A 144,179-nucleotide genomic window follows, 5' to 3' on the forward strand; every position below is an offset into this window, starting at 1 on the left:
TCATGCCAAAAAAAATTATCCCAAATTTTGTTGCTTTTTCTTCTGCGGGGAATGTTGTTAAAGGAATTTCGTTTTCTCACTAAGATCTGTGGATTTATTATTTTATTTCATGCTGACATTCCCTACGGGTTTATAAAACGATTTATTTTCTTGCAGTTATCACCATGTTCTCTCCAAAGTACCTGTGCGCGCTCCCACTCCAAACAAGGCTGTTATCTGGCAATAGCAGCTTTTACTGTTTGTGCTGAGATAGGCGGACAAACTGTAAACACAAACTTCCAACTGAGTTTGTTTATATAATGTGTACCATTTGCAGTCATCTAAGATCAAAATAAACCTATGGTTTTCAAAGTGCAACCAGATAGCATCTGTGTGTTCATTGGATTAGAAATATCCTCTCTCAACTGGTGAAAGGTGCAGTTCCACATACTCAGTCAGTTGAATTTCTTAGGGGCCCCTGAACAAGGAAGTGTTTGTCCATCGAGTTTTTCTTTACCATAATCCCACCCTGTCCTTATCAGAGAACCAATAAAGATTACGGGGTGGGGAGAAGGGGCTCGAGTTGTACAAGTATTTGTTGAACACACTGTGACATCCCACAAAAGGGAGCAGCCAGAGGAAATAAAACCCCTCCTAAGTCTGACTTTAAAAAAAACAAATACATTAAAAACCCTTACTGTGTCAGATCTAAAAACACGTATAAACCACCCAAACGAAACCCCTTAAACATGTCACTGGAATCCTAATCTTTTATGTGTAATCTTGCTTCTTTATCCTTTAGTACTCTTCTCCCTGCGCCCCCTGCCTGCTCTGCCCCCCTGCTCGCTCCCCCCTCCCTGCTCGGCTCCAGCGTCAAATGACGCCGCGGGGTAATTTGACGTCACGTTGCCATGCGATGTCACTTGACCCGCTGCGTCACTGGATGCCGGGTTAACATGGCAACGTGATGCCTGAATTAAGGTAAGGGAGTTTTACAGAAGCCTTGCGTGGTGCTCCGGCATTTAATTTTAATGCCTTCGGGGAAGCGCGGGGCCTCTATAACCGCCGCGCCCCCCTCGAAAATCTCTCGCCCCCCACATTGCGCACACCTGCTGTAGTATATAACTGGATATAATGATTTTTAGAGAAATATATTCTCACGTGGAATTACATCCCTCTGCATTTGTATCTTTTGGCGTATAGCTGGATATAATCACAGAAGGATTATTATTATTATTATAAGAATTATTATTTTATAAGATTTTATTCTCGAACAGACTCACATCCCTTTGCCTTTGTTCAGTCAGCGTGGCTGCATCTGCTCAATCTGCTCAGTTCCTCTGATCGCTCTCTGTATTTTGCTTATACCAAAAGGACTAGAGACTAGAAACTAATGTAAGAATCAGAAAACCTAAATGTGACTTTATAATGGGAACCCTCCCTGCCCATCTCCCAGCGAGTTTACATCAGTATCGGCGTTGTGATGCTCAGGATCCATAACCTGATTCAGGGTGCAGGATTAGTAAACAATGATTGGTGGCAGGAACTTTATTCAGTAAAACGCTTTATGGTTTATTATCTTGCCGACACGGTCTCACATTTAATATACATAAGGCATCTGGTATTTTCAATTGAGGTGCTGATGGTTTATATCTACTAGGTAACCTATAAGTTCCTTCACTCTTCAGTGCTGATAGAGATAAATATCCACGGGCCCCTGATGGGCCTACTAATACTTCCTCTGTGATCAGCCTCCTCATTTTCAAGCGGTCTTCCCCTACGTGTCCTTCTGGCTGAGAGACAGCGACAGACCCTCCGTTTGGGGCTGGTCCATCTATGCCTAAGGCTGCGGCTGATGGACTCCCCTCTGGGCACAGTCCCCCCATGGCTGATGGAGTCCCCTCTGTACATCTTGGGAGTAATATCAGACCATACTGGTGGGACTCTAGATAAACAGGGTACTTTCCCTAACTGAAAACAATAAAGGGGATTGGGAACCTATCCTATACATAGGGCTTACATAACTATTCACATGGAGATCCCTCTTTTTCAATCCCCCCCTGAGATCTGTCTTCCAGAAGTTCCCCCTTCTATTTATAGCCTAGCATGATGTCACTGTCTCCAGGCAGAAGTGTGTGGGGCTTAACTTCTGCTTAATCACCCCAGTGCCATTTGATAAGGAAGTGGCGTTACTCTGTGTGAGCCACAGTGTGAGTAACTCCTAAAGGTTCAAGTAATCCAAAGGGGGATTACACACTCCCCTAACGAAAATAGTTGTTGTCCCCAGCATCTTGTAACCATATCATGGATACACTTGAATATAGCATGATATACTGTATATATCCCCGTACATAATACATCGTGACAGGATCATGCATTTTTTTCCCAATGTACACACTGATAGTAACAATACTGTGAACATCATGGCACAGGGTTCAGTACATAACACTTGCACAGACTTGTTGGTAACTCTTAGTACATATACCATATTATATGGTGCTATACGTACACCATATACAAACTGGGCATATGGCAGATATCTTACTGTTTAGAACACACATGTTCTTACTTATAGCTTCTCATATGTCTAACATGGCAGCGTACACTTATGCACACTTCTCACAGCGCAATGTGCCAGTCAGACACATGTCTCTTGTGTCGACCACTCATAAAACATCGATTATGTGACCCTCTATGGCAGATTACTCACATTCATCTGTACTACCCATAGGCATTTTATTAAGCATACAGCAATCATTATGAGTAGAGCTAAGGTATCTTGCTGTCTGGCAACTCTGGCTTTACCATATCATAGCACAAACTCTATATAATTTACAGTATTAATAATCCTGTTAAATGCATAGAATGTGGCATGATTATATTTATAAAACATACAGGACACCTGCAAGCTCATATTGAACCCCCAAAATAACCACAACATATATATAAGCATATAGGTGTCAAATAGAAGTGCTACTGAGCATGGCGATATATATTTAAAACCAGAAACAGAACATGAAACACAGACAGAGCTCAGTGCACATCCAGTGAAACCTATACACGGTACAGTGCCTAAATATATATGTATAGATATCTATTAAATAAAATGGTCTTTTAGTTTAACATTTTGACCAAAGTGTTGTAAGCCACTGAGCCACTACACGGCAGACCACATCTCAAGGGTCCCTAACACTAATATAAATTCTTAATAACCTGTACATTACCAGGAAGAATGATTTATAATAAATCTGTCCAAATCAGGTCTGAGCTCCCAGCAGTGCCTCCAAATGTAGCGCACTTTCCCCCACCCCCTGGGAGATGTGTGGCTATGGTATATATGTGGTGCTATACCTGTGGCGTACAGGAGATCTGCGTCTCCATTACTGGGAACCTGGGGTATACCTGAGTGATCGTTCGGTAGCGCCTCCACCTGTAATGGGATTCTACTGTGCGGAATGACCCCGTTACAGGACAATAAAGAATGCACATGTTTAAGGCTTAACAGTTTACTATACACAGCATAAACAATACTGCTAATTATATACACCCTCACAGACCTAAAAAGGCTGTAACCCCTCACCGTGCCTCCCCAATACCGTGTCCATACCCTGGTGGGGTTTGCCTGAATATGCTGAGGTGCTCTAGGCACCGGACCGTCCCAGTGTCCTCCAAGAGCCAACCCACCCAAATGTGTGAGACAGCACTGCCCCACTAAAGTGTTGAGTTGGTGCACTAATGAGTTGGGTACCTGCCGGGTGTGTCCACACCCGGGCACGCAGATGAAGATGGGATCCATGGATCTGAAGTAGCGAACCGCAAAGCCTCCACCTCTACGTTGGGTGGTGTCCTGCCTGGATGGTGTCACCATGAAGAGTGTCCTTTGCTGGGGTGGTGATCTGGTCCCAGACCACTGGATGCCAGGATGCAGCGTGTCCTGGCTGTCTCCCTCACTATTATGCTACAGGGGCAGTGTCCCTATCTATGGGCCTGTTCCTGCAGCAATCACAAGCTGAGGCGAGTCGGGGCCTAGCTGGGGCCTAATAGGGGGTATCTGGCTTAGTGTAGGTGCCACAGACACCTACACGCATGACCTACCCTTTCCTTGTCCCAGCTCCGACTGCTGTGGCTTTCCTAGCGGGCCAAATGTATCTATCTCCTTGCAGGAGATTCTGTGCGCCCTATTGGCTGCTGTGGGCCATGTGTTGCAGCAGCCCCTGAGGCTGCTCAGAATTGTAGTCCCTGCGGAGACCTTAGCTATTGGCCGCCGCTCACGCTTCACTGCGCATGCGCAATACTTCTAATGGCCGGCTGGTGCTCTGTTGTGCATGCGCGAGCTTCCCTAACATGGCGACGCCCTGTACTGTGCTCACCACGGGTCTCTGGCAATGCGCTTGCCTCCCTATCAACCACCCTTCACCCGCAACTATCCCCGCAGCAACCGGAGGGTAAACATGGAGGAACCGCGGGACCAGAGGGGACCTGGTTACACTAGTTTTTCAGTATTTGCATTATTTTGATATTTGAAGTATTCCTTTCGCATTTGGCAGCGACTATCATAACATCTGTGCAGTGATGTTACTAGCTATCCGCTAACGTTTCACGGATGCCATATGTGTTATTATATTACTTCTGTAGCAATTGGTAGTGGCTTTTATACTATCCCTGTGCAGTTATACCTGCGGTTGTGCCGGTACGTCCTACGTGTGGTTGTTAATGCAGCGTAACAGTGACGTAACCAGCTACCGATCACTGCTATACAGGTTAGCCTCCACTGGCAATATTCATTGTGATTTTCAAGTGACAGTCTTGGACTTTCTCGGGATTTTCTGGACTCTCATAGTACTTCCACATATAATCGGAGCTCACAGAGGAAGGTCCCATATATACCTTCTGGGATAGGAAGCTGCTTCATAATAGTACCCTGAACATCAGATCCAGCAGCTGACGACGCTGTCCCCCCCTGCGGTAGACCCTTACCAACTATGGTAACACCATGCTGATGGTTGCTTGATATGCTTTAAAGAACTTTTGTACATGCGATACTTACCTTTTGATACCACCACCAATATAATTTTTATATACTCCACCATGAGTTGTCCGCTTGTTCCTCTTTCAGGATGGTGCCTCCTTCCTCTGTAGATCTTGTGCTCCGGAACTCGCCCTTGTGGGTGACTATAAGTCTGAAGGGGAAACCTCATTTACAGTATAAGCTCCCAGATTGTCAACTTGCTCGGGTATACCCCTAATACGTATTGTTCCTTCTAGGGAGCCTATTCACTAAACATCAATAAGTGCATAAATACTGGTTAAGTGACCTTTTAAAGCGATATTGCATGTGTTGCTATTCATAAAGCTTCGATAGCATGGCAATATTGCACTAAACTGCTTCTAAACGAGCTATAACACACTCTGGCTATAACAAGTAGTGCGGCAACAGAAAAAATGCTCAAACTCGCATTTTGACAGACAGTTTCATTACCTTAACGGCTAACCACTAAGGCAATGAAAGGGTTATATAGCAGACACTGCTTTGTTGTTGGTAGAGGGGGTGGGTGAAGACTGTAGTTGTCCCAAGGTGGGTGTTTAAGTCTGCCGGGAGGGTTGCAGTAGGAGTTAACCCCTTGATTATCATAGCAGTTACAACTCCCCCCCCACCCCACCCACCCAACACACACAGTTTAATGGGCATAATTCCTATTATCCAGATATGGATAATAGCGCATTTGCCCATTACAAATAAAACATTACCCAGCCAGCATAAAGTAAATAAAAGCTGTACTTACCCCTGTCAGGATGAAGGCCATCCTCATCTTCCTCCGCATCCTCCACGTCCTCCGTGGGCAGCAACATTAAAATAAAAAATAACTACTGGCCACTAACCCCTTAATTACCTTAGTGGTTACTAATGGCTATGGTAATTAAGGAATGAATCCCCCTCCACCGCTACCCACCCAGGAGGCCTAGCCACCATCCCCAGGGCAACTACCCCCACCCCTTGCCCCCTCTACCCTTTGATTGGGACTGTGGTAAACCATTGCCACAATGAGAATAAATGGGCAACATAAAAAAAAAGAAACACAAAATAAAACACATGACATTTAAATAAAAACAAGCATTGGACAATAAACCAATTGATTGTGACTGTGGTAAACCATGCTCACAATATGGGCATGGATTGCCACAATGACAATGAATGGGCAAGCTAAAAAAAACAAGCACCAAATACAATACATTACATTTAAATAAAAATAAACATTTGCCAAAAAATGCATTGCTTGTCACTGTGCTTATCTATACCCTAAAAAGGGGCATAGATAAACACATTGGCAGTCAATCGGCAACCTAAAAAAATACAATTAATAAAAGACAGTCAATGTGTTACTTACCTTTGCCGTTATTCACCCTCGTGATCCTACGGTGGCATCAAGTCTTGACCCACGACGCAATGCTCCTCATCACTATGATGCGCAGAAGTCCATGATCCTCTGTTGATTGAAGAGATGTCTCCGGTGAGTTCTTCAGTTCGTTCTTTTCTTCTATTCTTTGTAATCCTAATAAACACAATCCTAGGAAGCTCTAAGCCCAGAACCCACACATCATATATATTTGTGTCAAAAGGAGTGATACTGAGCGTGACCAAAATGTATACAACAAAAGACAAAAATACCCAATGCTACATCCAATGTGACAAAATACATGCAGTAGTTAAATACTTCAATGTTAGTATTCTTATGAGGAAAGGTCATTTAGTAAACCCTTTGGCCAAAGCGTTATAAGCCTGCAGTCACTTCACGGTATGACCAGTATATGCAGGTCCTAACACAACCTGTGAAAATTCTGATTTACCTCTGCAGTGGAGGGAGAATGGCCTCAGTTGACCTGTCCTGCACAGGGACATGGAAAAACCTCCTGCTTAAAAAGGTTTTAAGCTCCTTATCTAGTACGCCTGGCACACGGTATTTACACCCCACAGGTGAAGACAAGTGGAGAGTTTCCTTATCCTACATTGGACTACATTCAACGGAGGTCTATCTTTATGTGAGTAAAATCTTTATTCTATTATGATGAACTTGTCTGATTGCCACATCATGACTATGAGGTAATATTTGCGCAGGGATCTACATCGTTTCTGCACACTCTATATAGAGTTAAAACCTTGTTAAGCGCTATCCTCTATATACTCACGAGGAGTTTTCTGTCATATGGACACTTGTTTAAGGGTGTAAATCATTAACCCATATTGTTATTGTAAAAAAAATGAACTACAAGCAACTCATTTCTTTCAATTGTGTTTCCCATACATCCAACATAGAGCCCCAGTTCTCCCTATCATAGGGAAACTCTCTTTTTATTTAAAAAGGGGGAGGGGTGAGCTTCCTTCTTTCCTTCTTTCTTCTATTCTTTGTAAAAGAAAGGGTCTCGGAAATATTGCTTTGATGGCTTCTTGGGATCAAATAAGACAGGACAGGCCTTATATAAGGCCTGTGATGTCACATTTGACTGTCGAATGGTACTCCCCCAAGAGCAATTGAGTAGTAGGGTTGTTCTATTTGAATAGAGGGTGTGGGTGAAGGGGGTAGTTGGCCCAGGGTGTGTGGTTAGGCCTACTGAGTGGGTAGTGGAAAGGGTTAACCCCTTCATTACAATATCGGTTACCACCACTATGGTAATGAAGGGGTTAACTCCTCCCACAACCTTCCTGGTAGGCCTAACCACCCTTCCTGGGCCAACTACTCTCTTTACCCACCCCCTCTACCCCCAATACCCCAGTATCCCCGTCATGTTTAAATTCTCCCGTGTCACGTGACCGGGACATTTAAATTTACAGGAGATACTGGCACCCCATACTGGGGCCTGTAACTCGGGAAGCAGCGGGTCCCCGAGGCTGAAATGAATGTGGTTCAGCTCAGGAGACCCCCTGCTTCAATAGTGTGTTATTAAAATTAACATTAAAATTGTTCGATTGCCTGTAAGTGCTGTGAAGGGAGAGGCAGCCTTTCTCTTTGCAGCTCTCCCTGTGCAGCTCTCTCTGTGCAGCTCTTACAGACTGTTGGAGCGACATGTCGCTCATCAAGCAAATACAAAGTGGTGTGGTTTGGCATTTTTTTACTGCACAATAAAATACTTGAGATTTTTCTTAGTGAATACCATTTTCACACAACTTTCCTATAGTGTGGTAAGAATATGCAAACCCTCTCAGTAATGCACTCTACTTATCGAAGTTTAGTGAATAGGCCCTGTGATGTCTCCGTCACAGCGTAGGATCTTATATCCCAGATTTAAGGCAGGAAACTTATTATTTCTCTTTATGGGGTTTATTAACAAGTACACATAATACACTAACAGGCCCAATGTCCCTTTAAATCAAAACAAAATCATAAAATAAACGCCTACTCCTCTTAGGAGACTAACTACACATTCAGCTTCAACCATTACTACCTGGATGGACAGCTAAGCTCGTTACCACCCCAAGCAGGTACAATTATAGCTGAACATAGGCATACAAGGGTTTGGTGCAGTCATCCCTGCTTCAGCGCGGTCTCGTGTCCTTCCTTCCTAGGGGAGATTAGCCCCATGAAAGCTCAGAGAATCTCTCCTCTGTATGTCCAATGTTAAGGACAGGACATCCCCGCTTCAGCAAGGTCTCACGTCCTTCCTTCTTCCTGGGATTAACAACCCAGGCAGTCTCAGCAGGTTCCGCAACCACTGTCCAGCAGGTCTAGGGACTGTGCCAGCTTTCCCTGCTGGGGAGAACTCCTCTCTGTCCCCCCTCTCTGGGAACAGCAGTATCTCACTGTGTCTTGTCACTTCCTGACTTTTAAAACTCCCTGAGCAATCAGGAGTTCAGCCTGCTCTATTAGCCAGCAGCTGCTTCTGGCTTCTCTAGGGAGATTAACTCTCAGTGCATTGGAAAGTCCCATAGCTGCCCTATTCCAGCACCTAGAGGACAGTGATGGTATCACAACCCCTAGATCTGTTATCAATATCTTCTTCTCTTGCAGTTCATCTATTGACTTCCTGGTTTCTTTACGTTCTTGCTGTACAGCACCCTGATTTCCTCTGACCTGAATATGATCTCTCAGGGAGAGGCGTCACCTCAGGGTCTTCTCCATGGGGGCCGTCACCATTTTCCTGCGTTTCAGCAGCTGCTTCCCTCCTCTCGAAGAATTCAGAGGCTTCAGGGATTGTCTCTACTTTTTCTGGCTTTTGGAGCCATCTGTGCAGTCCTATGTTCCGATGGGTAGATCTTTTTTTGCCCCTTCTATTTTGTGATGCTAGGTTGCTTTTTTAAATAATTATTTCCATGGCATGAGCGGAACAGAGCTAATCAGCATCCTCCTTAATTCACTCTGGGCATGAGCCCCCGAGATGTCAGATTTTCTACGAGATCAAAATACTGCAAAACACAAAATAAAGTTGATTTGTTATAGTGCTAAAATTCTGAGCTGCGCTGATTTATCTCGTTTTTGAACTGTCAACGTATTCTGGCTGCAGGAAAGATATATATTTTTTCTTTAAATAACCAGGGGAGGCACATGAGAGTTACAGGAGGGGACACAACAGAGGAGCGAATATGGGGGGGGGGGGGGCCCACAGGGAGAATAATTGGGGGGGGGAGCACAAGGGAAAATCACAATGGGGTGTAGGGGGGTGCCACCACAGTTGGGAATCAAGGGGGGCACAGCGGTAGTCACAGGGGGGAGGGTATATGGGAGTATGGGGGCACACAGTAGTCACAAGGAGTACAGGGGACAATCGGGGTAACAGGAGGAGGTATAGTGGAGAATAACAAGGTGACATAGGTGATAATCACAGGAGAGCTATAGGGGAGTATCAGTGGGGTATAGTGGAGTATCAGGGGGGCACAGAGAGATTCATTGAGGGCACAGGGGAGAGAGCACAGAGGGAAATCACAGGGGACTGACAGAGTTACATAGAGGGTGTCCTGAGCCATCCGCGGGTTCTGAGTCAAACAGTGGTGGGGGGTTCTGAGCTGGCAGGGGCGTCAGTGAGCTGGCAAGGGGTGGGAGTCCTGAGCCAGGAGGACAGGGGAATCCTGGCAGGGGGACTGGTGAGCCGGACAGGGGTCTCTGTGATGAGATCTGTCTGAAAAGGAATAGTGCGCAGTCAACATGCAGCAGTACAGCACCACAGATCACACAGATGCATGTCACAGTCACAGGCCCTGCATGCAGCTCTCCACAAAGAGGCTGAACCGGCGAATTATGAGCAATTTGGGTAGTTTTCTTAGAATGCTTTGTCACTGTGCACAGCAGAATTGTACTAACCTATGATCATCCTAGGGCTACTTTTCATGGTACTTGAAACCGTGTCAGCATTTTCATTTTCAGAGGAGAGGCTGCTTTAATGTCTCAAATTGAGTTTAAAACTGGATTCACATGGGTTGCATTACTCCTAGACTTTCTTTACAAAATGCCATCCGGATTATTTAGAAGCACTGAGAAATGTTGGGAGGCCGCCTCTGCTGATAACCACATTATGTTTGATTGTCTAATAGAAAGATGTGTGTTTGGCTGGGCTTGTGGTTGGCAATGCTACGTTAATACACATATTAGGCAGATTAACCAGAACTAACTGGAGAGGTGAAGTCTTAAGAAGGGATTTGTGTTTTCTCATCCAGTAATCTTCCTTCAAGATAAAAAGGCAATAGTTATATGTACGAAATAAATATGATGAACTGTTTCTGGTTGTGTGTAAATATTCTCTCTCTGCACAAATAGTGCACCAATGCAGATTCCCTGTTTTATTTTGACTTTACTTTCCTTAAAATTGTATTTGTATTTTTTTTTCTTCCTAGTGTGTTGTAAGTAGAGCTGTGCGGAACAAATATTCCACCTGTGGAATTATAGTGACATGCGGAATTAAGCTTTTGCAGAAAGAGGGAATCCATTTAGTTGGCTTTCACTGAAATGGAAGCTTTTTAGTATATTATGCAGAATTTTTCTAAAAATGCTGATTAAAAATCAGAAGCATCATAATAATATTAAAAGCATAACTGAGGGAGGCGTGCACGACAAGGAGGTGAATGGCAGCTTAGAGTGTGAGCTCCATCCCCTCCGGCGTTTCAAATCGATCTAACTCCAGCAAAAACACAGCATCTGCATAATCCAGTATCTGCAGAACGTGTCTAAATATACAGACATGGCATCAACTAAGACTTTAAGAAAAAAAACACAGCCGGTGTCTACTTATTTTAAGAGCAAAGAGGCTGCCAGGGCTGACATACCTGAGTCTCCAGTGCAGACAGCTTCAGCAGACCCAGAATTGGACCCCTCACCTGAGGAACCAGACGATATGGATATAATGAGACGTAAAGACATGAAGGAGTTTTGCAGCAATATGCAACAATTCTTTAAGTCTGAGCTTTGGGCACTTCGGAAGGATATGGACGCAATAGGGGAGCGTACGGCCGCTTTGGAACTCAGGGCAGATGAGACAGCTACATCCACAGCACAAACACAGACTCAAATATCTGCCTTAAATGCACAGGTCACTTCCTTAGAGGATAAAATTGAGGACGCAGAGAACCGCGACCGGCGCTGTAACATACGGCTGAGAGGGGTCCCAGAAGCTATAACTGACCCAGAGGAATTCACCTCGAGGTGGCTGGAGCATATATTCCCAGACATGGCTGCCAGAGACCTGGTTCTGGACAGATGCCACCGGGCGCTGAGGGGAAGACCTCAGCAAGGAGACCCCCCGAGGGATGTGGTAATTAGATTCCACTGTTACCGCACCAAAGAAGAAACATGCCGGATAGCAAGGGAACTGAAGGTAGTGGAGTTTCAGAAAATAAAATTCCAAGTGTATCAGGATCTGTCACCTGCTACGCTAGCAAAAAGGAGAGCAATGGCCCCAGTTACCAGAACGCTAAGAGATCAAGAGATTAGATATCGCTGGCATAACTGAGGGATTTTTCATGAGCTAAGGAAAGCGATCTGCACCACAGGACAACATGACAAACTGTGGATATTTAGCAGAATAAAAAAAATCATTCATTCAAAAGCACTGGATAATCATGGACACATGACACAAAGCTTGGCCCCCTGCAGACGCACTTACTAGTATTCCCTCCTACTGTCTCTGTACGTTCTCCCTACCTACCAATTAGATTGTAAGCTCCTCGGAGCAGGGACTCCTTCCTTAATGTTACTTTTACAGTATGTCTGAAGCACTTATTCCCATGATCTGTTATTTATATTTGTTATTTATATGACATGTATTACTACTGTGAAGCGCTATGTACATTTTATGGCGCTATACAAATAAAGACATACATACATACATACATACATTCAAAATAAGTGTTTTACCCAATTTTAATTTTATTCCATCTGTGGTAAGCTCATGAAATGTTTGTAAATCAGTACTGTTGACCTGAGGAAGAGAGAACTCTTGAAACTTGTCTTATAGTATCTATTGTTAGTCCAAATAAAAAAAGGTATCACCTAATACTGAAGTACTCATTTGCGCTGCACTATTTTGTTCCACACATGTAAACATTTGCAAAAGGCATAAGAGAAACCAAATTCAATGACGATTTAACATTCCACGGAAAATCCGCCGCCTGAAGCAGAGCCGGTTCAGCTCCGCTCTAACCGTAAGTGATTGCACTAGGTTGATGCATGTACATTGAATATCAACTAAATAAATTCACTGCATCTGGTGTTTACAAAAGTGCATTAAAGAAATTGCTTTTTACTGACAAATTTGAATATCAAATGTAGTACCCAACAGCCTACTAAATGGGTATAATGTAATGTAACCAATGCTATGACTAGCTGACTATAGTGACTTTTGACACAACCTGTGGGGGTTTTCTGATAAGAGTAGTACCTTACGATGCATAGTTTTCTAGTCTACATACATTGTATATGTCAAGGCCTATAAGAATATGTCTGGATATATTACAGTATGTACCTTTGGTATTAATTATTGTATTATAAAATGTTAACTCTTCTAAATGTGACCATCTGTATTGTCTCTAATGGGTTAACCATGTTACGGTTCAGCCTTTCCCTTCCCTGTATTTAGCTTGTTGCATCTGTAAAGCAGGGAGTGAGAAGGGCTGGTCTAAAGTAATAGATCCAGGGAGAAGATCCAGGGAAGCGACCAGTAAAAGTGGTGCCACTAAATTGCAATCTAAGGCAAGTAGCTAGAGGACTAGCTAGGCAGCAGGGGGAGAAGTAAAAATGAGCAATGGTATTGCAAGGGCATCCGTACCAGTAGCAAATCAGGCAAAAATGGAAAAAGTCCCAAGGCCAATATAAAAAGGCTTTAATAGTGCAAATATTTAACAGCAAGGTCCATATTTACTCTCCTACGCGTTTCACACCACAGGGGCGCTTTGTCAAGGATTAGGGAGTGTGGACTGAACAGACAATTTATAAGGTAAAAAACGCCAGATTGCAAGTGTCCGCAATTAAAAACAAGTAAATGCAATGCAACCAATCATAGTCCTGTGGGTGTATCCCCATTGGACATAACCTGAAACTGTGTGGAAAAATCAAACAGGAATAACTCTGAGGCACCAAACACAGTTTTGGAATCGCTTTATTTCATATTGCAGAATGTGAGTGTACCATTTATAGGACTATCTCAAGTTACAATACCCCCTTTATACTGTATATACCATCTGCACTATTTGTGTTTTTTATGTTTATTACATTGCATGTTTGGTGAAAATCTGCGCTCCCCAAACTCCAGTACCATGTACTACACCTGACCGTCCTCAAAAGGGTTTTGAAGCTGCATTTCTTTTACTGTTTATATCTTTTTCACTGAGCACTTTGATTGCACAAAAGCACTTTATATATATTTTTCTCTATTCCACATAAAGTGCACCATGTTCACTTTCTTTTTGATATACAATAGAGGGGAGACTGGTCATGGAAGTAAGAGGTTATGTTTCCTTGCCTCTGAGTCCCCCTCCCTCTGCTAGGCTATACTTTGCATCATATCTCTCTCACATATGGCATCATAACACAGATAAGACTCTGTGTAAACACCACCCCAGAGAGCAAGACAGCAGCACATTCATCACAGCAGGGGGAGGAGGGAGCAGGACTCAAGGAGACCTTTTAAGATCAGAGGCCCTCAATAGATTCCCTGATGAAGCCAACATGGTTGGCAAAATGCGTAGGACGGATTGACGAAAAAAAGAGGTCTGACCAGAGAGTGATCCAAGTTTTTCTCTGAAAAACTGAGTGTGCATGTGCATGTCACACGGCGGAGTGCCAGGAGACTGAGAGATCAGGAATGCTGCTTGTAGGAAGCGCCGACCGGGATTGAGAAGAAGTCAAGTCTGCAGCTCAAACAAGTCAAGATACCTGCTCTGTATCACCCGAGGGGAGTGCTGGGACCCTTGATTCTAGTGATTGTACCATACCTTAAAGCTGCAGTTCAGGCAATATCCTGCATGTGTGGTTTTTTAATAAATCAGTTCTGTAGTAAGAAAAAATACTTTTAGCATTTTCTGTTTTTAAAAAAACAAATTTGAAAGACCAATTTTCTTGTATTGTATTTTAACAGCCATTTGCTAAGGCACTGCCCCTTCATGGCCTGTCACAAGCCCTGGCACACCCCTTTGTCAGCCCTGCCCTCCCTCTAGCACATGTCAGTGCAGGAGTGCTCATGAATATTCATGAGCTTCCACTGACAGACAAGCAGATTATAAACAAATCCCAGCTTTTAATATGTCACCAAATTTCGCCTATCAATACATGGAGAACGAATTGACCTGAAGCTGTACAGTTCTTTAGGTAATTAGAGATTGCCCACATGAAACTATTGAAGTAAAAAAATAAATAAAAAAAAGACTGAACTGCAGCTTTAAAGAACTTAAAATTTGTGAGTGAAACCATTTGTATGCTTTCAATGTATTTAATTTTTGAAGCGTATCCCTGTAGGTGATGCATGCAGAGGGGAAACAGGAGCCCGTTTTGGAGAAAATAAATGTAGGCTTTTATTTCGCCAAAATGACATAAACAAAAACATAGTCTTTTCCTCAGCCCAGATGCAGCAATAACAGGCCAGTAACATTTCAGCTACCCAACGTATTGGAGTCCATATAGGCCTGCACACCCTGGTATACCTACGAGGCAAAGACACCCATGTGTGGTCTGTAGTCAGACCAGAGAGAGACCAAGACTACAGGAAGATACAGAAGTAGAAAAATTGGGAGGAGCGCACGAACCAAATGGAGCAGACCCAGAGTCAAAATATATAAAAGGGTACTTTAATGTGTCATGAGACCCATCCAACGCGTTTCGAACATCGCAGCATTCTTTATCAAGGATAAAATACAATGTGACACCACCCAATAAATACCCTCTTACCCGCAGCCAATTCGCGCCAAAACGACAACGTGATGACGTCATGACACAATGCGCAATGACTTGCGCATGCGCAGAATGCCACCGCGCGGTCTAAGGGCGGAAGTGTGAATGCAGGAAAGGAGAGAAGCTAAAACAAGAGACAGAGTAGAGTAGAGACAGTTATGTCAGGGAGGCTTTACGCCAACTTGATGATGGCTTGTCCTACTCTGTGCTATCCGCAGATCCCATACCGCGCTTTTTGGAAGCCCTTGTTGAACTGGTAGATTCAGGTGTCATTATGGAAGTTCTCTCCAGTGATGAGGTTCAGTATATTATTCCATCACACCCCTTTGTTCCTATCCTATAGGAAGGGAGCGCATCACTTTGTGATCCGTGCAGAGAATTAATCATCCCTGAACTGCTGGTTTGTTATGACGCTGCGACAGAGTAAGAAATCTCTTGGTGACGCACCAGTGAAGGGTCACGTGGTGCGGAAGGAGACTGCGGTTACTGTCGAGGCATTGGGGAGCAGCGGACGCGCTGTGGCAACAGGCGAAGTATCCTTACAGAGGAGGGACGCTGTGCACCAGAAGCACAACTTGCCAAACCACTGCCCATTTTAATTGGATGTTTGTGAGTGAAAATCTATTGTTTGTCTTATATTTGAGTAAAAAACTTTATTGCACCAGGAGGTGTACGCTTTCTCTTCTTCTCTTTTATCTTAGTTTCCTCCTGGAGTGCTGGGTTGGCATCCTCAATCAAGAGAGCAGCACCCTTTGGATTTACTGGACTGAACTTTGTCTGCTATACTGTAAGGTTTATCCTAAATTAATGACCAATTGGTCATTCAGTGGGTACATAATTATTCATTGTATTGTGTAGTTTGAGAGTCTGTAGCTGAGACTCTTTAATATATGCCTTAATATGTATTTATTTCTTATCAGGATTATAGTGGAGGATACAGTCACCACGAGGGCTTTCTTTGTTGTGGGTGTGTTCTGTACTCCTGCTGTGTGTTTTCCCCTCTATTTTGAGCCTAGGAGGTAAATTGCACCTATTTGTATATTAATAATAATTGTTCACATTGGATTTGAGTAGAATCAGCTTACACGTTTTGTGATATGGTGAACTACAGTAAGATCATCCAAGTGTAAGCTTACCTACAGGATTTGAATCTTTCACCGTTCCTTTGAGAACAGATTAGCATCTCATTAAGTTAGCAAATTTAAATGTGTTGTATGCCAAACAGGACAACCACAGATTTTGTTTATGATTATAATGCAACAGGAACAAGGATACCTGTCATCAATCTCCCATCATATATTATAAGGGCTATAGCAAAGTTACCACAGCAACATATGAAGTTTGAATATACCTTATAGGTGTGGTGTCTCTCAGTGTTTAATTCTCTAATAGTAAGCTAAAGTAAGTTGTGGTCCAGTCTGGGCAACCACTAGTTGAGTGAGAACTTGCTATTAGGAGGCTTGGCTCTGTTAGAATCTGATGGTGTTGGAGTAATCTAGCCGTGCGCTATAGCTCAGTACTAATCAGCATTTTACTGTGTCAGTTTAATCATGCTGGATGACATCCGTAATGATACTTTTTACCTATCTGGCATGCTACATTGTAAGGGCAGTGACAGACTAGCACGTCAGTCTCTAATAAGTTAAACACACTTTAGAGAAGTGGAATGAATTAATCACACGGATTGGTTGAATACTAAACTCTCTCCAGCTGATTTCGCTGCTAACCCAGAAGTAATTACGCCAAGATTATATATCTAGTATCAACTGACAATCGGCACAAATTCTGTCAGAAATAAGGGTTCTATTTATAATAGACATGAGAAGAACTACAATGAGGAGTGCTTCACTTTAAGTACATTATTAAGTAACATTATTATAGTTCAATCATTGAACAATTTACCAAGCAGGCATCTACTGCACCCCTAAAGCCCCTCTACAATCCCTGACTGATATCACCCAATTTCTTGGCTCCATTTCCTCTCTGAATGAGAAGAGTGAGCTGCTAGTTCTTGGGGATTTCTACTTCAATTGGCTTGACACTAAAAACCACAAAATCCACACACAAATTAAATCACTTAACCTATCGCAACTCATTTCCCAACCCACACGGATAAACCTGAAATCGCACAACCATTCCTTGCTAGACTGGATTCTCTCCTCAAACCCAGCAGAATCCAATCCTCTGGCATCCTTCCTGACATTTTCAGTGACCATGCAATAGTGTACTGTGTAAGGAAAATTAAACCGCCCCAATCAAGCCCTAAAGTTCTCCTCACTAGAACATTTAAAAACTTTAACCCACAACAGTTTCTGGATGACCTTACCAACTGCCCATGGCACAGAATCGATTTAATTCCCGACCCTGATTCTGCACTCGACTATTTCCAATCCGAGTTCTTAAAACTCTGTGATACCCATGCTCCACTACGCAAAATAAGGGTACGGGGGGCCCACCTTCCATGGGTTACACCTGACCTTATAGCACTCTACCAGTTCAGGGATACCTTGTGGAAAAGCTACAAAGTAGATGGCACTACCAAGGATCTCAATCACTACAGATGCATGTGGAACATGTGCACAAGGCAAACAAGGCATGCAAAAGCACAATATTACTCTGACAATCTCCACCAAAATACAACAAACCCAGCTAACTTCTGGAAGGTTATCAACAATATATTCCAGCCTCCTAACCATCAACAACCAAGTAATATCACTAAGGGGGATATTACTCTGACAAACCCCACTGACATTGCAAATGCATTCAATGATTACTTTGTGGGGTGTGCCACTAACTTATTAGCAAAACACAGCCCAAACCACAAACCTGAATCTCATCCTGGGAGTACCCCTATTGTCCCACCCCCTCCCTACACTGCCCACAATTTTCAATTTGGCCTAGTATCTGAAGAGGAGATTATACAAGCGCTCCTCAAACTAAAACTAAGCAGCCAATGTGGACCTGACTTACTACAATCTAGGTTCCTACGACTTGGTGCCCCAGCCATTGCCAAACCAATTGCGTCCATAGTCAACTCTATCCTGTCTGCAGGCCATATCCCTAAGACATGGAAAACTGCCAGAGTTGTCCCAATCTTCAAAAGTGGGGACAAAAACACTGTCTCAAACTACAGGCCAATCTCACTTCTCCCAATTCTATCCAAAGTCATGGAAAAATGTGTCCACTCCCAATTAAGCGATTTCTATACCAAGACAAATTTCCCTAGCCAATTCCAATCTGGGTTTCGTCCCAAACACTCCACCGTAACTACCCTGCTAAAAGTTTGCAATGAAATCCAGTGTGGAATGGAACGGGGACAACTCACTGGTGCAGTATTCCTAGATTTTGCAAAGGCTTTTGACACAGTTGATCATGCTATCCTGCTTAACAAACTCCAGAGCTCTGGAATAGGGAAGCATGCTTTAAACTGGTTTCAGTCCTACCTATCAGAAAGATCCCAACATGTGTCCATCTCAGGCTCTAACTCCAACCCCCTGGATATCACCTGTGGTGTCCCGCAAGGCTCTGTTCTGGGGCCCCTACTCTTCTCAGTGTTCATTAATGATCTTCCCACAGCTTGTAAGGAAGCCTCAATACACATGTATGCAGACGACACAATCCTATATGCACACAGCCATAGCCTCTCTGACCTTCAACACATACTTCAGTCTGACTTTTTGAGACTCGTAAACTGGATTTCCCAAAACAAACTGTTTTTAAACACTGACAAGGCTGTAACAATGGTGTTTGGGACCAAGACTAAATTTTTAAAGCTTCCAGTGACTGAGCTCCTGATTAGAACCAACGCTAACACCACCCTAACCCCTGTCACTAGTTTTAAATACCTGGGCTTATGGTTTGACTCCCACTTAACATTCGGGATGCACATTGATACCCTGACAACCAAGACCTATGCCAAACTAGGGTTACTTTACAGGAACAAATCCTCCCTAAGTCTCCTGGTCAGATAGCATATCGCACAGCAGATGCTAATGCCAATTATTGACTATGGAGACATAGTATATGGCTCAGCACCTCAAACCCACCTTGGCAAACTTGACACCCTCTACAATTCAATTTGTCGTTTTGTTCTCCAATGCAACTACAACACACATCACTGCGAAATGCTCAAAGAACTAGATTGGTCATCACTAGAGTCTAGGCGCAAAGTTTACTTTTCCTGTCTTACCTTTAAATTCTTTATGGGCAAGCTACCCATCTATCTGAACAAGCTCCTCACCCCTACCACATGTAGCACCTATCACCTGAGATCAGACTCCAAAAGACTGTTCATGGTCCCAAAGCTCAACAAAGTATCCGGCTGTTCTTCCTCCTCTTACCGTGCACCCCAAAACTGGAACAACCTACCAGAGACTCTCACATCCACCACCAGTTTAAGTTCTTTCAAATCTAAGGCTGTCTCACACTTTAATCTGGTCTGTAACTGTTTCATACGCCCATAATATATATTTTCTTTAACTGTGCACGCAATGTCTTGTATATAATGTATACCCTGTTCATTTATGTAACTGTATTTGTAACCATGTATTATTTGTCTTAACTCTGTGCCCAGGACATACTTGAAAACGAGAGGTAACTCTCAATGTATTACTTCCTGGTAAAATATTTTATAAATAAATAATATCCGTTCTGCATCTACACTGTGAATCCTGTGCTGCAGTGATACAAACACAACATTCTGCGGCTGAGGATTAATTATCCTTATGTTCTTTGCTTTATACAGTACTAACAGAAGAACTGTAATACCACAGCCCATCTATGGGTTACTACTAAATAACATCACTGTGGTGAACTACAGTAAGATCATAACGTGTTAGCTTACCTACAGGAGTTGAATCTTTCACCGTTCCTTTGAGAACAGATTAGCATCTCATTAAATTAGCTAAATTTAAATGTGTTGTATGCCAAACAGGACAACCACAGATTTTGTTTATGATTATAACGTAACAGGAACAAGGATACTTGTCATCATTCTCCCATCATATATTATAAGGGCTATAACAAAATTATCACAGCAATTTACGAAGTTTGAATATACCTTATAGGTGTCGGAAGAAATTATCATACCACTTTTCCATTAGGGAGGTATAGGTTTTCTATCAACTACATGTAAACCCAGCATTGTAGTATTACATACACAATACTTGGCATTTGAATATTAACAATTAATATTTATTAATTTATTAATCAATTAATATAAGGATTGCAATATTAAATTTCACCGTTGGGAGATTATTTAACCCCTTTGTGGTGAACAATAGTGTGACCACACACCTTTTAGCCCACCTAAAGGACTAGAATTGTTAACCCCTTCACCAAGCAGAGAATTTATTCACTGTGCACACCAGCGCTAGTATTAGGTTTTAAACGCTTTTTTGTGTTTCTATGCCAATAAAATTTATTTATTTTTTCAATTAGTAGAGGAGCGTGTATCGACAGGGATCCTTTCTCTTTTGTGGTGTGCATGTATACCTTTCCCTGATAGCACCCCTCTAGAAAGTTAATACAAGGCTGAGCAGGGACCCCCTCTCTGTTATGTACATGTTCTAGTTCTTACCAGTTCTAGGCCTGAACCTGACTCCTCTGTGCAGGGTGTGTACAGGTCTTCAAGGAGTACAATTGGAGGGAATCATGACAATCTGCTAGGGGTCAAGGTCTATGTATGAGGTGTATAGTATCAGTCATGGTGCTACCTATATGCTTCTCTCTATATACTCTTAGTTTTCCATATATTATAACTCTGTTAAGTGGGTTGCTACAGTATTTTTGATTTCAACATTTAAAAAAAATTCTCTGTGTATCCATCTGGTCTGGGGGCGTTATAATTTTTCAGTGCTTTAATTATCCCCAATATCTCCTCAAAAGAGATTATTTAAATTTACTCATCTGCTCTTGATTAACTTGAGGGTCCTCAATTCTTTCCCAGAACAGATTTTCCTGATTCACATCTGCTTTTTTGATGACTTTTTAATTCATTAATTTATTTATAAAATGTTTTACCAGGCAGTAATACATTGTATTCTGAGACCAGAGTCACTTGTGGTATGAATAGCCCAGATAGCTTCAACTCATTCCTGTTACAAGCACAACAAGTTATTTGTCTTTTCTTACTTTATTGAGGAAAGCGTAGATACACAAAGGGACTTGTGGAAGATGGTGTTGTGAGAGAATGTCTCTATGGTGAATGTGCTTGATAGTAGGGAAAGGTGAAAAGGATGAGGCCTTGCCAGTAGAGAGTTAACAGAAACGTACTCACTCAGCCAATGTTGGAAGTAAAAGGAAGTGTGAGGGAGTCTGGGTAACAGGAATAGTCTGGGGACAGATTATCTGTCAGCAAGGCAGAGGGGAGGGCAGACTAGCCCATTCTGAGAGAAATCTCAGAGGTTGCTGTAGCAACTCACTGGCTACCTGCTCACAGGCAGAAAGGGCAACATATTGATACATCACACAGGCAGTACAGTACAGTAGCAATAACTATAACAGAGAATACACATGCTAACTACAGCTTACCATGTATGCATATATATGTTTGTACCGCACCATCCATATACAGTGCATAGCGCTTCCCAGCAGTAATACACGTGACATAATAATATAACACATAATGAGAATAAGTGCTATAGACATCGAAGTAACGTTAGAAAAAGAAGTCTTTGCCCCAAAGAGCTTACAATCGAAGCTGTAAGTACAGAGAATTTTCAGACAGTAAGAGTTTACAATGGAAACACACAGACACACACAAAAAATGCTGCCCAAAATGTGACCCTTCTCTTGGGCAACATTTTTGGCACAAGCTGACTGCATTTGTTTTCTGTCTTTCCTTACGTTTTAATGATTAATATTAAAAAAGTGAGGGATATTGTATTAGCAGGGGAGGACTGAATCTTGTCATTCCAGGTCTGGCCACTAGGCGGCAGGCCATCATTCAGAAAGAATATGAGAAGGTGACAGAAGATAAGACAAGCTAGGGTCACCGTATTTAAGTATTTACAATACAGGACGCTGAAATACAGTATGAAAGTGTGACATCATAATGAATGATGAATGATTTGCGAATGCTTCTAGCTGAATGGTATTTTTCACTTGACCGCTATTTTCTTCGGTTTTTATCATCTCTGCTCTTGGCTGGGCTGGGAATGACACGCACTAAACTAACTAATAGCGGTGGGAGGAAAAGGAACGCCTATAGGGGACGGTGGCCTGGTATTATGAGATGACATTGGAGAAGCCGTCAGGACCCGGTGTTTTAGATAATTTGGAGGACTTCACAGCGGATATCAATTCTTCTTTAGTGATCTTAGTATTAAGGAAGGAATTTTCCTCCTCTGTCAGTGTGGGGAGTTCACAGTCGTCAAAGTATTTTGAGATTACCTCAGGTCTTGGCCCATCTGAGGCACCCCCCTGGGTCTTTAAATTATAGAGTTTTGTGTAAAATTTGGTAAATTCGTCCGTTATTTTTTTCTCGTTGTACATCCCCTCACCAGACCCATTTTTAATCGACGTTATCTGGGACCTTTTTCGTAGGCCTCTTAATTTGGTGGCCAGGAGTCTATCGGCCTTATTACCCTTATCGTAGTACCTCTGGTTGGTCCATTTAAGGGCTTTTTCCACATTTTCAAATTGGATATGTTTTAGCTAATTTCTAGTGGTGGTCAGTACCTTGTAGAGTTTTTTTGATGGATTAGTTTTATGTTGTTGTTCTAAGCTAGTTATTTTCTCCGTCAGGTCTTTTATTGTTTTTGCCTTAATTTTCTTCTTATGGGAGGCAGTTGAGATAAAATTACCTCTAATTGCCGCTTTATGGGCTTCCCATAGGGTAGCGGGCGATGCAACTGACCCACAATTGTCAAGGAAGTACTCCTTTAGGGCTTTTTTAATCTTTTTCTCCACCTCAGGAGAGGGGGGGGAGACCGGGGGAGGGGGAGACAAGGAAACAAGGGGAGGGGGGGAGAAGAGACAAAGGGGGGGGGGGACAAGGGGAGGGGACAAGGGGAGGGAGGGGGGAAACATGGGGGGGGACAAGGGGAGGGGGGAACAAGGGGGGGGACTTATTTGTCCTTTATTCCTTCTTTGACATATACCATTGGCACCAAGGGGGGGGGGGGGAATCTAATAGCCTTATTTACTTTATTTATCATTTTCTTTGAGCCTGAACCCAATTGGCGAGGGGGGAACTCCCCGACCTTATTCACTCTTATACTGGGGGCTCATCCGGCTACCAGGTATATAAACACTGAACTTTTAAACCGGGGAAACTTTTCTCACATTGGGTTTGGAACTTAACAGGAATATGAGCGAAGCAATATAATACAATGGGGGAAGAGGGGGGGGGACTCACAGCCTTCTCTAATACTTCGGGGGTGAGCACCCGATTGAGTCAGGGGGGGGATGGCAAAATATCAATACTGTACTATCGCTTTAATTCAAGTCCACATTGAACATTCAGACTTAGCTTCCGGAACTGGGGGCGGTCGACTCATTGCCGGAGCAGGGGCCGCTGGTGAAGGAGGTTGCAGCCGCCGTCGCTCCGAGCCTCCCATGCAGGTCCTCCTCCCCCCGCGGGTCTCGGGGGGGGGAAGTCCGACCCAAAAGCAGGAACCAAAGCAGGAACCAAAGCGCGGCCATAAATCAGGGAACTCCCCCCCCCTCCCACCCGACGAGCGGGAAACACGAAAAAAGACTGGAACAGCTGATGAATCCTCTCCACGTTCATCCGTGGACCACTGCGTGAGGGAGCTTCTCGTCTCGCCGGGGTGCAGGCAGGTAAGGTGTTCGGGAGCCAGCACATGTAGAGAGGGACCGCCGTTGAGGTGATCTTCTCGGGTTTTGGTCAGCAGCGTACTTGATCGGGTCCTGGCTGGGCGGGTATGTTGTTATCTCTCCTTCGTCTGGTGAAGCGCCGCAATCCTTACAGAGGCTCGGGCAGGGGCACCTCTTCCTTCCTCCGCCTCAGAGTTCGGCGGGTCTCCTTGCCATGGGAGCGGGAGGGTCACAATGGAATCATATCCCCCGGATGGCGAATTGTAAGGAACTTTCCTCCCCTGTTTGTTATCAGCCTGACGGGGAAGCCCCATCTGTACTTCACCCCGTTGTCATGGAGGAGTGTGGTCAAGGGTTTTAGCTCCCGGCGGCGATTCATAGTCTGTTTCGATAGGTCGTTAAACATCATCAGCGTCTCATTTTGGAAGACAAGGGAGTCTCTTCCACAGCAGGCAGCAATAATTTGCTCTTTTGCTGAGTAACTGTGCATCCGCACTATAATGTCCCTTCTTCACCTTGGGTCATCCGACTTTGGCCCTAGAGCGCGGTGGGCTCTGTCTATCTCCAGGTCTTTTTCCTCCATGGTCCCACATATCATTGTGAATAGCTCCAGGAGGTAAGGTCTGATCTGCTCGGGTAAGATCGTTTCTGGGACATTCCTGACGCGCAAATTTTGCCGTCTGTCCCTATTCTCCTGCTCTTCCTGAGCCTCCCTGAGGCATAAGATTTCCTCTCCCAGGCGGGCTATTTCGTCCTCCGCCTCTGTTTGCCCTTTCAGGGAGTCGTTCAGCTTTTCTTCCACTTCTGTTGTTCTGTTCGTGAGGGTCGTGATTTCTTGCTTAAAATCATTTACTGCCGCTTTCAGTTCCGCCTGGAGGGATGTCTGCAGCTTTGTGTACATGGAGGCAAAGAGTTCCTCCATATATGATCTTGTCAGGGGCTCCTCTGCCTCCTGGATTCCACTGGCTTGCCCGCCTCCGCTCGGTATTACTGTGGGGCCTCGTGGCATGCCGCCATCTTGGATTCCACTGCCTTCCACCGCTCTCTTCTGGGGCGGCGAAAAGTACTTGGAAACTACCGGGTTCGGCTGCTTTTTTAATTTATTGGACATGGCTGTACCTTTGTTTTGCCGGGGGAGCCAAAAAAAGTGGGGAAATTATTGATGGAGAGCGCTAATTATTTATTAATTGCGTGCGGGTCTGCAGAGCTCTGTTCCTACTCGACCATCCCTGGTGACGTCACCGGAAGCCCCCACACCTGTTTCTTTTTAACGAATCAGGCTACGTGTCCCCCTCCTTATGACCAACTGATCACAAAATGTTGTCATCTTAGTTTTCTCCTAATAAAATGACTACAAGCACATGTCTTACCAGTGAACTACTTGTGAAAGGAGATGGGAGTCAAACATGCACGAGCTTGGTGTCTGTCTAGTTATTTTATTAAATTTTTCTGGTAAACCGAAAGCAGCTCAGATGACCGTGTTACCAGTGAGGGGTATATAACAGATCCCGTCACACCCCACTATCAGAATGTGTTGCTGTACAAAGTTGTAATGGTCATATTGCTCTTGGAGAAATATATATTCTTTGTAGTTTGTGATACTTTTTAATGGATCAACAACATACAACAACATACAGGAATTCCCCCTAGAAATCTCACTGATATTTTATTCTTCTGCAATAATTGATGGTGCCAAAATAACTATATATTTACTCTTACCAATGTTCTCATGCACACTAATTTTGTAGTGTTGCTTTCAATAACCTGCAGAGACATGGTCTTGAAACTTCAATCTAATGCACAAGACCTTTCTTCCATCTCTGGATGTTTTCTCAAACCTTAGGTTTGGCTGTGTTCGTGCGTCATTGTCTTGGGTGGAAGTGGGCAAGGCCAACTCATTCTAATTATACCCTCTTTCTTCACACACCGTAAATGGTCTTTCATCGTTTTCAGGCAAACCTGCTATCCAGTGTCTTTTTATGTTTAGTAACAAAATTAATAATAAATAGTAAAAACTTGGAACGTCATCTCTGACCGACGGGCTACAGGGCCAGCAATTTTCTTTCCCTTGTACTTCTCTGCTGCATGTCTTGTTCTGGAAACATCAACTCAATGAGCAGCAATGTCCAAGAGGCCAAAACAGAATTTTAGGACTAATTAGCAAAGGCTTTGAAACTATAACAGAAAGTACAATAATGCTATTGTACTATAAACCCATGATTCATCCACATGTTGAATATTATGTCTCATTCCTGTTACCCCGACTCAGAAATTACTTAATGAGTTTGGAGCAGGTCATGAGATGGGAAACAAGGAAGATTAAAGCAGCAATCAATTACTTATTTTCTTAACTGTATTTCATCCAGGGGTCTCCCGGAACTATATAGACAGACTCCTGCTCCTCGCAACATCTAATTGCAGTGAAATAACGGGAGTGTTTTTTTTTTACCCCTTCCAGACAAGAATTCTTGTCTTGGAGAGTCTTATTGTCGCCAGGGTCAGCCTCACTCCAGCCGATAGGAAGCCACGATGTAATTGGATTTTCAAAAACGTATATGTTTTGAGTTGGTCTGCAGCTGGGGAGTTCAGCTAGAAACTAGCAAATGACAGACAAAATAAATACACCGTGCAGATTGCTGCTTTAAAAGGTAATGATTTTTATTCACGCTGGAGGAAAGGCAGCCTGAAGAAAGATGTTGCATGGGGGATATGACACTGGTACATAATATCATGATGGGCATAGAGAAAGTTAGCAGGTTAAAGACTAGTTCGCAGAACACGAGGACAATGAGCCATCTACTGAAATTATCAGGTATTGTATGGAAAGATAAATAATATGAAACATTTTTTTTTACTCAATGTATATTCAACCTGTGGTACTTAATACCACTGGAAATGCGAGTAACTTTATATCCAGTGTGTTTGATAGAGGATTTGACACATTAATCTTTTACAAGTCTATAAGTATTAGCAACATGGACAAAAGCGAGTGACAAAATACTTGGCCTGATGGCATATTTAGTGTGGCCTCATATGAGCTGATTTTAAGTTCTTATATTTTCCTTTCTTGTTAGTTTTTTAAATATTTCTGTAGCCCCCTTTTCCTATGCCTAAGGGAACTATGTGGGTAACTACATGTGCTGCTGCACCGGTCTGCTCACAGGAGACCTAAGTCTCTGCCTCTAGGAGCCTGGGGTGAGCTCTTTCTCCTTGCAGTGCAGCGCTTCCACCTACGAGGGATCCCAGCGTTGGCGGGATAACCCCTCACAGGAACCAATACACAGTAAATAATAATACACCACGCAATGTATAGAACTAAGGTTTATTGTATACACATACATACATACAATAACGGCAATAACTGTACCCACAGTGTACATCCAATGACCCAACACGTGGTGGTTCCCCCAAAGTACTGAGGGTGCTGTGGCACCAGTACCCCTGGTGTCCTGTCCCAGCAATTCCCACCCAAGTGTGAGGTAGCTCTACCCCCTGTGGATATAGGTGCATGTTGGGTACCTGCCTAAGTACTCCAGTACCCAGGTGCTGCTTGGTGTAGTGAGTTGGAGCAGGTCCCTTGGAGCGGGTCCCATGCAGCGGGGCCTCCAACACAAATCCCCTCTCTCCTAAGGGGTCCAGATTCGCCTTGCTGTGTGAGCTCCAGCCAGAGTGTCTAACCAAATGTCTATGGAGCCTGTAACCTGGTCCCAGGCCGCAGGGCAACGCGTGACCATCCAGTCAACATGTACTGGTAAGGGGAAGAGTCCCTATCTGGTTCCTTCCTACAATACTACTTTGCTAGGGTCTCAGGGCCTGTCTGGGGCCTAGGGGCAGAGTTCTGGCCTAGTCCATGGGCTACTGACACCCTGGACGCATCCGTCCGCTCTCTCGCTCCTGGAAGACTGACTCGCGGGCTTTCCGCGCACATAGGATATCCTGTTCCTCCTCTCTTCAGAGCCCTATTGGCTGGGATAGCCCCATGGGATTTTGGGACATGTAGCCCCGCGGCTGCATATGCAGAGCTATCCTAAGAAGGCCGCCGCCTTCTGCACTGCGCATGCGCGCCTCGCCGCGCATGCGTGACTCGCTAAATTTATGCTCCCACCTCCCGATCATGCAGAGCTCCAGGGAACCACTGAACAGCTCCCCCACACCGGAGACAGGGTAGGGGGACTCGGCTACATTTGTTATATTTTTTAAAATGTTATCCTTATGCTACTTTTGTTACGCTATGTGTGAATGGTTTGCAAAGTATGCTTATGTAACAGGGTATGTCCAGCTGTACCTGTTTCTCCCCACATAGTGTATCTTCTATGTAAGTCCTGCTAAGATCCAGGCATTAGCAGGTTAATCTGTGGGCCCTTGACCCCCCCTTTCTGCTTCCCCAGAAAGTGAAGGAAGGTAGGTGGTGTCTCATGGCCTGTGTACAGCCCCTGGTGGGTACAGTCCATGAGCCCGCCCCTTCCAGAAGTTTCTAGGGAGATTAGCCTAAAGTTAGGGGCAGTCTTCCTCTCCACCTTGGAGAGAGAGGATGTAGAGAGACTTCCCCTCAGCCTTGAGAGGGTGAGGTTGTGTCACCCCCTGCTCCTCCTGGAGTGAGGAGGGTGAGTATGTCTCTCTCTGATCCCTGGCTTGGATGAAGGAGGGTGAGGTGATGGTGGGAGCTGTGAGTCTTCCCCATGGCGGGGTAAGCTTGCTCACTTGGGCTGGCTAGCCTAAGACCATCTGGAGCAGAGCAGTGGAGAGAGAAAGCACCGTCTAGAAGTCCTAGGACGTGTGGAGAAGACTATGCTGCTAAACATGCTGTATGATGCCATGAATAAAGACCCTGTAAAGATACCTCTGCCTAAGGTGTCAGTTCCTGGGCTGGAGGGAGGTATGTGTGTAGTGATGGGGGCTGACGCCTACACTTCGTGGGATCCATCACTGCTAGAGGCGCTGACACCATTTTGAAGAACCCAGAGTCCTGTGCGAGCCAGTCCTGTCATGCCTCATAACATCAAGCAGACCACTCAGACCACCTGCGAACCAACGGTAGAGCACCACAACAGCGAGGTAATGCGCCCACTTCCACACACTGGTCCCTAAGTGAGGTGGAGGGGTGCGGGGGGGGGGGGGGGAACACGTGTTACACTTACATAGCGAAATTTGCTATTTTTATCCATTTATTGCCCTGTCTGTTTATTCTGTCTCTGCATGATCTGCCCTAGGCTGCGCTTATACTGCAGGCGACAGTGCCGCGATGTCGCGGCAAATCAAATGCATTGACGCCATTGCTTGCGCTTATAGTAGGCGTGACGCGACAGATTGGTCGCAATCGCTGGATGTCATCTCTATTTGATTTTCCAGCAACGTCGCCTGAGCGTCGCGTTGCCGTCGCCGGCACTATAAGCGTAGCCTTAGATGGCTATCTTACTTTTTTTTTACATCTGTGTTAATTCATGGATTCTTTGTAAATCATAATTGCCGACTAGAGGAAGAGAGAACTCTCGAAAGCTTGTCTTATATCTATTGTTAGTCCAAATAAAAAAAAGTATTACCAAATGTGAAGTAATCATTTATTCTGCACTATCGCAACTGGACTAACATAGCTATTTCAACTTCATTCATATACTGTATGGAGAAGAAAAAAAGAACTCCCCACAATGAATCATATGATCAATGTGCAGGTCACAAAGGTGATGTGATCGCTTTATTAAATACATTTATTTAAAAAAATTGTGAAATGTTACTATTTTGCGAAATGTTAAAAACTGTGAATTGTGCACCTTTTTTATTTAAAAAAATGAAACAGGAGAAATGTAGCAAAATTGCACAAAAATCTGCAAAATGAACAAAAAAAAAAATGATCAGACTAAAATCGAAGATCTTTTACCTTCACATCGTCTTATTATATATCTGTCCTTGGAATGTAGAGTGTTTGAAACTTGGGAAATTGATGCAACAAATTTTTTTAAAAAAAAGCTGCATAGTAAGTGAAACTTCTTTGACTTTTGTCACAGAAATTGTATTTGTATTGGTGATGTTTTAATTAAAAATCAAAATACAATTTCATTGACAAAACGCAAATAAATTTGACTTAGAACATGCGTACACATCCATTGTATTTGCACTAAGCGTGAATTCCTCGTGTGTGTGTGTGTGACTGTGTGACTGTGCGTGTGACTGTGCGTGTTACTGTGTGACTGCGTGTGACTGTGCGCGTGACAGTGCACGGTGCGCGTGACAGTGCGTGTGCGCGCGACTGACTGTGTGCGCGACTGACTGTGTGCGCGACTGACTGTGTGCGCGACTGACTGTGTGCACGTGCGTGTGACTGTGTGCGCGTGCGTGTGACTGTGTGCGCGTGCGTGTGACTGTGTGCGTGTGACTGTGTGTGTGCGTGTGAGTGTGAGTGTGTGTGTGTGCGTGTGACTGTGTGTGTGTGCGTGTGACTGTGCGTGTGTGCGTGACCATGTGCGTGTGTGCGTGACCATGTGCGTGCGTGTGTGTGACCGTGTGCGTGCGTGTGACCGTGTGACGTATGCGCAGCCCCCCTGCACCTCACACATCCCCCTAACCTATTCACCCCCAATACAGCTCCATGATTCCCACCCCAATACCCCCTGCCCTCCCCCTAATGATACACCCGAATAACCCCTGTCCCCCACCCCAAATGATATAGCCACACCAATACCCCCTGCCCTCCCCCTAATGATACACCCCATCTCCCCAGTCTAGGCACGCACTCACCGGGCAGCAGGAAGAGGCTGCTCCGGACCCTTCCCTCCCGCACCGGGCTCCGTGTCACCCCCTCCCACATGAAGCTCCTCTCCTAGGCGGCCGTGACCAGCAGGCGGCCAGACGGCTAGTCTGCACATCCCTCCGGAGCAGCCTCCTGAAGGGAGTCCACGGCTGCAGGGACCACAGGAGCCCCTCGGGCTCTACCCCACAGAAGCTGCCGCCCTGCAGGGACGGGGAGAGGCTCAGCTCCAGCTCCCCGCCCCGGTACCGGCCCAGGGAGGTGAAGGTCTACTCGCCCTCACCAGTCACCTCCTGCCCGGAGCTCAGGCCTGAGACTGACCCGCAGCGGCTCATCCCACAGGCAGCGGCCAGGGGAGGCCTGCAGGGACACAGGCATGCACTGGGAGGAGAGGAGAGGCCGCAGGAGATCAGGGCCTGGAGCAGTGTGGGCTGCAGTGTCCCTATGAGAGCCGTGGCGTCTTGAGTGTCGCCATGACTACCGTGCTGGGGCGTGTGGGGGGAACGGCGCCGCTGGCAGCCGCATGCGTCTTTCCCCAGCGTCCCCATGACTACTGCGCATGCGCGGCCTGGCAGCGGACGTGTTGGGGGAACGGAGCCGCTGCCAGCCGCAGTCGCCATTAGTTGTGCGCATGCGCGCCATTGCAGCGGACGTATGGCGGCCGTTAGGAGCAGCGGCCGGCGGCGGCGGCAGTGCCACATGTCAGCGGCTGTGTGGGGGGTGCGGTGGCCATTAGGAGCGGCGCCGGCGGCTATCGCCGCCGCCGCCGCCGCATCTGATTTGTGGAGCGGGTGTGATGTCAGTGTTGGGGTCGGGCTGAGCCAGAACACAGCCCGGCCTCAACTGCCAGCACTGACGTCACATCCGTTTCATTTCTGTCTCCACATTCCATTTTTGCCCCATCACGAATGAGGTGCCACTAAGGAAGTTTCACTTCAAAAAGCAAAATAAAAGTTTTTTTTTTAAATTACAGTCAATCTTTTACTTAGAAATTATGAACATATTCTGATTTCCTGTTCATGTATAATGAGGGTGCATGATAAGCGCGTATACCCATGGCTGGTCCAGCTATCTTTCTGCCCCTCCTGTCATGTAAGTCCCAGTAGCTACAGGCAGTGACAGGCTATCCTGTGGGGTTTACCCCCCCCCCCCTCACGCCACCTCCCTGAGTGGCAGGAGAGGTGGTGACATTGGTGTGAGCTGCCTTCCCCCAAGGATGAGAGAGCAAGATCTATGCATGGCACAAGGCCTCGAACATTAACTGCTGACCAGCAGCATCCAGGGATCTGAGACCCGACTCTGCTATCTGCGACGCGGTTTACCATTTGCAGTGGTTGCTACAAATAAAGACCTCATTTATATACCCCTGGCTGAGTTGCGAACTATTAGCCAGAGGTATTGGAGAGAAAGAACTGTCATGGTTGGGACTGCCTGCAGCCTTGCTGTAGCCTGCCTTGCCTGGAGGCGCTGCATCACCATGGAAAGAACATAAGGATCACCGTAAGCCTGTCCTGGTCCGGGGAGAGGCACTTTCGGTGCAACTGGCCTGGGCCTGCCTGAGACTCTCACGAGCTTGGCCCTTACAGATGATGTCACGAAGATGGCCGCCATCTCGGATGCGCAATCTCCATTGCTACCCACTGGAACAAGTGCCGGAAGATGCAAACCCAGTGGAACCCCTGCTCCACTGCAGACCCCAACCCGGGGAAAGAGTCATCGTGGATCGTTTAACCAGATTCATCTACCATCCCCTAGAGGTCGTGACCAATCTAAAGGTACTTCCCCTAGACTGGTCATGGACACTACTAGGCCCAACTCACCTGCCCCAGTTGTCCCTGCCCCGTCACCAGTACTGTTACCAGCCTCTGCACCTATCCCAACACCATCCGCTGGGAGTAAGGAGAAGGCCAGTCCTGTGCGATACAGACGGGATCTTCCTGGGCTAATACCCTTGGCTCCTAACCCCAGTATCTCTGCCCCATAAGCTGCTACATTTGTGCTTACCAAGTTTCCATGCGATAAATTGTATCTGGTATGTCCATGGACTTGAGGGGCTGGGACTTTGATGGGAAGGATTGGTGGTCATCTGATTCTGAAGGTGAAATACCTTATTCTAGCCGCATTCCTGTGAATAAGTCTCCCAGGTTGTTTAAGTAATTTAGGAACTCATTCCTGTCCCAGAGATCTGCTACATCTGGTGTGTCCTCCCAGATGGACACAAGGTCCAGTAAACCACATGAGTCCAGGAACCACTTAATTTGTGGGACCCAATGTTCAAGGGTTATGCCCCTCGTCTAAATAGAACAAGACTGCTACTAGTAAATGGTTCTATTGTGGATCACTTGTTGGCGGAAGTTCGCCCCTCCATATCCTACCAGGAGTTTGAGCTCTGTGAACCTCAGTTCTGGGTATTACCTGGTCAGAGACAAGGTCATAAAATTCAAAGGTTAAGTAGAGCTGACCGAGCTATTTTCCATAGGTACAACCAATCTCACGGATACACCTTTCCGTATGTACCTGAACCCATTATGGACGAGATAGATCAACACCGTCACGAGTGGTTGAGGTTAGCAGTCATAGAGAATCTTAATCTGAATCTAAGTGAGGACAGATTTATTAAGGATGACAGGGTTCGTTCTGTAATGGAGGAATGGCTTGCGAGCACATGTACAGTATTTACAAAGCCAGAGCAGAGGTTAGACAGTGCCCTGGTCCTCCTAAGGTGTATTATATCTGGACCAATTTGTTCGATGGGACGGTGGTCAAAAAGCCCGACCCTAAACACTATAAGTGAGGGTTCCCTGTTTCTTCCCGTTGGAAGAATAGTTATGTAATTATCATCTCTGTAACTCAGTGGGTGATGTGGGAAATGGTCTGTATAACTGTGTAATGTTTATGTTATTCATCTGCAGTAACCTGCTATGCTTTGCAGGCTTCAGGTTCCTGGATGGTGCCCAAATTGGATCCCAGTGAGGACGTGGGATATTTCACCTAAAGGGAGAGTATAGCCAAAGCTGATACAGCTATCTTTCTGCCCCTCCTGTCACATACGTCCCAGTAGCTACATGCAGTGAAAGGCTATTCTGTGGGGTTTACCCCCCTCACGCCGCCTCCCTGAGTGGCAGGAGAGGTGGTGACATTGGGTCTATGTCGCAGCCAATCCCGGCGTAGGCTCAGTGCCGTCCCCTTTTGCAGCAGGGGATGGAGGCTTTCCAAAGTGTAATGTGAGTCAGTCCTTCACCACCCCTCCTAGGGAGAGGAGGTGTGAGTTCTCCTCCACCCTTCCTGGGGAGAGGAGTGAGCTGCCTTCCCCCAAGGAAGAGAGAGCAAGATCTGTGCATGACACAAGGCCTCAAACATGATCTGCTGGCCAGCACCACCCAGAGATCTGAAACCCCTACTCTACTATCTGCGACGCTGTTTACCATCTGCAGTGGTTGCTACAAATAAAGACCTCATTTATATACCCCTGGCTGAGTTGCGGTCTATTAGCCAGAGGTACACTGGCGACACACTTTATCGCAGTGCGGCCAGATCCGCAAGCCGGGAGATTTCCCGGCTTGCTAGTGGCCGCCCCTCGGCGTGCCGCGCGTCATAGACGCGCGGTCACGCGTCATCGGGAGCCTGCGCCCCCTGCACGCGTGTCCAAGGGCTCCCCGAGGGAGCCCTGGTGTCCCGCGATCGCGGGACAGCGGCAGGGGGTTCCGGGGGACCCGGCGGACCCGGCAGCGGTAGGGAGAGCGCCCCGATCGGAGGGCGCTCTTCCGCTGCTTCGGCGCGCGCCCGTCACACTCGGGCGCGCGCCAGGCTACTGCTGCGGCACAGAACGGGCAAATGCTCGAATAAACTGTGCCGCAGCAGTATTGCAGAGAAAGAACTGTCGTGGTAGGGATTGCCTGCAGCCTTGCTGTAGCCTGCCGTGTCTGGAGGCGCTGTATTACCATGGAAATAACATAAGGATCACCGTAAGCCTGTTCTGGTCCTCACCTATCGCGGACTCACAGCTCTCCTGGACCCTCACAGGTATGCACACACCAAGACATCAGTAGTAACAGCAACATGTTTCCAGAGAGGGGAGGAAACAGGGCTACATGCGTATCACTGATTGAGGGTGAACAAACCTCATTTTCATTCTGTATTGACAGTTTTTTTTATTGGAAAAGCGATATTGTGGTCCTAAGGGTGAAAAATCATGTGTTTGAGGGTTCGGATTCCCATTGTGCTTGTGTATGTGTAATATAAGGGGGTGCAGAGGATTGTAGATCAGAAACATCATAGTAATGTCCTCTTTGTCTTTTTGATTTTTCTATGAGTGAGGCAAATGATCACATTGTATCTACAAATTAGCTACAATGAACTCACCATATCAGTTTAGTCATTGTGCATGTTCTACAAGTGTAGCAGGTCTTTGCGTCCAAACACCATGGCAAACTCTGGATGGCTGGCAGCATGCCCTTTGTGTGTGCTCAGTAAGGCTGAGTTTATGGTGGTGGCGTCGCTATGTGTGTGTGCTTGCGTGCACGCAAGTCTGTCACTCTTCAGTGGTTGGCTACTGCAGTAAGCCAAGTGCCTGCTGCTCCTGGCGGCGATGTAGCGCGTAGACGCTTCTGCATTTTGGTCAAACAAGTAAATTTGCCTTTTCTGGCTTCAGTCGCGTGATGTCAGTGTCATGTGAGCTGGTTCAGCCAATGAGGTCGAACCAGCTTTGTGACGCCTTCGCTACGCCCCAGCCTTCCCGCCAGCACTATGAGCAGGGATCGCTTCTGCACTAGCTGCGCGGCAAGGTAAGAGCTCGCACTCTCGCAAGCGAACGGAGTGTATGAGCTTAGCCTTAGACTACTGTGCGAACTTGTCTTATTGGGCCGAGGCCTTGCAATCTCCATACTAGGAGGAAAGTGGGATTGCACCAAATCCAATAGGCAACAAGAAGCTTTATTCACATCATCCCACTGCTGAAGTGGTTCGGGGCAGTTCGTATAAGCTGCTGAAGCTATTAACTACAGTTCAAGAGAAATGTGAAAATAAAAAAGAAACACACCTGAGGAAGCGTAATCTGGGCGATTTTTCTGCTGTTGCGTAATGCTCATTTCGGGCTGCAGTTTTTAAATACCAGAGGAAAATATTGACATAATAGTTCCCTTTTGGGCACTGGTTCCAGAAAAACAGATGAAAACGAATTTGGCAGTATAACAGAAGACAGTGACAATTTCTTACATGCTGAAGGTTTCACTGCTGAGATTTCTATGGGTGAACATATGCGTTGTGCATGCAGCATGTGCTATCGCTGTTCTTTTGTAACATAGAAATGAATATTAAAGTATCAAGATGAGAACCTGCACAGTGAACTTTAACAACAACGCTATGGTTCAATAAGGTAAACTCCTTGGGGCAGGGATTCCCTTTTCCTTTTATATATGTCTGGAGCTATTATCCATTTAATATATTGTACATTTTCCAGTGTCTGTATGTTTAAACTACGTTCAGATGTAGCCAACGTTTTTGCGCCCGCTGGTACACTCCTGTGGGTAAAGTAGCGCTAAAGACCTGCCCGCTTCTCGCTCGCGGCTGATTCAAAACAATGGATGCTCCTGCCGCTGGCGCGCTGTGTCTGTCCTGCTTCAGTACGGGTTCCAGTAACGTAGGCTACATCTGTATTTCTGGGAAATTGGCTCCCCTTGCATGCATTAAAAATAAAATACCTATACCAAACTGCTAGCTGTGTGCATGTTTTCCTGTTCAACTTGTGAATTGTTTTCCTGTTCAATTAGTGACCATCTGATTCCATTTAAAGAAAGCTTACACGGCAGAGAAATGTTTCAGCAATTGTGGTATTAGTTTGTTGGCGACTGATTTCCCAGAGATAATACATGCATTTGTGAAGGTTGCCTAGAGTTGTATGAATGTGAGACTATGGGGGTTATTCATTACACTGCAATAGTGCAGATTGGGGCCCTATCATCACATGGAAAGTCCCATTGAAGTCATTGGGAGTTTCTTTGTGATAGCGCCCTGATTGGCACAATTGCAGTTGACTGAATAACCCCTCATGTGAGATTAAAACTGAGATTTGCTAATCTCTGATCCAGGTTATCGCACTGCGATCCGGTGTTAACTGCTATTCAAGTCAGTGGTACGGTAGTTAACCCAGAGTCGCAGTCTGGTAACCCGTATTGGTGGGAAGTCTTTATTCAATATGGTGGAAAGCTGCTTGCCTGTGCTCGGAAACATTTGAATGGGGCTGAACTCTTCTTCAGCACTGGGATGCAGGTTCACAGCATATTTATAGGGGCCTTACAGTATGTCTTCTTCCTCTCACTCTGTTATACCTAGGGTTGCCAGGTGGCTTGTCCAAAAATACTGGACACAATGGTGAAAGGTGCGCTGCGCGCGAGAATCGTTGGTGGGGAAGAATGTTATTTATAAATGGCTGTTATGTCATTTTTTTCTAAATTTCCCTCCAAGTATTCACCAATTTGCACCAATTTATATTCTATTTCGCAAAACATCTGGAGAGTAGTCTTGGGAGGGAGCGCACTTCCGAGGATTTTTTTAGGAAATAGAATATGAAATAGTGCAAATTGGTGCATGCTCGGAGTGAAATTTAGAACAAATTACGTAATGGTCAGATCATTTATAAATAACTGACCTGCAGTCATACTGTACATGGCGAGCAATACTGATCTTACTGCTCCTCCCACAAATTCCAAGAGTGTTGCGCCCCTCCTCATCCTCTCTACCTCGTTATCCTATCACTCACCTTCCCCCTCTTCCACTCACCCCACTCCCCTCATCCCCCTTCATCCTCTCTCACCCCCCCTTCATCCTCACCTCCCTTCATCCTCTCATCCCCCCTCCCTTAATCCTCTCACCCCCTCCCTTCATCCTCCCCTCATCCTCTCACCCCTCTCCCTTCATCCTCTCTCTCCCCCTCCCTTTATCCTCTCTCATCCCCCCTCCCTTTATCCTCTCATCCACTCTCCCTTAATCCTCTCTCATCCTCCCCTCCCTTCATCCTCATCCCTTCATCCTCTCTCACCCCCCCTTCATCCTCTCTAACCCCCTTCACCCTCTCTCACCCCTCTCCCTTCATCCTCTAACCCCCCTACCTTCATCCTCTCTCATCCCTACCTTCATCCTCTCTCATCCCCCTACCTTCATCCTCTCTCACCCCTCCCTTCATCCTCTCTCCCCCTCCCCCTCCCTTCATCCTCTCCCCCTCATCCTCTCTCCCCCTCCCCCTTATCCTCTCTCCCCCTTCCCCTCTCCCCCTTATCCTCTCTCCCCCTCCCCCTCTCTCCCCATCTCCCTCTCCCTTCATCCTCTCTCTCCCCCTTAATCCTCTCTCATCCCCTCACCCCTTCCCGTCATCCTCTCATCCCCCTCCCTTCATCCTCTCACCCCTCCCTTCATCCTCTCACCCATCCCTTCATCGTCTCACCCCCTCCCTTCATCCTCTCACCCATCCCTTCATCGTCTCACCCCCTCCCTTCATCTTCTCACCCATCCCTTCATCGTCTCACCCCCTCCCTTCATCCTCTCACCCCCTCCCTTCATCCTCTCACCCCCTCCCTTCATCCTCTCACCCCCTCCTTCCTCTCTAACCCCCTTCATCCTCTCACCCCCCTCCCTTCATCCTCTCCCCCTCCCCCTTATCCTCTCTCCCCTCCCCCTCATCCTCTCTCCCCATCTCCCTCTTCCTTCATCCTCTCTCTCCCCCTTAATCCTCTCTCATCCCCTCACCCCTTCCCGTCATCCTCTCTCATCCCCCTCCCTTCATCCTCTCACCCCTCCCTTCATCCTCTCACCCCCTCACCCCCTCCTTCATCCTCTCTATCCCCCCTCCCTTCATCCTCTCTCACCCCCCCTTCATCCTCTCATCCCCCCATCATCCTCTCTCACCCCCCCTTCATCCTCTCTCACCCCCCCTTCATCCTCTCACCCCTCCCTTCATCCTCTCTCACCCCCCCTTCATCCTCTCATCCCCCCTTCATCCTCTCTCACCCCCTCCCTTCATCCTCTCTCACCCCCCTCCCTTCATCCTCTCCCCCCCCCTCCCTTCATCCTCTCTCACCCCCCTCCCTTCATCCTCTCCCCCCTCCCTTTATCCTTTCACCCCCCTTCCATTCATCCTCTCACCCCCCCTCCCTTCATCCTCTCTCAACCCCCCTCCCCTCATCCTCTCTCATCCCCCTCCCTTCACCCTCTCTCATCCCCCTCCCTTCACCCTCTCACACCCCGTCCGTTCATACTCTCTCACCCCCCTCCACCCTCATAAGAGATGGGCAAATCTTTTGCCAACATTTGCATTCGCTGCGAGTATGGTGTTGTTTCGAAGCTACAGCCATTCGCCTGCCTTCGTGTGTATGCAATAGTACCAGACGCCACCACACATTCCATTGCAAATGTTGTGACATTTGATTCGCCCAGCAGTTCCAGACCCTGAAATATGGGTTTTGCTGGAGAGGGAGAGAGAGGATGGGGTAAGAGAGAGAACCTTCAAACAACACGTGGAGAGACAACTGTGCTCAAAAAAGAGTACACCTGAGATACCTGGGCAATATGCTATTAGGAATTGTCACATATTGCACACCTGTGAGCATGTGACCTGCATACAAGACAATGGTTAATACACAGCTCTGTAGCTGACCCACTTTTCACCTTTGCAAAGGTCCCTCAAATTAACAATATCTCTCCTCCATCTAAGACCGACTACTTTTAAACCATTTCTTGTTGGAGGGGCCGACTGGATCGGGTACTTGTTTATGTGAGAGTTGGGCCTCAGCAGTCTAGCCATGGCCCCCAGGTGTTGTAGAACTGGGGGATTTTCTGTGTGAGCATGGCCGTAACTTTTTCCATGGTCCTAACCGTGGTAATTCTTTTAGAGACTGGGTTTTTTGAGAGTGCTTCCAAGCAGCTGCGATAGAGCACCTCACAGCAGTTAGGATGGCTGAGATAAGTTTAGTCAGGGGAGCGGGAAGGCCATCATTTCTGAATCTTAGACCAGAACCCCTGGATCTGTGGGCATGACCACCAAATATGGGCCATGTATCCTCTTTGACCACATCCCCTCCAGCACAGATCTGGAGTGCCGGGGAAGATCTGGCTCAGTCTACTCGGGGTTAGGTACCACTGAAATAGAATTTTATATATATTTTCTTTCGTAACCGTGCAGATTGAGGTCTTGGAGGCTGCCTCCCAGATGTCCTTCCAATCATCCATATCTAGTTGTAGGTTGAGGTCTGCACCCCACTTTTGCATATATGCGTGGTTTGGATTCTCCGATGTTGACTCTAACCCTCTATAGATCTCTGAGATCAATCCCTTCTGGTAAGAACCATTGATACAGAGGGACTCGAATTTGGTCGGTTTGGGAAATTTGGTGTTTTGGGAGAGCGCTATAAGAAAGTGCCTAATTTGAAGAAATTTAAACGGGTTGAGGTCTCGTACTTGATATTTAACTTGGAGCTCTTGGAAGGACAGGATTTCCACTTTCTTCAGAAAGTCTGCTACCCTCCTAATATTGAGGTCTTGGAATCGTTGAAATTGTCTCCGAGAACACCCGGGCGGGAAATCCAGGTTATCAAAGATGGGGGTAAGTTGAGAGGGGATGGTCGACAGGGCGTACTTCCCTTTGTTTCTAAGCCAAATGCCCCACGTACACCTAATTTCTCCCAGATCGTATTTCCTAGACCCTTTCTCCTTATCGTTCCGAACCCACAGGATCGCCAATAGGGGTAAAGGTGCCGCATAGTGGGATTCTATCTCAAGCGAACATGATGTGGCCGGGTTGCTATTCCAAGTCACCGCTTGGCGTAGCCAAGCTGCCTGGTAGTATTTAATCACGTCAGGGACCCCCAGTCCCCCACCCAACTTGGGAGATAACAAAACCGACCTTGGAACTCTTTGTTTTCGGTTATTCCATATAAATTGTAATATGTGGGCTTGTATATTTTTAAGTTCAGACATGGGAATGTCTATAGGGAGCTTTTGGAAATAATATAGGAGTCTAGGGAGGATGTTCATTTTGATTGAAATGATCCTACCAAACCATGAGATTTGGAGTTTATTCCAGGATTCTAGATCCTTTTTGATTTGGTTAAATAACAGGGGTAATTGGCCTGGTATAGAGAGTTGTAGGAATTAATTTTAACTCCAAGATATTTTATCTAGGAGGAGTTCCATCTATATTTATAGTTAGATTGGAGCATTTTCCAGGTCGACTCTGACAGGGAGAGATTTAGGGCTTCCATTTGTCCATGTTAATTTTGTAATCTGAAATTCGGCCAAATTGGTCCAGGAGTCTTTGGAGATTGGGAATGGTGGTATGGGGATCCGTGAGGGTCAGTATAATGTCATCCGCGAATAGTTAGATTTTATGTTCAGTCTTGGCAATCTTAATGCCCTGTATTCTTGGGTCATTTCTGATTTTGGCTGCCAAAAGCTCGATAGAGATTGCGAATAGTAGGGGTGATAGGGGGCAGCCATGTTTAGTGCCTGAGGAAGCCCAGTCACAGGCGAAATGTGTTGCTCATCTTTTTGGACAGTCACAGCCACCATAGAGGAGCCAGACGGCGCAGCTGCAGCCCTGCAGACAGACGTAAAAGCAGGGAGTCATCTACAGCAAGCCAACAGTACGACTCCTTTGAACTGGGCAGTCACCTTGGGGTGCCTCACCGTCCTGCTTCAGTATTGTATTTTATAGTTTATTTTAGTTTATATGTATTTTTATTTGTTTTGTTTTGAATCTATTAAAACTATGTTATCAGAGCTACAGTGAAGAAATAAGTTCTTTACTCACTCCTGCACCGAGGTATAGCTCCACCCACAGGAGCAAAGAAAGCATCTGTAAGAAGGAAATATACCAATTGGAGTGTGCACTCACACTGGCCCGTGTGAGTGTTTTTCCCGCCTTTATTGTTTATCTCCTTACACTCCCCTAACAAAGGGCTTTACTTATCAGCCCTTTGCCCCATCTGGCTCAGCAACCTGCCCGCTTTATTGCCCCTGTCGTAGAACCTCTGATTGGTCCATCTGAGTACTCTCTCTACCTCGTCGAGTTGCGTTTGTTTTAATTCTGATCTTGTTTTTTCCAGTAATCTGTATAATGTTTTGGAGGGGTTATTTTTGTGCTGCTGTTCTAATTCTAGATGTCACGGGAGACTCCTGTGGCGGGTAGGATCTCGGTGGCCGGAACAGCAGGAAGCGAAGTAGGGGTCACAAGCAGGGGTCCGAGGCAGGTGGCAGGTAGCGAAGTCAGGTAACAAGCAGAGGTCCGAGGCAGGCGGCAGGTAGCGAAGTCAGGTAACAAGCAGGGGTCCGAGGCAGGCGGCAGGTAGCGAAGTCAGGTAGCAAGCAGAGGTCGGCAACGAGGAGACTGGAACAGGACAGACGGGGCAGGACAGGTCTGGGGGCAGGGACTGAGAACAGGAACAAACAGGGACAATCCAGATTACCAGCAAGGGCTTTTACTGTGAACAGACTTCTATAATACAGGTACAGGTACAGAAACAAATCAGGAATCAGAAGCATGTGCATAAGGAGTCTGACATCAAGCAAAGGCAAAAACAACAGACAGGAAGTAAGCTATAAGGACAGAGACAGGAGCAACAAGAAGACAGACAGACAGAGGAACCCAGAGCCAACAGAAGGCAGCAGCACACCCAGTGGACAAGGAAGCTATGGCTAGGCAGGAGGTCTAGGCGACCCTGACATTACTCCCCCCTCTCAAGAGCGTTCTCCGGACGATCCTCCAGGCTCTTCCCGGAGGCCTTGATGAAAAGTGGACTCAAGGTGACCCACCTCTGGTGGTTTGTCAGCGGGCAGAGAGTACTCCCCAGGTACAGATTGAAAAAGTCCATCAGAAAGCCGACAGAGGAATTCAATTCTCTCTCGGAACAGTTGAATGTCAGGATGCATCAACCCAAACGCCAGAGAATCTGTGAGCAGTAAGCTTGACTTTACAGAGTAGGTCACAGGCTCAGCAGAGTACGCATCAGATTTTCGTAGATAAGCGGAAGAACGTGCGCTTGTCTTCACAGCAGGAGCAGAGGAGCCAGTAGATCCTCCTGACAACCCTCCAGGTTTAGCAAGGTGTCCCTGATGGAAGGCCGACTCACGATGGCCTTCGGACAACACTCCATGTTTTGCAGGAACATAGGGATCAGCAACAACGCCGGACAACCCTCCAGGGTCTTCAGGGAAATCTTGATGGAAGGCCAACTTAATGTGTACGTCAAGTGCTGATGGGAAATCTGTGAGAGGTGCATTTATCCTCATCACAAGAGCGTTGGCATCGGCATCAAGAATATTAGGCATAGCAAGGAACTTCACCAGGGATCCGTCTAACGTCATAGCAGGAGCATCGGGAACAGATACATCAGGCTCTTCACATGCGGCAGAGGGGACATATTCACTTTCCGTGGTCTCTTTTTGTGACTGCCGTTTCGTGGTATCACCTAAATTCTCATTAAGACCATCTATTTGATTTTTCAGCTCTTGAAGCTGTCCTTCTGCACTTCTTTTCCCACTCAATGCAGTTGTCAGTTCGGCTTCTTTGGAGTTGAGTCGCGACTCCATATCTCCCAGCTGACTCAGAGTAAAGCTTAAATATGTTTCATCTTCTTCATTTCTGATCTGCAGCTGCCGGTACTCCTCCCGGGCATTGTCCAGCTCCAGCTGCAGCCGGACCTTATCACAGGCTGTGTGGTCCAATAATTTGCAGGCATCGGCCATTTTGACCTCATAGCGCTGTGTCAGGCCAGCCACTTGACAGACGGACACCTTCTCTCTCTCCTCCTTTTTGGCAAGCTGTGTCTTGAGCTCAGCGATCTGCGCCTGCAGCGCTGTGAGCTGCTGAGATGTGTGTTCAGCTGCTAGCTTTAGCTCTTCCTCCAGCGAGGCTCTGGTTATGCTCAGTGTGGCCTTCAGCTCCTCATGCTGCTCTTTGGGGACACACTGGGTACTCAAATAATCTTGCAGCATTCTTATTTTGTAGGCAGTCTGGAAACTTTCTTCCTGCAGAACTCGCTGCTTTTCTTCAGCATTCACCCATTTCTCCTTGGTGTCCTGCAGATGTGTACGCAGTTCTCGCAGCTGACTCTGCAGCATATTTTCTGCTTGTGTGCGCCGCTCCAGGGAGACACGTTCTTCTTGCAGCACTCACTCTGCATTCTGCAGTGCTGTCTGCACGTCTAACTTTTCCTGGACCAACTGTTTCTTCTCCTCTCCTAATTCATGGAGTTTCTTATCTCCTTCACTGACTTGGACATAGAGATTCTTGCACTCTTGGGTTACAGTTTCAAAACTGATATTTAACCCTTCGAAGATTTCTCTCATAGAACGTATCTCTGTTGTCAAGTAGCATCTCTCCTCCCGATCGACTTCCATCTCTTTTTTGAAGTAGTAAATATCCTCATGGGAGACTTTAAGCTCTGTATTAAGCCTGTCAATTTCCTTCATAGAGATTTCCAGGAATTCGTTACTTTTAGAAGCGTGGCGCCGATTTTCAGCAACCTCAGCATATGCCTTCTCCAGCTCACCTGACATGACATCCAGGTCACTCTCCAACTGGTGCTTTTCTTTTTCCTGCAGAACACACTTAGCAAATGCCGAGGAAAGACAGCTCTGTAGTGCAGCGTTGGCTTCTTGCTCCTTATCTAAACGTCCATAAAGACAATCAATCGCTTTCTGTGCAGCTTGAAGCGTCTGAGTAGAAGCATCTTTCTTCTCTTCCACTATTCTTGGGATACGTCTGTGAGTTGCCTTAAGCTGCAGCATATTTCTTTCATCAAATGCAGACTCTGAGGTTAAATTTTCATTCTTAATTCCTTCTGCAACTTCCACAGTAATGCCTCCCTTCTTTTTCTTCTTCTTCCTTGTTTTGAGAAGTTCTGAAGAATCAGTGGTACTGTGTTCACATTTACTGCTCAAGACTGTTTGAGTGGGAGCCATAATTAAACCACACTTCCCAAGAAACCAGTAAAGAGGAAATGTGTTTTTAAAACAGAAGCATTAGAATGAACAACAGGAATATTAGACACAGAGAGACACAAGATAGGAGAGCTGACCCTTTGAGACTTTAGCATCAGTCACAGAGATTTATAAATGCAAGGAAAAAACATAGACAGAGAAACCTGTAGTTATATCTGAATCTTTAGGCATCAGGTGTAGGGATATCATATAGACAACAGGAAACTAATACAGAGAAAACTTGTAGTTAGATCTGAAACTTTTGACATCGGACATAGGAATATCAGACAGAGAACCCTGCAGTCAAATCTGAAACCTTTGATATCAGGCGTAGGGATATCATATGTTGCAGAGAAACAAACTTTAGGGGAACTTGCAGTTAAACCTGAAACCTTAGAACCAATCATATGAAAAACTATAGATGCAAGAAAATATCACAGTATGCAGTGACAAAATAATAGAAGCACTCTTGTCTTTTAAAATGGGAACCCTGTGAACAGCAGTGGTCCAACCAGTGAATAGACAGAACTTTGCAGTTAAATCTGAAACTTTAGACATCAGACATAGGAATATCAGACAGAGAACCTTGCAGTCAAATCTGAAACCTTTGATATCAGGCGTAGGGATATCATATGTTGCAGAGAAACAAACTTTAGGGGAACTTGCAGGTAAACCTGAAACCTTAGAACAATCATATGAAAAACTACAGATTGCAGGAAAAATCACAGTATGCAGTAACAAAATAATAGAAGCACTCTTGTCTTTTGAAATGGGAACCCTGTGAACAGCAGTGGTCCAACCAGTGATGCAGAGACAAGCCTTATCCAGGAAATGAAAAGTCAGAGTCTAAATAGGTACTGCAAGGGTTAACCCAGGCATTGCAATAGTCTCTGCAGCAACAGTTCTAGTCTCAGAAAAAATGTTTTTGTTATGAACGCAATAATTCTTGCAGAACACTTAGCAGCAACAAAAAAAAACCTTTCAAAATCCCAACTTGGATTTCCAAAAAAGAAACGAAAGTACTTATCTTCAACCATGCGGATGTGGTCTGCTGCAGCAGGCAGGAAAGGGTGCAGGCAGAAGAAGAATCTGTTCCAGCGAGATCCAGAAGTGGCCTTTGCTTTCTGTCACGGGAGACTCCTGTGGCGGGTAGGATCTCGGTGGCCGGAACAGCAGGAAGCGAAGTAGGGGTCACAAGCAGGGGTCCGAGGCAGGCGGCAGGTAGCGAAGTCAGGTAACAAGCAGAGGTCCGAGGCAGGCGGCAGGTAGCGAAGTCAGGTAACAAGCAGGGGTCCGAGGCAGGCGGCAGGTAGCGAAGTCAGGTAACAAGCAGAGGTCGGCAACGAGAAGACTGGAACAGGACAGGCGGGGCAGGACAGGTCTGGGGGCAGGGACTGAGAACAGGAACAAACAGGGACAAGCCAGATTACCAGCAAGGGCTTTTACTGTGAACAGACTTCTATAATACAGGTACAGAAACAAATCAGGAATCAGAAGCATGTGCATAAGGAGTCTGACATCAAGCAAAGGCAAAAACAACATACAGGAAGCAAGCTATAAGGACAGAGACAGGAGCAACAAGAAGACAGACAGACAGAGGAACCCAGAGCCAACAGAAGGCAGCAGCACACCCAGTGGACAAGGAAGCTATGGCTAGGCAGGAGGTCTAGGCGACCCTGACACTAGAATTTTCTCTGTTAGCTCTTTCTGTAACTTATATTTCATTTTTTTCCGATAGGAGGCTATTGAGATAAGGTCGCCTCTGATGGAGGCTTTATGAGCTTCCCATAGCATCGCTGGGGCAGAGACAGATCCTTTATTTATCTTGAAAAAGCTGGATAGCTTTTGCTTGATTGTTAATTCTATTTCAGGGACATTGAGGAGGGAATCGTTTAGTTTCCAATTGTACGCATTGTTTTTAACAAACGGCAGAGAGAGGGACAGTAGGAGTGAGGCATGGTCGGACCAGGTTATTGGACCAATATCTGAGTGGGAGAACGCCTGGAAAACAATCTTGGTACCTAGAAAATAGTCAATCCTCGAGTAAGACTGATGAGGGGCTGAAAAGAAGGTGTAGTCCCACTGACCTTGGTGCTGGGCCCTCCAGATATCTACCAGAGAGAAACTTTCTATAATATTTCTGAATTTCTTGGCTTTTCCCTGGGTTTGGGTAGAGTGAGTAGTTAGGGTGGTTGATTTGTCACAGGCCGGGGATAGAACCATATTAAAGTCTCCTGCTATAATTAATGAGGTGAGAGACTGTTGATTGATGGATTCGAGAAGTTTTTTCAGAAATGGTTTCTGGTTTTCGTTGGGGGCGTAGAGCTTGAGTAAAGTGATGGGCGAGCCTGATAGGGTGCCTTGGAGGAGAAGATATCTCCCTTCAGGGTCTGGGATGGATTTTTTGAGGGCGAAGGAAACACTGTTCTTGATTAGTACGGCTACCCCCCTTTTTTTGTTCGGAGATGACACGTAAAAAGGGGAGGGGGGGAAGGAGTTGCGGGGGGGAGAAAGAGGAGTGGGAGTAAGGCGCATATTTAAAACAGTATATCCAGTATTTTTGGTGATGCGTGGGGGTGAACATTTCCCAAATTATTTGGGTGTCTTTAGGAGTAGATAGGGGGAGGGGGGATTATACAACCTTCCACCCAGCGGAGAGCGCACTTGGAGCGTCGGCGGCTGCATGGGCCAGTGTCCAGGGAGATTGGAGTCTCTCAAACAGCCAACCAGGACAGAGTTGTAAGATTTCTCTCTTGCTAAACGATCGAGTAGGAAGGATCTGCTGCATCGGAGGGGGAAGCGTGGGACATAGGAGGATAGGCCCTAGGGCAGAGCAGAGGGTCTATGGTTGATTGGTAAGTTCTTCTCTCAGGCCTCGGCGGATCCGGACCTGGTGTTGGTGGGAGTCCTTGCGCGAGGGAGGGCAAGCATCAGGGTGAGGCTGGGACCTTGGCTGGAGGGCTCCTCTCAGGAAAACCAAAGAGTGAGCCAACCAGGGGGGGAGGGAGGGGTATGGGGGTGGGGAGAGGGCAGAGGAGGGGTGGGAGGGGGGTGGGTGAAAAAACGGGGGTGGTGGAAAAGGTGGCTGAGTGACGTCTGAACAGCTGGGCTTGTTCTGCCGGCGGGATGAGGACCGTGAAAGGAGCCAGGGGGGAGAGCCGCCCCTCAGCTGCAGACGCTGGCTGACGGTTGGGAAAGGAGATTATGGTCTCCTCTGGTTTGCTAGTCACTGTGAGGCTCGAGGGGCCTCAGCTGCATCAGGGGTGTCAGATCCAGCGATTTCAGGAACTCCGGGGATTCTTTGGGCCTGGAGATGGTATGGTAACAGCCGTCTTTGAGGACTACCAGCTTAAAGGGGAAGCCCCATCTATATTTAATACCTCTATCCCTGAGGATAGTCGTGAAGGGCTTCATCTCTCTTCGTCTGTTGATGGTGGCCCTGGATAGGTCCCCAAAGATTTGGATCGGGTTGTTATCCATCTGGAGTTCACCAATCCCTCTACTAGCAGTCATGATTTTGTCTTTGGCAGAGTAGGAGTGTAATTTTACTATTACATCTCGGCGGCTATTTGGATCTGTTGATCTGGGGCCTAAGGCCCGATGCGCCCGGTCCATCTGCAGGTCATGGTCCAAGAGTTCGGGGACTATTGTTAGGAAAGTTCTGCGCAGGGCGTCCGGGGAGACCGACTAAGGGATGTTTCTGATGCGTATATTCTGTCTGCGCTCCCTGTTCTCCTGATCCTCCAGGGTCTCCCTGAGCTCGTTCACAACGCGACCTAGTCTTGCCACCTCGTCGTCAGCGCTTGACTGGTTCATGAGTACTTCCTCCATTTTTGTTTCCAGTTCTTCCGTGCGTGAGGTGAGTCCACATATATCTGACCTCAGACCTTCCAGGGCTGTGGATAAATCATGCTGGGATCCTTTCCTCATTTTTTGGAAGAGGGATTCAAAATATTCTTTGCCCAAACCCAGCGCTGGGATATCAGGGTCTGGTATGCTCTGAGCGGACCCCGTCTCGACTCGCGTGTGCTCCTCGTCACCATCTTGGGGTTCAATCGATAGCTCCGGCGGGCGCTTCGTGGGGGGGAAAAACCGGTTGACCCCCTGATTTTGTAGCCGATTGGCTTTGTTTGCCATTTCTTCCCTGCCTGGGGTGAGTTTGTGGGTGTTTAGGGGAAGTTTCAGCTGCGGGAGATCTTTAGGGGGAGGCACTCAGGGGCTCCTCAATCAAGGAGCCACACACTGCGATGTGGAATCCTCCGCCGGCCTCTTTTTTTGGGGGGGGGGGGGAGGGGGGGCTAGGAGCGTTACGGGCACGTAGGGGCCTCTCTGGGACAACGCGCCCGGAGCACTCCCGTGGCCTCTCTCTTCTAGCTTGATTTCCCCCCCCCCCCCTCTCAGACAAGTGTCTACAATTTGTTTGGGATTCTTTATTTCATTCTCATCAATCTTGCTGGAGAGGTGGGAGATGGTGGGACCCCGAGGCTCAGACAGCAGGTGTGGGGATCTACTGCTCAGGACGACCGCCCTGCCTTATCCACCTATAACGGTTGGTAGTTCCTCCTCGGAGTGCCTGCCCAAGATGGCGGCTCCCTCCCCTCCAACCCCACGACCGGGGCGTGTAGGTCAAACTGCTAGGGGGGGAGTATCCCTGCGCCCTCCCCTCCTGACCATGCTGTAGACCAGGTTTGTGTCCTTTTTTTTATTATGTTATTTATTAGGGGAGGATATGGGGAGGATATGTGCTGGTGGGGGAAAGGGTTCCGCAGCGGTGTGTAGCTGCCCCAGTCCTACCTCAAAGCCGCCAGAGGCTGCGACGGGAACGCCGTCGTTCCCGTGCCAATCCGGACGTCGCAGGGTTCTCTGTGTGTCCCTGCCTCTCGGGCCAGTCAGCAGGAGATCTTACACCGGGTGCCGGGAGTCGCAGGGGGCCTCTCAGGGCGCTTCTTCCTGGGGAGTAAGGTTCAAACACTCAGGGTGTCTAGCAGTCCCTAGGTCTGTATCGTGGGTGTTTTATTTATTACATTTCGGCATTAGGCAGGTTTTTATAGCGGGATTTGCTTGCTCTTAAGACAGCAGTTTGGAGGGGCTTGGGAGCTGAGGTCTCATGCAGCCATTCCTCCTGACGTCACCAGAAGTCTCCCGGAGACCAGTACTTTTAACATATTTTACCTTCAGGGATCATTCACTAGGTCAGCGGTGTGCAAACTGGTGGGCGCAAGATTTTTTTGATGGGGCGCTGGTGGTTGCAGAAGATCTGCGCTCTTCCCCAAGGCATTTGAATTACACGCACGAGGACCGCGCGAGGCCTCTGCAACCTCTACTTACCGGGATTCAGCCGGCTTCAGGATGCGTGACCATGGCAACGCGGCGTCAAATTATGCCGTGGGGTCATGTGACATTACGGTTGCCCTGGTAACGTGATGTCAAATGATGCCGCGGGTCAAGTTCTGGGGTTCTGAAGAAGCCGCATTTGGTGAAACGTTGGGTGACTTTCTGTTCGGCGGTAACACAGATTGAAGCAAGAGGTTGAGAGAGACTCGATCAGAGAACCCCTGGAAGCAGAATAGCTCCTGAGCAAGCGACTGGAGCGAGCGAGATCTCACGAGACTGGGAGCAGACACGTGACGCGGAAGTGCACGGGGGTCAGGGAGACCAGACGCCGGTTACCGACACGGAGCAGGACAATTCACTAACAGTCTCCCAGCATTCGGATAGCAGTGAGTCGGGGCACAAACTGAGTGTGAGAGACTCAGTTTGATTATAAATCTCTCCAACTGCCTGTTTTATTACTCAAAGTGTGAGTACATTACCTATATGTTTATAGGTTTTTTATATTTTAATAAAACTGTGTTACACTATATGTTCTTTCTATATTTTCATTCCCATATGATGTCTCTCGTGGATTGAGAAATAAATCAAGTAAGAAGAGTGATCTCACCAAGTGTGAAAACAAATCCATTCATACAGAAGAAACTACAATAGTTCCAGATCCCATTTATGTGGATAAATGCCTTTATTATCCACCTAAGGGTGCGTGTATCCCTCACCCTCTATCTGTGATACTTATTGAGACATACTACTCTGTGTTTTTCCCCCCTCCCCCTTTCTTTTTTCTGCGCCTAGGTCATTCTCTCTGCGTTTTGTGGGGTCGTGGACCTAGTTGGCTGCATTTATTAGGGTCAGGTATTTTAGGTTACACCCTCCTTATATACACATTGTTGTCAATAGTTGTATATTAATATTGCACTGTGGTTATTTACATGTATAGATAATTTTCATTGTAGCGCTTGAAGGTCTTCTTTCCAAATATATATATATATATATATATATATATTTTAGATGGGTTTGCAACAGTATTACAAATCATAATATATTAGCTCAGGCAGGGAAATTCTATAATAAAGTCATTATTAGACCTAATCTCTCGAAATATGTGACCTTTAGCTCAATCCTTTTCATTTTGCATACAGAATTATTTTTGTACTCTCGTTGTCCAGTGGTTTAGATTTTCTGCTATTGATGTCATGGGTTGTTGCTATGGTGAAAATTACTTAGCTACTTTCTTGGCTTCATATAGTCAGAAGTAAGTAAGATGTGTCAATGTCAGACACAAGCTGCAGCCGATTGTTATTTTTGTGCTGGCCGTAGGTTAGGGATCGCTTTTTTTATTTAGCAATAATGAACAAGAAGCAGGGGTCATCAGTTCATCAGTAGCTGAATGAGAACACTGGCATGGTTGCACTGCAGTTTAATTCCATTCTTGTACATGTCTGGCACATTAGACACATAACCATATTTACAGTACTATACATTGCTAAACCATAAGGCACCATTATGGCCCGTTCATGTGAATGAGTGAAAGGCAACATTTAATAAATCTTCAGTTATGAGTATATGAGAACAGGTAGTGACAACACGGTTTTAAGGGAAACATGCAATATCCATATGAACACAATTTTCCGCGTGTCTCATTGATTCAGTCAGACTCACTCATTTTGATATCTCGGTGTATAATTCAATAAATATATTTACATAATACAATTAGACATCAATTCTTAACTTCTTATGAAATCTAGGATCAGCTAACACTGTCTGCTGCAGATAGAAATTCCCAATAAATAGGCTTCTCCTTACCAAATGTATGTTGCCTTCTGCAGTCATTAAAGCAGACTTGTGTACACCATAAGCAAAAATGATTAAGAGGTGCACTGTGTACATTTACTGGCCAGAGACAGTATCAAGGAAAACGACAGCACGCCCATAGTTCAGTTTCCTCAATATATATGGATCAATGTATACTGTACACAGACACATAGCAATCACATACGAAGGAGGGCACAAGGCATTCCTGCAAAAATAAACTATTTATTGGGCCAAGTAACGACGTGACGTTTCAGCAGATACAGCTGCCTTTCTCAAGTTTGGGTGCCAAACTTGGCCCAATAGTTTTTTTTTTGTTGCAGAAATCCGTTGAGCCTTTACCCTTTCATCTGTTTGGATTCCCCAGTTGCTGACCCTGGACTGTGAACCTGACATCGCTGCTCTCTGCCTGCCCTGACCATTTGCCAGTTTACTGGACTTTGCACTACTGCTGCCAGCCCTGACCTCTCTGTCTGCTTACCGACTATGGATACTCTAACAGGAGTCTGGTCGGTTATTCTGCATCGCTACCTTAGCCCTTCGGGTCCTCTTCATGATTTGAGACGAGCACCGTCACATTTTACTCGGCCAAACATGGACCCCGCTGAGGTAGTGCGAGCCATCTCTCCAAGGGGAACTACTCGGATATCGTAAGACATGTCTCGCCCAGCAATACCAACAGATGGCACTCGTTTCTAGCCGGCTTCAGGACATGATTATCCGGCTGGATACACTCTAGGTGGGTTCTACCCCTGCACCACAATTGCTGGTAGCGTCTCTGGCGCCAGCTCCGCCCTCCCCTACGCCCAGGGATCCCAATGCTTCTAAGTTATGAAGGGGACCCTATGACTTGTAGAGGATTTTTTAATCAATGTTCGATTCAGTTCGAACTACAGCCCTCCATGTTCTGCACCCATCGATCCAGGGTAGCCTATGTAATTTCCCTACTGATAGTAGAGGCCCAGGCCAAATCCTCATCTATCTGGGAAAAGGAATCCCCACTGGTTAACGATGCCGCTGCCTTTCTCCAAGCATTTTAAAAAGTTTTTGACGCTCCGGTCGCGGGTCCTCTGCTTCTGCTTCACTACTTCGAATTAGCAAAGGAACCTGTACTGTGGGCCAGTATGCCATTGAATTTCGAACTCTTGCTACAGAGACGGGCTTGAAGAATGAAGCTCTGCTGGCAGCATTTTGGCAGAGACTTTAAACCCTCAAAGGACGAACTGACTTGCCGGGACACCCCCACGGATCTGGAGGAATTAATTGCTCTCTGTATCCGAATGGATCTCCGGATGCGAGAACGGAAGACCGAATGAAACCGATCCTCAAAAACCCCAATAATCCGGCTTGTCCCCAACTTTCAGACCCTTGTTTCTACACATCTCTCTGAGGAGGAACCGATGCAAGTAGGTGATACCAAATTACCTGAGCAGGAGAAAACCCAGACGTGCCAGGGGGCTGTGTCTGTACTGTGGGCTCAGTTAACTGAAATTGTCAGAAATCGTGAAACTCCAGCGCCCAGTGAAGATAGAGGAATATTCTCTGGGTATGTATTCTATTCCTTGTCCGTCACAACCTTCGCGTCTGCTCCTGCCGGTTTCACTCTCCTGGGGACAAACCTCCATTTTCACTCAGGCTTTTGTGGATCCAGAAGCCGCAGGGAATTTCATTGACCACGCATTTTACGGAACTTATCTCCCTTCCTCTCCGTACCAGGCAGATTCTGTTAGCAGTAGTGGTCATTGATGGAAAACCTATGATACCTGGGACCATTACACTCGAGACTAATCCTTTGCTGGTTACGGTTGGGGCACTTCACAGAGACACCGTCATTCTATGTTATTTGCTTTTCCTGGACTCCAGTAGTCCTAGGACTTCCCTGGTTGTGGCACCACAACCCTAAGATCGATTACATAAATAATTAATTGACATTAATTAAAATTAAATAAAAAATGAAGGCATTAATTAAAATTAAGACATTTTTAAAATTTGACATTCCTCATTCCTGACTTGACCTTGTGGCTTGTGTAAATAATATTACAATTTGCAAAATAAAGAGCGGAAATAGGGTTGTGTGCTATAAATATATGTTGCTACTTACAGTACTTATTAGCCCTGCTACGAGGTGGATTAAGAAGATAGACTAGACCAGTGATTCCCAACCTTTTTGAAGTGAAACTTCTTTAGTGGCACCTAGTCATGATGGGACAAAACTGGAGAGATGGAGACGAAATGTGAAACAGAAGTGACGTCACGTAATGGACGCCGCTCCCCCCACACGCCCGCTGTCACATGCGTTGGCGATAGCCGGTCGTTCGCTGCCCGCACCCGCGGCCATGCCGCGCATGCGCAGTTGTGATGGCACCGCTGATGGACGCCACGCATGCACAGAAGCGGCTGGCAGCGGCGCCATTCCCCCCACACGCCCACCGTGTCCATACCTCTCGCTGACTCTACACACACACCAGCACCGGGGACTCTTCGCTGCTTCCGCCACTGACACAACTTCCGGAGAGTACACGTCATGCCAGCTTCAGCTTCTCTTCCGCCCACTCCCCCGGCTGAGCAATGATTGGCTGCGGCCTCAGGTGGGGTTTCGTGGTTACACTGCGCATGCGCCGCTGGGCTCACATGAGGACAGGCAACCAGGGCCGCTGCTCAGCTGCCGCCAAGCTCTGTGCTGCTATAGTCACACAGGCGCTGTAATGACTATAACTAATATAACTAATATAAAGCCGTGTGTTAGCGCTTCATACTAAGCAGGCGCACAGGGTATATGCAGCAGAACAACAACAAATAGCATACAGAGTGCGTATACAGTAACCACAATGATATAATCATGCACAGAGTACACTATATATTTAGTAAGTGGGGGATGGTATATACAATATACAGTATACATGCAGAGTGAGGATAATGTACATCAGGATAACAACATATAGCAGGGGCAGCAAGGGGGTGCCAGTGATTGACATGCGCAGTTACAGCAGGTACAGTAAGCTGATATGTAGAATGCACAGTGTATATTATAGAAGCAGGATAAATGCACAGAGTATATACTAATTCAGGGTACCAGTGCTCAGAGTACACAATTACAGTAGCAAGGTAACAGTACTCAGAATGCACATACATATAGTAGATACAGAAGCAGGGTATCAGTACTCAGAATACACAGTGCATATTACAGTAGCAGGGTAACAGCACTCAGAATGCACATAGTATGTACAGAAGCAGGGTAACAGCGCTCAGAATGCACATAGTATGTACAGAAGCTGGGTAACAGCGCTCAGAATGCACATAGTATGTACAGTAGCAGGGTAACAGTGCTCACAATGCACATAGTATGTACAGTAGCAGGGTAACAGCGCTCAGAATGCACATAGTATGTACAGTAGCAGGGTAACAGTGCTCAGAATGCACATAGTATGTACAGTAGCAGGGTAACAGTGCTCACAATGCACATAGTATGTACAGCCTAATTGCCGCCGTTCCCCCCACACGCCCGCTGACGCTCAAAGCTCTACACACACACACCAGCACCAGGGACTCTCCGCTGCTTCCACCACTGACACAACTTCCGGAGAGTACACGTCTTGCCAGCTTCAGCTTCACTTCCGCCCACTCCCCCGGCTGAGCAATGATTGGCTGCGGCCTCAGGTGGGGTTTCATGGTTAGACTGCGCATGCGCCGCTGGGCTCACATGACAGGGAGCAAGGAGCGCTGTTATCACAAGTCGATTATTTCATGCATTAAAAATGATAGTATGCATTTTTAAAAGCAAAAATAAAACTATGCAATTGTAACATCTAAAAATAATACCATTTTATTACAAACATCTATAACAAAATCTAATATTATTGTTACTTTATATGTTGATGACCACACACAAAGAAGTTTCACTTACTATGCGCGTGCACAGCACACACAGCTTTCTTTTGTTAGGAGGAACCCTTGAAGTATTTAGAAAAATCTCAGGGAACCCCTGTCTGGCTGACACATATTAGGCCGCGCATATAGTGCTGTCGACGTTGCGTCAAAACAAATGTATTGACGCAGTCGCGTGCCCTTATAGTAGGAGCCACAGGACGGCGCGACGGCTTGGTTGCAATCGCTGGAAGTCACTTCAATTAGATTTTTCCAGCGGCCGCAGCATGATGTCAGCGTCGCCGGCACTATAAGCGCGGCCTTAGGTTAATTTCACACCTCACGAGCCCCCTCTATTTCCCACCCTCTACCCATGAATTTCTCTCTCCCCTCCGTCTCACTCACTCTTCTTCCCTCCACTCCCCTCCCGCCTCGCATGTATTTATCTCCCCTATATCTTACTCCCTCTTTTCCTCACTCACTCACTCCCCCCCCCTCTTCTCTCACTCGCCCCTACCTTCCGTCATTTACCCCACTCACTCAATCCCCCCACAAAATACATACCAAAAAACCCACCCCGCAATTCATAATAAAAATACCCACCCCCGCCAATACATATTAAAAAGACCCCTGCCGCCCCAATACTTTTTTTAAAAGACCCCCCATATATATTTTTAAAAATTGGGCAGCACAGGTAAAATCATCATCATCATCATCATCCTCATATTAACCCCCCCCTGCATCTCCCATCTCTCCCCCCGCCCCTGCATCTCCCATCTCTCCCCCCGCCCCTGCATCTCCCATCTCTCCCCCCGCCCCTGCATCTCCCATCTCTCCCCCGCCCCTGCATCTCCCATCTCTCCCCCCGCCCCTGCATCTCCCACCTCTCCCCCCGCCCCTGTATCTCCCATCTCTCCCCCCGCCCCTGCATCTCCCATCTCTCCCCCCGCCCCTGCATCTCCCATCTCTCCCCCCGCCCCTGCATCTCCCATCTCTCCCCCGCCCCTGCATCTCCCATCTCTCCCCCCGCCCCTGCATCTCCCATCTCTCCCGCCCCTGCATCTCCCATCTCTCCCCCCCCTGCATCTCCCATCTCTCCCCCGCCCCTGCATCTCCCATCTCTCCCCCCGCCCCTGCATCTCCCATCTCTCCCCCCACCCCTGCATCTCCCATCTCTCCCCCCGCCCCTGCATCTCCCATCTCTCCCTCCCCCTGCATCTCCCATCTCTCCCCCCGCCCCTGCATCTCCCATCTCTCCCCCCGCATCTCCCATCTCTCCCCCCGCCCCTGCATCTCCCATCTCTCCCTCCCCCTGCATCTCCCATCTCTCCCCCGCCCCTGCATCTCCCATCTCTCCCCCGCCCCTGCATCTCCCATCTCTCCCCCCGCCCCTGCATCTCCCATCTCTCCCCCCACCCCTGCATCTCCCATCTCTCCCCCGCCCCTGCATCTCCCATCTCTCCCCCCGCATCTCCCATCTCTCCCCCCGCCCCTGCATCTCCCATCTCTCCCTCCCCCTGCATCTCCCATCTCTCCCTCCCCCTGCATCTCCCATCTCTCCCCCGCCCCTGCATCTCCCATCTCTCCCCCACCCCTGCATCTCCCATCTCTCCCCCGCCGCTGCATCTCCCATCTCTCCCCCCGCCCCTGCATCTCCCATCTCTCCCCCACCCCTGCATCTCCCATCTCTCCCCCGCCCCTGCATCTCCCATCTCTCCCCCGCCCCTGCATCTCCCATCTCTCCCCCGCCCCTGCATCTCCCATCTCTCCCCCGCCCCTGCATCTCCCATCTCTCCCCCGCCCCTGCATCTCCCATCTCTCCCCCCCCATGCATCTCCCATCTCTCCCTCCCCCTGCATCTCCCATCTCTCCCCCGCCCCTACATCTCCCATCTCTCCCCCCGCATCTCCCATCTCTCCCCCCGCCCCTGCATCTCCCATCTCTCCCTCCCCCTGCATCTCCCATCTCTCCCTCCCCCTGCATCTCCCATCTCTCCCCCGCCCCTGCATCTCCCATCTCTCCCCCACCCCTGCATCTCCCATCTCTCCCCCGCCGCTGCATCTCCCATCTCTCCCCCCGCCCCTGCATCTCCCATCTCTCCCCCACCCCTGCATCTCCCATCTCTCCCCCACCCCTGCATCTCCCATCTCTCCCCCGCCCCTGCATCTCCCATCTCTCCCCCGCCCCTGCATCTCCCATCTCTCCCCCGCCCCTGCATCTCCCATCTCTCCCCCGCCCCTGCATCTCCCATCTCTCCCCCCCCATGCATCTCCCATCTCTCCCTCCCCCTGCATCTCCCATCTCTCCCCCGCCCCTGCATCTCCCATCTCTCCCCCCTCGCATCTCCCATCTCTCCCCCCGCCCCTGCATCCCCCATCTCTCCCTCCCCCTGCATCTCCCATCTCTCCCCCCTCGCATCTCCCATCTCTCCCCCCTCGCATCCCCCATCTCTCCCCCCCTGCATCTCCCATCTCTCCCCCCACCCCTGCATCTCCCATCTCTCCCCCGCCCCTGCATCTCCCATCTCTCCCCCCGCCCCTGCATCTCCCATCTCTCCCCCGCCCCTGCATCTCCCATCTCTCCCCCCGCCCCTGCATCTCCCATCTCTCCCTCCCCCTGCATCTCCCATCTCTCCCCCCGCCCCTGCATCTCCCATCTCTCCCCCGCCCCTGCATCTCCCATCTCTCCCCCGCCCCTGCATCTCCCATCTCTCCCCCCTCGCATCTCCCATCTCTCCCCCCTCGCATCCCCCATCTCTCCCCCCTCGCATCTCCCATCTCTCCCCCGCCCCTGCATCTCCCATCTCTCCCCCCTCGCATCTCCCATCTCTCCCCCCTCGCATCCCCCATCTCTCCCCCCCTGCATCTCCCATCTCTCCCCCCACCCCTGCATCTCCCATCTCTCCCCCGCCCCTGCATCTCCCATCTCTCCCCCCGCCCCTGCATCTCCCATCTCTCCCCCGCCCCTGCATCTCCCATCTCTCCCCCCGCCCCTGCATCTCCCATCTCTCCCTCCCCCTGCATCTCCCATCTCTCCCCCCGCCCCTGCATCTCCCATCTCTCCCCCGCCCCTGCATCTCCCATCTCTCCCCCCGCATCTCCCATCTCTCCCCCCGCCCCTGCATCTCCCATCTGTCCCTCCCCCTGCATCTCCCATCTCTCCCCCGCCCCTGCATCTCCCATCTCTCCCCCACCCCTGCATCTCCCATCTCTCCCCCGCCGCTGCATCTCCCATCTCTCCCCCGCCCCTGCATCTCCCATCTCTCCCCCGCCCCTGCATCTCCCATCTCTCCCCCGCCCCTGCATCTCCCATCTCTCCCCCCCCATGCATCTCCCATCTCTCCCTCCCCCTGCATCTCCCATCTCTCCCCCGCCCCTGCATCTCCCATCTCTCCCCCCTCGCATCTCCCATCTCTCCCCCCGCCCCTGCATCCCCCATCTCTCCCTCCCCCTGCATCTCCCATCTCTCCCCCCTCGCATCTCCCATCTCTCCCCCCATCTCTCCCCCCCTGCATCTCCCATCTCTCCCCCACCCCTGCATCTCCCATCTCTCCCCCCCCTGCATCTCCCACCTCTCCCCCCGCCCCTGCATCTCCCATCTCTCCCCCCGCCCCTGCACCCCCCATCTCTCCCCCCCCCTGCATCTCCCACCTCTCCCCCCGCCCCTGTATCTCCCACCTCTCCCCCCGCCCCTGCATCTCCCATCTCTCCCCCCGCCCCTGCATCTCCCATCTCTCCCCCCCCCTGCATCTCCCACCTCTCCCCCCGCCCCTGTATCTCCCATCTCTCCCCCTGCCCCTGCATCTCCCATCTCTCCCCCCCCCTGCAACTCCTATCTCTCCCCCCGCCCCTGCATCTCCCATCTCTCCCCCCGCCCCTGCATCTCCCACCTCTCCCCCCGCCCCTGCATCTCCCATCTCTCCCCCCGCCCCTGCATCTCCCATCTCTCCCCCCGCCCCTGCATCTCCCATCTCTCCCCCCGCCCCTGCATCTCCCATCTCTCCCCCCGCCCCTGCATCTCCCATCTCTCCCCCCGCCCCTGCATTCCCCATCTCTCCCCCTGCCCCTGCATCCCCCATCTCTCCCCCCGCCCCGGCATCCCCCATCTCTCCCCCCGCCCCGGCATCCCCCATCTCTCCCCCCGCCCCGGCATCCCCCATCTCTCCCCCCGCCCCTGCATCCCCCATCTCTCCCCCCGCCCCTGCATCCCCCATCTCTCCCCCCCTGCATCGCCCATCTCTCCCTCGACCTGCAACTCCTATCTCTCCCTCCCCTGCAGCTTTCATCTCTCCCCCCCCCCTGTATCTTTCATCTCTCCTCCCCCCTGCATCTTTCATCTCCTCCCCCCCTGCATCTTTCATCTCCGCCTCTCTCCCCTCCTCTCTGGGGGGGATGGAGAGCGGGCTCTGGGGGGGATGGAGAGCGGGCTCTGGGGAGGATGGAGAGCGGGCTCTGGGGAGGATGGAGAGCGGGCTCTTGGGGTGATGGAGCACGAGCCGGGGAGAGGGGGTGCCGGAGGGAGGGAGAGCCGGGTAGCTGGAGGAAGCGGGTGGCGGAAGGAGGTCCAGAGAGCTGGGGGAGGAAAAGCCAGGGAGAGCCAAAGCCCCGCCCCAACATCCTCCATCCAATCACATGCGGCCCAGCTCGGCATGTTTCTACAGAAGCCCGACCCCTGGCATTAATAAAAAATACTCACCGGCCGAGCTGCTGTATTCTCCTCGCCGCCGCCGCCGCCGCCCCCCCAGTGCACCGCCGACAAATATAAAAAAAAAAAAACGGGAACATGACGGAAAACCCGGGACATTTCCGGGACAGCACATAAAAAACCGGGACTGTCCCGGCAAAACCGGGACGCCTGGTCACCCTAGTTGTAGAACCATTAAAAATTGCATTTTACAAAGGTTCTCAAATCAGTAGTTGAACAATGGAAATACTAGCTGGTGCAATATGTTTTCTAGCTACACACTTTCAGTTGCCCTTTCATTGAAAGGAATATTGTGCATCTGTCTTTTTTTTAAACATTTAAATTTTGTTTTTATAGCATAACTAGTGTATATGTTCTTGAATTATGGCCAATGTTTACCAGGTTTAAATGAAGCAGATCTTTGGCCCCGTCTACAATATTTGGCTTAAAGAACCTTACAGCACATTTATTTGAAGAGACCGTATGGTGACTTACTGCACCTTCAACCAGTGTTTTAGTTATACAGCCATTACCCAGTTTACATTTTGATGCAAAAAAAAGCCTTTCCTTTAAATGGAATATATTGTCTAGATTTTCTTGTATGCAATAGGCATTTAAATATCAAATAGAAAGCAGGATTGTTTTCTCTAGCATTTAGGAAAACTAACCCTCCTTTATGCAGAGATGTGCCATTATCTTTATTACTACTGTTTCTATTATCAGCAAAATTCACAAAAGTTCAGCAAGTACAGTATTGAAAAAACTGCACTGTATGCATCGAAAAAGAGTCATTAAAATCAATAGGCTTTTTTGATGCATCTTGTGCAGTGGTTTGCCGCAGAATTGCTGCACTTTTACTTTGATAAATAGACCCCAATATGGCTGGGGTACAAACTACAAGTTTTCGTGGTCCATTTTGTTCTTTCCTAACACATGACAAGTTCACATATTTAAGCCTTTTATGTGTAATATGCAGATATACGCTTTGTGTAAATTCATACATTTTCCTTATATTTGGAAACAATGGGAAATGTACCTGTGTAATGGTCCAAAATAACATGCAAACAAAGCTTCCCACCCATTGCTCACTCACATTCAGCCTTGTATTACCTGGGGACTGTATTGCATAACAGAAATTGCTGTATCGACAGTCTTTTTTTTGCCTCATGTCTTTCATTAGTGTGGCCATGTATCCTCTTGGCTACTAATCTGCCCTGCCTAAAACATAAAACCAGTGCAGGCAGTGTTAATCTGGGGTTTCCCCTGCAGTAAGCAGCTCCCTTGAGTGACAGGGGGGTGGGCCTAGGGTCTATGTTCTGCCATATTAAAGGCTCAGACCGGAGACCTTCCCCCTTGATACAAAAGGGTCTGCAGAGCCAAATTCTAGGAGTTGAGTTCTGAATGCCAAAATCCCCCTCCCTCAGGTGAGTGGGATACTACCCCTTATTTCACCAGGGAATAAGGGAGCCAAGGATAAACCTTTGGGGCCTCAAGCTTCTTAGCTTGAGTCCAGGGATCCTTTGAAGAAGTGTACCTGTTGTATGCTGTTGAATAAAGATCTGATCCCGTTTTATACTCCTGCCTGAGTGCAGTTAATCAGGGGGAGTACCGGAGGGTTTTCATGCAGGGACTGCACCCATTTCTGCAGGGGCCTGTGGGGAATGGAGGCGCTGCACCAAGTGAAGAACTGAGAGGAACCCTAAAGCTTGTCCTGTTTGTACCCACAACCACCGATGGAGACTCTGTATCCTGTTATCCTAACCAACACATATTCACATTATTGTGAAACACTCCAATCCATTTCTAATTTTAAAGAAAAAAAACCAAAAACACCTAAACAATGCTTCAGATTTTCTGATACAACAGGGCTCCGGGCATACAGCGGGTTCTGTTCCAGAGACCCGCCGTATAGTGAAAATCGTCGGAAAGCGGATCCGGCGATTTCCAGTGCTGCGCATGCGCAAACCAGCATTTTCGCTGTTCTGCGCATGTGCGATCTATACGCTGCGCGCGCAACCTGAGGTCTGCGCGTGTGTGCCGGGCACACCCGCCCATTCTGCGCATGCGCGATTTAAAATTGAACATGGCGGCCCCCTTCTCGGTGCCGCCGTATCAGCGGATTGCCGAGAAGCGGGGCCCTGCTGTACAACATAAAAACAAATGTAAAATACAAATATATTGCGAATGCCAGCCTTACATATTAAACACACTAACTAAATAAATGGCATTAGTTGTAGCAGTAATAACTTCAGGATTTTCCATTGTTATGCTTGAATCTCCCTAAAACAAATACACGTTACATCGAGTTGCAGCTGTGGTCTTTTCAGGTCAACGTTGTTCGTGACTGCTTATAAAAATGAGCAATGCAGACATCAACATTGTGGGTGGAGAGCGATAAGCCTGACCTTTGCTAAAGATCCTAAGCTCGTAGCTTGATTTTCAGGCTATTTAAAAACCGTCTACCACACAGACGTTTATTGATTTCATGTTATCATGAGTCAGTCCTCATCGCAGAAGATGTTCTGTAAAATGTTTTCATAATAAACCCATAAATACAAACCCCCCATTGCTCACCAGTATGTTTACCTGGCAGTGGAAGCTAACCAGAACTGAAATGGAACCGCAATTTTCTGACCCCTCAAAAAGTTTATGAAAGTTTGCATTTCCCTACATTGACAAAGCACATATCATTTGTGCCATATTTGTACAATAATGTAAAAACCGGGATTTTTTTTTTTTTTTTTTTTGCATCTAAACTGTTGACTCGTCAGAAAATATTCAACTTCATAATTACATTAAGAATGTTTTTCTAAAGTATTTGTGAACCCTTGGTTGAATTTTATGATTGAAAAAAGAACGTGGAAATGATCAAAAAGCTGCACCTCCATCCCATCTTGAGAACGTGGTCGCAACATCACTGTAGTGACGTGCAAGGAAGAAGAGGGGCCCCCTCTCCCCATCAAATTACAGTCTCTTAGAAAATGTGCAAAAACATGGCAGTCTCAACCCACCTGACCCTCACTAGACGTCATCAGGTCACCCAAGCAGTGGGGGATTGCCTATTAGGCCCGAGACTACGGCAGCAAAAATTTTGGGGCGGCAAAACTGTCTACCCCCCCCCCCCCCAATACCTTTGCCGTACCTTCGGGCCGAATGAGGTCACTTCGCTGTTGCGGTCGCCTCCTTATCTGCCGCCCTCCTTCTGAACTGCAGCGTCAAATGACGCAATGGGCGTCACCGCGACTTCACACGGTGTCATTGCCATGGCAACGCCGCTGATGTGCACAGCGTCAGGAGGAGGGGGGTGTCAGCAAGGAGGTAGCCGCAACAGCTAAGTGCCATGGGGCGGAAATCTGCCGCTGCACCCAAGCGGTTAAATACATTTGGTTCGTCTCCATCAGGTAGCACAAAAGTGAAAATGTGCAGAAATTGGTCTCCAATCCATGAACCTGCCTTTCTTTGTGCTCATCAATAAATCACTAGAGATGGGCAAACCTTTCTCAGAAATTCAAATTGGCAAGTTCCTTTGATCTGTGGGAGGGAGGGGGGTGGGGGGGGAGCGGAAGGGGGAGAGGAGACTTATTTTAGTAGACTTCCAAGCACTATACTGTACATACATACCCCGCTTTAAGGACACTCACTTTAAGTACACTCGCGAGTAAGTACATATCGCTCAATAGGAAAACAGCAGCTCACGCATGCGCCTGTCAGCACGTCCTGAACAGCAATACCGGCTCCCTACCTGTACCAAAGCTGTGCGCAAGCGGGGAGACTATAGAGCCTGTTACACATGCGTTATTTACATCAGTTATGCACGTATATGACGATTGCAGTACAGTACATGCATCGATAAGTGGGGAAAAGGTAGTTCTTCACTTTAAGTACATTTTCGCTTTACATACATGCTCCGGTCCCATTGCGCACGTTAATGCGGGGTATGACTCTATACATCTTTTCAAACCTCCCTACAAATAGCATATGGAGACAGCTGTGCTCAACAACGACCACACCGTAGATACGCAGGAGATATGCAAGGTTTATTTAAATGATTCTCACCCCACTCTTCCTAAAAGGCTTTCCATAGGAACTACATTGACAAGCCTAAGGCACCTTATTAGGAGGAGGGTACTGCTGTCAGGTCCAACCGGATCAGAACCCACAACCAGTGCTATTCAGGGGCTGCCAGTTTAGCAGTGAGCTAAACTAGCTGCTGGAAACCTATTGTCACAGCATACTTCTGAGCTCTACATCTCACTGCTCACACCTGGAACCCCCTCCCCTAGCTTATTTTTTTTAAAAAAAAGCAGACTACTTCTTGGCTGCCAGCTCAATATACCTGAGATATGGGTGCTACTATAGCGCGAGGTCTACCTGGACATCTGTGATCTACCAAACTGTGGGTGCGGTGTACACTAGATGACAGCGACTCCAGCTGAAGCAGAGCACCAATACACTAGATGGCCCCCAACATAGGATTCAAATAAAAACAAAGTATGACTTCTTATTTAGCTCACAATTTTGTTTTAATATTGTAGTTTCATGTTTATATGGTTCAATTAATAAATTAATTTTGTTTTAATATTGTATAGTTCACTATAGTGTAATAATTTAGTTTTGATATTGTAGTTTCCTGGTAGACCTTACGCTATAGTAGCACGAGATATGGCAATTGCCAGATTAGCAACATGAGTGAGCAGTAGCGCTCAAAAGCAGCTGGTTTAGGCCACGGTTCTCTCATGGAATTTGGATAAGTTTGTCCATCTCTACCCATCACACAGTGTTATGGCAAATTCACAGGCGCAGAATGTCATCAAATCAGATGGAGTATAAACGGAAAAGGGACAGGGTTATGGCTCACATGGTTTATATCTATAATATAGTTGTTGATTAGATCAAAACCAGTTGAAGGAGTTCTAATCTACATTTATGGTATTCAAATGTAGCCCCTTTTCCCCTCTAGCATGAAGGTACTACTGGTGCTGGCGTTACCTGTAGGCTCAAAGAGAGCTGAGCCTCCGCCACTGGGAGCCTGGGTTAACAAATATATAAAGTGGCAGCGCCTCCACCTGCACAGGATCCCAATTATGAGATAACCCCGAACAGGAACCAATAATAACAGCTCACAGATTACATATGACAGTAAAAGGTTATTGCATAAACTAATCAACACAGAGGATATGACTACTGGTTACAGCTATCACAGTTATCACTAGCCGCGCAGCGCTTTGTCCCACCGTGTACCCCACACCATGTCCACAATACCAGAAGAGTCCCGGGGTCACCTCACCCTCTGAGTGTCCCCAAAAGATACCCTCCCTTCCAGGCGTGATCAGCGCCTTACTGTACAGTAGTATTGGTGCACGTTTGGTGAAGAGGTACCTGCCGGGTGCGTCCACACCCGGGCGCGCTGACAAGGAGAATAAAGGGATCCGCCGATCCTGCGATATCCTCCGCCGGCCGAACACCTCCCACTGAAGTGACCCTTGCGGTGATGTTCGCTCCCTCTCTTCTCTCTGGTCCCAGACTGCAGATAACAAGATGCTCCAGAAGCAGCTCTGGCCCTATTCTGGCTAACCACTAAAGGCAGGGTCCCTAACTAATGGGGCCTTCCCTAGAGCAGCCACAATCTAGGGCGACTTGGGCCTAGGGGGTCTCTGTCCTCGTGCAGAGGGTCACAGACCCCTGCACATACACACTGTCCCTTTTGAGTCCCGGCTCCAACTGCCTTCCTTGTTTAAATGCGCGGAATGTAACTGCCTCTGCAGAAGATCTCTGCCGTGTGATTGGCTCCCTGGCATCATGTGTCACATGCCCCTATGCCTGCTGGGGACCGGGTTACACACAAAAAAACAAACAATATCAAGAATCACATTTGTCCCAGTTTCTTTACTGCACACCTAGTTATATATGAAAAAAGTTCAGCCAGTACAGCACTTGGTTGATGGATGGATATATTTATTTTTTATTTTTTAAATGAATAGACGATATTGTTCTGTGGCTAATGAAATGCAGAACAGTATCGTCTATTCGTTTTTGATTACTAAGCTCGGCTAACACAGTAGAGATAGCTACATACATATATTTTATTTACTTCTTTTTAAATGACGGGCCTGTACAAATACCATGCAAAAAACACTCATGAGAAATGTAATTTGCAGGGGTAATTGTGCGGTCATATTCTCAATTTAGTCTTAATTTAGCTTCACTTTTCCTATGCCTGCCCTACATTATGGTTTAGTGATTTATACAGAATGCTTCAAGCCAATGGTTATTTTCCCCCCTTTTCCAAATGTTGGTTAGTTTATTCATTTTTTTCCTTTAGAACCAAGAACAAAAATAGTTAGGCCTTGTGGACATGGCTTTCCGTGCCTCATGGACATGGCTTTCCGTGTCTCATGGACATGGCTTTCCGTGTCTCATGGACATGGCTTTCCGTGCCTCATGGACATGGCTTTCCGTGTCTCATGGACATGGCTTTCCGTGTCTCATGGACATGGCTTTCCGTGCCTCATGGACATGGCTTTCCGTGTCTCATGGACATGGCTTTCCGTGCCTCATGGACATGGCTTTCCGTGCCTCATGGACATGGCTTTCCGTACCTCACACCTTACAGATGTAATAAGACCACGAGTCTTCAGTGCTGCGAGCACTGTGTTCGCGGCAAGGAGGCTTAATGCGGATCTCGACTTACGCAGACTTTTGCTTCTTCTACCGCTACACTGGGGACAGCGAGCCTTGCTGCATCTGGATCTTGCCAAGGCAGTTGGGGGGCCAGAAACCCGGTAAGAATTACCACAACTGCATGATCTCTGCCCAGATTATATTTAAAATCAATTCTTTTACAACACAGAGCTAGAGACTGTTTCTTTAAATTACAAGTATTTAATATTATATATTATATATATATATTTTTGAAGTGAAACTTCTTTAGTGGCACCTCTGATGGGATAAAACTGGATAGATGGGGGGCGAAATGTGAAACGGAAGTGACATCACGTAATGGACGCCACTCCGCTCACACGTCCCCTGTCACATGTGGCGGCGGCGATAGCCGCCGGCGCCGCTCCTAATCGCCGCCGCAAACCCCACCCCCCCACACACACCCCCACACTCGGTTGCTGACATGCGGCAGCGATAGCCGCCGCTCCTAACGGCCGCTGTTCCGCCGCTCCAAACGGCCGCTGTTCCGCTGCCATGTCCCCCCACACGCTCCTAGTCCTTCAGCCCTCCACTGGCACACGGCACAAACCCGGGCGGCACAGGGGCTCAGTCACTCATGCCCGTGCCGGGCGCATGTACCCCGCGGTGGGGGGGTGCAGAATTTGCGTGCGAGGGGAGGGCAGAATTTGCGTGCGAGGGGAGGGGGGCAGAATTTGCGTGCAAGGGGAGGGGCAGAATTTGCGTGGGAGCGGAGGGAGGGGGGGGGCAGAATTTGCGTGCGAGGGGGGCACAACACAACACAACACTAGACATTCACACAACACAGAGAGAGACATAAACTGACTCACTCTCATACTGACTGACTCACGCTCACACACTGACTGACTCACGCTCACACACTGACTGACTGACTCACGCTCACACACTGACTCACGCTCACACTGACTCACGCTCACATATGCACACACTGACTGACACACGCACACACACGCACATACATTGACCGACACAGAGACATTCACACAACACAGAGAGAGACATACACTGACTGACACACACACTGACACACACACACACACACACACAAACACACAGTGACTGACACACACACACACACTGACTGACACACACTCACACACACACACTGACTGACACACACACACACACACACACACACACACACACGCGCACACACTGACTGACACACATGCACACACTGACTGACACACATACATACTCTCTGACTGACACACATACATACATACTCACTCACTGACACATACACTGACTGACACATGTGCCGAGCACGCGCATTATAAGTCAATTTCTGTGACAAAAGTCAAAGAAGTTTCACTTACTATGCGCGTGCACAGCACACTCAGCTTTTTATTTTTATTTCTTTGTGCGCTGTAACTCGTTTTTCTTTGTATTAAGTTGTGTCTGACGTAACCCTTTATTTCAATAGCAGCTTCATAACCCGGTTTCTTAACCACCTTTTTGGTTTCCTGTGCAACACACTTCTTCTAGCCTCCATTTTTGTTCAAACCTTGGTTGTGATCACCTCCATTAATCATTTCCTCAGGAATTTTATATGGGTGCATTTTCTCTTTTCCACCCCTGAAATTTGTATTGTTTGCCACATTTGTGATTTGCGAGGGAGAAAAAAATTGAGCGACCAGTCACAATTCTAGGAATATTTTTTTTGGTGCACGGAGAGATTAAACTGTCACCAATAAAAAAATTAAAATGATATCAGTGAGTAAGGACCCATGTGGGCAGACATTCCAAGAGGTGGAAGCAAATCGGAATATCAGAGGAAGTTGTAAGGAAGACAGGTGCAAGCAGGACACAGGACAGTATAGATTGCAGTACACATCCTTATGATAAATCTATATAAAAAAAAAAAGGGGGGGTCCAACGAAAACAAGTGCGATACCAGTGCAAATATACAAACATCCAGTGGTTAAAATGTTAAAGGTGGGGACCTGATTTATATTAAAGTCACGGTTCGTTTTGCTGTACCATTATATAAACCTTTATAATATGTCAAAAAAGCTTTGCACCTGCCAATACCCACAGGCATTAAAACCTGCACTTCATTTATTTAAAAGTCTGACTAAAATCTCAATGTACAAAACATGGGCACCACACCAAACAGCAATTTAGCAGTGTCTGTCATTTTTTTTTTAAATTCTACTTTTCTTATGACGCACGCACACGTGAAGAAAACAACGAACGGGGCTCAAACTCAGATTGCTATTTTTTTTTTTTTTATAGGGACATTGAACTTAAGACCATAAAAAGTTTACATTATAGCCTATTAGAATAGTTAACGTTCCTGGTAAATGATATTTTATTTTGTCTGGAAAAATAGTACATCAAAATATTTATTCAATGCACTTGTCTGAAACCAGCTGCAATCCATTATTCTTGGTATTCATTGTAAACTCATCAACCCACTACAAAGTCACAAATAACACATACCTTCAAGTACAATACAACGCCCTTTCGTCGTGCACCATTTTGACCTCACTAGACTATGCGCACATCATTCAAACACCACAGATGTTCACAGAGATCAAAGTTACTTGATCAAGGTAATAAGGATCTGGGGTTTGATCTAGGTTCTCTCTCGGGGGAAAAAAAAGTCCACCACCAACACTTGGCCATTCCTTCTACCACAAATCTGTTTACGTCTTGGTATGTAGAAACTCCTATTTGGAACTACTAGTCAAGTCCTGTCTGAAGAACGCACATGCGCACACACATGGAAATGACGAACATCGCTTTATAATTCAACAGCGATCTGAATATTTCTTAAGAGTATACAATAACTGTCCCCTTTTGCTCTCTGACCAAAAGAAGTACCTGTTACAACCTTTAAATAATTAATCCCAACTGCGTTTGGATAGGACACCAAGTACATGTTTCAAAGCAAGCACTGTGCTGACCAGAGTGTTTCCAGCTGTAATGTCAAGCTTGCTTCACACAGGACTTGCACGTCGGTTTTTAGCTTTCCTGGCCTGTGTACAATAAACACAATCCACAAACTGGAGCAGGATCTTAAAAAGCAGCCCCCAGGGACCCTTGAAATTGGTTTTATTGTTCATAAATGTTTTCCATTTACTGAAAAAGGGGGATGTACGCAGTTGAGGCAGAGAGACAAGTTCAAGTAGTGGAATGTAATAAACGTTTTAAAATATTCTATTGGCAGATTCATCAATATGACAAATTCAGGAGAAAACACAATGCAACAATCACCAAGGTTAAAGTGGCTGTTGCCATAAAAGTCTTTACAGGTGGTGTGTAGAAGTAAACACAACAGTCCCCTTCAGAGATGTGACAAAAGGAGTGTGGTGGATGACAAATCACAACAGGCACAAGGTTAAAATCTGAGCAGTAAAATAAATGGGGAAGACAGTGTCCCCGGGTGTACAAAGCTTACCTGGCTCCATCTGGACCATTCTCAATTTAGAAACATTGTTACTGTAGAGGTAGTGTTGCACACTGCGCTTTCAGCCTCAATAACTATTTATGAAGAATTGTGTTTTCCAAGAGTTGCTTTTCATATTACGTTAACTTATAAAAGGCTGGACATAACTGGTTGGAAGTTCTTCCTGCACAGAACAGGTTAATCACAAGGGAAAGTTAGTGAACGCGGTTATATTTATTCACACCTAATCAATCTACATTAAAAAGCAGCAACTAACAGGAAACCATTCGTGTCACATTGAAGTTTCACAAACAGAAATCCTAAAATGTGGTGATTACTATGGAGTTTTGTTTTAGCATAAGAAATAGTTATTCCATAAATTAGAGTTCAGTGACCATATTAATGGTACAGCACCACCAGGTGAATACAAACAGCAGTACGACAAGCTCAGCTGCAGTCATGAGACGGCACTCTGTTCTAATTCTCCACCGTTTTATAGGCCTAGTATAAAATCAACCTGCACTAGAGTTAGTTGCCTGCTATTATAACGTCATGAGCTTTTGGTTCGGAGTTCGACGGATCATACGGAAAATTAGCTTGTCCTCTTCGTTGTGAATATTTTTATTTTATCGTCCTGCTGAGGTTGGAAAATCCGATACCGACGCACGTCAGGAGTGCCTTCTCCCCTCCTTTGCGATCTTCGTCACAGGTCTTGCTTTCAATTTTAAACATGATCTGGAAAAAACTTCGCAAGTGCCGCAAAAACTCAATCCTGCCAAACAAAACAAAAACAAAACAAGAAAAGCATTTCATGAATTTGAATGTCCACCATGTTAATATATGCTCTCTAATTACTTGGCCTACAAATGTGGCCGGCATTAATGCGCTGCTGGCCAGTTAGCCCCGCCCCTTTCCCCACACGGGCCTAGTGCATTTAGAATACAAGTTACTATAATCCCCATCATTTCCAGGAGATATTACAGCGTGACAGGATTTACAAATATAAACAAATTCAGATAGAAAAATTGCCAAGATTATTGATACTGTTGTCTCTTGCTGTTTCCTCCTCCACCTTCCACATTTTGTTATTAATATGATTAATTATTTTGATTATCAATATTATTGTATTATTGTTTAAATCGTTGGTTCTATTGTTCTTCTCCCTACCTTTCCTCCCCCCCCCCTGTACCCTCCCCCCATCCTTATGATCAAAAACAAATACAAGTTGTTCTAACAAAAATAAATGTAAAAAAAAAGTGCTACATGGCAATATACCTAAATTGCAAATATTACCATTCAATTCTATGAAAACATTGATATGTTGTCATATATTATATGTTGTGAACGGACAAATCAGCAGGGGGGGGTGTTTCCTTTAAAAATAGCTTGTGGGTTAAAAACCAGTAACGTACAGAGTTAGAACAGAAAAATTAGGACTACTACCGCTAAAGTCTCATGCCTCTCCCATATATTGTCTATTACTATTATTGTTAAATATTATTTCTACTGTTATTATTTCTGTAATGTATTGTCAATTTAATTACGCTGGTTTTTTTTGTTAACAACCCTCCCCTCACCCCCCCACCCCCCAAAAGATTATAACTAAAACAAATTAAAAAAAACCTGTTTGAAACAAAAAAAGAATACAAGTTACTAGAGCAGGTGTGCGTCTCCCTGCAACAATTACTGCTACATCTGCACATGCTGCAGTTCTATGCGACGTATCGAGGTAATCACCCAACATATATTTTTATATTAAAAAAAAAAACCTAACACGTTTAATTCACAAAGATAATGTCCAAAACTATTGTGCATTATAGATTTTGTGACTCTTGGAAGGAACACGATCTAGCAAAAAATAATCAAACTGGGCAAAGAGTTTAAAGAAACATAACTATGAAGCGTCTATCTGTACGCACAACATTTTACTGCATTGAAGATGTAGAACGTGGAATCGGCATCTTACGATATAACCGTGTTTTAGAGACAATTTGGCAGCAGAATGAGAATTACCCTTCAAGGGAAAAGCGAACCAGTGTGTGCAAACATACATATTACAACCAAGGAAAATCAAAAATCAGAATGACAACGACCATTTTTCTGTTAGGTCCCTCACTCTGGTCAAATGTGACTTGTTGAAATGGTTCACCGAATAGGCTTCATCCCATTTAATTAGCCATGTTATTTTTAAAAGACAAAAAAAAGTAAACATTTCCCTTGAAGCCCTCTACTGAGGCGCGTGACCCCTTTTTTTCTTACAGATTAAACAATTGAACAGGGGAAAAAAAATGAAAAAAAAATAAATAAGTGGTTTCACCATGCATCTGACATATGTAAACCTGTATGTACTATCCCCACGCTGTTCTTCCAGTGTTTCCTCACAGGGCTTTCAGTACCAATTATTCATGGTTTTAGCTGCTATTCCTTCCACCAGCGCCACCTTGTCTATGTTGCTCTGAAGATGTAGCTTTGAGTGCAGCCCATTTAAAAAAGGGACTCACGGTCGCCTTCAAAAAGGAGAAGGGAAAAAGCGGTAGGATCGCACATGCCGTCCGTCTCTTGATGGCACCACCATTCTTCAGTTATCACAGTACTGTACCTTTCACATACACAGCACCGGTACCATGATAACCGAAAAAGGGCAGTTCACATTCTTAGACTTCCCGCGGGACAGGCGGTCCGACCTGGCCTTTAAGGGAATTCTGTGATACCCCTCTATACATTAACCTCTCCACATAACGACTATGAAACACAGACTATATTGCTGCACTGTATATAGAACAGACTATAGGAAAGTCTTCTTGCAATTACTGTCTACAGCTAGACACTGGTATCCATAGTATGAGCAAAATAGAAGTATCTAGTTGTGTAGCAAAGAGCACCACAAAAGTTAATTGACAAACACAGTACCTTTTTTAATCTGCTTATTTCCCGAACTATATTGTAACTTTATAGCGGGGGGTGGTGACACACACACACACACACACACACACACACACACTAAGGCTTAGTCCATAGACACTTCGCCTGTGCGGAGGCGCGCTGAGGCTGAGGGAAAGCGGTGCTTTCCCTGGCCTTAGAGCGCGCGCCGTCCGTGGGCGTGTCTGGGGCGGGCCAGTGACATCACGGAGCCGGTTCGCCCTCATTGGGCGAACCGCTCATGTGACCGGCCCTGCGCTCCGGCGAGCTCAGAAACGTAACATTTGTTAAGACACACGCTTGCGGAAGCGTGCGCGAGCCCCTGCTAAAGCCGCTCTCATTGCGGCTGCAGGGGCTCACTGCCGAGCAGCAGTGCGCCTCAGCACGGGCGCTGACCATGCCCGAGGCCTAAAGCATCACATTTGCTGCAAGTATGGCATGCCTGTTCCTTTGAGATATATACACACACAAAATATTCTCTATTTAAATAAAGGGGCAGGTTGTGTCAGGATAGTCCAAGTTAAACATTGTGAAAATAGCTTACGTGTAAGGTGACAAAGGTCCCAGCAGGATTTTGGAAACATCCGGCTGTCCAAGGGTCATAAGCAGCAGGACCAAGCTCTGATTCACTGAATCCACACAGCCTCCCTGTAAAAGCCAAACACGTGAATTAGTGGGGGGAAAGGGACTCAAGTCCAGACAGGAGAACAGAACCAGTGAGCTGACCAAACAGAGTGCAACCAAGAGGGAACAGCCGCACAAACACAGATTTAGGGGCTTTTTCAGTTAGCTCCATAGCGGAAAACTCCCACCGCCTGAGGATAACCAAGCAGCTTTAAAAAAAAAAAATAAAAGAAGTTTTATTATATGCAGCCTTTGATTACCTTTATTGAAAACAAATTACCTAAGTTGCCCATCGATTCATTCTCCCGTGATTGATCAGCAAAGATCCTGCTTCCCAGTGTTCATTAAATGGCTGCCTTTTAGTTTCAAATCAATCCTTCAGTCAGTGTAACTCAGCGACTACAATGTATCCGGATATTAATACTATCTGTTAGGCCGCGCTTATGGCGACAGCGACCGATGACGTCACCGTCGCCATTGCGAAAGTTATATTTTAAGTTTAGGCGACGTCACTGGCTACAAGGCCAGTGACGTCAGAAAGGGGAAGGGGCAGAGGGACGGAGAAGCTCTCTGATTGGCCACAAGGGGAGACCGTCGCCAAAAAAGAAAAATCAAATAACTGACTACCAGATTTTTGGTAGCACCGTCGCTCCGTCGCGTGCACTATAAGCGCAGACGACGGCGACAATGCATTTGTTTTGACACGACGGTCGCGTCGCTGGCACAATAAGCGCAGCCTTACAGCTCAAACTGCTGGGTATATTGGCAACTAATGATCACAAAAAAAGTGTTACATGAAAGTGTTACAAAGGTCTTGCACTGCTGGGAATGTGTTTAAAACCTGTTATAGAAATCAAATGATGCTCAGTATATTAAGACTCATTAAAAATGGCATTAAGAGTTGGGGGGGGGGGGGGAGAAAAACAACACGTAGGATATTGCTTAGATTGCTCCTTTAATGGGCGTTATCTGACAATAGAGGTGCGATTGGCTGCTTCAGAAACCTATTGAATAAGCCTCTTCGAATTCCACCTTGCTATTGTGAGTCCTGATTGGGGCAGTATTTAATATTAGAGAGCACTTTATAGAATGCAGGTGATCCAAGCCAGAGAAAATGAATCAATTCAATGAGCAATGCTGTGTGAACACAGCTAGAGAGCTGGCGTTCTGCTGCACTGCACTGCCCCTCAGTGGGTGCATCAGAACTCTGCATACAATTATCATTCCCCCTTCTCTCCTGCCACGCAGCCACCCTCCTCTCCTAACATGCCACATACCTCAAGCTCTCCAATATTATATTCTGGGGTTTTTACTGCAGGTTTTGATACCAATTACTACTCACAAAAAAAGAAATGCATTACATAATGATGGCAGAACAGACACGAGTATGTGTGTCCGTGCTCCTGAAAAGTGCCCCATTCTTTAATTAAATGTAGGCGATCGTGGGAGGAGAGTTGGTATAGGTGATGCAGCACGTGGTAGAATTGTACAATGTGGAGGTTGAAGGAGAGCAACCCTTTCATCTTCAAAATGGCTGTTCCCATTTTTATTTGTTCAGGGTATCGGGAAGTAGGAGTCGCAGGGCAGAGTTTCATCATAACCCTGTCTGGCTCGGAATCTTTAAGACATACAGACATATGTAGCACCACCGGTAGATAATAGGGATGACAGGTTTTATGCATTAAATCTTGGCGACAAAACGAAAGTATTTTAAAACCTGAACATTTTCAAAATGTAGCTGGGTAAACCAACGTCGGGAGCCATTTTTGTTTCTCGTTGTTTAACATCTGTGATATAGTAATGAGCATGATTTAGTGTCACCAAGAGGGTTTTTCTCTAGACGAGTGGTGGCTATCTCCAGTCCTCAAGGGCCACCACCGGGTTCAAGACAGTCTAAGACAGACACCTGTGCTGAAGCAGGGATATCCTGAGAACCTGACTGGTTGGTGGCCCTTGAGGACTGGAGATGCTCACCCTTGATCTAGAGCATTATTAGGGAGGTGTGAATGATGCAGAGACGTCCTTTCACTCGATTGGATGTTCATTTAACGTTGTGCGAGAGCTTCGCAGCATATTGAACAGGGCACGCAGATTCAGAAGGTTGAGAACGGCGGAGATGAGCAAGCCTAGGCCGTGAGTGAAAAATCAGCAAGGGTAGGAGGGAAAGCTTTAAGCCACTGTGTACAGTCAGTTCTGAGAATAACCAAACATCATATGTCTATTACTGGAGCATAAAAATAATAATAATAATACACAATACTGCAACGACAGACAGAAGTAATAGCTTAGTGGTAATGTCACTGCTTTGAAGTTGGTAAACTTGGTTCTCGTCCCAGTCTGTTCCTTCTGATCTTGTTCAAGTCACACTATATCCTGTCACTAAAAATTAGATTGCAGCACCTTGCTGTGCCTGCAAAATGTACAGCGCTGTGTACAATGTCAGATTCATAGATATATTCTTTGAAATTATTTGCAATCATGAAAGAGAGTTCCTTTTCCTTTCGTTCCAAAAACAAAGCAGGCCCCAATTAAGCATTTTTCATTACATTACCCAAAAATACAGCATTCTACTATATTCATTAAATGGCACAAGTGTCAGAAAGGGGATTGTCTACCAAACATATTACTCTAAACAAAATATTAACTTTAAATACAGCCACCAAAACTATCCTATTGCTTAACACATTCCCTTTCAAATACAACTAGTACATTATGTACAACACAACATTCAGAACAAACCAGAACTGTGATAAGTAGACTAGACTGCACCTCTTAAACGAGCAAGACATTTTTTAGGTGGGAAAGTGTCATTATAATGCACAAAGATATAGAAGAGCGTAATATTAAGTATTAACCGTACCATATCCCCAGGAGAAGCCCCATGCAAGCCTATGTAATGCCTTATTAAAACTCCCAGCATTGTGGCTGTACTACTCTGCCTTAAAGCAATGAGAGTACTGTAATACACATGAATGTGGCAGATTCCTACACTTTTATAGGCAGGAGGAGGTGTAGCTTTGTGGCCTTCAAAACGAGTGGACCCAGTTCAAATCCCAATGTCGGTTCTCCTTTTGACCTTGGGAAGTATCTTCTTGTGCCTGAGGCACTAATGTTTAAGTTGTAAGTTTCTCAGACAGGGGCTCACGGTGTCTGCAAGATTCTATGTGCAGCAGCACTGCGTACTTTGCCTGAGCTCAATAAGAAAAATTATATACGAAAACAAAGGAATATTTGTTCCTGGATACAATTATCCAAAATATCCAGTACAACTAGGCCCCCAGAAGAGAATGTACAAGTATAGCAACATGCATGGAACAAATTAAACTTCTACACTACACAAAGCATGCTACAAGCAGCCAGGGGCACTAGAACACCCTGGATTATGGTTCTAACCCCACAGAAAATCTTACCTGCCTGCGGTTATACCAAAATGATTATTTCCCCCCTTCAGAGACCTTTTCCCATCAACCTTGCCCCTTCCTTTAATCCCTGGGTTGTGTCAGCTTCACGCTAGTTTGCTAGGTTTTCTGGGCAAGCACGCTTGCTGGTATTAATTAACTGAAACCAAATAAAAGTACGGGTGACTTCCTCCAGTAAAAAGAGACCGCTCTGAATTCTCTACATTCTGACTGCAACAGGCTTCAAAGCACATTTTTGGTCATGTAGTTCAACTCTAAGGACACTGAAAAAGAAATAAAATAACGAAAACCATCCACATTTAGGTCTGGTGCAATCCCAGACTACAGCAAGAACCATGCCACAGTGATCCCTGCCAATGAACCAAGAGACCTGGTGCAATCACAGACTACAGCAAGAACCATGCCACAGGGAACCCTGCCAATGAACCAAGAGACCTGGTGCAATCGCAGACTACAGCAAGAACCATGCCACAGGGATCCCTGCCAATGAACAAAGAGACCTGGTGCAATCCCAGAGTACTGCAAGAACCATGCCCCAGTGATCCCTGCCAATGAACTGAGATCTGGTGCAATCCCAGAGTACTGCAAGAACCATGCCCCAGTGATCCCTGCCAATGAACTGAGATCTGGTGCAATCCCAGAGTACTGCAAGAACCATGCCCCAGTGATCCCTGCCAATGAACTGAGATCTGGTGCAATCCCAGAGTACTGCAAGAACCACGCCACAGGGATCCCTGCCAATGAACTGAGATCTGGTGCAATCCCAGAGTACTGCAAGAACCACGCCACAGGGATCCCTGCCAATGAACTGAGATCTGGTGCAATCCCAGAGACCAATGCTGCAATGCCACCTCTGCCCTTTACAAACAGCAGATACAGCGAGAAAACAGACTGTAGGAATCTCCAAAGGGTAAATTGCAAAGCACAGTTTAACAATTGGAACGGGTGAGGGCAAACAAAAATCAATAGTTTGCTCTTGCGTCTCCACGAGAGTGCACAACCATAGGGTATTAGGCCACACTCAGCCGGAGGTAGGACATACATCAGTTAACTGAATAGGACTGTATAAGAGGACACCGGCTGTTTTTTTTTGTATTAGATGTTAAAAAGAAGTATTCCTAAGTGTCAACAGTAGGTATTTAGGGAAAGGGATTAGGAAGAAAGGGTTAAACAGGGTCAAGTGATCCTCAGTGGAAGGAGTTCCACTTAATTTAGTAGCCCTGCCTTTAAAAATTTTTGTTTTTACATTTTTAAAGCCAATATGTGGCATCTAAGCTGCATGTCATTTGCTGCCCCATAAAGGTTTTAATAAATGTTATTTTTTTTTTACGTTTCCCATGACTGACTGATGGCAAAACCACGAGAACAAAAAAATGTCAATACGAATTTATCGTCCTTTTTATTATTATTATTGCGATATCACCACCATATCTATATACTGCCCAATTGTAGGTACAGAGAAGTACAAATTTTGGAGACCTGTATAGACACTAAAACAGCTACAGTATCTGTCTAACTCAGAAGTGGAAGGGCCATTCAAGACTGGTCCCAAGCTGAAAATATTCAATAGCCATCCAAATAGCTCGAAGTCAGAAGCACTGAATCAATAGGTTCCCTTAACTTAGCATTACCCAAGTGAAGCCATATTTTTATCTCTTTGGTGGTAACTGTGAAGCCACATACCAAATTTGTCCCTCATGTTTTTACCCAAGCCTGTTGCCATCTTAACACCTTCATATTGCCATGGATGGTGCGTTCATTGTACTCAAATAGGGTCCTCACTTCTATCTATACATAGTATAATATATTGTTTTCTCCTTATGGTGTATGTACAGTAGCAAATGTTTTAGGTGGAACAAGCCCTGTCCCAAATAGCGGACATTCTAATTTATTGAACGAAGGCACACAGATTATTTACCCAAGTTACAAAGGCATTAGGTCTTAAAACATGTTCACCCATTTCAAAGACAACACAACTACCAATAGGCTAGTGTCTAGCTATAAATCAGTACTGTACATAATAGCTCACCTGTCATTTACTGAAACCTGCTCTCTGTAGCTTATAGCAATGTACGCCCTAAATGATCTTCTTAATTTCCCTACTCCTTCAATGCCTTTGTTGGCTCCCTAATAAATAAATACTGCAATACAGGTAGTCCTCGTTACCCAACGTTTCACTTTACAACGAATGGCATATCCAACACTTTACAATGCAAACGCTACGGGCCGGTTTTTGACACCTGAATGCGTTATTCAACGCTCACCGCCACTGATAAGATGGAACTCGCTTTACAACAGTTTCACTATCCAACGCTACTTCCAGAACGGATTCCGTTGGATAACCGAGGACTGTCTGTATTTTCTTCTCTGTTATGTAGAAAATGTTGCAGTATTCCTAACCATATTTTAACTCCATAAATCCCTCATGAATTCTCAGCTCTCAGAACCGTTTTCCTTCAGTTCAGGGAACATGGTTGCTTGTTTGACATCAGTATAATCCACTCCGTTGAATAATCATCTCTTCAGGGAAGCATTTCAGTACTCCTCTGAGGGCTGCACTGTAACAAACTGTAGCATTGCATCCTATTGCCGCCTGCCGGCCTACCTCTATACTGGAACCTGTTCAGTATAGAGCACTGTAAATCCCCAAATGCACCATTGGAGCAACTATAGGAGGCACAGTATCTGAAGTTTTCAAGCAGCTCATATAATAGGCAAATTTAATGAAGATTGCAAACCAAATCACAGAGCGCAAATTGGGATGCCAGTTTAACAGGGGGATTTCAGCCATAACAGTATTGGCTATATGCATATTCAGTGCTACTTGCCATATAGCTGCTGCTAGAACGGTTGTAACCTTTAATGGACACACACATCTTCAGAGATGAAATGATAGTGCATGGAGATTTTAAATTATTCAAGTCTTGTGTATAAACATGGAGAACTAAGGTTTAGAAATATCCGTACATTATAATTTCCTACATGAATAACTTTCTAGTTGGTCCAAGACAAGGTATCACAAATCACAACAAGACATCACTAATTAATAGGGTAATAAAAGGAAATGCCCTCAAAAACAGAAGATAGGCACAAAACATAGCAACAAATAAATGGTTTGTAATAGGCAGTTGGAGAACACCATACAAAGATTGCATTCTGGTATTTAGAGTATGTAATTCCCACAGAGGCAGTTTTTCCTCCTTTCCTGAATCCCCGTTTGCTCTGATGACCCAGTCCACCAGGTTCCGATTTTTCCCCACTGATAGAACGTGCATCACCGATAGTAGCGTGGCAAGATGGCGACGCCACTTCCCCCCCCCCCCCCAGGAGACCCCTGCAGCATCATGCACTCAGGTAAATATGAGGCACGTCAACATACGTGATCGGGAAGTGGTTATAGAACCCCGGAAGTGGTGTAATGGAGAGCACTCAGCTATCCTTGTTCAGCTTATCCTATGCGTTTCACCGCTACCTGTGGCTTAATCGAGGTATACATGTGGGATGACGCGCCACAGACCTACCCAAGTGCAGGACGCTGGGGAAGTTGCCCGCTTGCCACACTGTTCCATCAGTGGGTATAAAAAAAACTTTAAAAAAAACTGATGGACTGGGTCAGCTGTGAACAGAGATCCAGAGAAGCAGAAAGTAGGACAAGCGGCCTCACTCAGAGCGTTAGATACTCCAAAATACCAGGCAAATAGATTTGTGAGCGCAATCTTTTTATGATGTTCTCCAATTATATATTCTTAAGGATTTCATGCTATGTTTTGCACCCCTCTTCTTTTTGAGGGCATTTGAATGAAGAGTGGTCCACTTATACTTTGGCCAGCAGATCTGGCATCTAAGGAGACAACTTACTTTGATCATTTATTAATACATCACTACTGTATATGCTTAGTTTTTTCAAAACAAAAATATTGTTATTTAATATTGTTTTTTTTTTCTTAAGACATCTTTTACACTCACTTGAGGAATATAAATATTGAATTTTTTATTTTATTTAGTGTGAGTGTATTTAACCTCCTTTGCTTAAATAAAAAAATATATATTTCTCCAAAATTATTTAACATGGCACACCAACTGATTTGATATATAAAAAGGAAACGCACATGTTAAAATGCTGAATGCATCTCAGATGAAGAACAACCTTTACAACGGGGTTGATGGTCTATGAATAGCACAGCTTGCTAAACAAGGTCCTATTTCCAATTAGTCACCACCCAGTGCTGGGACAAACCTTAGAGATGTAAGGTTTCTTCTGTAGACGAAAGACATCTTATGGAATATCGCCTGTTCGTAAGTATGGGCCATTGTGCTTTGGTTTCATGAAGATCCACACCGTGTGCTCACAGATGTGAGAAGGAAACATATCCTAATATCCTTATAGACTTTCATTAACACTTTGTAAAATCACTCCAATTAAATGTAATTAAGATGCTATGCACAATAGGTGCCCTTACTCGGTAAATCTCTTCCAGCAGCAGTTTCGCACAGTTCGTCCCCAGGTCTTCAGGAACGACAATATCGCCTTGTCCCGGAGGGTTGGATGCAAGTTCAGCGCTCAGAAAGTAACCTTCCGTGGTTTCTGCCACAAGGGACAACCCAAAGCCAGGGGATCTAAAGGTTAAAGGCAACAAAAAAAAGGTAACACCACTGTTTCTACTGAAGATGCAAAAAAACACATACAGTAATATACTTTCATCACTTATGTGAATGTCTCAACAGAACCACAATAAATGATGCGCCTGCCATTTTGTACGTCTATTTAAAATTATATAAATCTCGTCTAGTCAATAAGCAGCAAAACTGACCGAGGACAATGCCATCTTTTTGTAATTTTACATTCCCAATTACATGCAACATGTAAATGGATCTCTATGGGGTGTTACACATCAAGACATAGTACAAAAGTGTTTATTTCCCCCCCCCCCCCCCCCAAGATGGTTTCAATAGTTGGCTGCTGGAATTGTATATATATACTGCTTCTAACACCTGTCTGGACTGATTGTGTTTATATTTTTTCTTAATCCTGTTACAAATCAGAACTCTGAGAAGAGAGAGATTGGATTAAAACTTCTATTACACTTTAGAAGATTTATTTTTTGGGGAGGAACACACAGATCCCCGGACATCAGAGAATCACAGAGCAGCTAAAAGGAAACCCGCAGTTCAGATAAACTTTTATTTTTTACATTTCTTCTAAGCATTTTAGGTATTTCATGATACAATGATGTATTTTGAAATACTTTTTTTTACAAAATTTTCTATTTGCGTTATTCTTTAATAAACCTCTGTAAAATTATTTTCTTTTAACGATGTACATAAAAAATTTTTTGGGGGGGGAGGAGATAGTTTTAGCAGACTTCCAGCATTGAAAATAATGCTTTTTTTAGCCAATAATTGAATACTGTAATGTCAAATATAGCCAACCGTTCCAATAAGAAACTAAAACCCTCTTATAAAGAGCACGAGAGAAAGTTCAAATTATTAGGCACGAAAAGCACTATTTATCATGAGATAAACTGGTAATATAAAGGAGACTCCAACAGACTATTCCAATACCATAACCTGCTAGATGCATCTTATATCGCTCTCATAGAGGGCCATAGCCAACAAATGAAGTATAGATGTTCCATAGGACATTGATGTACTCACATCTGATTAATTCGTTCCTGCTAGGAGTCTTGAATCAAAGGGTTTATATTAACCAATTCCAGATTTTTTTGAAACTATGATGTATGAATTAGACAAACAATGAGTAATGAAGAGTCACGGTACAGTAGAGTCTTGGTTATCTGACCTAAATGGTTATCTGTGTCGGATAACCGAAAATGCCGGATAATACTAAAAGTATTATCCGAAATTTGCGCCCCCTTCTCGCTTACCGACGGCACAGGAGTCAGACAGCTGGTGGCAGTTGAAGACCATGTCAGCCGAGGGAACAAGTTGAAACAGAGGGCGGCAATGGCAGAAGACATGCAATCGAGCAGAGGCAGAGCAGCACAGGAGACGGCAGTGGAGGAACGCGCTGTAACACTGGAAGTTGACCGGCGTCTGACTTCCGGTGCCGGTGTTCCAGCGCGTTCCTTCCCTGCCGCCTCCTGTGCTGCTCTGCTTCTGCTCGATTGCATGTCTTCTCCTGCCACCGCCGCCCGCCGTTTCAACTTGTTCCCTAGGCTGACATGGTCTTCTACTGCCACCAGCTGCCTGCCTCCTGTGATACTTCGCCCCCACTGTGCCGCCGGTAAGCGAGATGGGGGGGGACATGTCAGATAAAACGGAGTGTCGGATAACAGAGACTCTACTGTATATGCAAAAAAGGTAAGAAACCCTGCTTTTATCAGCTAAATAAAAGCAGATAATTAGAATCAGGTGTTGAAATAATTACGTAGATCTTCAGGTTTGCGTTTGCGAGGTCCGACCCTATATAAAGATCCAAAACTTTGGGAGTTTGGTCTCCACCGTACAGGTGTGAGGAAACACTTCATGCCACGATCAAAAGAAATCTGAGGACCTCAGAAATGCAGTTATTGATGCTCAGAAGTCTAGAAAGGTTTACAAAACAATTTAAGGATTTGGGGCTCCACCAATCCACTGACAGTCTACAAATGGAGAAAGTTCAAGACCACAGTCATTAACCAGGAGCAGTCGTCCTACCAAAATCTCTCAAAGAACTGTCAAATCATCCAGGAAGTCACAAAAGACTTTCAAAAGTAACATCCATGGATCTGCAGGTCACTCGCGTCTTGGCTAATGTGTGTGTTCATGACTCAACTATCAGAAAAAACACTGAACAGGAGTGGTTTTCATGGAAGGATATCCAGGAGGAAACCACTGCCACCTGAAGTTCGCCAAAAAGCACATAGACGATCCAAAAGACTTCTAGAACAATATTCTCTGGACAGAACAGTCAAAGGTAGAACTTTTTGGCCTCAATGAGAAACATTATGTTTGGCGAAAACCAACCACTGCCTGCGAACATAAGATCAACCCAACTGTCAAGCATGGTGGTGGGAGTGTGATGTTTGGGGCTGCTTTGCTGCCTCAGAAACTGGACAGCTTGCAATCATTGATGACCATGAATTCTGCATTGTATCAGAAGATTCTAGAGGAGGATGTCAGGCCATCCATCCGTGAGAAGAAGCAAAAGTGGGTCATGCAGCAAGACAATGATCCTAAACAAACAGATCTACAGAAGAATAGTTGCAAATGAAGAAATTTCGCGTTTTAGAATGACCTAGTCAAAGTTCGGACCTAAACCCCATCAAATGCTTTGGCAGGACCTGAAGTGAGTTGTCCATGCAACAAAGCCCTCACGTGTCACTGAGCTGATGCAGTTCTGTAAGGATGAATGGGCCAAAATTCCTCAAAACCAATGTAAGACTGACCAGCAGTTACAGGAAACGCTTAGTTGAAATCATTGCTGCTCAAGGGGGTGTCACCAGGTACTGAATCTAAAGGTTCACATACTTTTTCACACATGGATATTGAATGTTGAATCATTTGTGGATAAATAAATGCTGAAAAAGTATCATGTTTTTGTCATTTGTTTGATCGGGTTATCTTTATCTATTATTAGGAATTAGATTTAAGATCCAATAACAATTTGGGTTTGAAAAATGTGAAAATCCTATGGGATTACCAAATGTTCTCGCCACTGTATTTGAGAATAGATACCAGGTTACTGTATCGTATATACACTGCTACATCTTTTCAGTGGTCGAGTAAGATAGTGTCTGCCTTTGACTTCTAGATCGGTAAAATGAACACGAGAAAATCCGGTCCGATAGACAGTCTCACTGTGCAGTAACTCCAGATTGGCACCATCGCACTTTATAAAATGCTGTCCTATACGTTTTGCACGTGAAATTGAGGTGTATTTGCACATTTTTATACATCAGAATTTATTTTTTTTAAATAGAGATTTCTGTATTATGTAAAAGCCATCCATTATTTTTAAGGGCTGGGACCCGCTGCACCCGGCGGCGCGGGCGGCTGCACGGGCTTTCCCCACCAGCAGGGGAATCCTCCCGAGCCGGTCCCGGTCCCCCCTTACGGCACAGCTCACTACACGCTGTGACGCGTCAGCCGCTAGGGGATACAAGAGAATTGTAATTCCTAGCATCGACGCGTCACGTGGTGTGGCTGTGAGCCAATGAGGAGGGGAGGCTTCGGTTGGAGGGGAGGCTTCGGGGAGCGGGGAGGTGAGTGTGGAGGGAAATCAGCGTGAGTGCCTGTCTGTGTGTGTGTATGTGTTTGTGTGTGTGTGTGAGTGTGCATGAGTGCCTGCCTGTGTGTGTGTGTACGTGCATGAGTGCCTGCCTGCGTGCGTGTGTACGTGCATGAGTGCGTGCGTGCGTGTGCGTGTGTGTAAAAGGTTTCAGCGTGTGAGTAGGGCAGCCCGCAGCAGCTCCCTCCTTCAGCTGCAGCCCGAGCCCGAGGCAGGGGCGGGGGGGGTGACATGAATAATGCAATTGGATTTGACACATTACAGTCCAAAATGACACTGCCAGCTCAGAAAATTGCCTGCTTGTGAGAAGGGGGCGGGGCTATCGCGGGTCCCTCCGCTTAAACCACGCCCCCTCCCTCCCACCTCCCTCCCCCGCTCCCTACAGACCGCATATAGCGGTCTGTGTCTGTCAGCGCCCCGCCTGTCTGCATGCTGGCGCGCTGACTGAGGGAGCGGGGCCTTAGCCTTATGCTTTGTTATAGTCCTGCACTTTGCGCAGCTTGTCACTTTGTGGTTTCCAACTTTCATATTAGTAATTTGGCAGGACTCGTGTTTATATTCTTTTTGGAGGGGTGGGACAGTGTATATATAGGCGGTTTAGATCAGGTTCTCTTTTCTTTTTTTGTATCCACACTATCTGACAGACTAGACTGCGGTTCCGATTCTTCACTGACTGGACTAGGCAAGTAAAACCAATTGTGACCTTTTGCTGAAGCGCTATTTAAAAAACGTATGGTCGGTGAATCCTTGGTGTAGAACAGCCTGTCGATTTTACCTTGACCATTGATGGCTGCAACACTCCTGCTTTTTATACTACGGGTATTTTTTAGATTACCCTTTTTTTTTCTCCATGTTGCAGGTTCAGAACAATGACTTATTTTTAAACTTGGTCAGGTTTTATTTATTATTGCTTTTGTGATACATTTGCTAGTTTTCCCCCACAAAAGTAGAAAGGGCAACCGTCTCCTACACCAGGGCTAGCTGCAGTCACGTGGCTCCGGAGGACGCAAGTCTTGCTACATCTGTGTGTCCTCATTAAAAAGGGGAAGGTTACCTGCAGCTGGCACGGACAAGTTTAATGGTTCAATGCAAATCTGCTGTGAATTAAGAATGTAGTTTCAGCCACCTGGATACGCAATTATAACTGTGACGATTCCTATCCAAAGGGACAAGGTGGCTGAGGAAAAGCAAGGAGGTACGTCTTTACGGAAAGGGTGGTGGATTTGTGGAATAGCTTCCCAACAGAGGTGGTAGAGGCCAATACAGTAAGGGAATTCAGAAAATGCTTGTGATGGTTTCCAGGCTATCATATGGAAGAAAGCCGAACATCCAGTAGGGTGGGAGAAGAATGGGCAGACGGGTGGGTCTTTTCTGTCAAATTCTAGGTTTCCATGAAATAATGGTCTACACCAGGCCTGCCCAACTCGTAAAATGAGAAGGGCCGAACTGCTCAAAGGAAAAAAAAATTGGGCCGCACGGGTTAAATCATCATCATCATCATCATCATCATCATCATCATCATCATCATCTCTCCTCCAGCACCTCTCATCATCATCATCCTCATATCTCCCCCAGAACCCCTCACTATCAACCTTTACGATACTCCCCATCTATCTCTCATACCCCCATCTCTCCCCCTCACCCACACAATACCCCCCTCCAGATCAAACACACAATACCCCCTCCACATCCCCCCAGCCCATTCCATGTCAGCAGCCCCCCCCCCAAGTCAGCATCCCATGTCAGCATCCCCCCCCCACAAGTCAGCATCCCCCCCATGTCTCTCTTCCCTCAATATAACACTCTCTCCCCCTCCCCTAAATCACACCCTCTCACCCTCCTCTCAATATGACTCTCCCCCTCCCCTCAATATGACACACTCTCCCCCTCCCCTCAATATGACACTCTCTCCCCCTCCCCTCAATATGACACTCTCTCCCCCTCCCCTCAATATGACACTCTCTCCCCCTCCCCTCAATATGACACTCTCTCCCCCTCCCCTCAATATGACACTCTCTCCCCCTCCCCTCAATATGACACTCTCTCCCCCTCCCCTCAATATGACACTCTCTCCCCCTCCCCTCAATATGACACTCTCCCCCTCCCCTCAATATGACACTCTCCCCCTCCCCTCAATATGACACTCTCTCCCCTCAATATGACACTCTCCCCCTCCCCTCAATATGACACTCTCCCCCTCCCCTCAATATGACACTCTCTCCCTCCCAATATGACTCTCTCCCCCTCCCCTCAATATGACTCTCTCCCCCTCCCCTCAATATGACTCTCTCCCCCTCCCCTCAATATGACTCTCTCCCCCTCCCCTCAATATGACTCTCCCCCTCCCCTCAATATGACACACACTCCCCCTCCCCTCAATATGACACTCTCCCCCTCCCCTCAATATGACACACTCCCCCTCCCCTCAATATGACACTCTCCCCCTCCCCTCAATATGACACTCTCCCCCTCCCCTCAATTACACACTCTCCCCCTCCCCTCAATATGACTCTCCCCCTCCCCTCAATATGACACTCTCCCCCTCCCCTCAATATGACACTCTCCCCCTCCCCTCAATTACACACTCTCCCCCTCCCCTCAATATGACACTCTCCACCTCCCCTCAATATGACACTCTCCACCTCCCCTCATTATGAGACACTCTCCCCCTCCCCTCAATATGACAATCTCCCCCTCCCCTCAATGACATTCCCCCCCCCTCAATATGACTCTCCCCCTCCCCTCAATATGACACACTCTCCCCCTCCCCTCAATATGAGACACTCTCCCCTCCCCTCAATATGAGACACTCTCCCCCTCCCCTCAATATGAGACACTCTCCCCCTCCCCTCAATATGAGACACTCTCCCCCTCCCCTCAATATGAGACACTCTCCCCCTCTCCTCAATATGACACTCTCTCTCTCCTCAATATGACACTCTCTCTCTCCTCAATATGACACTCTCTCTCTCCTCAATATGACACTCTCTCTCTCCTCAATATGACACTCTCTCTCTCCTCAATATGACACTCTCTCTCTCCTCAATATGACACTCTCTCTCTCCTCAATATGACACTCTCTCTCTCCTCAATATGACACTCTCTCTCTCCTCAATATGACACTCTCTCTCTCCTCAATATGACACTCTCTCTCTCCTCAATATGACACTCTCTCTCTCCTCAATATGACACTCTCTCTCTCCTCAATATGACACTCTCTCTCTCCTCAATATGACACTCTCTCTCTCCTCAATATGACACTCTCTCTCTCCTCAATATGACACTCTCTCTCTCCTCAATATGACACTCTCTCTCTCCTCAATATGACACTCTCTCTCCTCAATATGACACTCTCTCTCCTCAATATGACACTCTCTCTCTCCTCAATATGACACTCTCTCTCTCCTCAATATGACACTCTCTCTCTCCTCAATATGACACTCTCTCTCTCCTCAATATGACACTCTCTCTCTCCTCAATATGACACTCTCTCTCCTCAATATGACACTCTCTCTCTCCTCAATATGACACTCTCTCTCTCCTCAATATGACACTCTCTCTCTCCTCAATATGACACTCTCTCTCTCCTCAATATGACACTCTCTCTCTCCTCAATATGACACTCTCTCTCTCCTCAATATGACACTCTCTCTCTCCTCAATATGACACTCTCTCTCTCCTCAATATGACACTCTCTCTCTCCTCAATATGACACTCTCTCTCTCCTCAATATGACACTCTCTCTCTCCTCAATATGACACTCTCTCTCTCCTCAATATGACACTCTCTCTCTCCTCAATATGACACTCTCTCTCTCCTCAATATGACACTCTCTCTCTCCTCAATATGACACTCTCTCTCTCCTCAATATGACACTCTCTCTCCTCAATATGACACTCTCTCTCTCTCCTCAATATGACACTCTCTCTCTCTCCTCAATATGACACTCTCTCTCTCCTCAATATGACACTCTCTCTCTCCTCAATATGACACTCTCTCTCTCCTCAATATGACACTCTCCCCCTCCCCTCAATATGACACTCTCCCCCTCCCCTCAATATGACACTCTCCCCCTCCCCTCAATATGACACTCTCCCCCTCCCCTCAATATGACACTCTCCCCCTCCCCTCAATATGACACTCTCCCCCTCCCCTCAATATGACACTCTCCCCCTCCCCTCAATATGACACTCTCCCCCTCCCCTCAATATGACACTCTCCCCCTCCCCTCAATATGACACTCTCCCCCTCCCCTCAATATGACACTCTCCTCCTCCCCTCAATATGACACTCTCCCCCTCCCCTCAATATGACACTCTCCCCCTCCCCTCAATATGACACTCTCCCCCTCCCCTCAATGACACACTCTCCCCCTCCCCTCAAATTGACACTCTCTCTCCTCAATATGACACTCTCCCCCTCCCCTAAATGACACGCTCTCCCCCTCCCCTCAATATGACACTCTCCCCCTCCCCTCAATTACACTCTCCCCCTCCCCTCCCCTCAATATGACACTCTCCCCTCAATATGACACTCTCCACCTCCCCTCAATATGACACTCTCCACCTCCCCTCATTATGAGACACTCTCCTCCTCCCCTCAATATGACAATCTCCCCCACCCCTCAATATGACTCTCCCCCTCCCCTCAATATGACTCTCCCCCTCCCCTCAATATGACTCTCCCCCTCCCCTCAATATGACTCTCCCCCTCCCCTCAATATGACACTCTCCCCCTCCCCTCAATATGACACTCTCCCCCTCCCCTCAATATGACACACTCTCCCCTCCCCTCAATATGAGACACTCTCCCCTCCCCTCAATATGAGACACTCTCCCCCTCCCCTCAATATGAGACTCTCCCCCTCCCCTCAATATGAGACACTCTCCCCCTCCCCTCAATATAACACTCTCCCCCTCCCCTCAATATGACTCTCCCCCTCCCCTCAATATGACACTCTCTCTCTCCTCAATATGACACTCTCCCCCTCCCCTCAATATGACTCTCCCCCTCCCCTCAATATGACTCTCTCCCCCTCCCCTCAATTTTTTAAACTTTTTTTTTTTTTACATTTATTTAATTAATTAACTGGCGCCCGGCCGGAGTCACCGCGGGCCGCACAGAGAGGCCAGGCGGGCCGCATGCGGCCCGCGGGCCGTATGTTGTGCAGCCCTGGTCTACACAAATAATGGGCATGCTGTCATGTACAGGCATACCCCGCATTAACATACGCAATGGGACCGGAGCATGTATGTAAAGCGAAAATGTACTTAAAGTGAAGCACTACTTTTTCCCACTTATTGATGCATGTACAGTACGGCAATCGTCATATACGTGCATAACGGATGTAAATAACGCCTTTGTAACAGGCTCTATAATATCCCTGCTTGCGCACAGCTTTGGTACAGGTAGGGAGCCGGTATTGCTGTTCAGGACGTGCTGACAGGCGCATGCGCGAGCTGCCATTTGCCTATTGGGCGATATGTACTTACTCGCGAGTGTACTTAAAGTGAGTGTACTTAAAGCGGGGTATGCCTGTATTACTTTTGAAACAATATAACTCCATTCTGAAAGCATCTCAAATATTGAGAATGAAAAGCAAGCAAACCTATCTATACCCAACACTCTAAATCCTTAATCTGCACCTTCTCCCTCTCTGTCCCTAGGTTAACAATAGCTCCCATTACTTGCGACAGCCTGAATTTTTACAGACTCCTGTGCATCTAATACTTACTTCCCTGAGTTGGCCCCCTTGAGGTGATCCGTGTAGATATAGATATCTGGGATGAATCTGTTCAGGACGCTCCGCGCAGAGTCCACTATTCTGTTACTGATTTGTGGCGACACTCGCACAGAATATCTGTAATCCCAGGGTTAAGGAGCGTGACATGGCGTCTCCAGCGAACGCAAGATCAAGTAAGGAAGCGGAATCTTGCAACACAGCATTGCCTCGTTACGGTTCCATCTGCCAAATGCAGGCATTTACAGACTATAGAAACCCACATCTGGAGAATAAATGGCGCGTTTCCAAACATTGCTATTAGTTCAAGCATGAAACACATCTAACATTTCCATCTCCACCCTGCAGGGAATTACATGATAGCCATAATTTTGCTTTATAGCTTAGAAAAGGTTTGTCCAGTTTCTTAAAGAGAACACTCCCATATCCACTTGGTGCAGTCACTGAATAGATGAAGCTTTCAATTTAGTCGTTTTTTTTTTAGTACATTGAGAACAGAAGACATTAAGCGCCATATTTAATAAGTGCCACTATTCCAAGAGACCTCCTGGCCCATTCAGCGGGGCCCTCGCACTTCTCAATGTTGGCTCTTATGCAGCCACTTGTTTCTATTATCCTATAACAAGCTCTGAAAGGAGGGACATTCCCTATTATAAACTCTTTACAAAGTCTGTATTATGTCGCTTGCAGTCACAACTTGTCAAAGGGTTAGCAATAACGTAATGTGCAGTGACTTTGTTCATGCGCCTTATAGAGGATTGTACAAAGTAAACCCAAGAGGGATTATGGAATTATTAGGAATGGGGCAGGCATAACAAGGAGTGGATATTGTCCTTTACTTATAGCGGAGTTATTCCAGCTTTTCGTTTAGAATTGTATTTGCTTGAGGTTCCAGGAAATTGTCTCCTACAGAAACAGACAGTAGGAAGGGATAACTCATGTGCTACCTGATTGTACTATGGCAGTACGGACCAGGGTCGTTACAAAAATATACCAATCAGGAGATTTTCATTCTTCAGGAAATGCAATTACAATACAGATATTCCTTTTTTCTAGCCATGGTGCACAGTCTATAGCGGTGATTCCCACCCTTTTTTGTTTGGAGGAAGTGTTTTTCGAAAAATCTCGGGGAACCCCTACATATTCGGTTCATTTTACACATCACGAGCCCCCTCTATTTCCCACCCTCTACCCATGTATTTCTCTCCCCTCCATCTCACTCACACTCTCCCCCCTCACATGTATTTCGCCCCTGCGTCTCACTCTTACACTCACTCCTCTCTCTCCCTCCCCCCCCCCCCCCAGTAGCCACGACGGAAAGCCAAGATCTCCCTCTCCCTTCCCATATGCCTACCTCAGGCTGCAGCAGTGGGCAGAGGCAGCAGGCGAGGACTGTATGTGCTCTATAGCAGCAGGCACCGGAAGTGCCGGACTGCCAGAGCGCGCTCCTAGGGAGGAGGAGGGAGGGGAGAGCCAGGAAAGCCGTCGCGGGCCGCAGTGAGTTCGGGCGGCTCGGCGGAACCCTCGTTGAGTCACTGGTCTATATACGAGAAGGGATTTTTTATTCCACCTGGAGATCACACAGATCATGTGATATTTTACCACCAGGGATATATTTATTTTAGCCACAATGCAGCTTTTGTAAAGAGTTACCCTGAAGGCAAAGTCTTTGAGCCCTGATGTAGATTTTGTAGCCATCTCAAGTCACAAGTACAATATTGATCATGCAGACGTATTTACTACCCTGCGGGAGCTGTGCAGAACACAAGAAGGATACGCCACTCCTCTGATGCGCTTGATTTTGCCAGGATCAGTCAGCTGAACAGGTCTTAAAACCTTTCTTGTTGGACAGGAGAAGACAACCTCGCCTCCTCCACCCGGGGACATCCCTCGCCTGACTACCTGAAAGAGATTAAACCTTGTGTGGGCTGGTACATCACGGGCAAAGCAGCACAGAGGATTATTGCGCCAATGTAAATCCTTCTCTTCCCTTGCAAATAATTATTCTATTTATAGAAACGGAAATTTGGACACGGAATGAAAAAAAAGTTCTAAATAAACATTGGTATTACATTTGTAACTTTTTATACAATAATAATAATACTAATAACAGTATTTCCACACTGTAGAAATATCCAGGGCAAGCCATCTGTCCAAAATGAAATCACTAAATAATCAAAAGGCTGTGTGAGAGATGCACAATTTGAAACAGTAAGTGCATTACGTAACATCTCCGACTGACCACTCAAGATGCTGCAGAATTTGGAGCGAAGTGGCACGATAAATGAACACATGTTGACGATGGTATATTAACTTGTATGTAAGCTCTATATGCCGATATCCGCTAGGAAAACGTTAACAGTACAAGCAGGAATGTCTCATTCCTACTCCTTTTGAAGAACACAGGCGACAGTCGGCATGTGATCTTTACGCATGAAAATAATCTGTTTAGACCAGCACCCAAACTCAATGGAAATAATCTGCTGCCACATATAAGGCACATATAGTAGCAGCTACAGGCAGCAGCGCTAGCATGTGCCTCATCCAGGGTGTTTTATATACTTGCAATAACATTGGTTTTTTTCTTACTATGGTGACCAAATCTGTGATTTATTATAATTAAAGGGGGAACCTTTTTTTTGCAAACACACTTGTCAGCAGATTATTTCCATTTAGTTTGAGCGCTGGTCTAAGATTATTTTCAGAATTATTTTTGTTTATACCCTGAAGGCGAGTTCTGGACCTGAGCACCAAAGGAAACGGATAGAAAACTGCTGAATGCAAGTCCTAATTGTTTTTTTGTAACGATCTTTACTGAGGACACTGCACAGCATCAAGTTCTTACCTTCAACTCAAAGTGCTCACCATCTATACCAAATTTTTTCAGTAATGGAATGGCTGTTGCTTTGAGTGTATCCACCTGGGACAAAAAAAAAAACAAAAACACGAAAAACAACTGTGTTTAACATCCTTTCGGCTGCCATGTATGTAAGATATATGTATAGTAATATATATATATTTTTTTAACTATATAACCACCAATGTAAGATGTGCTTTCCAAGAGGTAATAAATTACAGGGAAATATAATACAGTTATGTGCAGATATAACATTCAGACAAGAGACTCGCAGAGAAAGCAGGTCTAAGTGCAGTTTAATAGCATTGCTTGACCACGACTGTGGGTGTGAGTAGTAGCAGAGTCCAGGCTACCCTTCATTCGTCTCCATGCCTACGAACTCACCGAAGGATCTACTTGGTCATTGGTGACTCCTCGAAGGGTGATTTTTAATGGGTTCTTCATAAAAGGAGCCAGGCAGAGTAGGCTTTCAAGGTAGTAGCCAATAGAACGCTGTAGACTACAGTCATGTTCCAAACTTCCACCAGCGAGGAGGCCGGGCTGATAGTACAAGGAGGTACCTGTGAAACATTACAGGAAAACCAATGAGAAGAGATCATAGGAGAGTTAATCAACAATAAATAGTTACGTAACATTTAATAGCGTTCCTCATTCACAATATTTGACTGTCAGGCCCCAACCCTACTTTCCAGTGGCCGATGCCTTCCAAAGCAAAATGGAATGTCAATGATCTCCTTAGACTAGTTCTTGCCAGCAGAGACACATTCCCTCCTGAGCTTCCCCCCTGCCATGCGCCTGGGGCAGACAAGCAAGTATCTCTCAAATGCCAAAATGCAAACCCAGGAAGCAGAAAGGATTTATGTAGACAAACAGGTTTATGGAACAGTGTTAGTCATTTGATGCTGCGTTGCCATGGATACACGTGGACTGAAGCCAGGTAAGTGAGTTACAGAGGCCCCGTGTTCCTGGGGGGCACATCTCCGTTTGCACACACCTGCATTATGCCACAGAAAATGGCAATAGCACTCCCCCATTTCCCTATCCCCAGACCAAGCAAAAGGATGAAACAGTATGCATCTGTACAACTGGTGGCAACCTTTCAGAACCGTCAAGACAAAAACCATATATGAGAGACCAGATAGGAATCAAACCCATATATGTAAATGACTAGCAACCAAAGTGGTATTCATGAATGCGCAGGGCCTGAACTAGCTTATCAAAAGGGAGACTGATGTTTAGAGACTTTAAGACCGGAAACGATATATGATACAAGAGACACACGTAAACAGGGGCAACGTGACAGGACGCTTGAAAGATAAAGCATTGCCAAATATATCACTCTCCAGCACAAGGCAAAAATGCAGGGGTAGCAATCCTATTTAAGACAAGCACACCCTTTACACTAGAACGGGTAAAAAACAGAAGAGAGAATGATTGCAGTTGGCAAATTAGGCACAGAGGAAATAACCATGAGATAGATAGATCCCAAAACCAAGGCCAGGCCTCCTATCTGAATGAAGCCTTCTCTGTTATAACACCATACAAGAAAGGCCAACGTATAATAGTGAGTGATCTGAACACCATCCTAGATTTATATATAATAATAATAATAATAAAAATTAAAAAACAAAGATGACCAATCAACGCAAAACTAAAAATGGTGAAAAACCTTATCAGACAATGCGCATATCGATGCATATCTGAGAATGAATCTCACGACCAGAGGGCACTCTTACTTCCCCCACGACCAATGGACATGAGTATGACTATATACTTATATCAAGAGAACTAGACAACAATATAGTGAAATCTCAGGTGGATAATATTTACTTGACAGACCACACCCAAATGGCATTGTGAGGCATCAACAGGAGACTCCCAACCTCAGATTGAGTCTAAACGGCCCGTCACTGGGAATCCCTGAGACAAGGAATTCTATAGGATATGCCCTGCAAGAATATTTTAGGCAGAATAACAGCAATCAGGTGACAACAGCAACACTATGGTTTGCTTTACGTACAATGAGGGGGAACATAAGTAACGCCTTGCACAGAAGGAAGGAAGAAAAAGAAAATTGAAAGCACTAAATAAATAACCTTGCTGAACTCTAAGAATTGAATCAATAGTCCCCATCCGACATTAGAATCAAAATTGACAGGAGGGAACTAAAAAATATCATAATAGAGGGCACATAAAAAGCAATGCGTTGGACTAGTCAACTCTATGAACAGGAAAACAAGGCAAATGGATATTTGGCCTCAACACTTCGTGATAAGGCATCTAGCTTGAATATATACGCCCTAGAAACAGGAAAAGACGAACATACAACCCTCTAGATATAAAGAGTTTGTGCAATATTACAGCAGTCTGTATAATATTACCCCACCAAAACAAGACAACATCTATGGGAAGGAGAAGAAAGGAGTTTTTGCGGAATGGGACATTTGGCCATGACCAAGTGTCGTAGACAGAGTATTTGACTTCATGTAAACTCCCTACACTACTCAACCATGCCTCTGACCCTTTAGGTGCTCCGATTATAGAGGAAGAAGTGGTAGAAACGATTAAAATCTCTCAACACAAAAGTCCTTGGGACCAGGTGGATTTTCAAATCTAGAATATATTAAAAAAATACCCCCCCCCCACTGCCCCCACCCCCCCCCCCCCACACAGCCCCCCCCCCGCACCATAGTGTATAGCGTATCTGGTACTTCTTAACCACGGTGATATCCCTGTATTATGTCAACATCAGTTGCTAGTCTACATCAGGGGTGTAAATGGATAAATGACAGCTGCAGGGAGTTCAAGCTGCAGGGAGTTCAAGCTGCAGGGAGTTCAAGCTGCAGCTCCACTTACTCCATCTAAAGGATCTGTTTTTTCACTTATAAATCATGTTACCCTTTTTCATCCTACTTGCACACCTGCTTGGGGAAACAGTTTTGTAATGCGACAGTCCCGATTAGAACCAAGGGTTGCTGGGGAGCAGCCATGTTCTTTTTAACTCCGGTCAAGTTACTGGTGTCCTTACTGGAGATTTAAATAGCCGTCCATTAAAATGTTGCAAGAGGTGACTTTGCGGCTTCCTATTGGCCTGCGGAACTCGCCAGATTTCGCCATTTTTATTTCCCTCCAGGGTGCAAGTGCACCAGTAAGCATCTCGAGGGGTCCCCAGAGTTTAAAATAGCCCAGTTGAGCTAGACTGCTGCTTCAAAAAATAGTATTACAAATGTCCATTTTCTAAGAACTTCTTTATAACTGAAATCATGCAATGCATTCATTTGTTTAATCGCAGCATGACTTAAATAGGAATGAATCCTTTGCAAAACCATTTCACATATCTGAATTGATGGAATATATAGTACAGAAATATTAACAAGCCCTTGTACTGGCAATTCCAACAGTGGTAGAGGCGCCGGGAGAAAAGTAAGGGTACTGTGCAATCATGAATAAGTGCGCACATATTCGCAGGGAGTTAAGCGTGACCGGTGCCCGAATAGGTGATATCTGCCATGGTTCTGAGGACTCAAAGCCACACTCCGCTTCCGTTAACAACCAACCAACCATACCCATGGAAAGAGCAGCACAGTGCGCAGGCTTCCAGAGCAAGACGTCAGGCAGTAATGTGTACCTGGTGTACTGCCGGATGCAGCTAATAAAGAAAGAGCACCACTTATTGCTGGCATAGGAAATGCTCCACTTAGCGTGGACATTTCAGCAAGCAATTATTTATTTAAGATGGCTTAATAACAAAATGTAACTTGAGCATACATACGCGGGGGAATTCATTTTCAGACAGCGCTTGCATATCACAGAGCACGATCCTGTCACGAGAGAAAAAAAACCCAGCATCTACATACTTCTATCTAGTTATTTATTATTTTTGCTCATGAATGTGGCAAAGGTGTTAACCACGTCAGAGGCATCAACATGGTGTCTAAAGAAAAACACTGATGAAGTGGCCTTTATAGTTGCTACGAAACTAGTTGGAATTATACTTTTATTGATCTACTAGTACCCTTAGTATTCTATCACTTTGCTGGTTAAGTGAAGCTGGCATGGGAGGCAGAGCGGACCCTGATCGGTGAGACTTTCCCTCTACCAGCTACTCCTAAACAGAGCTTGGGACTTATCTACCTGGATTACGTGGAAGCCTAAAGGGAACCCTCCGCTTCTAAAGAGCCCAGCAGATGAAAGCACAGAATGATATGACTGCAGATTCCTGACATTGGGTGATCCGCTGCAGCCTTCTCCTGTGTCCCGATACCTCAGTGATAACAACTGTCATAGTTACAGATACATGCCTGTTTTACCTTTATCTCATGTTCGCAGAACCTTGGACTACTTTTTAATATAAATTGTTCATTCTTACTTCACCATGAGCGTTGTGCGCTGTTTTGTGTTTTGTTATGGTGTCTAAAGGTTTTATAAAATAATGCAAGACAGCGGTTCTCAACTCCAGTCCTCAAGACTTACCAAACAGGTCAGGTTTGCAGGATATCCCTGCTTCAGCACAGGTGTCTCAGTTGAAGAAGACCGAGCCACTGATTGAGTCACTTGAGTTGAAGCTAGGATATCCTTGAAACCAGACCTGGGGGATAGGGTGGGGGGGAGACATTTTGAGTACTGGAGTCGACAACCTCTAATGGAAGAAACCAACTATTTTCAGTTCATCCAACTGCTGCAAAATATGCAGATGCATTTCCAATTATCCCAGAATGATCTGTACTGTAAGTATCACAAAACAAGGTGAGCGGGGCGATTCGTTCAGCACTAACCAATTGCATGGCTTCTGTATCCTAATCAAAAAGGAAACACGTATTGGAGAAATCTGCACGAGAGGAAATTAGTGGGAATGATGTTTCTGGCTTGTATCTCTCCTCCTTCTCTTTAGTGTACACATGCAAAATGTGGGAGGACAGAAGAAATGTGGAGGGCAGAACTACATCACGAAACTGATGTTTTTGATGCCTACTGGACGAGCTGCCTCAATAAAAGTAGTATTTATTATTTGCAACGCCTTTTGGAAATGTATTTCAGAAAGATTGATGCTATAAAACTAGAAGGCCTTCCAACATAAATACCCTTTATACTTTGCGAATGATCCGATAGCCACCAACAATTATTTTAATGGAAAAGTACCGTTTTCTGTAGCAGCGAGATTCCATAGAGGTCCGTGAAATGGTCTATGCTAAAAACCTACGAGACTCGCATGACATCAGTGAGAGGTAACAGATATGAACAGCACGTTTCTAAATGTTAAAAAGTGGTGGCACTCGGGGTGTGAAAATAAGAAGAGTGGTGGTTCTTTTTACCCCCACCGTTATTGCATTTAACCACTGCTAAAGAAAGTGAAAGAAATGTTAAACTTTTGTTCTTTGAAATAAAGATTTCCAACCATTGGGAGGTTGTCCTAACGTTTCCTTTTTACTATGATACGGTGTGACGTCATAAGAGAAGCTGCAAACCCTGACGCTACTAGCAGCAAGAACTATATTAACTGAAAGAACTGTGTGCACTACTAGATTACAGTAACAATTTTAGAATAGACTTTCCTTCCTTCTATATCTGATCTCCTCTAGTGTAATACTCTGGGTAGACCAAGAAGCATATTCTATGTTGTGCAAAGTGGCCATTCCGGCCAATTCCATCTTAAAGAAACCCCTAACAAAAAGCAGGGATTTCCAGCTACTTCGGACAAGCACATTATACATTTATTTTTCCATGGTTCCAAAAACACATTAAGTCTGCATGCTGCCGTCATTAACCACATGACTAAGAGCGAAAAAATGTAAGCGAAGGAATACAAATCATTAGCTTCCGATCCCAGATGCAATAACGGCCTGTGCTCCCCTAAGCATCGACACGCACAAGAGCTCTGCCACGACAAACAGCAAGATTGTGGTGACTAAAGCTAAAACTGAGCTACAACGAAGGGATTATTTTGCAAGATCTCACAGGAACAAACAGGTTACGGTATTAGATTTATTTTCTAGCAGTACTACGTCAGTTTGCAGCTGATAAATAAGAATTAGAAGAACTTTGCACATCTGTTCAAGCATCTGTTGCACGGTCGCACCTAAGGTTGCAGCCGAGGGAAAACATGGAGCAGAGTAGCCGCTTACGTTTCCCCAATGACTGATCTAATTTTAAGAAAACGCATTTTTATTACCCATAATGTGCTAGAGAAACCTTTTTACAAAGAGAAAACTATTGACACAGCTTCTCTCTAATTATAAGCTATTTCTTCCACTTTCCAGCGGTTCTCAACCTTTTTCAGTTAATGTTTTAGGACTGTTCACTTGCACTTAATTCTTATCTAGACTGTCTTACTAGATTGAATTTAATTCAGCTCATTCCTTGAAATAGGCATTTTTATTCTCTCCATAGTCTATGCTAATAGACCGTAAACTCATTACTCTGTTCATCTTAAATTCTCTCCTGCTCTTGACGTTGCCTGTGACCATATCATCCTTCACATTGAGCGCCTTAGTCTTAACTATACAATATACTCCACGCATCCGGTTTACGGTTGATGCACTGCACGCTTCCAAGCGGATGGAGCTCCTCGTACTTCCAGCTACGTCAAGTCCCAATCTATTACACTAAACGGTGCTGCAACTTACCCAGCCCTCCAAGGTTTCCACTTACCACACAACCCATTTCTAAACCCTACGTTTTCTTCTTTAAAGTAGGTACAATCCACCCGCTCCTACAAACAACAAGTGAGAGGGGCCAGTAACACATTGAAGAGGGGTCAAAGTCTCATGCATACCTCCTTGCCCGCATCTCATAATATTTCCTCTTAAAAAGCAGCCTGACCTGGATATCTTCTTCCATCAATGCTCACAAGCTCTCTTCCTATAGGCATTCCCTTAGCATGGACACACTATAACTACACTTCCCTGTCACCAAAACACTGTCCCATGAGTGGAGATGCCCGATAACCTGTTAATGTCCATTCTGGCTCATTTTTTTTGCACCCCATCCAATTCCCAAGTTACCTTGAGTTACTGTTTTGCTCGATGCTACCAGGAACTCTCACTTGCTATAGAAACTGGTCATTTCCTGAAGGGGAATTCAGAGTGTCAAGACTCCTTCACCCAAGCAACCACGCCCCACTGATGGTGAACAGTGCACCCTTTCCGATGGCAATTCTAAGTTTCCCTAAATTAAAAACTACTACTGGAAAAAAAAAAAAAAAAGGGAAACAGACTTTAAGCCTATAAAGGGAACATGAGGTCTTCCCTCTGGCTCAATAACAAGCAGAGACATAGGAATCCTGGGTGTGGTTACAGTTCCTGCATGAGCCATTTGGAAGAACATAGTGGGGTGGGGACAAATTGCAAAGTACATAAACAAAACCGTCAAGACCCACCACATTCAAGGACTGGTTGCATGTATAAAAAAAAAAGGACGAGATATAGGTGGAAAGCAGCAGCTGGGCTGAACAAGTTAAGAAACTAATAAAAAAGTAAATACTTGCATTAGAACAGGCTAATCTACAACTGATTACCTGTTTGGTTGATTTCTATCCTGCTGCCGTTCGTTATTTTATCCATCAGTCGGATAAAACTTGCTTCGAAATCTGAAATGCACAAGCATAGCAAATATGGCATATTACAGGTTGGCCTTTTCTAATGGTCACATGATACATTTCATATAATCACTTACTAGTCCCTTGGGTTCCCCGGGCATCGTTAAAAGTTTCCTGCAATTTTCAGGTCATTTAAAAACGGTATCAAAACACAGAAGAATGCATCTCATCGCAGGCGCGTTATTAGAGAGGGCTGGGGTACCGCAGAAATACGCAATATAATTAAACGGTTCCTTAACAGTAACAAACAAAAAAAAGTTGAAAACTGACCCAGACTTTTCGGTGTCGGTCCCTAGAACAATCTCTGTACCGATCCCATTTCTCAGTAGTATGGCATGGTGGGAGCTGCATCTACTAAGATGCTACTCTACTAAAGACAACGTGATCACAAGGTGTGTATGGGGGAATAATTAGTCTGTACAAGTTGGAGCGGAGCCTGTGTAAATTATTTATCCATTCTAGATATCATTACAATAATTTAATTAACCGATTCCCTTCAAGTAGAATACTGTACTACAGGATCTTAGAGCAGTGTTTTTCTTATACAGCCTTTATAAATCTGTTTACTCCGATACAGAAGAGGATGTGTATTCAATTGTATTGTATGTCTATTTATATAGCGCTTCACAAAGAATACAATACAGGGAATTATAATAATACAATAAGTGCAGCAAAATCAGACAATAGGAAAGGAAATTCCTGCCCCGAAGAGCTTACAATTGCACCATTGCCATAAGAAACCATTATTAAATGTCACAAATGACAGTGTGTAGCGTCTGACAATTATTCACCCTCTCAAAGATGCATTATTAAAACATACATTAAACAAAATACAAAGACGAGCAGAACTAGATTAGTGTAAGTTCTTGGCAAGAAACGCTTAAAATAAACTAACTGAATACATCCTCAGAGAAATGCATTTGAGATGGAAGATAAAATTAACCCATTTTGTCTTACGATCTGCATGCAATTTTGTGTACAGAGATCTTTAATGAAAATAATCACAAAAGACAAATATCCTAATTAAAAATAACTGAATGCACATGAATGGATAAACACTGCAATATCAGAAGCTGCCAAATGGTAGGCTTATGACAGTTCGGTTTTTTTTTGGTTTTTTTAAACTGATTTCTATTCTGAATATAGAGCCAGATTGCCCAGTAAAGAATGGTTTTGTTAATGCATTAATGCAATTCAACTGGAAAATACAATGTGAATCTGCAGAGAGAAAAATACTGTAAATTTGAAAGCCTTTTTTCCCTATCACTTACCTGAAGCTGGGGTATTCGTTTTTAACTACCCAATTTGTTAGACACTATAAGCACGGCCTGTTGCATTTGTGACAGCATGTCATTTATAGTTCAAACCATTCTCGACATGGCTCATCTTGAAAAAGAAACACAACGACTTTATAAGAGCCTCTGCTGGTCTGGAGATCCTGGCAACAGGCTACCTGCATTTAAAGCATTCTCTGCCTCATGTCAATGCCGAAATCATCCTTTTCAGTCACTTGTTCACATGATATGTATGGGCTGAGAACATATGTATACTGTAGGCACGCACACGGTCTCAAGTGGTTGTAAAACGATTTCCATTAGTGTGAACATCTATCTAAACAATAACATGAGGCAAAAGGGGACTGTGGTGAAGCTATGGTTGTATTGATCCCATTAATACCAGGAAGGGACTGAAACGCGTTGAGGCTTCTACACAACCCAAAGCACTAGGGAATTGAGATAGGGGGTGAATTAAGGAGTTTCCTTTAACCCGTTCGATGCTAGAAAGAGCTGCCAGCCTTGGCACTAGAAAGGGGTTCACACACGTGCTATATCACTTCTCCTTACCCCTTATCCCGGGGCTCTCATCTTTCACCCGGATCCTCTGGATTCGCACCGGCCTCCCGCTCAGGGTGGACAGGACGATCCTCTGCCTGAAGAAGTTGCAGCCCTCGTAGCAGAGGCAGTGCCCCGGGCTCGCCATGCTGTTGCTGCTGCTCCTGCTCACAGAGCCTCTCCTCTTCTTCTTTTGCTGCTGCTGCTGCTCACACAGAACCTCTCCTCTGTTCCTGCTCACACAGAACCTCTCCCCTGTTCCTGCTCACACAGAACCTCTCCCCTGTTCCTGCTCACACAGAACCTCTCCCCTGTTCCTGCTCACACAGAACCTCTCCCCTGTTCCTGCTCACACAGAACCTCTCCCCTGTTCCTGCTCACACAGAACCTCTCCCCTGTTCCTGCTCACACAGAACCTCTCCCCTGTTCCTGCTCACACAGAACCTCTCCCCTGTTCCTGCTCGCACGGAGCCTCTCCCTGGGATCAGCAGCAGCTGCCAGAGAAGCAGCGCACAGCCAGCACACGTGGTTTGGAACGGGAAGCCGGATGGAACGCTCAGGCAGCGGGGTCAGAAGTCACGTGAAAAGGGTGGAGTGGAAACACTTAGAGGAAAAGGCGGCGTTTTTTTTTCTGCCAGAGCTTTATTAACAACATCAGGGAACAAGCAGAATAAATTAAATTCGCGGTGATGCATACAGATGAACAGGATCTGGCCGTGGGTTACTGGCTCTGTGTTCCCTTTAGCTCAGTGCTTCCAAATCTTTTTTAAACAGGGCTTCTTAAAAACTGTTTTTCTTTTGGGAAACTCTATTCTGTTTGAGTCACCTGTGCTGAAGCAGGGATATCTAAGAAACCTGAATTGCTGACCCTTGAGGACTGGATTTTGCCACCCCTGCGGTGCGCAAATGTTTCTTGCTGCGCTCCCCCTGCCTGCTCTCCTCTGTTATTGCGCCCCCCCCCCTTACCTCGCACGGCGTCAAATGACGCTGCGGGGTCACGTGACCCGCAGCGGCATTTGACGTCACGTTACCATGGCAACCGAGACGTCACATGACCCCCGCATTGCCATGGTCACGCGTCCTGGAGCCGGCTGAATCTCAGTAAGTAGAGATTACAGAGGCCTCGCACGGCCCCCGGCATATAATTTAAATGCCTTGGGGAAGAGCGCGCTACCTCTGCAACTGTCGGCGCCCCCCCAAACAAATCTCGCACCCCCAGTTTGCGCACCACTGCATTAGAGGATGCAAAGGACCACTACTTTTTATTTTATTTACAAACTTACAATTTAACTTCTTTTTATGAAAAATTGGCTTTATTGTAGGAGCCTCTCTCTTCCTTTATTACTCCATAATTATTGATAACATTTTTCTACAATACAGCCCCAAGAAACGTTGCCTCATTGGTTAATAAATGTAGATCTCTTGTTAAATCAGTCTCTGGATCGCTACTTTTAAGCCACTGCGACCACTGGCAAAGTGCATATTAATCAGTTATATTTGCAAACGCAAGGAAAGCTGTGCAAAGTAGGGCTACTAAAATGGTGCAAGGCCTACTTCATAAAACTTCTCAGGAAAGATTAAAGGACTTCCAATATAGGAGAATGGTCTGTGCTGTGATTTTTCAAGTATATTAATATAGCCATGGCTGGTCCAGACTATCTTTCTGCCCTCCTGTCACGTACGCCCTAGTAGCTACAGGCAGTGACAGGCTACCCTGTGGGGTTTATCACCCCTCACGCAGCCTCCCTGAGTGGCAGGAGAGGAGGTGACACTGGGTCTGTGTTGCAGCCAATCATGGTGCAGATCCTGTGCCCTCCCCTTTCTGCATTAGGGAGGATGCATTGCAAATTATAGAGTCAGTCTGAGTTGGAGTCCTTCCCTGCCGGAGAAGAGAGAGGAACTCAGCCCCTCCTGGGGCTGAGGAGCTCAAGATCTGTGCATAGCTCAACGCCACAACATTATCTGCTGGCCCGCACCATCCAGGGGTCTGGAACCCATTCTCCACAAGGATGCAAACTCTGTAATACCATCTTGCAGTGACCACCAAATAAAGATCCCTTTATATACTTCTGACTAAGTCGCAGTCTTTTGGACAGAAGTATAGGAGAAAAGACTGTCATAGTAGTGACTGCCTCCCGCTCTGTTGGAGCCTAATGTGACTGGAGGCGCTGTCACCAATGAAAATAACCTGAGGATCACCTAAAGCCTGTCCTGTTCCCCACAACATCGCGGAAGCTCATCTCTCCTGACCCCTCACAGGTAACCAGCACCACATGGACCTGTAGCCTAGGCAAAATCTCCCCGACAGGGCGGGGGGTAGCAGTGCTACACTTAGGCCGCGTCCATGGATAGTGCTTGCGGGCGGGCGGAGGCGCGCTTCCGCTCGGCACTGAGCCCCTACAGCCGCAATGAGAGCGGCTTTAGTAGGGTCTCACCTACGCTTCCGCATTACTAGATATTGGGTATCTAGCCTACATCCAGATAAACAATACTATGCAAATGAAAATATAAAGTCCGTGTCTGACAGGTTGCTGAGGAATCCCTCCTAGGGTCTCAAGGTAGTTCCCTCAGCAGGGTAGGAACACCAGTTCCTGGTACATCTGCTCCGTCCAGCAGCTGTTGGCCCTCATGGCAATCCTTTGCCTGGGAGCGAGTCCCAGCAGCCCTGCTTCCTGCAGGCCTGGGGAACCACAGCAACCAAAGTTCTTTCTGGTTTGGAAAAGTCTCTCTTACCTGTGGTAGCTCTCTGCCTGCCTCTTAAGCACCTGTTCATTCAGGAGGTGTGATTAATCTGCTGCTGATGCAGGTAGCCTTTCCAGGAGGAATTTAACTGCCTGCATGCTGGAAAGCACACATACTGCACTACACTCAAGCATAAAGACTCTCACATTGCGAATAGTTGAATAATATCAGGTTACTTAAGCACTTCTGAAACTTTATAATAGGACCATCCAGAAGAAGACACTCAAGCTCTAGTGCATATCTCCATATCAGGTGCTTTTTAAAATAAGTAGGACCCCTCTACAAGAGCTCTTGCTTAGAGTTTTGAACTTAGGAACTCACTTCAGGTCCCTTTAAATATGTTCTGCGGCCACGGTTCTTTCTGCCGGAAGATGCTGTCCAAGAAACCCCTTGTGTCAACACTCATTGCACAGTATCCAGATGGTAAAGTCTCAACATGTCCATATATAATCAGTGGATCCCTCTTCTTCAAAATATTGCTTTTTCAGGTTGTTTGATCGAGGCCACTTACTCACAATAATGATGATGAGAAAATTGGAACTCACCCCTACAAAAGAGGCCCACCTCCAATCCCTCCTTTGTGAGATATGTGGGTCACAAATGCTCGCTAAGGCTCGCCAATGAAAATAAACATTTATCCAGTGGGGGATTATACAGATTCTTTGCGCCTATAATTATGGTGACACAGGTTTCTTTGCAGTTCCAAATTTCATTTATTCTTGAGGCAGTTTATAATGCCCAAGTCTGTTCTCCATTGATAACCTGTAAATGCCTGTATAACAGAAGCTGGTTATTGTAAACTGCCTCAATAATAAATTATATTTGTGTAGCACATGTATCCCCCACCCAAGTGAGATTGGGGGTATAAGCTATGGATGCTACTGGTGCTGCCTTTACCTGTTCTCTCACAGGGACCTAAGCCTCCGCCACGGGAGCCCGGGGTGATATAATGCAATACTCTCGGTGCAGCGCCTCCACCTGTGAGGGATCCCAGTGTTGTGGGAGGAGCCCCTCACAGGACCCAATAACATAAGCGCACACTGTGTAAAATAACAACAACCTTTACTGGCACAGGGATAACTCTTAACACTAATAGGTACAACTACCCACCTCAGCCTGGCATAGCCGTAACCTACCACCGTGTAGCCCACACCGTGTCCCAAGAGTCCCACACCGAACCCCAATATGTGAGACAGCGCTGCCCACTAGGTGAGGTGCACTTGGTGTATAGGTACCTGCCGGGTACAGACAGCACTTAAGAAATTCAGGTATACATTGCAGTTCATATGAAAGGGGCATTTAGGATCACGAGAACCGATTTCTTTTTACGTGAATTTCAAACAGTAACTCAAGTCTAGCACGCCGATTGGGAGACAGAGGGGATCCGCCGATCCAGCGATGTCATCCGCGATGAGTCCGGCTCCGGGTGGGGTGGTATCCCACCAGAGTGTCCCACACAAAGATAGTCTGTGATCTCAAGCAGGGTGGTCTGGTTCCAGACCACAATTATCAGGGCTGTGCACCATTGCAGCTGTGTCCCTGAACTCAAACAGCTAATGGGGCAGGGTCTCTACCTAAGGGCCTGTCCCTGTAGCAGCCACAAGCTTCCTAAGTGAGTCGGGGCCTAGGGGGAATCTGACCTAATGCAGGGGCCACAGACGCCCTGCACATCTAAGCCCTCAACCTACCTGTGTCACAGCTCTGACTGACTCACTTGTGCCAGGGCGCGAAATGTAACTAACCCGTACAGGGGATTCCTAAAGCCCTATTGGCTGCCTGTGGTGCAATCTCACTAAGCATCTTGGGAGTTGTAGTCCCCGCGGAGCCTATACCTTTCAGCCCTCGCGTGCACCTAGCATACTGCGTAAGCGCGACTCTGTAATGGCCGCCGCTGACTCTTCTGCGCATGCGCGAGCCTCCACACGTGTGTGCGCGCACACCAAGACTGCGGCGCCCCTTGCCAGGAGACGCCGACGAGCCCGTCGCCACCGGCATCTCCCCGCAACATCCCCCGCGGCAGCGGAGGTAAGGGGGGCGGGCAAGCAGGAGGACCGTACCACCAGAGGGGACCAGGGCTACATTTGGAATTGCAAAGAAACCTGTGTAGAACCATAATTATAGGAACAAAGAATCTGTATAATAACCCACTGGACAAAAGTTTATTTTCATATGCCCTCTCACAGTGATAGTGTGGTCCCTCCCCCTGTTCTCTTCCCTCCCAATTGAGTTCTGCTATGATTTCATTATCGAGTGTATAATGTCTTTGAAAATATCCCTGTGAGCTGGGTTTTCCTTCCTTGATGAGTGTGGCAGATTACAATATTCACATATACTTTGGAATTATATGGATTCTCATCCATCTGTGAGCACCATCCTGGGACGGCCATCTTCTCTTCTTTTTTTTTTTAAAGTATATATATTTTTTTTCCCCAAAGTTTTTTATTAGGCATAGCTAAATTTACACACATTGCATTACAAATATGGCCCAATACAATAACATTTTTCCTGGGTTAAATAGTGGGGGGTCGGGGTGTCGAGATGGCCATCTTCTAAGGATGTAACTGTCTGCCCCGCTGACATCACCTCTCTGCTGTATCCATTTATATAAAGAAATAGGTCATGTAAGACCAACAAAACACGTTCCTGCATCTTTGTCAGATTAGGACGTTCCTTAAAGCTGCAGGTGGTACCTAGCTTTAAGGGCAAATAAGGAAAGGGATGCGCAGGACGGGCGACCCTCAGTACCTCAAATGTTTGTCCCTGACAAAGAGAATGAGGATTCCTGAACCTGGGGTGCTAAGAAGAAGAAGAAGGATCTGATTATTACCCTCAACAAAAAATATTATTTTTTTTGTTTTACATCAGTTTATTGATTTATATTGTAACTTCTAAAAAAAATGTTTTAATACCATTGACCATAACAGAGACAAAAGGATGACTAACAATGGAAGCTGTTCAAAAACATGAATGTCATCATTATCTCTGTTACCATTAGAATCAAGCATTCTGACAGCTCCACATAATAAAACATGAAATGGCAACCAAAACAGTTATAACATACGTATATATGTTTTACGGCATAACACTGTCGCTTCATATGCAGTCCAATGTATACCTTGCAGTATGATGGTACTTTTTCAATAAAATCTGATTTATACAAAAAAAAAAAAAACAGTTATAACACCTGCAATAGTATAACACAAAAAAACTATAACTGAATTGTTTTTACAGATGTGTCAACTCTCACCGTTTTTATTTGAGTCTCACTGTTTTTTTGCATAAGTGGTCTGAAATACTTCAGTGGAGTCTTATTGATTAAAATTAGAACTCGTATCCAGGCAATTACAAAACGAGGTACAAAGAGTCATATAAATTGCAAGAACGTCTGACATGAATTTGCCAATATTCCTACATGTTTGAAAAATGACAATAAATTATTCTGTGATGTTCGTTTTTAACAGCGACATTTAAATGATTCCAATTAAAGCACACTACCCTGCTGTATGATAAAAGACAAAAATGTCACAGCGCAAAACGCTCATAGTGAAATAAATTTGAGTTAAATAAAAAACCATTAAAAGGTGAGTATTCTGCATACATCAAATGAGATCAAATAGGGCATATCATGTGTCAAGGCATGAGTTACCGAACACCAGGCTGATAGTTGGTCCAGACTGGAAAGGTGCCGTCCGTTGTCCCCTCTCACAAAGGCACGATCAATCCTCCTGATGATCAGCGTCACATCAGGCGTTCCGTCCAAGGCTTTGGAGTAGGATACCACTCCAAAAACAGGATCCCAGGTTTCCGGTATAAAGGAGTCCCAAATAGTCCTGATTTACCAGAGAGTACTTTCCCCTGGCCACAGATCACAAACTCAGGCAATGTCCATAAGCGGTTAAACCGCAAAGGTAGTCGGAGGTTGGGTAATACCAGTAATGCAATAGTATACCGTTCAAGACCTCGGGGCATACACTGGTAATACGGGACTATTTGAGACTCCTTTATACCGGAAACCTGGGATCCTGTTTTTGGAGTGGTATCCTACACCAAAGTCTTGGACGGAACACCTGATGTGACGCTGATGATCAGGGGGATCGATCGTGCCCTTGTGAGAGGGGCCAACCTACCTGTATGAGACAACTGACGGCGCCTTTCCAGTCCGGACCAACTACCAGCCTGGTGTTCGGTAACTCGTGTCTTGTCACATGATATGCCTTATTCGATCTAATTTGATGTACGCAGAATACTCACCTTTTGATGTTTTTTTTTATTTAACTAAAATTTATTTCACTATGAGCGTTTTGCGCTGTGTCTTTTTTGTCTTTTATCTTCTCTAGTGTTTGGGGGTGCTGAGCCACCCCCTATATTAATAGCTGCAGACGCCAAGTACGTCACAATATTGAGTTTATGTATTATATTGTTTGATGTTTGTTTTTTAAATTGATATTCATCTTTATCACAGGTATATGGTCACTTTAATATACCTAATTATATTAGTTGTGCACTTTTATTGTCTTTTCACTATCCCGGCTGTATGATGACTTTATTATAGCAATATTTTTATGTGTGCCAACATATTTCTCTTTCCTTTCATAGCTCAGTCTGCTTGTGTAAACTGCACAGTCATGTCTGGGATCCTTGGATTCTGGTGGTGAGACTTTAGCCACACATTCACTGTGTTTCCACAACATTTACAGTTTGATTTAATTAAACATATACAACCCTCTGAGGTGTCAGTACAGTTTTTGTATTAATAGATGCAGCAGTTCCTTAGCTTTAAGGAAATGTAATTACTAAAGCTGTCGATCGATCCGTTCTCCTGTAATCGATCAGAGAATATCCTGCTTCTTAGAATTCACTAAATGGCTGCCTATTTCAAGAGGAAGGGGGGTGGCTTCCTAAATGATTGCTATAGCAACCCAAGGAAGCTTAACACATTAAAACCCATTTTAAAAAAAAGCCTAAAGAGTGGGGAGAAAGAATAAAAAAATGCAGTAAGTATTATCTAATACCACGTCACGAATGACACACCTGTGAGCATGTGACTTGTGTATGTGACAAGGGTTAATAAACTCAGCTATCCAGCTGACGCTCAAACCATCACAAATATAACCTTAAACTCGCTGCCACCACCAAGGATAAAAAAAATCTTACCACTAGGGTCCTTGGTCCCTTGTTTAGTTTGGAAAAAATATATTGTAGCAAAGTGTGTCAAAAAATGCAGTTAGACTCTTCAAAACGTGTAACATTCAATTAGAGCCCAAAGACAGTACTTACTAAAATTTAGATTTAATATACAAAAGTAGTACAGTGCTTAGTTACAGAAACAAAAATAATGTTACAAGAAACATACAGTATAATAAATGTAGACAAGAACTGATATCCATAGCAACATACAAAAAAAAAAGAGAACCAAAAACGTTATAAGGAAATATCAGATAAATTAGTTTCTTTAGAGACACAACACAAAAATAAGCCCTCAAAAAAGCTTCTCAAAATACTAGAAAAAACTAGGATGGACTTAAAACAAATCCAAATTGGTGAAGTGGAGTGAGCACTGAGGTGGACAAACCAGAGATATTATGATAAAGGCAATAAAGCAGACAGACTGTTGGCCAGCAAACTAAGATGTCTGAGAGTTACATCTCAAATCCCAGTAATTCGCACAAAAGCAGGGCCAGCTACATACAACGAAAAATAAATTGCACAAGAATTTTCATACTAAATTATATAATCTACATCCCAATGTACGGGGTCCGAGGCAATAGCCGAGTATCTAGATAACTGTAGATTACCGGTTTTGACAGAGGAAGAATCTCAAATATTAAATAAGAATTTCTCAGGAGGAACTGGCAGATGCCGTAAAGTCATTAAAAATAAATAAAACTCCAGGCCCGGACGGCTTCTTAAACCTGTACTACAAAAAATTCAAAGTGGTACTCTCCCCGTATGCTATCGAGACATTCAATTATTTCTTGGTGGGGGTGCCCATACTTGCCTCAATGTCTATGGCTAACTTGGCCATTATACATAAGGAGGGAAGGGACCCCCTACAATGTGAAAGCTATAGGCCCATCTCATTACTAAACTCAGATCTGAAAATTTATAGTAAAATCCTTGAGAACAGATTATCTCCGATCCTTCCAAGACTTATACACAAAGACAAGTGTGCTTTGTCCAAGATAGACAGGCTTCAGATAACACCCGAAAAGTTATAAACATTATAGTTTAGACGCGGAAAAAGCGTTTGATAGAATAAAGTGGGCATTTTTGGATCAAACAATGCTAAAATTCGGATTTTCGGGCCCATACCTGGAAGGCGTTCGAGCTTTGTACAGGTCGCCCACTGCCTATGTTAAACTTCCAGGGGTAGACTCAACTCCTATTATAATCTAAAATGGAACCAGACAGGGCTGTCCTTTGTCACCGCTTCTCTTTGTATTATCAATTGAGCCGCTGGCATCCACAATTAGAGATTATATAAATATTCAAGGAATCAAGATAGACGAGATAAACTATAAAATATCTCTTTTTGCGGATGACATTATCTGTGGCTAACCCATTGATATCGCTACCCAACCTCCAATACCAATTAAACCAATTTGGCAAAGTTTCCGGGTATAAAATTAATAATGACAAATCTAAAGTCTTGAATTTAAATCTCCCAATCGCGGTGCTTATCTTCTTCGCTAGACACCATTTTGGAACTATGCACTTTATGAGTACATCACCAATTCCAAAGAATATTTATTAGATTATCAAATAATTCTTCAATTTAATAATCTACTGTGATAAACTTATAATTATGAATAATATGGAGAAAGGGAAGGGGGGGTGGATCAGCTGAGGATATAAACTTACTGGAGTGGTGCTACCTGGGATAAGGAGTGAATTGGGAGATGAGAAAGAAAGATCCCATTGATGCACTCTCTTCCACTGATATAAAAAAGAAATAAATGTTATTAATATTACATAATTCAAACGGAAACAAATTTAAAACCTACTTCTAGTGCTCCTACTAGTCTGTCTCACATCAAATCCCATATGTATCCGATCTGTGGTGATTACTTATGTGCATCAGCAGGAAATCACTGAATGTCACTAATGAGTATATACAGACCCCTATGTTTCATTCACCACTATGCTATTTGCAAGATTTATTGGTGAAATGTATAACCAGAGATAATCTGGCCATAGACACCTAGCCTGATGACCAAAGTGTGAGCTGGGATAGTCAGTATTGGTTACTTAATCTGCTTAGAAGATACACAGTCAAGTAGACACTTACTAACATATAGCCACAATATAGCTAAAGGAGTAATGGAATGGTACCTGCATATACACACACAGATCTATGGAAATTGATGCGTTGCCAAATTATGCCTAAATGTGATTGGCAGTTGAAATCTGGCTAATGGGTTCCTACAGTCGGCCCATATCATAGTTTAGCTAAAAAGGACAAAGCCAGGCAGATAGTTAATCAGAAAGTTGTCTGGTGAATAATTCACGTCAGTGGTAACACCCTTAATGAGCCGTTAATACACACAGGAGGTAGTCTAAATTCCCCTACACATGAAGTAGGGCATAGTCAGACCTCATAATCCTGCTTACCCCAAAATAATCACCTGTTGCAGTGCTAGTGGCTGCAATCACTCTCCCGCTAGATCGCTAGGGTGGAGAGTATGCTGTGACAGGGGCTGCACCAGCAGGTCTGTGTGTGAAGCCTGTTGTCTTCGGCTGCTTGTCTGAGTGATGTAGAAGCTATCTAGCTCTGACTAATGGGTTCCTGAGATGGCCCATATCAATTTTAGCTAGCTGAGAGACAAACTTAGGCCTCATTCAGGGTGCCAGCTGCAGGACTCGGAGGGAGGGCGGGAGGGAGGCAGTGCGGCAGTTTGCTGGGCGATCTGTGTTTATCCCCCAGCAGACTTTTCAGCGTTGGGGAGGGGGCGGGGTTACACACAGCAGGGTAAGTATCGAGGTTGCAGTCATGAAATCATTCTGAAGAATGATTTAATTGGCTGCCTGGGTCCCTGTGACGCTTCTGCAGCTCCAAAAAACGAAAATTTCGTTTATTGAAACTGTAGTCAGCTTCAATTCCTGGCCTCGGAGACAGGGCGGTTGCTACCCTGACAACCAGTATTCAAATTGAATACTTTGTTTCTCACGGCAGCATGCACGGCAGCACGCCCTCCCTCCGAAGCCAGCACCCTGTTTGTGTAACATCCGGAACTAGCTCCTGAGTGCGCTAGCGCATGGACGCATGCGTGACGTCACCCGACGCGCGTTTCATTCCTCACGGGAACTTCTTTGGGGGTGGGCTACTTGCCACTGGTCTTGGATATTTAACCCGACCGTTGCTATGGTGACCGTGCGCTGATTGGTTATTTAATTACTCACATTTGAATGAAAATATAGTGATTTTACTGCAATGAGATGATGAAAAATAAAAGGGGTCCCGTTTTTTTTTCTGAACTGTGTAGACAGAGAAATAGATCTACAGTATAGAACTTTTTATTCAGATAGTAAAGGATGATTGCCGCCTAAGTGGGTTTTTTTGTGTACATGTTAGGAAGCATGGGTTCTTTGGACCTGAAGTGTGTTAATTTCAGCTCCAGGGGCCACTGTTTCCCAGGTCATTCCGGTGGCATTCCCCGGCTGGGCATGCAACAGGAAGCCCGATAAACTTGCAGGAGATGCAAGCGTGAGCTTCTCCGGTAAGTATCTTAGGAAGAAGGGGGTCCCCAGAGCTGAAATGAACAGGGTTCAGCTAAAGAGCCCCCCTGGTTCATACCTATATTAAGAATACATTTAAGAAGTGAGGAAATGCTGCGGTGAGGGCACACTTTTCTCTTTACTGCGCTGTTTCTTGAGAAAGTAACAATTTTCCTTCTTTGATAGTTTCATTTTATTAGCCACAAGTTCCATCTACTTACATTGTATTACAAAGCTAACAAGAAACAGGTATACAAAAAAATACTGTCTCAAAAGATCTCCGTTTGAGAATAGCGATATGTAGACATAGTTTATATAAGGGCGTTTTAAAATAAGTGAGTAAAAATGAAACAGGCCTTTATTAGGTCTGTCGCTAACTGTCTTTCTTAGGCTGAGATTATGCTGCCGGCGTCACTACGTGCGCGCGCTTCCCTGTTTGGCTATTGAAGTTAGCCACGTGCCTGCGCACCCAGCAGCGATGTAACGCGTTGACACGGCAGCATTTTGAGGAGTCAAGAGAATTTGTGATTTCAGGTGGCTGCCGCGTGACGTCAGCGCCACGTGAGCTGGTTCAGCCAATGAGGGCGAACCAGCTTCGTGACGCCCCAGCATCGACTCCGAACGCCTACCCAATCTCCTGCAGCCAAGTGCACAGATCGCTGGGGCTTCAGGCATGCTTGCGGTTGCTCGCACGCGCCCGCGCAGATAGTATAAGCTCTGCCTTACTCTCTTGCGCTGAATTGTTGCTGTCTCGTCCCGTCTCTTTCAGTGAAAATCTTTTCTTTGTATTTGACCTGCTTCAGTCTCTTGTTCTATTTCTCTCGGTATTAGACAGTCACGGATGCTCTCTGTCTTTATCATGATGTAATCATGTCTCTTTTCCCTTTTTACTGTGGACTTACAGTATGTGGCTGTCTTTTTTTACTCTATTTGCTGTCCTTTGCTGTTGGTTACAGGGGTCTGTATGTCTCCCTTTCTCCTATTTGTCTGCTTTTTGCTGCCTGTCTTTGCCTCCCTAATATTTTTTGTGCTGTTAATCAAAGAAGAAAAAAAAAATCATGGGACACAAGCAATTGTAATAATGTAGTTACACCTGTGTACTCAACACTATTTATAGTACAGTAGGTAGAGACTTGATTATTGAACCACTGAGCTGACCAAGCCCTACAAAATGCATTGAGTCTGTTGTCCCTCCACTTACTTCATGGATACACTGCAGAACCGTTGCTGGTAATTTTGCTGCTAAATGGTCCAAAGATAGAGCAAACGCATGAAAGCAACTCACTGATTAAAAAAAATACAACACAAATCACGGTCAGAGGACACCCACAGATGGAGGAACCATTTTGATGAAGGATCATTTAAATAACTCGGTTTGTGAGCGCATTGTATTTCTGATTTAATTTTTATTGTCCAATAAGTGATTATATACTAGTGGGCACCCTCCCTTTTTTGTGTTTTTTTATTTCCAATGAAAGGCACCATTTTTTTTAAATTTTTTTGTTTAGATCTTTGCGAACTGGAGAGTATTTGTTCACTTTTTTTCACACACTATACATGTTCTTATTAAAATCCAAATTGGAATCCCTTGTGATGAGCCAGAGTTACCCCTTCCCCCCTGAAGACATTCACTTTAGAGTGGTGTATACATTTCATCAATACTGCTTTGTTTTGCTTGTTCACATTCTAATTGAACAGAATACGTGACAACCTTGTGACTTCAATTCCATTTCCTTGTGAACCAGTATTTCATTATGACATCCAAGGAGCAGTCCCACATATTGTTATCGTTAAAAAAAATGGAAATACTCAGTTATTTAACGCTTTATTTCTTCTGGCCTAATACCTTTTAGCCTAAGTGGCATTAGTCAAGATCTGAAGATCCCATGAGTGTTTGCATGAGCACTGTTGCACTGAGCACCACATGAAGCCTCCACAAGGGGTGACCCATAAGGCATCGGTCCCAGAGCGTGCGGGGTGAACAAAGTACGTCCCTCTATGGGGCAGGCCACAGTCAGAGCATGAGCACACATGACCATGTGCGCGTGGGGCTACCACATTCTCAAAAGTCAAACATTTTTAATGTTTGGTGCGGCGGCCGAGCAATTGCCACGGCACGGCAGCGGTTCAGCCAATGAGGGCGAACCAACCACGTAAAGTCATGGCCACGCCCCTGCAATGACTCCCCGGGGGCCGTAGCATTGATCTTGTCTTTGCTCCCCCTGCTTGCCGAGACATGCATCCCATCGCGACACCTAAACCACAAATCGCAGCTGAAACTGGTGCACGCGCCACCAGGAGATCCGACACGCACTTGCACGCAGTGACTAGGGCCGTAGCTTAAGTGTGGGACACATGAGCCTAAGGGAGAGAGAGCTGAGATCACAAGCACAGAGCACAGGAAATAAAAGTAACCCTAGGGAATCGTTCTGCAGAACTACAAAACGATCTTGAATTACTGTAGATTTATTCAGGATTTCCTTGAAACTACTACAAAAAAGCCTCAGCCAAGATACTGTGCATTTGAATACAACTTCTTCAATGTTCTTGGGAGGCAAGACTGGACTCTCCATTTTGTGCAGGTTTAAAATTGCCCCAGGTAAAAGAGGAGTGTTGGAACACCAGGGAAAAAGATTGTACCGAGTAAGCCTATAGAAACGACAAGCTGGAAAGCCATGAGACCAAGCACTGTCCCAGTAGGAAAACATGCAATCGTTATTGTGGTTCAGAGCATGCAATGTGTCTGTGTTTCAGGAATGTGACAGCAGTTGGCAGTGGTCTCCTTTCAGCTGAGAGTAACAACTATATCATTTTCGGTGATGTTGTTTTGCTTAGGGGTTGGTGCATCATTGTTGATTCTATTCATCAGCTGGTCTGTAGCAGACTTTTGGCATACATGGTTAATGTGCAATTTAGCAGGTCAAGCTTATGCAAATGTATGCCTCCCGAAGAAAAATACACGGACAGAACATCACCATACCTATTTTGCGACTGCCTCTTTGTGCAGGCTTTGCTAAAGGAAATGGACACAGAACTCCAGGATGGTATACTGGGGAAGTAAAGTGCCTGAATGTAATAAAAATGGCGAGGAGTATAGAGTATTTTAATCAATCTGGTACTTCAGGGGTTAACGTTAGTTAGAAATTGTGTTAAAATTACAATAATTGTCTTTATGACAGGTCAAGGGCCTTCCTGTGTTTATGCTGATCTACAAAGAGGGCTTAATTGGGGGTCTATCACTGATTGTCCACTAAAAGTGATACAGTATATGTATAGTTTCGAAGGCTGTAGATGATAGCCAGAGCGTGTGTGGGCTGCCAGCCTCAAAGAAAACCTTACATTCTTGAAATATGCCCTGTGCATCACAGAGAGGGGTGTCAAATAGGCCCCCACTTAGTTGGAGGACTATATTAAATATAAGAAATTACAGCCAATGGTACATCCAATATGACAAAAAAAAACCAGTCAAATACTTAAATGTTTGTATTCTCAAAAGAAAGGGTCATTTAGTTAAACCCTTTGGCCGAAGCGTTATAAGCCTGCAGCCACGTCACAGCATGACCACTTTGCAGGTCCTAACACTACCTGTTTGTATTCTCATTTACCTTTACAGTGGAGGGAGAAAGTGTGAGGATCTGGCGCAGGCTCTGTCCCCAGCAAGCTCCAGTTGCGTGATTGGCCTCAGCTTTTCTCCTGACTTTGAGCAATCCGGCACCTGATTTGCTTACCCTGCTATTTAGGCTCAGCCCTTCTACCAGGAAGTTGGCAGAGCATAAACCTTGTGACGTTTGCTGGTTGCAAGTTCCCTGCCTTGCCTCACCTTGCCTTGCCTCGCTTACCTTCGACTTCGCTGCTATCTCCTGCCATCGACCCCGGCTTACTCATGACCATTCTGCTCTCTCCTTCTCTCGACCGGGCTAAAGTGACCCCCTATCATCCGTATCTCTCCAACCCTCGACTTCGGCTTGCCTACCCCTATCCCGCCTTCTCCTACTCTAACCCGGCTACCCACGACTACGAGTCCCACATCCGGATGCGGCTTCGCAGCTACAGGTCGGTGTTTAAATATCCCCACTTCTGCCTCGCGGTTCTGTCTAGTTTGTGGCAAGCATCCATTACAGAAAGGTCTCAATAGACCTGTCCTGCACAGGCAAATAAAAAAACCCGCTGATTAAAAAGTGGGGAGGGTTGAGCTTAAACCCGGGGAGGACGGGTCACCAACCTCCAAACAACTGTTACCAGTTGAAAATTAACAAACATACAAATCCCTTCAGCAGCCCCATTTCACATGTATATATATTTGTGTCAAAAGGAGCACTACTGGGCATGACCAAATGCATACAACAAAAGACAAAAATACCCAATGCTACATCCAATATGACAAAAAATACATAGTCAAATACTTAAATGTTTGTATTCTCAAAAGAAAGTCTCATTTAGTTAAAGCCTTTGGCCAAAGTGTTATAAGCCTGCAATGATCCCACGGCATGACCACTAAGTGAGTATGAGAATACTAAATGGCCCTTTCTTATGAGAATACAAACATTTAAGTACTTGACTACAGTATGTATTTTTTGTCATATTGGATGTAGCATAGGGTATTTGCATAGGGTATTTTTGTCTTTTGTTGTACATGTGGTGGGTGCTGGGGTTAGAGCGTGCAGGGATTTGTGTGTTTTATAAGAAATTATGAGCTTGACAAATTCATAAGCGTAACAAATAACCGTTGCGATTACACAAATCATATCATACCACACAATTCATGATTAAGAGATGCAAGTCAGATATCTGTTTTTCCTGTGAAAATAGACGATAGGCTGTCAAATCTTATATGCAGGCGCGTTTGTGGAGAACACAGATGCCACTGCAAAAATGGCGTCTGTCTAAGTATTTAGAAAATTAAGTTATGAGTGTCTATAGAGTCTATATTCAGTCAGACTTTAAACTTCACAAGAGGAGTTTTTTCTTTTAAGTCGTAAAACTGTAAACCCAGTGGCTGATTGATGACAGGAGTGGGCTTATGTGGCGCTCAATGAAGGGGGGTTAGAATATAAAGCCCTACTTTTTAATGAGTTAAAATTCAATATAGCTCTATTTTGAGATCAGACATGTGAATTCTCTTCTACTCCAGTGACCTCTCTGGGAAAGGACCTATGACGTGGTAACATACAGTACTGTATATGGATTTCTGTTTCTGTTTTATCCTTTTATTTTCAGAAACTAGTCTGCATTTATTATAACTGTATGTTTTTAGAATAATCTTTTCTCTGTAACTATATATATTACAATAATACTGTATGTAATGCTTTGGGCTCCGGACGAACAATTTGCTACAGATGTGTGTGTTAGTAAAGTAGAGAGTATAAAGGTCAATGTACCCCAAAGAGGATTCACTTAAATGCACACCACTAATTTAAAATGTAACCTTTAATTTTATTACTTAAAACATATATTACCGAGTGTTTGAGTAACTGTGTTTTAAAAAAGAAATTAAACAAAGTACCTAAATCTCCTCAAATGTGTGACCCCTTCGACATGTAATTCAATTAAGGTAGAGATAGATGATGGATAGCACTGCTAAGGAAATCCAACTCCCAGTAGAACCGGAAACATAGGAAAAAAGCGCACACTCCAATGATATAATAGGTCTGGTTTATTGCAGGCTAGGCAACAGTAACAGGACAACACGAACGCACCTACGCGTTTCGTGCACAATGCACCTTATCAAGGTGACAAGATAGTACAAATGCTGCCTATGTATACTTACCTGAATTGTCCTTCGCACTATCGGGTGTGACGTCATCAACCGGCGTCTGCATAGAGTCCCTTCCTATTGCATATTTATTCAATCCTCCAGGACATTCCATTGTCATCTTGATTATTATTATATGCTATGGATGGAATTCTCTCTAATTATTGATGCATCACAACTCTTCTACCTTGTAATTCAATTATCAAGTGGCTGAGAGTAGTAGGTACACATCAGCACGGGTGGAATAATCACTGTAGAAAAATTCTCAGTAGATTAGACCTTAGTAGTGATACTGAAACGGAGCTGGCTATTGAATACAATAAAGCACACATATGCTCCTCATTCCAGCATACTGTGTTAGTGACTCTGTCACAGTAGCTAGAGCTTCCTTAAATGCCCGGGGCCAGTGGAGCTGAGGCACTAGTCAGCCATTCACTCCGACACTGTGCATGCGCCTCTACCAAGTCTTTTTTTTATCTGTTTGGCCACAAATTTTCCAATGCGTCAGGCAATCTTCACTGAGACTAGAGTGATCACCTGCATCGGGCTCAGTAGCAATGATCACGAGTGGTTCAACCTGGGTGGAGTTTTTATCCACTCTGATTGTCACCGATGGCATCTCAGTTTGGTAGTCGGTAGACTTATCATCTTGGGCCTTCTTTCTTGATGTATTACTTTTCCTAAGTGGATCAATTCTTCAATGTGTGGGGAAGTCCCAAGTGATGTCTGGTGGGGTATCCCTGCTAAAGCAGCACCGTTTTGAAGCTCCTTCAGTACCAGGGAACCCCAGTCTACAGCTTTCTCCTCCATCACGGGCTTATCCGCAACAAGCATGATCCCCTTATCATTAGAGAGGTCATTTGCACTTGGTTCAGGATACTTCATTCCAATACACCAATTTGGTTGTAATTCGCCTGACACCTAACCGTTACTCATGGCCTCTCTTTTTTTGTAGTTGGCAAAGCTGTAGTCGTGTGCCTTTTTCCTTGCAAAGAGTAGATAACCAGTGCTGCATCTTTAGGGGCGTGATCACAGATACTGTTCTGTCTCATTCTAGCCAAAGACTGAATCCTTATAGTGGCTATTTTCATCATGAGGAATCTGAATTGGGCCATGTGGGCATGGTAACATGACTGGATTTGTATTGTGCTTCTCAGTCGTAATTCAGTTCTTCTTTACTGAATTTTGGGGAAAGCCGATTGTAGCACTGAGACGGCATAGCATGTATGCTTATAGCAATGCACAGCTGGCTTGGTTGTGACGTAGAACCTATATCTGGATTGAATCATACAAGCTGCTTCCTTCATATTCCTTAGTATTTTTGCTGTAGACACTGCCTAACATTTGACTGAAGTAAAATGACACCTTGCTTCAAATGGTCATAATTCTTTCTTTGTAGTTGCATTCTCCATACTGACTGGAGAAGGTAAACTGCTTTATTCTGGTGACATAGCTGATGAGTTTTTGTTCCTCTGTAGGCAGCCTGTATGATGAGAGCTGCAGAGCGTTTGCGCAGATACCTTTATCTCTCCAACCTTCCTTGGATGAGAGCTTTGGCCATATTTGTGTAGGGTTAGCACACTTTTCTCTTTCAGAGTCTGCTCTGATCTGAGAGAGTTCCAATTGCAGACACATGGATTTGCTCTTTTGCTAGTGAAGAGCGGCCTCTGCTTCTTCCAGTGCTAAATGTACTTCCAACTTTCCTTGTTGGAGTTGTTGCTTCTGCTGAACTTCTTTAGTGGCTTGATAAGCCAGATATGAAGCCCCCTCTGTCAGGGTTCTATTCTTTCTTTCCACAGTCTCTGTAACCCTCATGGCCTCCACGTAGTCCTCATTCCATTTATGACTCCAAGTCTCCTGGCTTGAGATTTCAAGCTCTAGGTTGAGGGCATGAAGCTCTTTCTGAGAGACTTGAAGATCCGTACTAAGACTGCGGACCTCGTTTTATAAGCCTCTCCAACATGGATGCCTTATGACTTCCCTTGTCTCTACTAACATGGCCACCATGGCAGAAAGTCAATACCTTCCAGAGCCGATTGCTCTCGCCTGCCTTCTCACATTATAAGGCTTTTATTCCCTTCTCCACCTTGCCTGTGCAAAGTACTCCTTGCCTAGTCTCCTGCTGGAAGCATTGTCTTGCCTGCCATAGACCCTTGCCTGCCATCAGACTACCTCACCTCTACCATTCTGACTCTCTCCAGCCCTGACCTTGGAACGGTGACCTTGACCATTCTGCCTCTCTCCTGCCCTGACCCCGGAACCGGACTCCACTATTCTATTGCTTCAGGATTCACATCCCAGGTACGGGTCGGTCTCTACTCTCCCTCTCTGCCTAGCGGGTCTGTCTCCTGGACAGTACAAAGCAAATACGCGGCCATAAGACTTCCAGCTCCACTGCTAGACTGTGAAAATCTTTTTAGAGTTTTCCAGTTCTGTGTGAAGATCACTGATCTGCTGGTGTGGGGCATCCAACTCTATGCAGAGAGTATGAACCTTGTTATGCGATATGTCCAACTCTGTCCGGAGACTGTTGACCTCCTGGTGAGAGACATCCAGCTCTATATTGAGAATATGGACCTCTTTCTGGAAGATCTCCCGCTCGCTACCTAGACTGTGAAACTCTTTCTGGGAGACATCTAGCTTGGCACGGTGACTGCAAATCTCTATTTGAGAGACTTCGAGCTCTGTACTGAGGCTGTCAAGCTCCTTTCGAGAGCCTCTGAGCTCTGCACCAAGACTATGAGTCTCATTCTGAGATAATCCAAGCTCTACACTGAGTTGGAGGGCTTGTTTTGAGCCTCCTCCTGCTGGTGCTGCTGCAAGTCAGCTATAACTTTGTCTGAGCAGGTCTGTTTCTTGAGCATGGCGGTAATAATAGCGTTCACCTTTTTCAGCTCAGTATTCAGGTCTTCGAAGTCACTACGTAAGCAAAGAAGAAAGAATGTTCTCCGGCGCGTTGACCCAAGTATATTTGTTATAGATAGTCCAGGCAAAAAAATCAAAGAAGATAACATTGTGCTAATAAAAATTAACTCCCTTTTGAAAGTTCTTGCAATTAATATTCATGCACTTACAATTTGAGTATGACTTGTACTGTAGTTTTCTTCCTATCCGGAATGTCAGAGGTTAATCAAGACAGGCTACATCTCCACTATATACAGAATAATTTGAGTATGACATGTACTGTAGTTTTCTTCCTATCCGGAATGTCAGAGGTTAATCAAGACAGGCTACATCTCCACTATATACAGAATAATTTGAGTATGACTTGTACTGTAGTTCTCTTCCTATCCGGAGTGTCAGAGGTTAATCAAGATAGGCTACATCTCCAGTTATATATAGAGTATGCAATGGAAACAAAAGGGAAAAAGATCATGGCACATTCATTTATTACAAAAGACTTTATTCAGAACAATATTACACTTACAGCCAGTATGATCAAAAACAGCATTTTTGGATAGCTTCCCAGCGTGTGGTGGTAGACTGCGTGTGGTGGTAGGATGAAACGTTGTGTTTTTTGGTGCTGATTAAATTCTTTTGAGAAAATCCGAAGTTGCCCTGAATCATTCATCTTTTTCCATTCACTGGATTCTTTTAGGCAGATATCCCTGAACCAGGAGCACAGGTCATTGCAAGTATCTTTTATTCTATTACTGTGGTGTGCAGCTTCTCTCATTTTATGGGCCTACATAAGAGACATTTCATCCTCATCCGTATCCTTGTGGGACTTGAAGGGACACTCTTCCATGTGGCCGAGTTCATTACAGGAACACCACATTTTGCCCTCCCTTTTGGCTGTATAATGTGTATTCTTCCCCCTGACCCCAACTGTGGCGCTATTGCAGCTATTATGTCCGTATATATGCTGGAACCCCAGCTGATAGTCCTACAGGTGGGCAACTTCACTCGCAGAGTTCATAGCTTTTATTTTTCTGAGTTGCCTTTTTAAAAACCCATGTTTTTTTTCTTTGCACGCGTGGTGAGGTAGACTTGGGTTACAGAGTCAGTATCTTGTATAGATCACCATTTGTCTCAATCCCCCCTGTCAGACTGTGGCTTGTGGCTTTCTCGAGTGCACGGTAGCATTCCTGCCTGGATGTGTAGCCCTTTAATTCTGGTTACTTCCGCACGTGGGTCTTCTGTTCTTGGTTTTGCTCAGGCTGTTTTAGGAACTGTAGGCAAAAAAAGCACAGTCTCTGGGGCCCTTTGAAATTCAAGGGGCATCTTTCATCCCACTTCTAGTAACATATGTAGAAGATGACTGCAGAGGTATAATCCGGGAGACATAGATTTGGGGGAAATAAATATTGGCATGTATTTTAGCCCATATCTTCAGACAACACAGCTTAAAGGCAGCATACAAAATAAACAAAACTGCCTATCCACTTGAAAGGGCTAACTCATACTACCCAGTCCCTATCTGCAAGGCTGGGAGGATAGGCCTCTTACCAGCCTCTGACCTCAAAGTCCCTGTTATCAGGGGCTCTTTACCTCAGTTTGGGTCTGGGTTGGTGTCCATGGCTGCACCCTCTTGCGGGTTTCCTGGAAGAGAGGGGCTTGTTCCCTGGGTTCCCTCTCTGTCAGCCCACACTTCCTTAATACTAGAGAGATCCTGTGCAGATTAAGCAGGAGACTTTTCTACCTGACTGATGAGCCAGGTGGAGACTGGCTTATTGTCTGTAGCTGCAATTACTTGTCCCGGTTGGGAAGGGAGCGAAGATATCAGGGATGCACCAAAAAAATAAAAGACATATAATAGTGCAGTAAATCAACACAATCTGGATAGATTAAATATTGGCTCTGTAGCAGTGCCTATTTACAGCAGGTCAGAGTAAAAACAGCATTTGTCTACACAACCGGTAGAAGTGGGTCTGGAACCATAACTTATTCGTGCTCCTGAGGAAGCTGTTATTGACAGCGAAACGCGTAGAGCCATTCGTAGTTGCTGCAGCTGCCCTTGAACTGAAGGCGTCCGAGTTGCTGTGTTTCCCTACTGCTTGTCTCCAAAGCTTCTCGACCGGACGTCGTCATTCCCACATCGGAGGTGACGTCAGACGCCATTTACCAGGTGGCCCGACGAGAGTCACGGAGAGAAAAAGCAGTCAGCTGTTCCACACGGGTCCGGCACTCCACTGCCTCAAGTTAAAACCTTATGTGTACATGAATTATGTACTTATTGTGAGTACGATTCCTATCATTGTTTTTTTATCTATAAATTTTATATTGCGATCTGTACCATGGTCTGCCCTTGTTTTACATGACACTCATCCTGCAATATCTCCTGTGTTACGCCGGTGCTGCCCGCAGACCAGACCCGTCCCCTGTGCTGAGGTGGGACGTAGGGATACACGCAACCGCAGCAAAGGGAGCGTGTCCGGAGTGTGGTGTTATTGTTGCCAGGCCAGGTATAGTAGTGAAGACAATACTTGCCGGTACCGGTAGTAGAGAAGGAGTGGTTATTGCCGTTGCCAAGGTCAGGGATGCCAGAAGTCACGAAGTCCAAGTAGAGCCAAAGTCGAGAGCCAGAGGGGGTAGTCGTCCAATCCGCGTCAATACCTGAGGAGTCACTGAGAGAGTAGTCAAATGCTTCCATACAGAACTATGTCGAGCGACGAGTGATGGGAAGCACAGGCATAATAAAGCTGGGCAGGCCAATGGGAAAAGGGGGCAGGCCTGGAGGACTGCAAGGAGTCCTCCCTGATAGGAGAGAGGTGTTACAGCCCAGCTGAGTGTAATCATTGCTTTGCATTGAACTGTGTGATGCTTGGGGGCGACGCCTCACTGCAGAAGCAGAGGTTAAAAGTGCTCTGTTAGGCGTGTGCTCTGTAAGCTGAGAATGCATGCACATAACGTCTGAGGCTGGCGTGCGTGTAGGAGGGCGTGGACGCGCCCGGCGCTGAGTAGAAGAATCGCCGAGGGGAGTGATCCCGCGACGGCGGCAGGGGCGAGGAGCCGTGGAGGCCGGTAAGGCAGGCTTGTTTTGTGTGTGCAGGGGCTCCCTGCGGAGAGGGAGTGCTTTGTGTGGGAAGCGAGGAGAACGCCGATTCCTGACAGTACCCCCCTCTTCAGGAACGGCCTCAGGGCGGTCCAAGAACGGTTTCTCTGGAAACTTTTTCCTGCAGGACTTAAGAAGGGCTGGGGCATGAATGTCCTTTGAAGGTACCCAGGATCTCTCTTCAGGGCCAAAGCCCTTCCACTGCACCAAGAACTGAAGCTGACCCCTGGATAGGCGAGAATCCAAAAGAGAGTGAACTTCGTATTCCTCGTTATTTTGTACAGTAATGGGATCCGGTTTACGAGACTGATCCGGAAAGAATTGACTGGAGATAAATGGTTTTAAGAGGGACACATGGAAGACATTGGGAATCTTCATACTGGGTGGTAGTTGGAGCCGGAATGCCACAGGATTGATTTGTTCACAAATAGGGAAGGGACCCAGGAACTTAGGTGCCAGTTTAGGAGATGGTACCTTGAGGTGGATATTCCTAGAGGAGAGCCATACCAAATCCCCTGGTTTGTAACTGGGCGCCGAACGACGACGACGATCGGCCTGTAGTTTCGATCTGCGGGAGGAGTTGAGAAGGGTAGACTGAATCCTGGACCATGTGGTTTGGAGGGAAGAAATGCGTTCATCTACGGCTGGTACTCCAGAAGGAATGTTGGGGATGGGAAGACAGGGAGGGTGGAACCCATAATTTATAAAGAAGGGAGACTCCCGGGTAAACTCATTTTTAGCAGAATTGACGGCATATTCTGCCCAAGAGAGGAGTTGAGCCCAATCATCCTGGAAATCAGATATAAAACATCTCAAGTACTTCTCCAGGGATTGATTGATTCTCTCCGTTTGTCCATTGGACTGAGGATGATAGGTGGAAGAGAAGGAAGAAGAGATGCCCAATCTCTTCGTGAAAGCTCTCCAAAATTTGGATACGAACTGAGAACCTCTGTCAGAAACAATGGACGAAGGGATCCCATGAATCCGGAAAATCTGCTCCGTAAAGATATCAGCAAGGGCGGGGGAGCTGGTTAATCCTTTAAGTGGAATGAAATGGGACATCTTCGAGAATCTGTCCATGACCATCAAGATAGTGTTCATTCCTCTGGACCTGGGCAACTCCACGATGAAGTCCATAGAAATGTGGGACCAGGGGTGGTCGGGAACTGAAAGGGGTAACAGAAAACCCTGAGGCTTTTGACGGAGAGTCTTGCTTTGAGCGCACGTGGGACATGCGCGGGTAAACTCCAGAATATCTTGAGACATCCTTGGCCACCAGAAATTCCGACGAATGAGATCAGTAGTCTTCTTAAAACCTGGATGACCTGCAGATTTAGAGGAGTGACCCCAAGACAGGACCTCTGGAACAAATTTGGATGGTACAAAGAGTTTGTTATCGGGAACGACCAAGTCCTTGGGAATGCGTCTCTGGGAGTGCAAAATCTTGTCAAGATTCTTGAAAGTAGACGTGGCGAGAATCCTCTCATCTGGAAGGATAGTCTCCAACGATTCCTCTGGCCTCTCTTCAGAAGAATATATTCGGGAGAGTGCGTCTGCCTTTACGTTCTTGGTCCCGGGGATATAGGATAGGCGAAAATCGAATCGAGAAAAAAAAAGAGCCCAACGAGCCTGTCGTGGACCAAGGCGTCGAGCGTTCTCTATGTAAAGAAGGTTCTTGTGGTCCGTGAGAATAGTAAACGGCTCTCTCGACCCCTCCAGCAGGTGTCTCCACTCTTGAAGAGCCATCTTCACGGCCAGAAGTTCCCAGTTACCCACGTCATAGTTCTTCTCGGCAGATGAGAATTTCTTGGAAAAATATGCACAGGAATGTAACTTATCTTGGGACGTGGGTCTCTGAGACAGAACGGCACCAGCGCCGCAATCAGAAGCGTCGACCTCCAGGACGAAGGGAAGTTCAATGTCGGGATGACGGAGAATAGGTGCGGATATAAAGGCTTTCTTGAATGTCTCGAAGGCGGAGATGGCCTCGGATGACCAAGCAGAAGGATCAGCTCCTTTTTTGGTGAGCGCAGTAAGGGGTGCCACAATGGTGGAAAAACTCCGTATAAACTTACGATAATAATTAGCGAAGCCTAAAAAACGTTGTATGGCCTTGAGAGAATTGGGTCTTGGCCATTCAGTGACTGCTTGAAGTTTACCGGAGTCCATCATAAACCCCTCATCGGAAATGATATACCCCAGGAACGGAGTAGAGGTCGTATGAAAGGTGCACTTCTCCAGTTTGGCGTACAAATGGTGTTCACGGAGACGGGAAAGGACTTAGGAGGTGTGGCGTATATGGTCCTGGAGATCTTTGGAAAAATTCAGGATATCATCCAAGTATACAATAACAAAAATATTGAGTACCTTACGAAAGACGTCGTTGATGAAATCCTGGAAGACAGCGGGAGCATTACATAAGCCGAAAGGCATTACCAGATATTCGTAGTGTCCACTACGTGTGTTGAAGGCCGTCTTCCATTCATCCCCCTTCCTGATGCGCACCAGGTTATAGGCCCCACGTAGATCCAACTTGGAAAAAATCTTGGCCCCCTGTAATTTATCGAACAGTTCGGTAATAAGGGGAAGGGGGTAACGATTTTTAATAGTGATGTGGTTTAAACCCCTGTAGTCAATGCAAGGACTCAACGACCCATCCTTTTTCTTGACGAAGAAAAACCCAGCCCCTGCTGGGGAATTGGAGTGACGAATAAAGCCTTTCTTGAGATTCTCCTGGATATATTCATCCATAGCGTGAGATTCTGGTAACGACAAGGGGTAGGTCTTGGACTTGGGTAGGGAGTAACCAGGAACTAGATCGATTGGACAATCGTAAGTCCTGTGTGGTGGCAAGAGGTCTGACTGTACCTTATTGAAAACGTCCCGGAATTGATGGTAAACGGAAGGTAGAATAACTTCGGGAACAGAGGTATTGGCCAGCAGTTGATGAGTCTCGCCTGACCTCGGCCTCCAGGAAATGGGAGCGGAGGAAGTCCAGTCAATGAGAGGATTGTTAAGCTGTAGCCAAGGAAGACCAAGAGTGATGGGTATCTCAGGAGCATGAATGGCATCCAGAACTAAGGTCTCCTTGTGTAGATGTGAAGACAGAAGCAAGGGAGCCGTCTCTAAGGAGATGTGGGCCGGGATAAGAGGACGTCCATCGATACCGACGAGTGCGATGGGAACCTTCTTCCTCACTAGTGGTATGCGGTTAACCCTGGCGAATTCTAGATCCACGAAGTTTCCTCCAGCTCCTGAGTCAATGAAAGCGGCGGTAGAAGTCTGGAACTTATCGCCTGAAAGGGAGACTGGAAATGTAAGTTTCTTAGGGAGTTCACCTTTATGAAGGGACGTGGAAACATTACACCCAGAGAGAGCCCCTCTGTACTCACTGGGTGTTCCCGTTTCCCGGACGCAGTGGACACTCCCGAACCAGGTGTTCCATGGATCCGCAGTAGAAACACAATCCCCCGGAGTGGCGGAACTGCCGTATCGGTGTGCGGATGCGTTGTACCCCCAATTGCATTGGCTTTGGCAACTCCAGTGCAGGACGAAGAGGTGTGGTAGCACTTGAAGTAGCAGGAGTGCTGCTGAGAGTACTGGAGAACGGAACTTGAAAGTTATGAAAGCGAGCGCGCTGACGCTCTGAGCGGCGTACCTGGATGCGTTGATCCACTCGGTCGGCCAAATCAATCAGGACCTCCAGTTGGTCCGGCCTGGATTGGCAAGAGAGTTCGTCCTTGATGGGATCTGCCAGGCCTTGCCAGAATACGGCGACGAGAGCCTCTTGTCCCCAGTTAGTCTCGGCTGCTAGAGTCCGGAATTCCACAGCATACTGTGTCACCGTTCGCCGTCCCTGCGTGATCTGGAGGAGAGAAACAGATGCCATCTCCCGACGAGCGGGGGAATCGAATACCCGTTGAAACTCTGCCTTAAATGCTGGGTAATCTTGGGTAAGGTCAGAACGTCGCTCCCAAACCGGGGAAGCCCAAGCCAGGGCGCTGCCAGTGAGGAGGTTATAAATGTAGGCTACCTTCTTGCGATTAGTATTGTAGAGATGGGGAGCCATTTCAAACTGCACCTCACACTGGTTTAGGAAACCCCTACAATCTTGCGGTTCACCTGCATAAGGCTTGGGAGGAGGAATCCTTACATCTGAGCTGCTAACTGCGCTTGCGGAGTGGGACCTTACATCTGGCGGGGTCGCGTCGGTACCCTGTCTGAGAGTACTGCGACCTGGCGTATAAGTACCACAATTTGATCCGCCATGGCCTGGTTTTGCTGAAGCAGATTAGAGAGAAACTGCTGTAGTTCGATCTGGTCTGTGTCTTGTGGGCTCGACATAATGTTACGCCGGTGCTGCCCGCAGACCAGACCCGTCCCCTGTGCTGAGGTGGGACGTAGGGATACACGCACCCGCAGCAAAGGGAGCGTGTCCGGAGTGTGGTGTTATTGTTGCCAGGCCAGGTATAGTAGTGAAGACAATACTTACCGGTACCGGTAGTAGAGAAGGAGTGGTTATTGCCATTGCCAAGGTCAGGGATGCCAGAAGTCACGAAGTCCAAGTAGAGCCAAAGTCGAGAGCCAGAGGGGGTAGTCGTCCAATCCGCGTCAATACCTGAGGAGTCACTGAGAGAGTAGTCAAATGCTTCCATACAGAACTATGTCGAGCGACGAGTGATGGGAAGCACAGGCATAATAAAGCTGGGCAGGCCAATGGGAAAAGGGGGCAGGCCTGGAGGACTGCAAGGAGTCTTCCCTGATAGGAGAGAGGTGTTACAGCCCAGCTGAGTGTAATCATTGCTTTGCATTGAACTGTGTGATGCTTGGGGGCGACACCTCACTGCAGAAGTAGAGGTTAAAAGTGCTCTGTTAGGCGTGTGCACTGTAAGCTGGGAATGCATGCACATAACGTCTGAGGCTGGCGTGCGTATAGGCGTGCGTGTAGGAGGGCGTGGACGCGCCCGGCGCTGAGTAGAGGAATCGCTGAGGGGAGTGATCCCGCGACGGCGGCAGGGGCGAGGAGCCGTGGAGGCCGGTAAGGCAGGCTTGTTTTGTGTGTGCAGGGGCTCCCTGCGGAGAGGGAGTGCTTTGTGTGGGAAGCGAGGAGAACGCCGATTCCTGACATCCTGCCTGAGAATTGATCTGGCCACATTCCCTGCTGAAAATCACTGGCACTGCTGGGGATCCAGACCCACTTCTACCGGTTGTGTAGACAAATGCTGTTTTTACTCTGACCTGCTGTAAGTAGGCCCTGCTACAGAGCCAAGATTTAATCTATCCAGATTGTGTTGATTTACTGCACTATTATATGTCTTTTATCTTTTTGGTGTATCCCTGATATCTTCGCTCCCTTCCCAACCGGGACAAGCAATTTCTGAAAGGAATCCGTACATATTCCTTGGAAGGTTGAGAAATTTATTGGAGTTCACCTTTACACACAGTGTTTATTCCTTTATTTATAGGCACGACTATTCACTTATTGGGTGTTTTTAGCGCCGTTTCAAATCACGTTAAGTTTACTTGTAGCTGCAATTAACCAGCTCCCTGCTGAACTCATCATCCAGATACAGGATTTCTGTTTGGAGCCCTATTTAGACAGGGGTCAAGACCCTGTCTCAATCCACCATACACATAATATTCCCCCCACACAAGTAATAATCCCCTCACCACCACACATAATCCCCTCCCCCCCACACACACACACACATACACGCACATGCACACATACCTCCCAGGGCTCCACCACACACATATTATACCTTCCTTCCCCTCCCCAGCCCCCCAAAACACACACATACCTTGGGGGAGGCATCTGCTCTGGTCCGGAATTTGGGCCTGACTTCCGGCATGCGCGCTGACATAGGGCTTATTCTGGGGCAGTCAGGCCCATTAGCAGGAGATGCCCGCTGTAGGGGGGCGGAGAACAAGGGCCGGACGCAGATGTTGAGCCCGACCTCTGGCAGGGCCCAACTTCCAGCGCCGGATGGACGGGCCCCCCGCAACTGCCAGCCTGGTTCTCCCCCCTCTCAGCAGCCCTGCACACACACACAGAGACTTGCACACTGACTACAGCATTTCCTGCAGAACAACCGATAAAAAGCAGTAAATTACACAGAGGCGTCTCTTGTCCTTCTATAAGTTAAAACTGCTTCTCAATCTACTTCTCATCGGCTTTCAAGTAGGTTTTTAGACGGGGAAATTTGACCAGGAAATATAATCCCTTGACCAGGAAAAAACAGGAAATCTATGGCTTGGAGAAGGAGATCTAACACGTGTAAGTGGAAACACTGCTCCTCATGGTTGCAGTTAGATTTCAGTTGTGAAATGGAACATGAACCAGCAGGAGCTGTACGTTAGAGTGAACATTGATCTGGATCTACAGAATTCACCAACAGTGAAATGTAAATCGGAAATGCCCAACTTGCAACTTTGCTTATAGGTCGACAAATCCAAACCTCTCAAAGGCCCCCTATGACTCTCTTTTCCGGGGCAAGCACCACTTCGTAAATAAGAGCCACAACTCACACTCTCTCAAAAAGGCTAGTAAAAGGACACGCTCCAACAACTAAAATACCTTCTGTTCATCCTTGTCTAAAAATAAAAGCAAATTCAAATCATATATCCATGTGCTCGTGATACTGTAACACGACAAGTGCCAAAGCATTCTTGGCCCTGAACCCAGTGTTCCTGTATCCTGCTTGGAGCCCGTTCAGCATTGACATATGTAAGAACAATACTGCTTTCTGATGCATTACAAGAATACTGAAACACCAGATCAGTCTGTTGCCTGCATATTGCCTACAAAGAACTTTTTTTCTAAGTGTGGGAAAAAGAAAACTTACAGTAATTCCCCTTTAAGTAACATAATATTTTTTATGAATCACAAGGAGGACAGGAGTCCCGATATACTGGAGGAAAACATCAAGGTCATTGGACATGGGCGGTTTTCAGACTAAAATTCCTATATACTTCAACTGGAATTTTTATCCAAAAACTGTCTGAACGGCCGCTGAAAAAAATAAATGAGGCTAATCTGTTACTGTTATAAAGTAATATTGCTGAAATCAGTATACTGTTGAAATGAATATATTACTGAAATGGACTGGGGGGGAGGGGAGGGAGGGGACTCTGGAGAAGGATTTAATGCAATGTTCTTTTTCCATTTTGTCTGATTTGTTATGTCTTTAGTATCCATTTTGTGTATAAGAATGAGTGTGTGGTTTGAATGTGTTTTGCTCACAGTAGATTTACGACTGTGTCTGAAGTAACACCCACATTCCTGCTAACAAGAAGTGTCTGGTTCCTATAGAGAACTGTTTTAATCTAGTTTTAACCAGGTTTTAATGATCTGTAAAATTTTAGGTTTAAGAATTAAGGAGTGGTTAGTATAATCTGCCTGGTAACCTATTTTGAACAAAGGAATAAAAAATGTATATAAAGCCGGCATGGACACTCTTTTGGCAGAGAGTCTTATAGACTTTTGAATGTGTATGATCATACTATGCAATAAACTTCTCATTGTCAACTAACCCCTTATTTTTGAGTTTGCAAACACCGACAACTGCCAGTGCTGCAGACCTCTGTGGCAATAAAGGATTTTGAAGTGCATTACCATTTGCCACTATATAGTTAACCTACTGCAATACTCCTACCCAGCTACATCTTCTACATGGTAATATTACCCATGATATGCTACGGATAAAAGAAGTAGTGACAAAGTTGGAAGACTTTTTTAAAGTATCCAATAACTGGGACTTGGGACTAGGCACATGATCTGGATCACTGGGAGCGAAACTGGTGCCAGGACTGATTGTGTGTATGTCGTCATATTCATTGTTATCTCTTGCGTTAAAGGATTGATCACTAAGCTGACCGCTTAAGTTATTCCCTCCATGCCCCTCCAAGAAGATATATATGAAGAACAGACAGAAACCTCTCTTATGTAACAATACCCTTTTGATGTGATCCAATGACAAATAAATGCTTATCAGGAGAGGGAAAGACAATTGTGAATGGATATGGAGTGGGTGAGACACCAAGGGATTGAGGATCCAGACCAAGGGTTACATTAAGGAAATACCCTCTAACAGGAAAGGATTCCGTGTTTTCTAGAATAACGTTATACATTTCTCACTGAAGATTTTTAGAGAAGAGAAGGGACTGATGAAGTAATATTGCTGAAATCATTATACTGTTGAAATTAATATACAGTATTACTGAAATGGACTGCGGGGGGGGGGGGGTCTCTGGAGAAGGATTGAAGGTAATGTTCTGTTTCCATTTTGTCTGTTATGTTTTCAGTCTCCATTTTGTGTGTAAGAATGAGTGTGTGGTTTGAATGTGTTTTGCTCACAGTAGATTTACGACTGTGTCTGACATAACGGCCACATTCCTGGTAACAAGAAGTGTGTAGTTCCTATAGAGAACTGTTTTAACCAGGTTTGAATTATCTGTAAAATGATTGGTTTAAGAATTAAGGAGTGGTTAGTATAATCTGCCTCGTAACCTATTTTGAACAAAGGAATTTACAAAATCACATTTTATCAGTGACATAACCTACACTCGTCGCTCCCAGAGCCATTAGTATATTGGGGCCTCACCCCTATTCAACATCCCAGGGGTCTCAGACTCTATCAAACTTCCTTGTGGTGCGATTCAAAAATTAGGTGACTCTATTAATTGTACAGCGTTAACCCTTCTAAGAACCTCTCTTATGGAGGGCGGCAGTGTTTTTTTCTACGCTGCAAATACCGCGCACCTAGCCGCCGTTAGTATATGCATAATTAATTTAGCTGAGGAATGATTTACATCTTCCATAGGTTTAGCTAAGATAATTAAAATTGTGTCTAGCAGAACCTTGATTCCCGACACATCTTCTATCAATTTCTAAACTGTCCTCCAGTATGTCTGCATGACTGGGCAAAACCATCATATATGTGCTAAGTCCCCTATCTGTCCACTTCCCCTCCAACATCTATCGGTCGCCTCCAGGAACATTTGCTTTAACCTATTGGGAGTGTAATACCAGCGTAACAAAATGTGTAAATATTCTCTTTTGTAACTGTTCATACTGTATAGAGGTTTTGTCCGCATTATCCCATATATCGTCCCAGTCCTCCCTGGTTATTTCTTAGCTACACTATATACCATAGCAGAGTGTGATTGCTCTGGGTGGGTGGACTTATCCACATCTGGGTCTGGTACCATATTAAAATCACTTCCCAATATCAACAGTTGCTCTCGGCTACCTGCCATGGATTCCAGTGTTTCCCATAAAAAAATCAATTTGTCCCTCGTTGGGTGCATAGATATCACGTTAGTGAATATGTTGGGCTGAAAGAAGCCCGTGGACCACTAGGGACCTCCCCCCTTGGTCTCTCTTAACCTCTAATGCCGGGAAAGGGATGTCCGGTTAAATCAGTATCGCAAACCCCTCTTTTTTTGCTAGTAAAATAATAATAAAATACTATGGGGTATGTCCCGCTAAAGGTATTTGGGCGTTCCTCAGGATCAAAATGTGTCTCTTGCAAAAAAACAATATCTGCTTTCAAGTTCCTAAATTCTTTTAGAGCCAGTCTATGTTTACCATTACTGTTGAGAACTTTAACATTGAGGGATACTAACTTCAATGGTGCTTGACTAGTCATTTCCAATGTCGTGTCTCTCTCTCGTGTGAAAGTTCTGAGCGGAAAACTTTAATGGTTGCAGTGAACAAATGGGGATAAAAAACAAAGGGAAGGGACTTTCCCCCTCCGGGAAATTGGGGAAAAACAAAAACAGCAAAAATTAAACTATAAGATGAGTGTAACCAGCCACTCATCCCAAATTTGCGGCCAGACCCCACGTGGCCTGGTGGGCATATGGCCCTACTGGGGGAGACCTAATGTCGGGCATGCAGAGCTCCCACCGATCCTGCACAGCCCACCTCTATCTGCTCTCTTCCCTGATCGCACCCTCACCACAGCTTGATTAGAATATAAAAGAACCTTACAAAAACGTCAATTCCTAACACCCGTGGAACAAATAAACATATAAAACTTTTAGTGTTACCATGTACTTATAGGGATAGGCTTCCCGGCTAGAAATATAAAAACCCAGATTCCCATTTTATCTTTAAGTGTTCAATGTCTTTTAACATTAAAATGTTTGAGCAGTAATTTGCCCTTGGTTTCTCGATGAGGCTTAGTGTCCTTTGTATCTATAAACGAGAAAAAAAACAGCCCTTCTAAGTCTTTGGGCCAAGGCCCCCTCACCCATCACCGGGACACTCAGTCTGTGTGTTCACCGTTTTCATCCGCCGATCAGCTGTACTAAACCGGCACCCAAAGAAGCAGGCAGCAGACTCCAAACTGTATATTAAACAGTCTCTGTAATAGATTGGAAAAAGTATAGAGGGAGACAGGGAGGAAAGTGGAAAGAAGAGAGAAAACAAATATAGCTACACATCCGGGATATAGTTTCCTGGGTTGCCGAGTCGCCGGTCAAGGAGATGGCCATGGACTCGTCGAGAGAACCTCAAAGCCACCGTCGGTCTTGTAACTTTTATCTCCGGGCAACCGCACCCTCAGCCGATCAATCATCATCCCTGTTATCTTCTCATGGTCTTCAGTGCTGGCCCGAACCCTCCCTAGCAGTCAGACCCAGCACCGACAGAAAAGAGCAAGTACTGCTGCGGCCAAGTTTATTCGAGCATTTGCCCGTTCTTGGCCGCAGCAGTATCCTGGCGCGCGCCAGAGGGTGACGGGCGCGCGCCGAAGCAGCGGAAGAGCGCCCTCCGATCGGGGCGCTCTCCCTACCGCTGCCGGGTCCGCCGGGTCCCCCGGAACCCCCTGCCGCCGTCCCTCGGGGAGCCCTGGACGCGCGTGCAGGGGGCGCAGGCTCCCGATGACGCGTGACCGCGCGTCGGTGACGCGCGGCACGCCGAGGGGCGGCCACTAGCAAGCCGGGAAATCTCCCGGCTTGCGGTACCGGCCACACTTTAATAAAGTGTGTCGGTAGTGTATATTCATGCGTGGTGCTGTAGGCTGTTAACAGAACAATGTATATAAGTAATAAGGATAATTCCTATGTGATGCCTGGCGTACATAACTTGAAATGAGGTAGGGTACTGGGTGTGGTATCTAGTTGGTAAACCAGCAAAAGCAGCACTCAATAAGTCCAGGAACCAAAGTGCTATATGTCACCCCAATTGAATACCCCAAATCCTTGTAATAACAATAAACATGTAGCAAGCAAAAACTCACTGGTCTGCTGCAGCATCCATGTTGATCCAGGTACTAGGCAATCTTGGTTTGCCTCCGTCCATGTAGATAGAGATGCAAATGAGGAAAAGAAGTGGCAGAGCACAACCGGAAAAGTCCAAAAAATTAGGAGGGAGGTGCATTATCCATAAAATGATTTAATGGTCATGGTTAGAAAAAAGGCAAGGCATTACTCAACCAACATGTTTCGTGCTACACAGAGCACTTTATCAAGGCAAGTAACGCACCTCCCTCCTAATTTTTTGGACTTTTCCGGTTGTGCTCTGCCACTTCTTTTCCTCATTTCCACCGACAGAAAAGATGCTGATTCCTCGGGGTAACGGAGGGAGACCTGTCTGCCTTCATTGTTTACTACCAAGCAGAATGAAAGGCTCACCGGTAACGAATACCTTTTAACTGGAGCACCGCCGTCACTGGACGCAGCTCTCTCCTCTCAATTGTCACCCTGGACAGATCCTGGAAGATCTGGATGGAATTGTTTTCAAATTCAAATCGAGCCACTATTTCTGCTGCCTTTTATAATCCTTTCCTCGGCTGCGTATTGATGCAGTCTTAGGACCACATCTCTGCTTCTTTTGGGGTCTTCAAATCTCGGTCCTAAGGCTCTGTGAGCTCTGTCCATCAGAAGATTGCCATCTTGTAACTGGGGGTCAATTGATGTAAACAGTCTCTTAAGGTATGACAGGAGGGCTTCAACGGAGACAGACTCAGGGACATGGTGGATTCATCAATTCTGCCTTTGCTCCCTGTTCTCTAGATCGTCTATACCAGGGGAGCACAAACTTTTTGTGCTGCGCCCCCGTCTCTCTGCCCCGGCTCTCGCGCCCCCCTGCCTACCACGCTGCGTGGGCGTGTGACGTCAGGTCACATGGTGCCGCGGCGTCTATTGACGCCGCGTTGCCATGGCGACGCAACACAGACAACTGAATCCCGGTAATTAAACAGTTGCAGGGGCCTCACGCGATCCCCCGGCATTTAATTTAAATGCCTGGGGGAAGAGCGCGGGGCCTCTGCAACTGCCCGCGCCCCCCCAGCACAATCTCCCGCCCCCCCTGGGGGTCGCGCCCCCCACTTTGCGCACCGCTGGTCTATACCATCCCTCATGGCTCTTATCTCTTCATTGAGACACAGGACCTCATTGGCAGTATTTACCTGATTTTGTAAAGAGATGTCCATTTTATTTTCAAGCTCCGTTGTTCTTTTAGTCAATAAAGAAACTTTTGTTTTAAATTCCTTTACAGCTCTATCCAGAGATGACTGAAATCCTGCTTGCATTTCTTTAAGCATGTTCTGGTGGTCCTGTTTAGTAATTACTGTGTCTCCCTCTGCCATACTCAGCTCTGTCAGGAAAAGCTCTCCCCACTGCCTCCTCCCCTGCTGTGGCCCTCTCTGCCGAGTTTCTCAGTGCGGCTTTTCTGTCAAACATGTCCCCCTCAGGTCCTACAACTTGCCTCTCACCTTCCCTGGCTGTTATTTCGCTCAGCTCGGCGGCGCCATCTTTATTGTTCCTTCGCTCTGCTATCGCTGGCTGTCTGCGGCTGTAGCAGGAGAGATCTCGGCTTCGGCGTTTTCTTTTATGCCATCCGCACTGGTTCCCCCAGCTGGTGCGGTATCTCGCGGGGCGGAGCGGAGATCAGGAGTTATAGTGTATTCTAACGGCGGAGTGCACGGACTTTCCCTAGCTCGCGTGCATCCGCGATGACATCACGCGCGCACCCCAGCCCTCAAATTTTAAACATGTACTGAAGCAAAAAAGAAAAAAAATCATACTGTGTGGTGCATCCAGCTGTAGAATCTGGAGTACCAAGTACTCGATAGTAACTTAACAAAATAATATGTGCAAACCGGGCACTCTAAAATAGTAGCATCCAGAGACGATATCTACTGTTTCTACACATGAACTTCCTGTAAGTAGGATTTCAATTTTGCGGACTGGACGGACACCCAATAACCAATTGTGTTTTGATACATTGCCACATTGAATGCCACATGAATTTAATTTTTTGTTTTCAGCGTTAGCAGGGGAAATTAAACTGCTTGGGCCAATCGCTAGCAGGCAAAATCCGCCCGGGGCGACCGGATGTGTCTAACACTGCTTATAATAATACTTTAATGTTCATACCACTATATCATTGCAGTAATAGAATGGTGGTAAAATTAGTTCAATATAAGCTACCTTGTATTCTATATACTGGGTCAAAATACTCGTCTTGACCATCAACTTGTAGCTTTTTTCCAATGTATCCCAAAACTGTATGAAGAAAATTGCCCTGGAGCACCATCTTCTGGACACAAAGCTTGGAAAAACAGACAAAATTGTGAAATACTGCGCTCTGGTTTCAGTAAAGCGATTGTGAATAATAAAGAGAAAATGTGAATCTATATAGTTGTAACGGGTATTCCCCCCCCCCAATCGCAGATATAGTGTGGGGTGCAAGGGAACATACAAGGTTACCATAGGTGTGGTGCATTACCTGTTGGCTCGCAGGAGGGCTGAGCTTCCGCCATGGGGAACATGGGGCAATTATACTAGTGGTACTCACTTACAACGATGCAGCGCCTCCACCTGCGATGGCTCCCACCAGAGGGGGAGTGGTTCCTCGCAGGACAATCAATAATACCATACACAGTGATTTATATATTAACTAATACCATTTACTGGGAACAGCATATAACACATCATCACATCAATACCATAACATATCAGAACAGGTGTCCCTCTCTCGAGGAGACACTTACTGCGACGTCCAGCAGGACGCTTCCCCAACACCAGGTGATCCCACCCAGTGTCCAAAGAACCCCACCCAATGTCCCGCACTCTTGCAGAGAGAGGCAATGGGTGACTGCGCAGTCACTATTTATACTAAGGGCCCGTTGGTGCACTTGTGTATTAGATAGTACCTGCCGAGCACTCCCGTGCTCGGATCTCCAACTGGCTTCACAAAGGATCCGTTGTGTGATGGTTCCGTCTGATCCTACACCGGACTCCTTTGTACGCGGACCGCCGAGGGCGATCCCACCCTGGTGACAGTCTCTGAGGACCCCAACTTGGATCCGAACCTCTTAGCAGGAACCGCAGCGTCCGCTGTGTCCCTGTCTAATCTACCCTACCGTGACAGGATCCCTAACATAGGACCTGTCCCTACAGCACTAAATGACACGCGCTATACTATAGGCCGTCCCTACAGCACAGCAACCTGTAATGGCTTTAGGGGAAGCTCCTGGGGCCCTACAGGGGTTAATAGCCTGCCCCACTCCCCTAACTCTTCCCAGCCCTGACTGTTACTAAACTAATCCCAGCGCCTGCAGCAACAAGCTGTGACCCACTGGATGTGTGCAGCCAACGTGCTACACAACAAGGTGCCTGCCTGTCAGACCTCACAGCACTGACAGCCGTGACTCTGACAAGGCAGAACTCTAACACTAAGGGCAGCGTTCCTATCTTGGGCCTCCCTCAGCACTTACCCACTAATCTAGTGGGGAGTTGGGGCCTACCTGGGGTGTGGGTACCTATATGGGTGCAGGAGCTGCACTCGCTCCCCGCATCCTTCCTTCCATCACAGCTCCCTGACTCCAACTCACTTAACTGATAACTATCAGCGCATGCAGCAACACCCTGCAACTTAACACTAAGTCCGCTGCTGCCTTTCTTCCCTTCTGTTCCCCAGCTCCCACTAATGCAAGTGACAGGGTCCCTAACCTGAGGGCTGTCCCTGGCAACACTCACTTTACTGGGGAGCTGAGCTATCTCTGGCCCTGGGGATACTGGCCTTGTACAGGGAGTCCCTGACTCCTGTACCCTACCTCCTTCCCTGGGCTGCTCCGGTCTCTGACTAACAAAAACCCTGTCTGCACACAACATTGTTGCAACTCTGCAGCATGAGAATCTGCCAGCTCTATTGGCTTCAATGCTGCATGTGACCAGGGTGAAAGTGCAGTCCCCAGAGGCTGCTGGGAATTGTAGTCCTTGGCACAGCTCTTTCCTATGGGGACCGCGTGCGCGATCTTTACTGCGCATGTGCGACGCTGTAATGCCGCCGCTACGCTTAACTGCACCTGCGCAACCTCCCAGAGCTCCGGCATACTGGCGATGGCCACCGCTACCCTGGCCAACCTCTGCGCATTGCGCGAACCTCTCGCCGCAACCAAGATGGCGGTGCCTGCCGGGAGAAGTCGCCGTCCCCTTCCTCCACTGCCACAGGGGTAAGGCAGGGGGCAAAGGAAGATCAGGGGAACCGGGGGTGACCCCCTTAGACTCTCCCCCTGGTGAAAATCCAACGTCCCCGCTTGGGGAACGACGTCACTCGGCACACTTTTTATATAATCAAAATGCAGTGCATAGAAAATACAACTTATCATTTCGACTTTACACAACAGGGTACATGGCAATTCACATACTATACCCGAGACTAGCTGAGACCATTTGTGGGGTGCCCCTAACTGATCATGTGGGGGTACCTCACTTTTGCGTCCGTGAGCCTCCCCCAGAAAAATTTCTTGAAGAGCACACTCTGGAGTGACAGTCACCGGTTCTTCGCTACTTCCTCCCCCTGGTGGAAGGAATAGCACAGTGTCCTTTAACCAGGCCTTTACCCGGCCATCCGAGGCATGGATGCGGTAGACCAGGAGGCCAGGACCTTTCCCGCGGTCCACTACATGGTGAATGGAGCGTTCCTTTTTGGGCTCCAAGGAGAAAATTTTCACTAAATCCTTCTCTACACAGTCCTTGTCCCTACTTACTGGCGAGGCTTCCACTGAGAAGCGAGAATTGGGCCCTGTCTCTCTCGGCAAAGTCTCTATTTCACCTGGCAAGGGGTAAAGGGTAGATACCTTACCACTGCGGTGATTCCCGGTGGCCAACAGGTCCTCGGGGACGCTGTCAGTTCCCACCTCGGCTATCTCAGGACCTGTCCCCGGCACTTCTGGGGCAGTCCACTTACTGGCTGGGACCTCGGGAGCGTTGGATCCCAGTCCTGGGACCACTTGTGTCGGAGCACACAGGCTCGCACTCAGTTCAGTTGTGATGACACACAGATGTCCAGCTATGTTCTTCTGCTCAGCATGAACGTTAGTTGGAGCATTTTTCACGACCACTTCCACCGGATCCTGTGGGGAGTAAGGAGGTTCCTCACCACTCCGCTGGCTTGCGATGGATTCCTCTTCCTCTGGAATACTGTCCGGTACCATCTGCGCTTCACTTGACACCACGATGGGACTGACTGTTCTCTTCACTTGGACGATAGGCGATAGGTACTGGCCCACTCGCACAACTGGACAGCTATCTTCTAAGGAGGACACCTCCGCCAGGACGCGATGCAGAAGGGAGCCATTCTCCCGGGTGACCAGACTTAAGGAGCTATCGTGCTCCGCGATCACCTGGAGGCTCACCCCCAACACCCCTGGGGTAGTCGACTCACCCTGGTCTTCGTTAGGTACGGGTCCCAAGCCTAGGACCGATGGTACCATCGTAGTAGGTCGGACTGACCCTTGTAGGGCGCACGGGCCCACAGCAGGGTCCGCAACATCTGGATACACCTCCTCTAGGGCACACGGGCCCACAGCAGGCTCTGTATCCGCCGAGATAGTTGGTTTGTTGATTGCACTAGAGTGGTCCGCCGGCCGGCGCATCACCACAAGTGATTGGTCGCTGGACTCACTAAAAGAAAGTGGGGGTATATACACCTTACCCTGTGATTCCTCTGTCTCCTCTGTATCACTGCTGGGGTGGGTCGCCGGTAGGCGCATCGCCACCGATGGGACTTCAACCTCTTTACCTGTGGATATCACGATAGGATCCTCCGCCAATGAGTCACCGGGGTCTTCTGCGATACAGCCAGTGGTTGTTGGTACGAAGCTGGTGTGCTCCGGTACCTCCATTGCG

At 46.0% G+C, this 144,179-nt stretch overlaps 2 protein-coding genes and 1 long non-coding RNA gene across 4 annotated transcripts; all 3 read right to left on the reverse strand.

The window, feature by feature from the left end:
- Positions 1 to 8,184: 8,184 nt before the first annotated feature.
- On the reverse strand, positions 8,185 to 66,992 carry LOC142493205 (uncharacterized). The gene is made up of 4 exons (XR_012801042.1): positions 65,902 to 66,992; positions 11,228 to 11,278; positions 9,906 to 10,086; positions 8,185 to 9,376 (listed from the first exon to the last, which is right to left on the reverse strand). It is a non-coding gene; the product is annotated as an uncharacterized LOC142493205 (long non-coding RNA).
- On the reverse strand, positions 42,323 to 56,180 carry LOC142493199 (uncharacterized). Its single transcript, XM_075596823.1, has 2 exons — positions 49,627 to 56,180; positions 42,323 to 46,226 (listed from the first exon to the last, which is right to left on the reverse strand). The coding sequence occupies exon 2, from the start codon at positions 43,969 to 43,971 to the stop codon at positions 42,589 to 42,591; it is 1,383 nt and encodes a 460-aa protein (XP_075452938.1). The 5' UTR covers positions 43,972 to 46,226; positions 49,627 to 56,180; the 3' UTR covers positions 42,323 to 42,588.
- A 3,246-nt stretch (positions 66,993 to 70,238) lies between the features above and the next one.
- RCL1 (RNA terminal phosphate cyclase like 1) lies at positions 70,239 to 104,385 on the reverse strand. Of its 2 annotated transcripts, none has more exons than XM_075596844.1 (9): positions 103,843 to 104,385; positions 101,918 to 101,989; positions 94,789 to 94,964; positions 94,393 to 94,467; positions 93,325 to 93,449; positions 91,542 to 91,667; positions 82,038 to 82,194; positions 74,079 to 74,182; positions 70,239 to 71,387 (listed from the first exon to the last, which is right to left on the reverse strand). In XM_075596844.1, exons 1-9 carry the CDS (start codon positions 103,976 to 103,978, stop codon positions 71,237 to 71,239), a joined length of 1,122 nt encoding a protein of 373 aa, XP_075452959.1. In that variant the 5' UTR covers positions 103,979 to 104,385; the 3' UTR covers positions 70,239 to 71,236. The 2 variants fall into 2 exon arrangements, with proteins under 2 accessions (XP_075452959.1, XP_075452969.1); XM_075596854.1 differs by lacking the exon at positions 103,843 to 104,385 and adding an exon at positions 102,269 to 102,288.
- Positions 104,386 to 144,179: the final 39,794 nt, after the last annotated feature.

This window comes from Ascaphus truei, chromosome 1, assembly GCF_040206685.1.
Source record: "Ascaphus truei isolate aAscTru1 chromosome 1, aAscTru1.hap1, whole genome shotgun sequence".
Taxonomy (NCBI): Eukaryota; Metazoa; Chordata; class Amphibia; order Anura; family Ascaphidae; genus Ascaphus; species Ascaphus truei.

Excerpts from the sequence above, each read along its gene's own strand:
- LOC142493199 (XM_075596823.1), bottom strand. The coding sequence starts at position 43,971 with ATGCTGCAGAGTCAGCTGCGAGAACTGCGTACACATCTGCAGGACACC.
- RCL1 (XM_075596844.1), bottom strand. The coding sequence starts at position 103,978 with ATGGCGAGCCCGGGGCACTGCCTCTGCTACGAGGGCTGCAACTTCTTC. Across the intron at positions 93,450-94,392 it reads GTGAGCACTTTGAGTTGAAG|GTAGTCAGGCGAGGGATGTC; the intron begins GTAAGAACTTGA and ends AATCTCTTTCAG. Across the intron at positions 91,668-93,324 it reads AAGCGCATCAGAGGAGTGGC|ATATTCTGTGCGAGTGTCGC; the intron begins GTATCCTTCTTG and ends CTGGGATTACAG.